General features: G+C 42.2%; 8 protein-coding genes across 14 annotated transcripts; 4 read left to right on the forward strand and 4 right to left on the reverse strand.

Moving 5' to 3' along the window:
- Positions 1 to 1,770: 1,770 nt before the first annotated feature.
- Positions 1,771 to 6,803, reverse strand: sqor (sulfide quinone oxidoreductase). Its single transcript, XM_030096999.1, has 10 exons — positions 6,651 to 6,803; positions 4,942 to 5,146; positions 4,673 to 4,843; positions 4,544 to 4,597; positions 4,240 to 4,434; positions 3,937 to 4,146; positions 3,588 to 3,771; positions 2,932 to 2,999; positions 2,632 to 2,810; positions 1,771 to 2,530 (listed from the first exon to the last, which is right to left on the reverse strand). Exons 2-10 carry the CDS (start codon positions 5,137 to 5,139, stop codon positions 2,473 to 2,475), a joined length of 1,317 nt encoding a protein of 438 aa, XP_029952859.1. The 5' UTR covers positions 5,140 to 5,146; positions 6,651 to 6,803; the 3' UTR covers positions 1,771 to 2,472.
- Positions 6,804 to 9,864: 3,061 nt separating this feature from the next.
- LOC115391738 (sulfide:quinone oxidoreductase, mitochondrial-like) lies at positions 9,865 to 13,122 on the reverse strand. The gene is made up of 9 exons (XM_030096072.1): positions 12,915 to 13,122; positions 12,646 to 12,816; positions 12,515 to 12,568; positions 12,212 to 12,406; positions 11,914 to 12,123; positions 11,566 to 11,749; positions 10,374 to 10,441; positions 10,068 to 10,246; positions 9,865 to 9,986 (listed from the first exon to the last, which is right to left on the reverse strand). The coding sequence occupies exons 1-9, from the start codon at positions 13,110 to 13,112 to the stop codon at positions 9,929 to 9,931; spliced, it is 1,317 nt and encodes a 438-aa protein (XP_029951932.1). The 5' UTR covers positions 13,113 to 13,122; the 3' UTR covers positions 9,865 to 9,928.
- A 2,996-nt stretch (positions 13,123 to 16,118) lies between these two features.
- galk2 (galactokinase 2) lies at positions 16,119 to 19,655 on the reverse strand. The gene is made up of 10 exons (XM_030096022.1): positions 19,606 to 19,655; positions 19,441 to 19,529; positions 19,123 to 19,246; positions 18,929 to 19,019; positions 18,660 to 18,806; positions 18,477 to 18,575; positions 18,114 to 18,266; positions 17,753 to 17,963; positions 17,388 to 17,589; positions 16,119 to 16,647 (listed from the first exon to the last, which is right to left on the reverse strand). Exons 1-10 carry the CDS (start codon positions 19,653 to 19,655, stop codon positions 16,440 to 16,442), a joined length of 1,374 nt encoding a protein of 457 aa, XP_029951882.1. The 3' UTR covers positions 16,119 to 16,439.
- Positions 19,656 to 20,434: 779 nt separating this feature from the next.
- Positions 20,435 to 32,592, forward strand: cep152 (centrosomal protein 152). 2 transcript variants are annotated; one of them, XM_030097268.1, is made up of 27 exons: positions 20,435 to 20,576; positions 20,691 to 20,804; positions 23,190 to 23,299; positions 23,410 to 23,464; positions 23,543 to 23,836; positions 23,959 to 24,073; positions 24,154 to 24,294; positions 24,519 to 24,658; positions 24,822 to 25,022; positions 25,170 to 25,317; positions 25,424 to 25,515; positions 25,607 to 25,770; positions 26,172 to 26,373; positions 26,572 to 26,676; positions 26,776 to 26,906; positions 26,990 to 27,118; positions 27,206 to 27,506; positions 27,590 to 27,844; positions 28,599 to 28,730; positions 28,831 to 29,454; positions 29,673 to 29,748; positions 29,847 to 30,014; positions 30,136 to 30,220; positions 30,319 to 30,398; positions 30,524 to 30,680; positions 30,764 to 30,867; positions 30,978 to 32,592. In XM_030097268.1, exons 2-27 carry the CDS (start codon positions 20,718 to 20,720, stop codon positions 31,751 to 31,753), a joined length of 4,872 nt encoding a protein of 1,623 aa, XP_029953128.1. In that variant the 5' UTR covers positions 20,435 to 20,576; positions 20,691 to 20,717; the 3' UTR covers positions 31,754 to 32,592. The 2 variants fall into 2 exon arrangements, with proteins under 2 accessions (XP_029953128.1, XP_029953130.1); XM_030097270.1 differs by having other exon boundaries at positions 30,981 to 32,592.
- Positions 32,593 to 43,021: 10,429 nt separating this feature from the next.
- Positions 43,022 to 80,969, forward strand: rassf7a (Ras association domain family member 7a). Of its 3 annotated transcripts, none has more exons than XM_030095734.1 (6): positions 43,022 to 43,162; positions 74,371 to 74,563; positions 75,351 to 76,279; positions 78,241 to 78,415; positions 78,508 to 78,603; positions 80,671 to 80,969. In XM_030095734.1, exons 2-6 carry the CDS (start codon positions 74,461 to 74,463, stop codon positions 80,700 to 80,702), a joined length of 1,335 nt encoding a protein of 444 aa, XP_029951594.1. In that variant the 5' UTR covers positions 43,022 to 43,162; positions 74,371 to 74,460; the 3' UTR covers positions 80,703 to 80,969. The 3 variants fall into 3 exon arrangements, with proteins under 3 accessions (XP_029951594.1, XP_029951593.1, XP_029951595.1); XM_030095733.1 differs by lacking the exon at positions 43,022 to 43,162 and adding an exon at positions 58,014 to 58,377; XM_030095735.1 differs by lacking the exon at positions 43,022 to 43,162 and adding an exon at positions 70,846 to 70,937.
- Positions 80,970 to 86,792: 5,823 nt separating this feature from the next.
- On the forward strand, positions 86,793 to 99,646 carry phrf1 (PHD and ring finger domains 1). The gene is made up of 19 exons (XM_030096408.1): positions 86,793 to 86,894; positions 87,494 to 87,638; positions 87,743 to 87,886; positions 88,171 to 88,352; positions 88,473 to 88,556; positions 88,652 to 88,785; positions 88,877 to 88,968; positions 89,115 to 89,290; positions 90,495 to 90,627; positions 91,266 to 91,390; positions 91,505 to 91,698; positions 91,989 to 92,111; positions 92,252 to 92,406; positions 92,624 to 94,532; positions 94,621 to 95,783; positions 95,896 to 95,972; positions 97,476 to 97,625; positions 97,711 to 97,842; positions 97,942 to 99,646. The coding sequence occupies exons 2-19, from the start codon at positions 87,551 to 87,553 to the stop codon at positions 98,104 to 98,106; spliced, it is 5,226 nt and encodes a 1,741-aa protein (XP_029952268.1). The 5' UTR covers positions 86,793 to 86,894; positions 87,494 to 87,550; the 3' UTR covers positions 98,107 to 99,646.
- A 218-nt stretch (positions 99,647 to 99,864) lies between these two features.
- Positions 99,865 to 104,202, reverse strand: irf7 (interferon regulatory factor 7). Of its 4 annotated transcripts, none has more exons than XM_030097132.1 (10): positions 104,068 to 104,202; positions 103,203 to 103,356; positions 102,852 to 103,023; positions 102,676 to 102,764; positions 102,499 to 102,550; positions 102,266 to 102,385; positions 101,951 to 102,153; positions 101,143 to 101,344; positions 100,919 to 101,034; positions 99,865 to 100,828 (listed from the first exon to the last, which is right to left on the reverse strand). In XM_030097132.1, exons 1-10 carry the CDS (start codon positions 104,073 to 104,075, stop codon positions 100,616 to 100,618), a joined length of 1,329 nt encoding a protein of 442 aa, XP_029952992.1. In that variant the 5' UTR covers positions 104,076 to 104,202; the 3' UTR covers positions 99,865 to 100,615. The 4 variants fall into 4 exon arrangements, with proteins under 4 accessions (XP_029952992.1, XP_029952991.1, XP_029952989.1 ...); XM_030097131.1 differs by having other exon boundaries at positions 102,266 to 102,388; XM_030097129.1 differs by having other exon boundaries at positions 101,951 to 102,156; positions 102,266 to 102,388.
- Positions 104,203 to 109,731: 5,529 nt separating this feature from the next.
- Positions 109,732 to 111,323, forward strand: ascl1b (achaete-scute family bHLH transcription factor 1b). The gene has a single exon (XM_030096347.1). The coding sequence runs from the start codon at positions 109,887 to 109,889 to the stop codon at positions 110,490 to 110,492; it is 606 nt and encodes a 201-aa protein (XP_029952207.1). The 5' UTR covers positions 109,732 to 109,886; the 3' UTR covers positions 110,493 to 111,323.
- Positions 111,324 to 129,788: the final 18,465 nt, after the last annotated feature.

Genomic DNA, 129,788 nt, shown 5'->3' on the forward strand with positions numbered 1-129,788 from the left:
AAAGCTTGGTGTCACATTTTCTGTGATGGCCTGATTAGGAACATCAGGGTAAAAACAGGAGTATATCTATAAATCTTTAAGGATAAAGCAGACATGACCAGATTTTTTTTGTCAATGTTGTCTAATTGTTGGAATAATCCCACAAAAGTAGCTTCGATCTTCATCAAGCTTCTTTTTTGTTCTAATCATTTTAACCCATCACTGTCATCAATTTACAGCAGCTAGTTTAGACAAAATAAAATATAAATATGCAAGTTAGTAAATAGCGTTACTTTTCCGATGACGGATTTCCACAAAGTGAATTCAGGTAAACTGTGACATAAAGAAAAAATTAACATGATGAGAAAACATGTGAGAAAGATCAGAATGGCCAAACAGGTACTGGCTGCTATTGATTTCCGGACTCCAGAGACTGGAATAAAGCAGGTGTCCTTCCTGCAGTACATGCTCAACAAAGATTTATCAAGAGCTGACCCTAACAGTTCAAATGAATGACTAACATGGCCATTAATATAGTGATATGGTGTTGATCAGATGTTTTAGTGTGATAGGCCACATTTTTAATTTCCTAAATATCTGCCTTTAGTCACAATTTTGTGAAAAATCACAGATATGACTGCCTGTTGAACTCAGTGTCAGTGTGGTTTTCATGTCTTAGAAGTATACCAACTCTTGCAATGACATAATCATAATTTAGCCAGTAGGGGTCACCATGTGATCAGTGTGGCAGTTTAGTTCCAGAGCTGTTGAAAATCTGCTGGTGTGGCTGGTGGGCAAATTTTTTTCTTTAAATATTTAATTGAAATATCGAAACACAAACATCATTACAAAACATGGCTAATCCAACATATGAACTACTTGGCTTGCTGTATAGTGACACAGGAAAGGAAAAGCTGAAACACATTCTATTGATTGTGATGTTAAAACACAACCAGCAATACCCAGAAGGTTGACCTCTGACCTGATTCAATTTACTTTGAACGACTGAAAATAAGTGTGTACAAATATCCGAATTTTTTGAGATGGGTCAGAAAATTGTAGATTTGAAAGAGCATTTTACATTTTAACCTTGGATGCAGGCCAAACCAACTTTGCACTGTATATGTCAATTAGCATGTAATTTGCTGTATTTTGCAGCAACAGACTTCAAGAGGCTGTTGTGTCATTGATATGAGTAATCTGAAAAATCTGCTCTTTTTGGGAGGCCTTCTCACCACGACAATTTGAATTTACAGTTACATTTAAAAATGCAACAATCTCAGTAGCAAATGCAGTGCATGTTAAAAAGTCAGTGATAAAGAATTAGATCAGGCTACTAGATTTATGAGTCACACATTTAATGAACTTCCAGTGCAGGGACAGGATGGTGACAGAGTTTACCGTTGACAAATTGTGGATTTCCCCCTGGCCTGACTGAACATCAGTGATTCTTAACTACTGCTGGCTAAAAATGAGTTAATATGAGATGAATCAGGCCATCAACTACCAGAATATCCATTTAAAAACTGTCTAAGCTGCAGAAGTCACACATATCTTGAAAGGTCCTTATGAAAAACAACAAAATGATTAGAGTTGGGTTAAAAAAAAATCAAATACCTTAGTTGTTGTCACATAATAACAGCCAATTCAGTAGCACCTGCCAATAATATAATTTTGACCATTTTAACTGCAGTAAACAAATGTAATATCTTGCTGATAGCGTTAATATATTTAAGCCATTGTATCAATACCATTTTGCCACAATCTAATATGCTAATAGAATAACAAATCTTATTTTTTGGAAATCCTTTCAAAGTGTTATAACTTCAACAGATGCGTTGAAAATACATCAATACAATAACATGAAGGGATTTTTGTATTTTGATCTGAATTCAATTGAATTGATTTATAACCGGATCTTAAATAGTAACATCCATTGATCTCCTGTAATGCTTGGTCTAGTTGGAGGTTATTCGAGGCAATTTTTGGATTGTGTGAAGGAAACAGTATCTGTGGAAATCCCAAACAAACAACGGTGATACAGGCAAACTCCACTCAGAATATCGGTTCATTCTGAACAGAAGAATGATGAACAAATCTTATAGACTAACAATTAAGACATCAAATCAAAGATTGAACAAATCTGCCATTGAGAAATGTATTGGCTTGGACAAGTATGGTTTACACAGCAAAATAAAGTAAAAAAATAAAATCGACAAAGCATTGTTCTATGCTCTTAAGTGCTCCTAGCGTGCTCTCATAACAAAAATATATTTCAAGTGTATCTTTCATTGAAGTTATTAAATCTATGAATATCTCAAACAAACAGCAAATAATAGTCATTTAAAAAACTGTCTTCAAATAAAAAGCATGTATAATGACTTGGTTCAAGACGTTAAAAAAGCTATTTAGCAGGAAAAATATGAAGAACGGCTTTTTCATTATAAGTTTTCGTAAATGTTAGTTCTTGTATTGAACCTCGATGTTGAGATTTCATTTCATCCCCAGGTGAAGGAGTTTCCTGTAAGGTCCTGGTCCGCCCCACAGCCCCCTGATGGCAGAGAAACAAGAAAAAAAATCTGGCATCTGCTCTGGAACAGTCTGCTAATTCTGAATACTGTACATAATAACTACCAGATGTGCTGTACATACCGGAGGAGTCCATGCCAGTAGAGGTGAGGCATCACATCGGCTTTCAGGTGATACATCAGCCTCCTTTCTTTCGCCTGGTTGATGGGAAATGTCTCCAGTGGTTGTCCGTTATAGTCAAACTCTGCCAGAATCACGGTGTTGTAGCTTGTGACCAGAGGGCAGGACGTGTAACCGTCATACTGTTAGAAATTTAAAAAGAAAAAAAGACACCTGTGTATTTGTGCATTCTTGAAAGATATAGGTGAAGATACAGTTCTGAAGCAACTACATCAGTCATACATCAGTTCATGAAACACTTACTGTTTTATCCGGCTTCTCCTTTTTCAGTATTTTACTAATTGTTCTGTTCAACACAGCAGACTGTGCAGCTAAAAATAGAAAACAAAGAATTAGCTTCCTGTTTTTGCCTCAAACCCACCCAGAAGAATGCCCAAAAAAAAGCATTCTGAGTAGGTGTATGATGTCGCAATATTAATTTTGGAGATATGACTCAAAATGCAGAGTTCACTGAAGAAAGCAGCGTGACTCTGCAGGCATGCTTCTCTGTGATGAATATAGAACGTCAAACCTGAGGCAAGATAAAAAATGTAGCTCCCTCTGGAAAGGACTCTAATAAAAACCCGCACCAGACATGACCGAATGCTGCTGTGTTGAAGGGTCAGTATGTCAAAAACAACCCTGGGGTCTGGCCACGACAGCGTGTGTGAATAGGTGAGTGTGAGAACACACTGGATTAGGAAAGTCTATGCACCATAACCGAGGTAACAACTAAAGAAACACACTAAGAGAAAGTTCAGTGTTGTGTAAATGAGCTATTTTGCAATACACTTACAATGATTAATGGATTGCAAATCCAAAAAGAACAGTAATAAAGTAATTCTTCGAGCTGTGTGTAGTAACAGTGGACTTCCCGACACCGTTGAAGCAATATTCAATCTGACGACAGAGTTACTAACCTACAGCAGCAGCCGTTCTGGCAGTGGGCAGGTTGGTACAGTCTCCAATCCCAAACACGTTTGGATACTTCGTATGCTGGAGGGTCTCTTTTTTGAGATCCAACCATCCAGCTTCATCTGCCAGCGGACTGGCTTTAATCACCAAGTTGGGCCCCATTGGTGGCGTCACATGAAGCATTTCATACTGGTTAAAAAAAGAAGAAGAAGATAAAACTGGTGAAAACTGCAGCCCTTTTCCCCCCAAACAAGTCAAATGTTCATTTAAAGTACAAGATTTTCATAATGGTTCAGTTTTATCAATGTATTATGACTTAGATGGCTGAAAGTTAAAGTGACTTGAAGTTATTACCTCAAACACTTTTGTTTCACCTGGATTGTCCAGGTTTTCAAACACAGCTTCTTGCTTGTCTGCTCGCACTTCGATCAGGTTTTGCCTGAGGTTCACTTGTAGGTCACGATGTTTCACGATTTCCCACAATGAGTCGGCGTACTTCTTGATCCCGAAGAGCACAGGCAGTGATGTGTTGTAAATGACGTTGGCCTTCGCCCTTTTTCCTGTCTGAGGAGAGGATCATGAAATCACTCTGGTCAAATTAGGAAAAGCAAGTTTGATTTTGTAAACTACACAAGTTTCAACCCTCAGTCTGAGTACCTTTCTGAGGAAGGCATCTGACAGATACATGATCTTTTGTGGAGCTCCGGCACATTTCACTGGAGTATTTGGAAAAGTGAAGATGGCGTTTCCCTCTTTGAAGTCCTGCAGTGCTTTCCATGTTTTCTCCACAGTTTGGATTGAGTAGTTCGAGCCAATCTTTGGATGCCCGAAGCCTTCTGGCAGTCCCTTGATCTACTCATAGGAAGAGAATACGTTTGTCCGGATGTCTCTAAAGTCACACACAAGAGTCAATCATTACACGGCAGAGGAAAGAGACTGAAAAGAAAAGCAGTGATTTCACCTTCTCGTAATGGAGCTGTATCCCGAGTGCCACGATCAAATACTCATAGGATATCTGGAGGAAGGAACAAATACCAGATGATATGCACAATGTCCAGTCATGCACACACTGTGGATACTGCAAACACACCTCAGTCCCATCGTCTGTGCGGACAGTATTTGTGTCTGGGTTTATTTCCTGTACTTTGGATTTCACCCACTGCACTCCTGATGGCATCACACTGGCAGTGGGACGACCGGAGGAAGCTGCTGTTTTCGCACCGGCGCCCACCAGGGTCCATATGGGCTGATAGTAGTGCATCTATAGTGACAGGAAGAAAATCTATTAGATCACCATCACTTTACACTAGACTGAAGCAGCTGTGAGGTGTATGGGATCGTATATGAAGTGATTCTTGCCTCGCTGGGCTCCACAACGGCCACATTCTCGGCCCCAAAAATCCTCTTCATCCGTGCGCTCATTGTAATGCCCCCACTTCCTCCTCCAAGAACCAGCATTTTGTAATGCTGCTTGGCACAGACATGGCTGCTTGTGTGAAGATGAGACACAGCGCTGCCGGCTGAGTGACACTGCCTCAGACGACGCAGTGCAGCCATTTTTGACCTAAAGCATGAAGACAATAGGTTTTTGGTAAACAATTTTTTTGTATTATGCTCTTTGGTTAAACACATCAAAACCTTTGACAATAGACTCCTTGTTTTGCTCATGACAGAAAGAGAAAGTTCAGCTTGTTAATGGCAGTGGGTTGGACATGTTGTACTTTCCATACTCTAATCTCATCACCTCATCACCTTGTACTCGGTCATTTCAGGACACTGAATCTTTTCAATCCAGCTCACAAAAGTAAAAATAATTCAAAATTAGACTCCAGGTTGAGTAAATCATACAGCAACATCTTTGATATATAAACACGCCCAGCTCGCATTGCAGATCAAGTTCCTTTAAAGCGTTGCTGGATCCAGTCCCAGATGATTATGGCTGATAAGAATCTGCAGCTTGGACAAGTTACAGCACAATCACAGACACACACACACACCTACAGGAAGTTTTAGCCACTAAAAAATGTGGATGATTGGAATGTTTTTGGACTTTGGCAGAAGGCATACTCTACACTTGATGATATACAGTAGATGAAATTCAAAGTATGCAGTTTGATCCCATTTTCAAATTCGTACAAATCGCCTAATGTGTTACTTGTTCTGATTAAATCTATTTAAAATATAATAAAAAAAAAGAAAGGGTGAACTGCCTACAAGTGTGATGACAAGTCTGATGACATTGACCCATAATAAAAGCAAAGGTCCTAAACAATATGACACCTACAAAACTAGATGTCTGAGAGAAGTTGGTTTATAGATGACTGAGGGGTGTGGATTACAAAATACTTCATATTGTTCAACACATAAAAACACAGCTTTCAAACAAGTACATATTCAGACTAAGTAGGTTTTGTTTAACTCTGAACATCAGCATGGGAAGACTTACATTTATTAAGTTGAAAATGAAGAAGATGGATTAAATAAAATTGAGTGGAAAGTATTTATTGTTACAGTAAATGTACAAACACCTGCAACCAGCACACCTGTTACAATAATTAAAGTTTTGCATTGCATTTTGTTAGAATCAGATGTCTCACATTATTTTAAATGAAACCTTAATATGTTGAAAATGTTAAAAATTTTAGGTGACTTTTTTTTTGTAGCTCATTTGACTTTCAGGAGAAACTATAAAGAAGTCAAACTGGAAATGCATAAGAGGTACCTTTACCTTTAATTATTACGATTGTTGGTTGCCAGGGCACATTTCAATGAAAACACCACTGACAATGCAAACTCATGACATTCAACAGAAAAGCTGTTTTATAACACGGCGCTGAATCAGGTGCTCCACTTGTACAGACACGCAGTCCGACAACCATTTAAAAACAACTTAGAACCTCAGTCAACAGAACTGCTGGAATTAACAGGCAGAGGAATTATCAGGAGGGTAAAAACTGAGACGCGCACTGTTGCTGCGCACTTGAGAGTCACCATTACTATTCTGTGCAGCAGACACACTTCTCAGTTGCGTTCACGTCCACGGAAAGACACTTGCATAATACACCGACCTGGACCTCCGGTGCGGTGAGACCGCCGGTTCACCGTCAGCTCAGCTCAAATCACGGGGCAGGTCCCAGTAAAGTCTCTCCTGACCTGTTTTCCACCTCTGTCACCAAGAAGTCAAGACTGGCACTGCTCACCCGGCGTGAACCCGCTTTTTAGCCGCCCCTCCCGGCGGTGACCGGGCGGAGCCTGTGTAGAAATCGAGGAAAAAGTCGTCTCACGTTCAACCGAGTAGCCAGTCTTTACCAACCAGAGACATACAGTCACTGTTCACCTTCACTCAGACCTTTAAATAATAAAATAATTTAAGAAATTCCTGTCAGTGCTGTTGGGAAGTTTACTGCACAGCTCCCCAGAGAAATAAACCCCAGAAAAGCTCTTCGAGGGAGGCGCCTGAGAGGTTGTTAAACAAGAATATCCAGTTATATTTTTTATTTTAGGGTGCAATAAATCTGTGTGACGTTTGTGTTATGCTCACTTGAAGCCCACATTTCAGTCAGTAAAGACGTGTTTATGTTTATTTAACAGACAAGAGTAATGGTCATTAGATAGGAAAGTAAATTAGTTCAATAAATAACAAGGTCACATTTTTATTAAAACATGTTTGCCGAAATGACCTCTGACCTCACATCTCTGTTTATATTCATCCATAATTAATTTAATTAAGATTTATGATACAAAAGAAATTTTAAAAAAATGTTATTGTAAAGCTCATTAGATCACATTTTCCATTCAAAAATAGACTACGGAATATACTTAAAACACACCAAAACAAGGGTAAATATGTGATATTATTGGAAATATTTTAAGTACTTGTATTTATAGAATGCAAACATAATAATATATTTAAAAAAGAATGAAGAGAATGACACAGCAATGCTGCAAATGTTATTAAGATGCATGAAACGTTTAATAGTGCAAATTACTCAGTCTTTGGCCCCCTGGTGGACATCACCGGCATTGCAGCTGGCGGGAGGTCAGTTACAGTCAAGTACATAAAATAAATAGATAAATCACTTTTATCAAAGAGATTGGTAAGAAAATAAAAAATATATACAGATAAATTTTTTTAGAAAATTACTGAAACTTAATTTGTCTTGTTTGAAATGTTTTGCAATTATGTTTGAAACATTCTTTTAAAGGATTATATATATATATATATATATATATATATATATATATATATATATATATATATATATATATATATATATTTATTTATTTATTTATTTATCACAAATTAATGTCAATTTAATAAAATTATATTAGGTAAAGATAATGACTGCACAGATACTCACAACCCTTCAGATGTATACTTAGTGGATGTATCTTTGGCTGTGGTCACATATATCTCAATCGGGTTGGTACATCTGCACACTTTACGTTTTCATCATTCCTTGCAAAACAGTTCAAGTCTCTGACAATGTTTTTGGCTGTTGCTTTTCAAATCCATTCAGAAATTCTTGATGGAATGGCAGTCTGAGGTATGACTTTCTCCAGCCCCACCAGGCCTGATTACCGCCACAGCTGTTCCCAATAGAACTTAATTAGGCCCTGCCTGACACAGTGAAGTAGGCTGAAAGATCCTCAGATGCTAGACATCATGTCGATTCAAAGAAATTCAGGAAAAATGTAATTGAGATCCATCAGTCTGAAAAAGGTTATAAAGACATTTGTAAAGCTTAGGGACTCTGATGAACCAGAGTGAGACATGATCCACATGGAACAGCTGTGAACCTTCCCAGGAGTGACCGGAAAAGTGTCCAAAATTATCCCTACAGCGCAGCGATGACTTATCCAAGAGGTCAAAAGAGAAAGAATATCCAAAGAACTGAAGGCCTCGCTTGTCTCAGTTAAGGTCAAAGGTCATGACTCCACCAAAAGAAAGAGACTGGGCAAAAATGGCCTACATGGCTGAGTTCCAAGATGAAAACCACTGCTGAGCAAAAAGAACATTAAGGCTCATTTAATTTTTTCCTTTAAGTAATGATCCACACAGAACAAATCGAAAGTTGAATATTAAATAGGACAAGATAAAAATTAAATATTAACATGTAGAAGACTTAACCATGACTAAAATACCCACAGAAAGGATGAAATGAACAAAAACAGCAAACACTGTTAACAGGGAGGGGTGAAACAGTCTAATGGCCACAGGAAGGAAGGAAGTTCGGCCATTTAATTTTTTTTTTTTTTTTTTGTCTTTTCTAATCACTTTTGCTCTCTTTTTTTTGTTGCATTTTTAAGCTTTTTGATGCCTCACGGTGGTGCAGTGATTAGTGCTCTTGCGAAATGGATTCTTTTACTTTTCTGTCATCCTTTCTCTGAATTTTTTTGAGTGTTATTTGATTTTCATGATACAGTTAAAGTTGGCAAAATTACTTTGTTTTTTAAATTCATTTAAAAAAACAACAACTGCATATTCACTTTGATTTATTGCATGAAATATGAAAAGGGTAGAACATTAGAACACAATATGGAATTTTGTTTCCAGCAAATTATGAACAAATGTCAACCATCACTCATTTCAAAGGTTTTCTAAAAACTGGGCGTACACAAGTCGATCTTTCTACAAATAAAAGCTACACATGAAGCTAAATGAATCATTTACTTGTGTTACTCCTCCATGGATATTCTGCCTGATATACAACTTGTCATAGTTTCTCTCTTCTTTAAGTCGACTTTCTACCAACCAGTCAGTATTTAATGAAGCCTCACTGCTGAGCCTGCATGCCGATAATGAAACACCAGCCTTCATCTTTTAACCTGCTGGTATACCTGGACTGTTGTGAGTTGAATCTAATCACTCCGGTTTTATTTCCTCCAAGGAATAAAAAGCAAAAACAAAACACAAAACAACCAAGCGACGCTGACATTTTTGGAAAAAAGCTGATTTATTCGATCCAGTTTTGGAGTGTAATGTGGATCCAAGACAAATGACAAAAATGTTTATCACTTTAATAACACTAGATAAATAAGCATCACTTATAAATAGAAAAGAACAGAGCTGTGCGTTATTTTGGGCACAATCCGGGTGATTTCTGAATCTTAGTATATAATGAAACTCAGATAAAGTATGATTGAAATCCACAAGTTACTTAACAAGCAACTGCAAAGGAAAGTTTAAATGTATATTAATATATATTTACACTAAATTGATCCAGCCTAATTCATTAGTCAGATAACTGATTTAGGATCATAGCAGGAAAAACGTCAAGTGTGATTTTTCCAATATACGTTTCAGTAAACGTTAGTCCTTAGAGTGAACCAGGCCGATGAGATTTCATTTCATCCCCAGGTGAAAGAGTTTCCTGTAAGGTCCTGGTCCGCCCCACAGCCCCCTGATGGCAGAGAAACAAAGAAATCTGAGAAACTGCTCTGGAACAATCCGTTAAAACAGAATAACTACTGGATGTACACACCGGAGGAGTCCGTTCCAGTAGAGGTGAGGCATCACATCGGCTTTCAGGTGATACATCACCCTCCTTTCTTTGGCTTGGTTGATGGGAAATGTCTCCAGTGGTTGTCCGTTATAGTCAAACTCTGCCAGAATCACTGTGTTGTAGCTTGTGACCAGAGGGCAGGACGTGTACCCGTCATACTGTCAGTGTCAAGAATCAGAAAAAATAACACGTATTATGTATTTATGCATTCTTCAAATAGGATGCTTCCATTTAAAATATATTTCTGAAGCAACTGCATCAGTCATGTTGGTTCATGACAGTTACCTTTTTATCTGGCTTCTCCTTTTTCAGTATTTTCTCAATAGTTCTGTTTAAGACAGCAGACTGTGCAGCTAAACAGAAAACAACAACACCAGCAAAGTTATATTCAGAGAATTTCTTTAAAAAAAACATTTTTCACACCTATGAGTTATTGTGGATTATCAATTTTATATACGGTATGTGGCTAAAAAATGCAGCCACTTACAGAAAGTCCTGAATGGAAAGTTACACCAGAGACTTAGGTGATGCTGTTCCTTCAGGACAACAGTAGCTGTGTTTACATGGTTTGATTGAATTCTTACTGATTGATAAATCAGATTTCTCTGATTGCATGATCAGATCATCCAGTTCAATCCCATAATGCTTTGTGCAACAAAGCATTATAGGACAACCTCATTCTTGGTATGGCCAAAAAGGAAAACATCATTTCATCCCACAGAGTGTCTATAAATCCACCTGAGTGTCACAGTTTGAAGACATTTCTAACGCAGTTCAAAGGAGGTCAAGAGAATCTGCCTGAAACCACATCTGCTTTAGACATGGTCAGTGTTGTAAATGGCAGACAAACTTGATAAAGCCAATAATTTGCGTTTTTATCAACACACATTATCTCTTTGTTTATTGCTTTTAACTGTAAAAAAATACAAAATATGAAATCTATCTATCTTTAACTGAATGTAAATATGAGGAGTCATAAAAATGAAATTATTTTTGGCATTTCCCATCACAGAGATTAAAAAACAGAAACAGAGAACATTGCATTTGGATAGACAGAAACCTTTGTTGCCATGTGTAATGTGTAAACATAGGGCTGCCACTTTAAGAAACAGACTATTATGGGATGTTGTGCCCTGTGCTAGGCGGCTGTTGCTCTATGAGGAGTTCACTAAAGGAAGACTTGCTCAGCAACTCACTGTTGTCGTGTCTTATTTTATGTCTGATAGAGAAACATACAGACATCACACCATGTATTTACTCAAATGACAAACTTTTCATTGCAAAATGTGATGATACAATTAAACTTAATCCACAGGGTGTCGGACCATCCATACATGAAGTATTCATGGACAGTTCAGCCCAGTATAAAGAGAGTCAGCCGTCACCGCTGCTATGCAGAGAATACTACTTTAGACTTTGAACTGTGTGCCTTGATGGCACTGTGTTGAAGCAATATTCAATTTGGTCAGTCACTGACCTATAGCTGCAGCCGTTCTGGGAGTGGGCAGGTTGGTACAGTCTCCAGTCCCAAACACGTTTGGATACTTTGTGTGCTGGAGGGTCTCTTTGTTGAGATCCAACCATCCAGCCTCATCTGCCAGCGGACTGGCTTTAACCACCGAGTTGGGTCCCATTGGTGGCGTCACATGAAGCATTTCATACTGGTTTAAAAAGGAAGAAGATAGAACTAAGGTTAAAACTGCAGCCCTTTTCACCCCAAACAAGTCAAATGTTCATTTAAAGTACAAGATTTTCATAGTGGTTCAGTTGTACCAATGTATTCTGAATTAGATGGCTGAAAGTTAAAGTGACTTGAAGTTATTACCTCAAACACTTTTGTTTCACCTGGATTGTCCAGGTTTTCAAACACAGCTTCTTGCTTGTCTGCTCGCACTTCGATCAGGTTGTGCCTGAGGTTCACTTGTAGGTCACGACGTTTCACGACTTCCCACAATGAGTCGGCGTACTTCTTGATCCCGAAGAGCACAGGCAGTGATGTGTTGTAAATGACGTTGGCCTTCGCCCTTTTTCCTGTCTGAGGAGAGGATCAAGAATTCACTCAGGTCAAATTAGGAAAAGCAAGTTTGATTTTGTAAACTAATTTCAAGTGTCAGTCTGAGTACCTTTCTGAGGAAGGCATCTGACAGATACATGATCTTTTGTGGAGCTCCGGGACATTTTATTGGTGTATTTGGAAAAGTGAAGATGGCGTTTCCCTCTTTGAAGTCCTGCAGTGCTTTCCATGTTTTCTCCACAGTTTGGATTGAGTAGTTCGAGCCAATCTTTGGATGCCCGAAGCCTTCTGGCAGTCCCTTGATCTACTCATAGGAAGAGAATACGTTTGTCCGGATGTCTCTAAAGTCACACACAAGAGTCAATCATTACACGGCAGAGGAAAGATACTGAAGGAAAAGCAGTGATTTCACCTTCTCGTAATGGAGCTGTATCCCAAGTGCCACGATCAAATACTCATAGGATATCTGGAGGAAGGAGCAAATACCAGATGATATGCACAATGTCCAGTCATGCACACACTCCGTGGATACTGCAAACACACCTCAGTCCCATCGTCTGTGCGGACAGTATTTGTGTCTGGGTTTATTTCCTGTACTTTGGATTTCACCCACTGCACTCCTGATGGCATCACACTGGCAGTGGGACGACCGGAGGAAGCTGCCGTTTTCGCACCGGCGCCAACCAGGGTCCATATGGGCTGATAGTAGTGCATCTATAGTGACAGGAAGAAAATCTATTAGATCACCATCACTTTACACTAGACTGAAGCAGCTGTGAGGTGTATGGGATCGTATATGAAGTGATTCTTGCCTCGCTGGGCTCCACAACGGCCACATTCTCAGCCCCCAACATCCTCTTCATCCGTGCGCTCATTGTAATGCCCCCACTTCCTCCTCCAAGAACCAGCATTTTGTAATGCTGCTTGGCACAGACATGGCTGCTTGTGTGAAGATGAGACACAGCGCTGCTGGCTGAGTGACACTGCCTCAGACGACGCAGTGCAGCCATTGTGGACCTAAAGCACGAGGATGAGTGGTTTTAGGTAAAGAACTTTTTAATCATGATCTTTGGTTTCAATACACAGATAAAATAAACTCCCTGTTTTCCACTTCACACAAGGACAAAATGACATAATGCCCTTAAAACTATTCTTTACCATCCTGTTTGTTTCTTTCCTCTTAGCTACCTTGTCAGTGTTCCTGATTCATTCAAAGATTGGTATAAAGACCCTTTCTTTTGACAGCATCCCCCTCGTTTTCAACATATTAGAGTTACGGTTATTAAAGTGAGGCTACTGTTAGCTTGGCTATTGTTTCTTGCTGTGAACTGGAGATGTTTTCCCTGGAAGTCACCAACAGAAGAGGTTGGAGGGAGAACTGGCTGTCTGCTGATATGTTTATGATTTCAGTTTTGGCACTCACTGTTGTTTTATAATCATTTATTATAACTGGCTCGAAACTGACCTTAACAGTGCAAAGGTCATAATTTTCATCAGAGCCTTTAATAATTTATAGAAATAGATCTTTTGATTTCATTTTGTTTAAATAGAAATCCTCGACAAAGTCAATAAGTCTTTTTGCAATACACAAATTTATGGAGAGCTTTCATGCATTATAAGAATTAAAATGAGTCGGTGCCGACCCTAACACAAGAGGAAGGTTGAATCTCACTGACAAGGCACTTTTGCACCACGTCTCTAGTCCTCAAAGCATGCTACATTGTTCATCACACCCATTCATTCACACACCAGTGATGATGGCAGGGGCTCAATTTATCCACTGGGAGACATTTGTGTTTCACAGTGTCTTCCACGTGGACACATCGACTGAGCCACAGCCGTCAAGCCATAGGCCAAGTAAATAATACATTAACTACATCTGTGACGTATCAACGTGCACATCATCAACGTGCACATCATCAAACCTGTTTATTGGCATTTAATCCTCACAGTGGAAACTCATCAAACTAAGCCAACTCACATGACAGAAAAGATAATACTCTGATTAGTCTGACTTTAGCTATCAGATTGAGCAATCTAGATCAACAGAAGTTAATGTAGGCTATTATCAAAGTGAAGTAAAGCAGAGCTGAATCTGAATCTTTTTTGATGTTAGTATATTTTAGATTCAGCTATTAGATTTTGTATTACAAAACACTTAGTGAGATCCTTTTGCTTAGGTTGAAGAAACTAAAGTACACATAGAATGCGTCAACTCCCTGCAAACAAGAGAAGTGTGATTTACGTTGATCCATTTGAATATAGAGATCCTGAACCCTGAACCCATCAATAAAACAATCTCACTCAGGGATTTAGATGGTGCTAAACAATAGTTGAATAGATAAGAAAACAGACTTCAAACAAGTTCACCTCTAGTCACAATTTATGGCAAGTTTAATATTATCAACATATCAGTAAAATAATAGCCTTCTATAAATTATTCTATCATGTTAAAGCAGCACTTCTCCTGGTAGTATCAGCTTATTTTGTCATTCTGATTTGTTAAACTTACACAAATCAAGCTCCTAAACATAAATAATTGTTCTAAAGTAGTAATTATTAGAAATGTAATAATTATTTTTTGTCTTTTAGTTATGAAGGTACAAACTAGGAAGCACACTGAATAAGACCGACCTGGATCTCAGGTGAAGCTCCTCTTTAAGCTCAGCTCAGATCAAACACACTTCAGCTCCCAGGAAAGTTTCTGCTTTCGCCTTTTCTTTTTCTGTCACCAAGAAGTCAGAACTACTGTTTCTCGTGTGAAGTAATGTTTGCCGCTCTGCTCATCAGGGGAAAAAGAGAGAGAGTGTAGAGGGGCGGGTTTAGGGGGCGTCTACCCAGCTAATAGGTCACCTTTTAATGAACAAGGCCAGGCTGTGTTGGAAACTGTTGTGCAAGTTCACTTTCGCACTGCATGATACTAACATGAAGGATGCATAAAATCAAAAATAAAATGCACAATAAAATCTCAGTAAAACATAAAGTATCTATAGTTTAACAAACAATCCACAGACACAAAAAAATGTCCACAAAGAGACAAAAGAAAGACACGAAGAAACACAAGAAGACAGAAAAGGTTGAATGAGAAACATTCAATTAACCTGCAAATTTTTGTAATGTCATTTGTAAGCTTTAAAGCACAGAAAAGACGACTGTGTTCAGTTGTGTGAAAAGTGGAAAGGTTCAAATCCTTCTGTCTGATGTCTTCTGCAGAGTTAGAGAAAAAAAAAAGAGAAACTTTATGAACCAACCACGAATATGAACAGTATCAAACTTCTTTGGTTCTTTTTTTAGAAAATACATAATGTTGTCATTGCATATGAAAGCTGATTGTCACTTTAAGACCTGTACACTTCGAACTGCTGACCAGAAAATCAGAGAGGCTAAAGAGCAATGCAGGAGGAAGCTCCAGCTAAACAACACGACAGGTCTGGAGCGGCGTGGTGATCAACGAGTCCTACAGACAGACCAACACATGGTACTGTGGACACAACAGGTTGTGATCACCCCACCTCAGAATCCCATATTGCTTTTCACAGACGCCACCTTGCATTTTCTCCTGTAATACAGTACTAAAAATACACTGGTATCCATAATATTTTAGACAACCATTTTTATCTAGTAACACAATAATTTTAGAGTACAATTTTTTTGTGATTTCCTTACTTTAAATCAATTGTGTCAAATTGCTGATCTGACTCCTCAGAACAAAACTCTTCCCAACACTAACAGACACAGTTCCATTGATTAGAATGATGGAAGAACTTTCAGGGAATAATCTCTACTCATGACAGGAAATGAGGACAGTGAGGGTCTGCAGCCAGGCTCCACAAAAACCTAATTATTCGTGAGACGCAGTGACGCCATGATCACCAAATAGTGCAAAAGTTGAAGCCCAATATGTGATGCTGTGACCATAGTCAAATTTGTCCAAATGATAATGTTCTAGCTATAAACCTGAAAAACAAAACAGACAAAAAAAAAAAAAAAAAAAATCAGCATTCAAAGTTGTTTGGTCTTTTATTGTTTTTTTTTTTCAAAGAGCTAAACAAAATCAGATTCATATTATACAGGACCAAAATATGAATGTAAGAAAAGGCAGAGAAATTGGCTGAAAAGCTGATTGAGATAAAGTGAAAATTATTTAATCAAAACATTTCATCAGAAAAATCTTACCATTAGACTTTTTAAATTTTTTTTAAAAAAGTGTGCCCTCATAATCCCAGCATAATCTGTAGTGCTTTTGCATCAATTTTCAGATTTTTTCCCCCTAATATTTAATTCCTTCTGTATGTAAAGAGAATGATTTTGTTAGGAGCAGATGCAGACGACACATTTCACTCCTCAATCAAAATCGCAGCTCCTCCACCCGGCTTCGACACAAACAAACTCTCTTTCTCCATCGCTGCTCGCCGTGGGTCACAGAGGTAGTAGGCTTCTCTGACGGCCTGGAGGAACGACTCCACCTTCTCGCTGCGGACCATGGAGACAGCACATCCTCCCCAACCTGCTCCCGTCAGCCTTGAACCCACAGCTCCAGACTTCCTGTTTCCAGAAGAAACGACACAGAGGAAGCTTTAGCACAGTTGGTAAAGTGCAGTTTGTAAAATTTCAGTAATGCCACTTTGTCCCACTGGGTGGTGCTGGAGATCCATCTACTAAAGGTACTGTAATATACTGCATATCAAAAGTGCAACACTATTTGACTTACCAATGTTTTAAACTTTAAGTTTGGGGGATTAAGGTATTTATTTAAAATCTTGAATTAAATAATCTTTTTTAAGTAGCAAATATTCATCTTAGAAATTTCCATAACTTTAAATGACCAGCATTTTGGAGATATTCACTTTTCTGAAACATTTCTTATCCTGTCATGCTCCTCACTGCACTGTTTGTGTGGATGATTTTCTAGCTTCAACCAGAGTATTTCTGAGGCACATTATGGTTCTTTATGTCTGATTTATAGATCGATTATGGTAGAATGATGCCTTGAAATATTGTGTGACTGTAAATGTAATTTGCACGCTCTGTCTCAATGATGGTGAAAGTCTTTTTAAAAGTAAGTCACAATATGACCATCATGTGATGGTAATAGTGTACGACTTCATACAGTACAGCATTGTGTGTCAGCCACATAGGTCTCAGTGTTGAAGCATAATCACGTGAGTTTGCATGATAGCCTGACCCTCAAATTGAAGCAGCTTGATAAAGTTCAGCACCAAAACTTGCAAATCAACCCACTGGTTTGGCAGGGATCACAGTGAGTGAGCAGAGGCTGTACTCACAGGCAGATGTCCACCAGTTGGTCCAGTTCAGGGCAGCTGCACTCGTAAAGATCTCTGCAGCTTGCGTGGCTCTGGTTCATCAGCTCTCCAAGTTGGTGGATGGAATCAGCAGGTGCAGAATCGCAGACGCTCTTAAAGCGTAGCACCCGCGCAGCTTCACCGTAGACATGCTTGGCTCGCTGGTAGAGCCTGAAGTGCGTCACTGTGGAGAGGCGGCCAGGAAAGGAGAGAACGATCACTCCATTTGAGTGAGGGGAATGATCGACACACTCTGTGTTTTTATGATGGTGTCAGGCTCACAACTGCAAACTGACCACAATGTCACAAACTGGATATAAACACACATCAACAGTGCTGTGACTTACGGTGCTGAGTGTTAGCGCTCAGCAGATCTGCTGAAAACTGCTCTGAGGTGACTCCCAGCACTTTGCAGATTTCCTCTCTGCTGTACGGCTCAGGATGCAAGACCTCGTCCACGAGAGCCAGCATCTCCTCCAGAGAGGCCTTCAGCTCCGTCTGAACCTGAGCTAGTTTCAATAACACGCTCGATTCCAGACCTCTCGCCTTCGCCAGCATCTGAAATCATACCCAGAAAATAGTGTTCAAGACAATTCCCTAAAACAAATAGCTTATGTTTTAGACACACATGCTCAGATCATTTTTTTCAGTAAAGCAACATATTTCATCGTATTGCACATTATAAATCTTCAACAAGGATAAGAGTACCTTTGTGGCGATCCGACACTCCACCACACGGATGTTGTAGTGAGAAGAAGCGGCTTTGTTCATTTCGACGCAGCAGTTGGAGATAACGAACACAGCCCCATCCGGCAGCTTGACGTCTGTGGCCCGCAGAGGCTGAAACTCGATCAGTTTGGCCTGGCACACGATTCAAATGGTTCAACATTAACATTTTATTTACAAAAAACATTTATAGAACTCCAGTGACGTTATTAACATTGTAGTAACAAAGCAAAACGTCAACTTCTATCCTACACTTTGTGATATTTCTTGTGATAATATCATTTCTCAAGCAATTAAACAAGTGGACACTGGTCAATGATGTAAGTCAAGGGGACAGCTACGTACAGTTCCTTCCTCTGCCAGGAAGGATATGGACTGGTCCATGCCCCCTCCCTCTGTACCAATGTAGCGCTCACATTTGGCACAGATCTCAGCAAGGGCCACCTGCGGGGAAACAATGTATAAATTTTGAATCCAAACAGAAACTTCTGAGTCATCAAAAGTTGAATTAACTACAAATGTTTTCACCTTGGAGAGGGACTTTTTATTTGCCTCCATTGTAACAAGGCCTGCACAGCACACCAAGGCACTCGAACTGGAGAGGCCAGAACTGGGAGGAATGGTTCCTTCCACGAGACATGACATTCCGGCTAAACGAGCCATCTCAAATGTCTCCTGTGAATACGAAACACTCCCTTAATTAAATACGATGCTTATTAAAAAGACATCACATCGGCAAATATAGTTTGACTTTCAAGATCATTCATCTTGTGAACATGAGAATATGCAAATCTTACCTGAATACCTTTAACTCCACAAAGAAAGTAATAATGCCACTTTGGATTGTCCCTGTCTATGACAATGCCTTCCGAAGACACATTGTAATCTCTGCAAAATGACACCAGGATTATTGATGGTTTACATGCTTTTTCCAGCTTGTGAATGTTTGACATATGAAGGAATGAAATCAATGCAATGATTCCCATCTTACTTGTACTGAGGATTTGTATTGGCCAGCTGGATTGTCCCCGAGCTGTTCACTGATACTGCAGCCACAATATTCTGCTCAATGGCCATTGGAAGCACAGAGTAGCCACAGTAATCAATATGCTCTCCTGTGAAATTTAAGAGTTTTTTTAAAATGTGAGTGTGTAAAAAAAACAAATTTTGTTAAAGCAACGTAATGTACAGTACATGGTAAATTCATGCAGCAGTTAGAGTTGTGGTCGTAGTATTTGGCATCAATACTCGCCAGTATTTTTGGCAATACAAAAACAACACAATACCACCTAACATGAAATGAATTTACCTATCAGATTGACTCTTCCAGGTGCACATGCGTAGAAAAGAGGAGATTCTCCATACTTTGCTTCAAATGAAGTTTTCAAGTTTCTCAGTCTGTAAATGACACAAATCGATTACAAACCATGAACTGTTGTACAAATACGCTTCTGCAAATGTTGGCGTTTCTCACCTTTCATTTGCACCAATGGCAGTCTTGATCTTGGCAGGTGGAGTGGCCATTTCTCCCGGATTAAAAACTATTCTGGACGGAGCTCCAGACAGCTGTGGTGGAAGTGATCAGCTGACTGTCACAAGAGGAACCAGAAGGAGAGACTGCTAAATCTGTGTAGTTTTTGAGACAGAGAACTACTTCCTGAAAAGCCAGGTGGCAGCTTCAAAACACGGAAGTGTGTGGAAGAGGGGCGGGTCCACCATATGATCCACACGAGCCACCGTACACAGCGATTGATAAAATCAATTTATTTGTTCGTTGAAAAATTCCGTTTATTCCAGGATTTGTAAAAACACAGTAACTTAATGTAATTTTCCCACATTTTATTCGTATCTCTTTGTATGGAAAAAGTATCAAGATAATTTCTCATTTTAAAAATCATTGCTCGCAAAGACTGCGAATCAGACTACATTTCCCACAGTTCCACGCAGCTGTAACCATGGATACGTAAATGGCTGCTTCCTCGGAGATTACGGCAGAAAAATGTTTTAAAAGTAGTTTGTCATGCTTACCGCAAGGCAATTTAAAATGTTATCCGCGTTTCAGCGAAAATCTACCGGATTCAGTGGTTGTAAGTTGAAGAGGAGAGTCTGTTTGTGAAGGAATTCTTCCTCATGGAGCCGCAATGGTTTCGCGCTGCTTGCGCGCGCGAGTTTTGAAGTGGGCGAGTCTGCGTTCAAGCGGCTAATTAGTTAGCATGTTTATCCAGACGCTCACTGCCGTTCAGGTCTCGTAAACTTATGATATCCGACGTATTATCTACGTTAAAAGGGGCTCTGAGTGTTGACTGAAGGTTGCCGAACCTTTCATTAACATGGCCACGGGTCAATGCCGGTTCAGTAATATAGTCAGCAGCGTGGCTAGATGCTAAAGCTACAGAACCGTAACGCTGTTCTAACAAGGAACGCAACAAAGGAAAGTGTCAATAGGTAAGTTATGAACACGCTTGACAGGCTTCAGTTTGCTGTTATCAAATACCGACAATGTTATGCTGAAAATCCTTGTTATAAGTGTTGATGGTTCCGTTGTTTTTTTTTTTCAAGCCATTTGTCCTCCAGCAAGTTGGCAAAATGTCTATGGACTTTGACAGTGCAGCCCTGCAAACCCAGCATGATGAAGAGGAGTACGACCAGGAGGATTATGCACGAGAGCAAGAGGTGCAACACTCATCAATACACGATTATAGAAGAGGCATGCTTGCCATTAATTAGCCAAAATAAGTACAACAAACAAGTCGACAGTCAAGTTCGCCTTTAGTTGTTGAACAGCATAGTTGAGATATGAAAAAGGAAAAAAAAAATCCTTATTAATCATGATGTATCTATTTTAAGATTGGGATTTTAAGAGGTTCAATAATCAATTTATATAGCGGGGTTCCGTTGTGTCACATATAATATAGAAAACCAGCTGTATGAGGTCCAGTTAAGTCAATTCATTAGAGTATATATTGAGACCTATTTTTTCCCCTTTCTGGTTAAATACCTTATTTTTGTTTACTAATCAAATTATATAGTTCTCTGAGATTACCACACATTTGACAGGTTTTTTTTGGAAAGCAGAATGAATATTCTGTGAATTTGCGATCACTGTCAGTTTCATATACACAACTCACAGAACATTAGGGATATTTGGTTTTTGGCTGAAATGTATGGAAAATGTAAAAAAGTATTGTTACAGTGATATTATATCATGAAAGAAGAGCAATTAAATAAAAGTATGCAATTTTATTGACAATCTGAAAATAACTTATCATGTATCCTTGAGCACCAACGTCTCCTGCTGTTCACAAGTGGATTTTGTCTGCTGAGGCATGGCATCCCACTCTTCTTGAAGGGTGGCCCTCAGGTCACTGAGGTTCTGGGATACACACTTATGATGGCGACTCGGAGGTTTTCTATGGGATTCAGGTCTGGAGAAAATGCAGGTCACTCTCATTTTTTCAGTTCCTCAGTCTCCAGCAGCCGTTCCTATTGATGCCACCTCTTCAGTCTCCCTGTATTTCTATGGCAGCTGATGATGACACTGTGACACTCAGACTCAGCTCAGTGGTCACTTCTGTCATCCTGTGTGAAGCTGCCAGTGGTGAGGTGCTGTTGATTGGGTGTCATCTTGGTCTCATGATCAAGATGTAAGCAGCATGATGAGGAGGACTGTTTAAATAATTGTAATTGAGCAAGTACATTTATTGGTTGATTAATAGATCAAACACTTCTTGTGATTTTTTTTCTTCTCGTTGTGCTCCTTGTAGAACATCAAGTTGTGCAACAAGTTCTGAAACAATGAACAGTTGGACATGTGCATTCAAAGGTTCAGAGAAGTTCACTTTCAGTTCACCTGTGAAGTTAATCCAGAAATGTCACCTGAAAGTGGAATGTCTGTAGCTTTTTGTGAGTAGTGAATGTGATGTGTTTTTACTCCCACCCACAGTCAGTTGTGCTGTGAGCCGGAGCTTTCATTGGCTCAAGAGAAACTCCTCCTCCGAGGTGTGTCATGCTGAGATCCTTGGGTCTAGCTCTGCTTTGTGGCTTTCTTGTGTTGTCTTTATTTAGGTTATCCAGTGCTCTGCCTTTCCCAGCTTTATTTAGAAAAAAAAACACATTCAAGATTTTACCAGTCAGCTGCAGAATGGGACTTTGATTATTATGGATATTTCTCCCCCTACCTGTAACCCACTTATTATAGTCCAACTAGTCAAGTGGAAAATGTTTCCCACTGGTAATTGGAATGTTTCTGCCCCAGTTAACTTTGCTATATGTTTCTCCTGAACAATGGAGTTCTTTTGGAGCAAAACATAGCCGTACCACAGGAAGCCGACAACATGCCAGGCACGCTTTGGATTTTTCACAACGAGGGTTTTCTCTGCAGATATATTTGGTTCAGCTTTATGTTACTGCTTCACAGCTGAGGCAGAATTGCCCTTTTATTCTTTAATATAAGAAGGACAATATGGGTCCTTTGGTTTTGGACACAGTGGAGGATTTGAGGACTATTCAGCGCTCCTTGTGGGAAGTAAGTTCAGCTGACTTTTGTTATTCCATCTCTCTTACATGGGTGTTTTGTGAGGCAAGGATGTGCAATCTCTGAATGAGACGGATGACAGTTGGCATTGCTGTTGTGTGTTGGTAATAGATGAAATATTTAAAACCCATGACTGACTTTCTGGGGATGATTACATTCATCAGTGTAGAAAGCTGTGCTGATACTTTTTAGAAACATTAAAGAGTATTTTAGAAGTTTAGAAGTATTCCTATGTTAAAAAAACAAACAAAATAAACTATGTAATTAATCAGTTATGTGCACAATCACATGCATAAAATAGTTTTGAAAATGCTTTTCTCAGTTACTTGCAAAGCGTAGTTTACCGTCACGAAATGCTGAGTGGTGAATTTAAAATCTTGCAGCTGTGTGTCTGTAAATCCATAACCGATACCGTGTCGTCCTCTTGGGCAGAGACAGCTTGCGTTTCAGTGTCAATCTGTTATTTTACAACTTTGTTGCGGGGCAACAGCGGTGACTCATTTCCATGTGCTATTTTTCTGCAGTTGCACAAGCTGCTCACAGACTTGCCCCATGACATGCTGGATGACAGCAGAGACTCCACCCCCTCAGACCTCGAGTACTCGGCCTGCAGCAACAAAAACACTGGCAGCAGGTAAACCACATTGCTGTGCGTTGACTCATGACCAGTCGCTCATTTGGAGAGACCTTTAATGTGATCCATTTATATTTGTCCTTTTTTTTTTTTTTTTTTAATGTGATCAGCCCGCCTGCCAGCTGGACTCAGCAATGGTCTGATAATCCAGCTTCTCATGCACAGGTACAGTTAGCTTGTTTTTATAAATATTATTTTCCTCTCCAAGAAAATACTCATGTTGTTTTTATTTCCTCTCCAAAGAACTATGAAGTTGACTACAATCGAGACTCCCACAACGGCCATGCTTATGAAGATGAAGTTCATAGTCATGGACACCAAAGTCAGCCTCAGAGTCAGCCTCTGGCCCACACTTGGAAACAGGATCATCAGTTCGCACAGGGAGATTATGCGTGCGTGAGCATCGGCACAGAACAATCTGCAGAAACTTGTGAGTTTTCCACAGAGTTTCAGTCAGACTTATACCCTCAAACCACCAATAACCATGTGGAATATAATGCGGAAAGAGGATACATGGACAAACAAAGCCATTTTCAGGTAAAATGATCTTTTATTATTGAAATCTACAAAAACAACAGCAGGGCACTGTTTTATTTATCGACAGTGAATTCTGCTCACTTGATGGTTTAATTTCTTTGTGTTATTATTATTATTATTAGGCTACTTACAATCCTCAACACCCTGCCCATCAGCCAAAGATGTTTAACTCACAAGGAGCTCAGCAAGACGCCCACTATGACCATCTGCAAAGAGAATTCCTGGACACGACACAACGTGAGACACACAGTCCAGATTAATACCATTCGCGAGGTTAAATGAAATTCATTCATGATCCTGGTTTTTCTGTGTTTCAGAAAATTCTGAAAGGCAGCAGTTTGCTCAGCTGCAGATTTTGAATAAAGCGCAACAAAGGCAAATTGAAGATTTGGAGCAAAAATTGGAAGATGCACGACGCAAAATGAGATACGTTGAACATCAGTTTGCAATTGTTAGAGGTATGTTTCGCACTGACTTTTTGATTTTCATGATGTGAATACTCTCATTTTGAATACACAAGCTAGTTGAAGGAAATAAGCTGTTACATTTTTTTATATGTGAAGTTTTTTGTAATTGCAGTCTTAATTTTTTGTCTCCCTTAAAACTTTATTCTAGAATAGTTTTCTACTGTCTCTCATCTGTTTTTGACTCTTTTTTTTTTTTTTTTTTGAATAATTTCTAGATGAAAAAGATGGCCTGGCTGTAAGTCTGAAGGAATCAAGTCAACTGGTCGAAGAAGCAAAAGTGAGAGAGATTCAAATGCAAAGCAAGCTGAAGGTGCTGGAGCAGCAAGTGCAGATCCTCAATGACAGAAATCAGGAGGTAAGTAACCTAACTAAATAACAGTGAAATGGTGATTACACAACACTATGTCATACCTGAAGTTGTCTGTAATTAAAAAAACGTAAATATATGTACTTGAGAATAGCTGTCGTGAATTAGGAATACCTTTTAGTTGTTCTCATAATTTTGTTTTTGCTTTCAGAACATGAAGAAGCAGATGGTGGCAGACGCTGCGGTGGACAGCATGAAGCAGCAGATGCTGGAGCTTTGTCGCTCCGATACTCTGTCCAGAGCGCGACAGCAGCACGACAGAGACCTGACCGTCATGAAGGAGCAGCATGACTCTGCAGTGTTGGCCCTGCAGCAGAAGCTGGACTCCACCTCTCATTCTCTGAAAGCACAGGTCTGTCCACAGCATTGAATTACATCTGAAGTGTCAAAGTTACCCACAGTTCATCCATTTAAAATTAGATACATCTGAAAAGATTTTTTTTTTATTTCAAGCCTCCTGCAAACCGAGTCAGCATGTTTTTTTTTGTGCTTTTTCCAGGTTGATGTTTGTCAGAGTTTACGAGAGCAGGTGAAACAGCTGGAGTGCCAGAGAGAAGAACAACAGCTGGAGAGAGCCAAAGTCATCAACGCCCTCACTCAGCGTCTGGAGGAGAGTCAACAGCATTGCGCCAAACTGCTGGAGACAAGTGAGTCAAGGCATCTTCATGTACTCAGATCAGTGTTTTCTAAAATGGGAAAGTTACGATAATTCACAAGCGAAGTTGCATGAATTTAATCTCGTATTTTCTCCAGGTTCAGTCCAAGAGATGAGTCAAATGCAAATCAAACTGCAACAAGCACAATCAGCTAAGGCACTAAGTGAAAACATGAACAAAGTTTTACAGGTTTGCTTTTTCATATTTCTGTCTTTAGAAATACGGTGACGTGAAAAGACTGAGTTATCAGTTCTTCCACTTTTTTTTTTCCCCCCCGTAGGAGGATATGGCTGATCTGAAGGAGCAGATTACACTCTATGAATCAGCCATCAAACATGGTGTTATTGCTTTGGAACCGAGCAGTGACTGGGAGAATCAGCTGTCTGAATCATGCTTGGATCTGGGGCTGAAGAAAACAAACAGGAAGAACGGCCTGCTGCATAGGTACACGATGATTCTACAGTACATTGTTTTTCTGCTCCGTGCTGTGACTGTCAGTATTAACTGGAAAACCATGTCAACTGGCTCTATTTATAGACTCCATTGAAGTACCGAGTCAAATGGTGTTTGTTTTATTTCTTTCGTTCTTTGTAGTCAGATTTCTTTTCACAGTCCAAAACATGCCTTTGAGGTTATTGAATGACTTCTAATTACCCATGAGTCTGAATATCTGTCTTTGTTTGTCATGTGACAGACTGGAGACTGATTTCTTTTGCTTGTTGTGAGCCGTTACTGGCTTCAGCACCGCGAGACTCTAATCTGAATAAAGAGTGATAGAAGATGGACGAGCTGACAGCACTCCCATCAGGAGCCGTCAGAGTTATATTTTCTTCTTGTCTTGGCAGCACTGCTCTCACTCATCTGTCAGACTCCAAGCTGCCAAAGGATGAAGCTTTACGGCTGCTCCGAGTGGAGATGCAGCGCTGTCTGGGCAGTTTGAAGGGGAAGCGGCAGAAGATCAGTCAGCTGCAGGAGGAGCTCCAGCACTGCCAGGCTCAAGTGAACGAGCTGCAGAAAGAGTTGGAGGAAGTCAAAGTCAAGGCTTGGGTAAGAAATCTTCTTTTCTCATCACTGTGTTTAGAACTTATCTCAAACAAAAGCAGGCGAGCTAACACAGCAAAATCATGAATATATTAGTCTTTTTGTAATTAATGGTTGGCTTTAAACTACTGTGTGGGAAGAAGAAAATAATCTAAAATACAGATAAACTGAAATGCTTTGATAATGACATGATGATCTCCTCAGGTCAGAGAGAGCAGTCAAATGAAGCAAACAGACGTGTCTGGAGACTCTCAGAAAGAGTTGCAGAGGCTACAAGAAGACAAACGGCTTTTGCAGGAACAGCTTGAGGTTTGTTGTAGTTTGCTGTTTATGTCATTGATTTAATAATAATAATTACTCATCATTATTATGAAGTCATGAGTGACTTTTTTTTTTTCCAAACTGCAGTCGCTGGATCAGAAGCACAAGGAGCTCAAGCAGAGTGAGGAAAAGTTGAAGGCTGCTAATTCCGAGCTGTGCTCCAGAATGAGGGAGATGATCCAGGAGCTTGACCAAGAGAAGCAGGAAGCAACAGTGAGGTGAGACACAGAGACATCCAAACTGCATTAAACAGCATGTATTGTATGCGTGTGTCTGTAAATGATTCTGAACGTCTGTCCAGATCTGAGCGGATTCATCAGCAGTATCGGGACGACGTGGTAAACCAGATCAGAACAGAGCTAACGCTGGAGCATGAGGCTCAGATGGAAGAGCTGACTGTGCAGCACCAGCAGCAGCTTCATCTGCTGCAGTAAGTCTCTCGATGTCTAATGCCAAGCATTTCAACCAAGGAGAAACTGTCCCATCTCATTCGCTCTCTCCCTTACTTTACCTGCAGGACGCAGCTCTCTGAAGTCAACGACAAGATGCTGGGTGTGCAAGAATGCTACCTAGCTATCTGCAATGAAAAGAACATGCTTGAAGAAAGCATTCGCAAGCGAGAGCAGGAAGAAGCTGCGATTCGAGACCAGGCCAGTGCAGCTGTGGAGAAGCTGAGAACTGAACTTGAGGCTCAACATCAGGCCTCGATAATACAGCTCAAAGCTGCCTGGTCCAAAGAGAAGAAGACTGAAATCCAGCAGCAAGTAAACTCTCAGGTCTCTGCAGCCAAGGCTAAATGGAAGGAGGAGATGCAAAAGGCGAGACATCGGAAGGAAAATCCAGCCTCTTTGTCTCACTGAGAGCGATTTCTTATCTGATTCTATTTTCTTTTTTCTTTTAGACAGAAAAGATTTGGACTCAGAAGCTTGAGGATGCAAAAAGACCCGCGGAGATGGATGAGGCGACCTGCCAGACAGACGCCGCTGAAACGACCTGTCTTACCGTAACCGCCGAGGAGCTGGACTCCCGGCTCAGCGCTCAGAAACAGCAGCTGCAGCAGGAGGCGGACAAGGCGCAGCGGAAGGCTGTGGAGGAAGCCCGAAAGCAAGCCCAGAGAGAGGCGCAGGAAAAATACCTGGAGGACATGGCCAAACAGGTTGGTGAGCTTTTCATTCAACGAACAAGAAAATTTCAACAAGTTGGGGGGGAAAAAATTCAAAAGTGAGTTGATTTGTTACTTATTACTACATGCGCGAAGCATTCAGTGTATAAGTCAAGATTTAGCTTTCATTCATTCATTCATTTTTATATTCTAGTGGTGACAATTATGGACTGCAGTTATAAAATAGGAAGATAATCAGATACTAGGACAATTTAGATAACATAATTAAATATAAAAACGAAGAGTGTATTTTTTTCCATCAGTTGATTCAAATTATTGATATTTGTCTAAAACCAATCAGAAAATTAGTTTGTATTTTTTTTTAGTGCTGTCAATGGATTAATCGCGATTAATCGCAAGGTCTGCCATTTGGGTCAAAGAAAAGAGCTAGAGGATAATTGTCTTTTTCCTGACATTGGGACTGATTTATGAGGGTTAGATTCTTCATTGCGATTAATCTCAACTTAAAAAAAGTTAATTGTTGACAGCTCTCCATGAATTAATCACGATTAATTGCGATCAAATGCTTAAAACTGACAGCACTAATTTTTTTTAAATTAACTGGAATAAAATAGTCATGACTGACATGGATAACTTAAAAAAAAATGTGTTTCAACCCAACTTATATGCAAAGTGCTCTTCAGATTTTTGAATACACCTTTTCAGGCTCCATGTTTGTTTTGTTGCTTTGTGGTGATAGTCTGTGCCATTTTCAGAGTCGAACATCAATCTGGAAAATGTGTTTCAGGTTGAAGGTGCTGTGACCAGAGCCTACACCCGGTGGATCGATGACTTAACTTCATTACCAGAATACCAGGCCTCTCTCATCACGGAGCAGAAGAAGTGGGAAGAATTACAAGAGAAGCGGACTGAACAACAAGTATGACAGGCTTCTTCGTTCCACTTTTGAAAGTGTCATTATGATACAGCTGTTTCTCTCCTCTTTTATTTGGATGATGCATCTTAATGAACTGTTTCAGGTGTCTCAGGCACTGAAGGACGCAGAGGAAAGGTGGCAGAAGAAGAAGCTGGAGGAGCAAAGCCCTGGAGGACAGCAGGTGGAGGATCTTCAAAGGGAGTTGGCAGCTCTCCAGAACCAGCTGGAGCAGGTGACCAGAGAGCAGGCTGCTGTGATGAAAGCTGAGCTGGCCGGAGCTCGAGAAGCCTGGAATAGAGACAAACGACAAGAGATCGCCATGATCCAAGCTCGCAGTGAGCAAGTGTACCAAACCAAGTTGCAAGAACAGCTCAGAAAGCTGGAGCAGACCAGAGAGGACGCCGAACTCCAGAAGAAGGAAATTCTGCTTCAGATGGAAGCCAAGTTTCAGCAGACTGTGAGGACCCGAGAGGAGGAATGGCGATCCCAGTGTGCAGCCAAAGAGCTGACCCACACACAGCAGCTGAGAGAGGAATTTAAAGCCGAGCTGGAAACGGGACTGGCAGGGGTTCAGGCCGAACTTCTGAATCAGTCCAAACCAGAGCATCAGGATGGTGAAGAGAGGAGTGGGACCACAGCCGAGCCGTCAATAAGACGCCTCATTCATACTTCATGCACAGACTTGATTAAAAGAGCTGTTTCTCAGGCTAAAAAGGAGTGGGAGAAAGTGAGTCGTTATATCATTTTTCATCTAAAGTATAAATAAAGTGCTTTTATAAGTGTAGTTTGATTCTAGGGAAAAAAAAGAGGATTACATTGAAAGCTGAGAAAAACCTTGTGAATCAAAATCTTGATTGGTTAAAATTTAAGCCCTACTGTCATGGAATACTGTCTTGGTGAATGTGTCATTTTATTGAAACTGTACTCTCTTTTATGCTCCCACAGACGAGTGAAGAGAGAATTAGAAGAATGTTGAAAGAAATACAAGAACGGCATGAGAGAGAAATCAACAAAATCCAAAGTACACAACATTTTCACTGCTATTTTCATTAATATATCCAAGAAGCTGTGGTCACAAGTCAGCATGGTGGGTTTATGTATTTATTTTGTCATTCCCAGGTTCTTTTAGTGAGAGAAAACAGGCGTCCAGCTGCAGGAAGGAGTGCGCTCAGAATACAAGTAAACTCCAGAAGAAGAACAACGAGCTGCAGAGACATTTGGAGAAAGCGTGCCGTCAGCTCCAGCACAGCGTCCGAGAGCACAAAACTGCAGTGCAGCAACTCAAGGGTATTTCCCCCCAATTTTAATATTATTATTATTATTATTACAAGTGAAATACTCCTGCTCAGCTGTGATTTAGGGAAGCGTGCGTATTGATACAGCATGGATATGCCACTGTTTACTGTAGATGAACATCATAGCAGCTTACAGAAAGCAAAGGAGGAACATCTACAGCAGTTAGAAGAAGTCAAGAGAGGAAACGACTCTGCAAGGTTTGGGTTTTTATATAATTTTTTAATTTACATTGTAATCTGTTTGCACTCAGCAAATATAGAAGAGGAAAGAAAACATGTTTTGCGCTTGTTTCCAGATGTTCTGATCAACTAAAACTGCAAGAAGGCCTCGAAGAGATGAAGCAGCAGTACCTGCTGACTGTAGAGAAAATCAGAGGTTGGTTTTAATGCTGGAATGACTGAAAAAAGAGTCGTTTTGTTTCGTTACTTGCAGGCTCTCACATCTTTTCAAAGTAATCATTCATATGAACAAAAGTGGATTGTATTTTTTCTTCATCCCAGGAGACATGCTGCGTTATCTCCAGGAAAGCCGCGAACGAGCAGCAGACATGATCCGCAAAGAGGTGCAGAGAGAGCGGCAGGACACCGCCAGAAAGATGCGGCACTACTACCTGAGCTGTCTGCAGGAGCTGCTGGAAGACGGAGGAAAGAGTACAGGGCGAGTGGCCTCAACGGTCCAGTGACTGTTGGCTTCATTGCTGCAAATCTGGCTCATTGTATTGATCTGTCTGTGTTTTGCAGTGCGGAGAAGAAAATAATGAATGCCGCAAGCAAGCTGGTGGCCATGGCGAAAGTGTTTGAAACGCCGGTTAAAAGTAAATCGGGAAGGAACCACAATTTACCAGGTGACGAGAGGATTTATTTCAATAATATATTCTTTAGCACAGAGCACCTGTGTAATAAAAATTTTCTCCTAAGATTGTGAAAGCGTTTTTAATCGCTGCGTTTCTATCAGCAGGCTGTTCGACAGCTGTGTCCTCCTCCACCCGCCCTCCAGGTGGAAGCGGAGGCTCCAGTAAGGACCTGGCATCCCAGAATGTGCTTCCTGGCACCAGGGCAGAGGAGAGACCCCACAGAGACGAGACTGGTGCCGATTCAGAGCAGAACCCAGCCGCCACAGTGAGGACGAAACTCCTAAACCATTCGGACAAACCCTCACGTGAGAAGGACGAGACGTCAGCCGACGCCGGGATGAAGACCAAAAACCTCCACTTGCACAAGTCCCGTCATCCGGCGTCTTTTCCTTCCGCTGCAGATTTTGAAAACGTGTCCACGCGGGGTAAAAACAGGGAGCTGTACTTGCAGGAAAGTGACAATCAGGGCAGGCCTTTCCTCTGCAAGGAGGCTCCAGTCCGAGAAGACAAACACCCCGACCGGAGTCTGACTGGCAGCGACTCAGAGGCCAGCTTCCACCTCTCCACGCTGTCATTCCTCGGTCGAAAGGTGGAGCCGGTAAAGCCCTTCGCCGTGCCCGCCGCATCGCATAGCGTTATTGGGGAGTTTGGCGCTCTCACCCCGGACGTTTCAGACCTCACGGTTTATAACGAGATCTCCAAGAAGACGCCGTACGCCGAGACCTCGGCGCTCGCGATCAGAGTTTCTCAGAGGGAGCCCACTCCGGGCTCCGAATGCGAGACGCAGCAGGCAGTGTGTTCCAGGCCTCTGTTTTCTGAGTTGAGGCTGCACCAGCAGGACAGTGGGTTTGACAGCCCGTTCTACCAGCAGAACTAAGAGCTGAATTCACTCTTTACATAGTTATCTAGTCATTATCCAATAGTGCCTCTGATACAGCAGTGTGTGATGATATACAGCTGTTGCCTTAATAGTTGTTTGCAGTGTTTGTGTATCTTGACGTATTGTTGATAACTTAGTTTGACATATCTGGGAATACATGCATTTCTTTTCTTGCACTGAGCGAGATGAGGAAGTGTAGAAATGTGTTCTCACCTTCATGCGTTTCTCTACAATCAACTGCTGGTTTGCCTTTTGTAGTGCAAAAACTGAAAGTGGAGGAAAGAGCTCAGTCCTGATCGAATATTTGCCTCTTGTAGAGATGAAATTGGCTGAAGAATTTATAGTATAAACTGAATTCAGACAGCTGAACTCGCGGCACTGAGTATAAGAGCTCAGTAAAACTGACTTCACAGCAGGCTGTATCTTAAACTGAACATGTACAAACATTTTTTTCTTTCTAAATTTATCAAACAAGTTGAGCAAAAACACATTCGACAAAAAGCTGCAGCTGTAGATGATTCGTTACAGCCTGTTATGTCAAAGTAAACCAGCTCACTTTGCCACCAGCCTGTCGCGCGTGAACCTGATTATTTGTGAAAAGACGGTCTCGTCATCTGTCTGCTGTTCATTTGAATCCAGACGTGAAGCAGAAACGTGTCGCTCTCTGCGCTCTATTAGGAGCTTGTTGTTGAGCTTGTTATCGCAAAGTGTCACAATGATTTTATTTCATGTAGAAAGTCACAGTGTGGCTCCACTGACCCTCTACCTCAGGAATGTTGCTTTTTGCAGTTTATGAGCTTTAGGATGTTCTATTTCTGTGTGTATTTGTGTTTAAATTTTTATCCTGTTCATAGATGTACTGTAAATATGTTTTTTTTATATATTGCTGAAGTCAATAAATTTTATATTGGATTATTTATTGGTTTTGAGAGCTGATACTTTGTCATTATTACTTATGAAACATTTGAATATAATGAATGTCGCTTTTCAGTTAGAAGATACTGCAAACCTACAATACTCAAAAAGTTATTGATCTTCATCTTTTCGGGTGAAATTTCTGGATGAACTTTAAATGCACTATAACCTTTACAGGTCAACTTCATGTGACCTCTAAACTCTTGAATAATTGCTCTATATTTCAGTACGTTTTGAACAACTTGCTGTTTTCAACAAGTTTAATGAAGAAACCCACAACAGCTGTTTGACCCATAATCCACCAGTGGATTCCTGGTTTGGTTAGAACTGGTATTTAAACATTCCTCCTCATCACTCTGTCCACATTAATCCACATCCCGCACTGATAACCGCTTCATTCTGAACAGTTCCTGCACCAAGTGTCACGAAAAGTTCAGAAATCCTCTCTGCTGAGCCTTCCTGCTGTGATGCGGTTTGTCCAGGAGAGGTCAGCAGAGAGGAGCCTACAGGTCAGCATCCTCCACACTCCGCCGGGTCAGGTCAGATCTCCAGTGTGATCAAGGAGATCATACTGAACACATGTGATTTTATTTATTTTATTTAGTTACACCTGAAAAAGAAAACATCCAAATACTTCTAAAATTGAGCTAAAAATGTAATAACTAATTGCAGGGCATTAAACTTCTTGTCAAATTTCACAAACATGATCTTCTCTGAACATCTTTCATTTGTGAAAACAAGGTATTAGAGTGGATAACTCATGTCCTGAATAAATAAATACTTCAGAAGTTTGTATGATTAATTTAATTCGTGTTCTAAGGTACATTTCGGGCTTATTTTGACATTTAGTGTCACTCGGTTTTGTGATCATTTGTATCAAGTCATTGCAAATGTTTTTAATGATCCTATTCTCCACTTATTTAGAATGGCTGTTATTAACTTGTTGAACAACTTTTGAAAGGACAGCTTGCTTCAAATAAAAGAGCCACGTTTTCTTAGCGAAAAAGAGACGAAATGACATCCCAGTCACACTTGACTCAATATATTCAGCAATGGCCCCACCTTGTGGTGAGAAATGAGTATCATAAAGCTTCAGTTCCTTTTCTTTCCCTCCAGTTTTGTCAATCAAGCTGCAGCTTTGGGGTTTTCCACATTAAAAGATACAATAGTGAACACGGAGTTTGTGTTTTAGGATTTGTTTCAATGTTTTGTGTAGTCTCTGGAGGATTTTACGTCTTTCTCTTTAATACATCTCTGAAGGTGTTGACCACAAGATGACACCCACAGCACTACAACACTATTCAAACGGTCTGATTGAAATGCTGCATTGTGTGAGATGAGTTTTCTTTCTTCACATGTCTGATTTCATGTGGAAATGCAGCAAACATCAGTGAAACACATGAAAGGCATCATATAATTTGCAGTGAGCTTGATACACGCATACATCCATAAGTTCAAAGCGTGTAAGAAATCATCCTTATGCACATTTAAAACGCCAGAGGAAGCATTTCATGGTTTGAGTCACATACAGTGGCAGAGTTGAACAAATCAAGTCTATTTTGAAGCTGCACAGCAGTGTGACACATAGTTTATCAGTGACACAGTGATCGGAGTGCAGGAGGACTGTGGACCAGACGGAGGCCGCTGGATTCCAAACCTGAGCAGCTCATCTAATGTTCAGACAAGTTTGTTTCCAGCTTGTTACGGTAATTGTCATTATGTGGAATTTCATGAACCCACGCACTGATGTTTCCAAACTTGCCCAATCTTTTGAGTGAATACCTGAGATAAGGACACACACACACACACACACACACATTCCATGCTTCAGCTCTGTCCACAGAAACAGGGAAATAAATGCAAATCAATGAGCCGCTGTCACAGAGCTCAGACTGACGGCAGTGTTGTTTGTGCTGCACACCTGAGTGCTGGATCAGGAGATGCACACAAAGGAATGTGTGTGTGTTTACATGCAAGGACCCGCAGCCACTCAACTGTCAGCCAGCTGTTATGTAACATGTTTGGATCTTTTTTTTTTATCTTCTAGGAACACTTTCCATCACGCAGCTGCGCCACCCACACAATTGCTTCATTTTTTTTGAGGGTTGCTGTGCTCCTTTGATCGCCGTCAGGTGTTTGTAGCCAAACATGCACCCCCGGAGCCGCTGAGCTGGAAGTGAATGGCTTCACAGCTGGTGGCTTTTCTAGGTATAGTTTGCATCTTCTCCCTGGGTGTGCTTTGATTTTTATTTTTTCCAGTGTCTTCGGTTTCCTCCCACAGTCCAAAAACATGCAATTGTGAATGTGAGAGTGTGATTTTATGGCTCCCTGAGGAGAATAAAGCTGTACGGCACATGAATGGGGCTGAGCACAGCCTGTGAGAGGCTTTTTATCACTCTCTTGTTATTACCGCATGATGTTACAATTCAGAAAACAGTGGTTGGGACTGCAAAGAAGAAACTATAGTTTTTGTAGAGTTGTAAAATTTTCAGGAACATTCATTTTAATTTGGCACTTTCTTCTAAAAATAATCTGCTTACAGTCCTTTAATGTGTCCCAAATGTGTTCAGAGTTCAGCACACAGCTGAATTCATGCCAGACAGGTTATGGATGCCTTCCTGAAAACAAAATCAAAGCTGCACCTTCATGTTGTAACTTCAACAAACGGGACGGGTGTGAACAAATTACCAGGAAATAATTAGTTTGTTGTGTGACATAAACACCCCGTCGTCTTGTTTTGAAGTGGTCACCCTTCCTATCAGGCGTTGGAACTGGAAATCCCTGCAGCATGAGTTGAGACAGGCCCGGGAGACGCTGTCTGTGGCGTTCCTGCCGGATTGCGCCGGAAGGAACATTCCAGGTACTGTAAGATCTCCAGGAATCTCAGCTCATTCTGCTTTGACAGCCTGACTGCTGGAGACAGATGTACAGTCCAGAATGGTGAAGGGAAAAAAAATACTCTTTTTTGCTTGAAGATTCCTGAAATGAATGAAATAATGAAAGTCTTACATGTAATAGTGCCACCAAATAAATGCCGTTAGAATGGTGATTGAGGTGAATGATTGGGAGATTCTCCACCAACAGTTGAAGATTTGTGTTGGATAAAGTTAGAAGATTCCACTCCACAAAGATGATTTAGATGTTCATGGAAAATGACTGGCCCGGGGGAAGATGAATGTGAAATATTGAGCAAATGTCAACTGCCTCATTCTCAGATAACATCAGATTTAGTCAGATGAATAGTGAATTTTAAATTGTAATCCCTCTGGAATGCCGCTCATTTAAAATTGTAATTACGTCCATTAAGTAACCGAACAATGCGGCCTTATGTGATCTCTTGGTTGCCTTCTCATCATATTTTTCAGCTGTAGTGTTTGTTGGTGCTGTGGAGATATTCATGGACATTGTAATGTGGCTGGTCTTTGCGTGTGTGTGTATGCGTGTGTGTTCTGAGCTACTTGCTTGTTTGAATAGAGACAAATCAAGTCAAAGATCACAAGAGCTGTAACAGTAGTAACACACTCTTTTCTAGATCCTGTTGTCTGTTTCAAGGACTTAAACCACTGACCGTGGTACATTTTGAAAGTGACTTTGAAAAGTGTAATCCTGCCTGTTTGGTACTGTTTCCTGGCTCTGTCTCTTCCCTGATGGATTGTCATGTGAGCCTAAGTTGGACAAATCCATACAGATGATGAGAGGATGGACAGAAAGCACAGTACCTTTCTACTGGGGCGCAGCCCAGTGATTTGGAATAACAAACCTCTATTTGCTTTTAAGTATAACATGTTCCAGTGAAATCTGAAGCTATTCTCAACCAAAACAACCATAATACCAACGACTTGCAGACATATCCATCCATCTTTATTTGACTTGAACTTGTTCGGGGTTGCAGGATGTTGGAACATTTCTGAAGGGAATTTAAAATCACTAATTAACTTCTAATGCGTGAGGAAACCGCCGAGCAAACACACAGGGAGACCATGCAAACTCAGACTCAGGCCAGTCTCGTGTGAGGCGCGAGGTCAGGCGCTGACGTCACCGGCTGGCCGCACGCGGGCTCGGTGGCTTGGTGTCTTCATGGCGCAGTGCAGAGACCAGAGAGGCACGCGGAGCCTGACTGTCCGCGGCTCGTGCAGCGAAGCCGCTCCGCTAAAACTGTGAGTTGAGTTTTGCTTCCTTTGACTTTTATTTTGTAGAACTGAAAATGTTTGTTCTGAGCGCCGTGAAAAGGATGCAGCAAGTCAAGTGAGCCCAGAGCACCTTGCTGGAGGTCAGGAAGTTTTTCAAATGTTAAAACCGCAGAAACGTCACTGATTTCTGTGACTTCAACTGCAAAATGTGTTTAAAATCCGGATAAGACGGCGCACAGAATAACTAATCAACTGTATTTGCAGTGTAGGTGAATAGAATAGTGAATATTTAAGTGCATTTCTGGAACGCCAGTCTGTTTTCTTCACTTGTGATGCACTAATATATTCTTAACTTTAAGATATTATCTTAAAATATGTCAAATATTGTTATTGTAGTTGATTAAGTAACTAAAGCAATATGTTCTAAAAAAAAATATTGATTAATAAGCAATACAACGATAAATGTATGTCTTTTTAACCAACGCTGTTGAAAGTATTCACATTCTTTAAAAGTAGAAGTGCAGATTTAATTAGTTTACTTCAGTAAAATAAAACAAAGTTTTAGTGAACATCAACAAGTCAAATTTTAGAATATTAAACTTTATTGATTCCCAATGAACACACAATATAAATAATGTTAATGTACTTTGTGCAGAGCAGTCTACGCAATCAATATTAAGACACATCATAAATGAACTGGTATCAGTTTTCAAAAAATGTATAATTTTTTTAAACCAAATGAACACAATAAAATGTCACTGAAGTCCAACTTATTTGATGATTGCTTTTGAGTGTGGCAATAAACTGAATACACAGTAGACACTACTGATAAAGTTAAAAGGACATTGTGCTTTTCTGTTCTGGTTTTTAAAATGTTTTCGCAGATTTTGTTTTACCACATACTCATATAACTACAATGCTGAATCTGAATGTAAGCATGCAAAGTGCTGATGTCCACAGTCCCAGGCACTGCATTACATGAAATTAAAACATCATCAGAATGAAGCTTATTTATGAAAACAGGCAAAACAGAAGACTTGAGCCGACATGCCGATCCTTACTGTGAACATTGTGTTTCTGATCATATCTTTCTTATAGGCTGTCGGGTCACCATGCAATGCTTCACACTATTTTCACAAAATTATATCTGTCAGTTCAGAAGACAGTGCTGCTCTCACTTAAACACATTTGTCTTTTCCTGATCAGCCTCTAAACAACAGGAGTGTTTCTGTTTAAATATCAATTATTTGAGCTAACAAACCCATGGAAAGTACTGGTGGGCTTCCATGTGGGTCTGGAAGTCAGATCATGTCTGCATGTCACAAACTGCAAAGCTTTATGCGATCAATCCACTGACGGAACCGGAGGATATTCTTGGTGAATCTAAACCTGCACATCAAGCTGAGTACTTTATTCCTTGTTCATGTAAATGGAACAATCTCGTCTCTGTATGAAAAAGAATTCAATCAGTTTGACAAAAAAGCAAATGCAGGCACCGGTGATGAAAACAGATATTCATCATGACGTCAACAGGATACATAGCATCAAAAATATATTTTAATAGTGTTTTTCTCCAATATGCATGATTTTGATGGTCAAAGGAAGTAGAATTATCCATTCATATGGTAACAAACATGAGCACATAAATGGATACATACATTTCGGAAGTTGCATTAATCTGCGTACATTTGCTTTGTGGTGTGAATTTTTTTTTCTCCATAAATGGTAGAAAACAGTGAAAGTCTCAGTTTGAAGCCCATTTGAGCTTGCCGTGTAAAAACAAGCAAAGTCTACGGTGAAAGTTGCAACCAGTTGTTGCGGCGAGCGCCGTAAAACGGAGCAATCAAATACGGTAGGTATAAAGTCAAACTGTTCAATGCAATTTCTATAAATGTCATCTGTCTACTATCATATCACACAAAAATTAAGAAATTGCACACAAATCACAACTTAAACGTTTTATTGTTTCATTCCTATCATTTCACTTCCTTTCAGTTTTATTGCATTACTGTTATTTCACATGCAGTTTTATGCTTAAGGCTGTTTTATCTCTTCATTTGAATCGTATCTGTTTGTGGGTTTCTCCCCGGCTACTCTATAGTTCAGCTTTTATATTTTTTGAGGACACATGTGCTCTTCTCTTCCTATTCTTCAGTTCTTGCACGGCCTCCACTTCTCATCTTTTGTTTGTACCTCTTCTCTTTTACTTCCTTGTATTGTTCGTCATGCTGATGTTCTTCCTTTTTCTGTATCTTGACCTGACTAGCTGGAGCGTGTATTGTGTTGTCTTTATGTTCGAACTATAAGCGCTTAATACGTTTTCCATTTTATTTTTGAAAAATGAATCAAGATCTGCAGTCTTCCTGGAAAGATGCGTTTGGGGAGTAAATCCTCTTCTTTCAAACGGAATATTAATGCAAAGCTCTTAGTAGGATTGAGCTTGATGATATAATGATGTTGAAACTGCCGACTGTTCCTCTTTGTGCAATCAGATTTAGTCTCATAGTTAGATTAGTTGTGATTTCATGTAGTGCTCTCCCTAATAGATTTGCAGCTCTGCTCTGAGGCTGAACGAAGATGAAAAATGAGCAACAAGTTTGAAAGCGATTTGTCTTATCAACACATCCAAATCCTTCCACTGTGACTCACTTGTCCAGCCTTCTAACGTGCACTGTGCACGCCTCTCAACAAACGGAAAAATTCTGTACATCACAGATATCCAACGTGGACCACCTTTTCATTATTTTATGTATGTGTGGTTTCTTGCTCAAGGACTCATTGAGAGATAACAGTTTGAATTGCACTGAGAATAATAGAAATGCAGCTGTGTGTGCTTTGAGTTATTGTTCTATACGCTCGTGAAGCAGATTTTCTTCTCATTTTATGTTAAGGCCTAATCTCCAAGTTGCATGTTCCGTCCTTTAGAATAGCCTGAGAACCTGCAATAAGCCTGTAGTCTCAACGTGTGTTTATCTATGGACAAGCTGACACAGGATTGCGAAGCCTCAGGTAGTTTTCTCTATTAGCTTTTATGAAAAGAAAACGAAAAAAAAAAAAATCAATGTCAGAGGCTTAGACATGTCACTGCTATCCATGCATTGGATACTGTGATTTTTTTTTTTTTTTTTTTTTTTCCCCAAGGTTCATTGCGGCTCCTCTGTTGCAATCCATGCTTTGGAAGGTAATTGGGGTTCTTTTCACTTGCTGGATGCTTTTCTGAGAATGAGACCTGCCCACCACAGCTGAAGCAGGGTAATTTACTGGTGCCGCGGAAATGTATTACAAGGCAGATGATTGTGCTCAAGTGCAGAGTGTATTGCTGGGAAAGTGATAGATGTGTGATTTTTGCCTCAGTAATAAACCGTCTGTAGACTGTGTCGTTTCACTTTTCTGCAGGGAATTTACGTTTGAAAACCACACTGTAATTTAGTTTAGTACCCTTGGCAGATGCCGGAGTTTAAGACATAATAAACTGCACGCTAGCAGGGATTTTGAAGTTCAGCTTTAGTACAGTAGATGAAAGCTCCAAAAGACAAACGTCAGACAGAAGTAAACAGAATCAGAAGTTTTGTAAACCTAAATGTGAAGGAGACAACTGAGATGAAAGAACCGGAGTGGTTTGAGATGAACGGCCGTTGCCCGTACAAACTGAGATAACAGTGATCGGAGCAGCACTTAAGATGGCCCATAAGATCGGGACGTATCATAATACCACAATGGAAAACACTGAAAATGTGATTGATTATAGTCTCATATTGTTTGTCAGTCTGAGATCCTGCATAAGGCGTGTTAAGTTGCATGCTCTTTCAAATATATATATATAACTTTCAGTTTACAAGCATGCTGAACTGTGTGGGCCATCAGTTGTAAACAGGAATATTGAAATGAAGGTTTTGCGTCCTGTAGGCCTGTTTACACGAGATGCCTCTGCAGGAAACTATTGATTTCACATTGGTTTGCTTGCGTTCACCATTTAGCGATTGGATGGAGCGCTTAGCCCTCACAAGCACAAAATTAGTGAAGATACCATCGATTTGACTTGTTGGAAGAGATTTTCTGGAGCATGACAGAACATTCATCTGAACTAAAATGATAAGAGCAACGCAAGAAATTCAGAAAAATTTCGAGAAATGAATATTTAACAATAAAATCTGTCAATAAAAGCCATTGAAATAGTTCTCACTACAATAACAGCGTCTCTGTTGAGGGTGATGCCCGATAATCCATATTCATGAAGACAGACATGCTTGGTTTGTGAATAAAACACACAAAAATTCTAAATAATCGCCACTAATTTAAAATGAATACATAAATTAAAGATAACTACCAGATCAATGTCATGTAGTTAGCTCGCTCAATACCCTGCTGCATGTATTATTTTGATCTTACTGGTTGGTTTATGTCAAGCTAATCATGTGTAATATAGTACTGATTTTAATTAACCTGCTCTCTAATAGCGCTTTAAGGTTTTATGAACACAGTTTAAGTGTCATTACATTTGAAAATGTGATCAGCATACACTTTCTGCTGTTGGGTTTTTGGGTTTCTTTTCAGCCATGTGGTGGTAATGGATAAACTTAATCAACCTGAAAAAGGACTTCTGCCTGACTGCAGCTCTGTTGGATTCCTCGTTGTTTGCAAGTGGCTGCAAAGTATTTTGGATGTTATCCAGCCTCTTCAAGTCTTCACTGTAGCCTTTTGGCAAATACCGCTAATTGACTCATTCCTTTGGGTTGTGAAGAAAGGTGTTATGATATGAAACATATCTCTCGTTAGTGATGTGTGGAACTTTTCATGAATGTCTACAGGAGAGTAAGATATTTTTACAGCAACATGCCATTTTTGTTGCTGCACCATTTGTTTTCATTTCCAAACTGTATGTGCTGTTTTCTCAATTCTTCCTGCTGTCTTTGACCAGACAGACCTGGCACAGTGCCTGTGTTATGTTGAGACTGGATTGTCCTCCCGTCTCCCGCTGCTTTTTTTCTGAATGATCACAGAGCGGCATGACGGAGCCGGTGATAATGGCACATCTGGCATTTTGACAAATCTGACACAGCTCCGCATTTACCTTTGTCACAACTGATTCATCTGTTTTTTTTTGAATGTCATATGGCCTCTCGTTCTTGAATATTTCGAGTAACAGATACAGGCATTATTATCAGTAACCTGATTGTGATGAGTGGACACAAGTGTCAACAGTATGACAGGTTAACATTGGCCTATATAAAACCTGTTAGACAGCGTTAACCATTGCCTGTCATTAGTCATCAACGGATTACCAAATGTTAACAGGGAATGCCTCATGTGTAAATAAGGTTAATTCAAGACAGGATTAGTTTGAATTTCCTGTTCATGCACTTCCCGTGCATTATTCCACCCATGTGAAAGATGCACCGTAAACCTTTTTCTCTTTTGTTGTTTGAATTTAAACTACAGTAATATCAAACTCATCTGAAATCAAGCAATTTGAAAGACACTACTCTTATCTGGAAATTATCTAACATTTCTTTTTTTCATTGTCTTTCAAAGATTAGTTTTCGTAATTCATTTAGTCTGTAAATAAATTCTGACAGAATGCTCCTGATGGTAAACACACTGCAAGTTGAATTTTGTATTGGGAGTAAACCGAATGTTTAATAGACTCTGGATAAAAATAGCCCAACATTGAAGCGGTAATGAAATGTTTGAGTGTCGGAGCTTGAGATAGAGCTGTACCTTCAGCCTCCCACTGTGCCGCTCAGCTTTGCTCCTCTCAGCAAACAGAAATAGGCTGGAGCCGATCTGTTTGCTCTGACGCTGAGACCCAGAAGACGATCAGCTGGAAAGACGTTTTTTTTTCTCCCCTCAGTTATGGGATGGAGTCAGGTATGGTGACCCAATCCGAACCTTTAACACCATCACGACTTTTTCATTTACTTTCTGTCTTATCCTCTTTCCCCCCCCCATCTTCTTCACCCCTCCACCCTGGAACACCACACTCTTTTTCATTCTCATCCCTTCTCGCTCTCAGGGAGTGGTGTTGGGGCAGTCATGTGACTTTTTGTCTGAGCACAATTGCCGGTGTTTTCCATTGGCCGATTTTCTTTGAAAGAGCGTTGGTTTCCCGGGTGATGGGGAATGGCGGCACCACTTCACTTTTCTCTGCAGCCGCCCCCCCTCCCCTCAGCGTTGCTCCGACCCGGCGCTCTCTCTCGGTCGCTCTGTCTCTTCACTCACGGGCTGTGGCAGATCAGGTAGCCTGTGTTGCACAGCGGCCCACAGACAGGGACGGGACGGGGCCGCCTCGCTCTTCCTCCTCCTCTCCCTCTTCTCATTTTTCATCAGGCAGGCAGTCACAGAGGCCATTAGACTGCAGGAGGTGAGTCCACCAAATGGCCGTGTTGTCTTTAGATTCTCATTAAATTCACACTTCATTGTTGCATTTCTTATTATTACTGTCAGGATGTTACTTAGACATGAACTAAACCACCTTCGATAGTTGTAAAGTTAAATCCTATGTTGATAAGTTGTGTTAGTCATCTTTGTACCACAGTTGGACATGTGACAGAAAGTGCTTACTTCACACTGTGACACTATGATTAAGAGATGCTAAGTGAAGATGAATCATTCAGGAGTATCCTTTAACATCACTATTACTACCTGCCATAATTGCTGCTAACTTAAGTGTGTGGTCTGAAAAAGCTATTAGGTTACGTAGTTCTTCAGGTGGAAAAGCGTATATAAACACGGGTGTTGCGCAGGGTGATATCACTCAGTGGTTTCTCTCAACCAGGCCGGTTTGAAGATTACACTTTCAGCTTATGGGCACTTAAATTTAGGCCCTACCTTCGAATGAGAAGTGCTTTGTCACTTTCCATAATCTCCACATATAGACTCCAAACTGAACAACAATGGTCTTACAGGAATCACTGACGAGTCAATGCATGAGCTGGTGTTAAATACGCAACGTGGAGAAAAGAATCCAGACGTCAGACCATTATACCAACAGTTACTGTACTGACATTGTATTCAGATGCCTCTACTTAAGAGTTGTTCCTCCTTTGCCGCTGTGACAGTTTTCACTCTTCTTCGTGAGGTTTTACACACAATTTGTGAGTGTTTTTGGGCACTTGTGCTCATTCATTTTCTGTGTGACACTTAGTGGAAAAGTTCCGATACCCCTGCTGTAGAGCTTTTCTGAGGACAGGATATATTTGACAGGAAGCTTTGCTTCATAATACGTATTCCATTTCATATCAAAGGTACTTGATGGGGTTTAGGTGAGGGTGGTGTGTTGAGTTCTTCTACAGGAAACTCATCAAACTATGCCTTTATGGGCATTGATTTGTTTTCTTAGTCCTACTGAAACACCTGAAGTTAGTAACCAGGAGATGGGTTAAGATGCTTTTGCTCATATGTTTGTTGTTATTGCTTACAACACAACTCTTCTTATTAAGTACAAGTACTTGATATTTGAATGTCTTTTCACTTTGTTGGTAGTGTAACTATTTGACCACTAACTGTGTTTTCAAGCAAAACAGCTGATCCGGCTGTCAGAGACCATGTGGCAGACATCAGAACTCCTCTCTACTGTAACAGCAAAGCTTTTAACTTCAAATGACTTTAAAAAACTGTGTCTTTAATAGTAACTAAGCATATTTTTCAAAGCTACTGTTCTTATGAGGTGTGAGATTTGAAATAACTCAGCACTAGCACCTGCTTCTTCCGGGTGGAAATAGGATAGCAATAAACTGACCTTCCTGTCCTTGATAGAGACTGTAAAATGGATTTTTTTTTTTTTTTTTTTTTAATTCTCTTTATTGAGGTTTGTGGACCGAAACAATACAGAATAGAATCCCACCTCACACTTTTTTTTTTTTTGTCTTCCACAACTGAACACATAAGAACACACAGCAGGCATCAGACAGAAAACAAATAAATATAAAAATAATAATAAAATAATAAAATAAATAAAAGCACAAACAAAAACTCCAACAGTTCACCCCTCTACACCGCCAGCCTCAGTACGTCTCAAACTGACCGGAACATCAATGACCCATCAGAACAGGGTCCAGTCCAAGACATGTCCACGATGGCCACATTTGTCCAGAATGGGTCGCCATATCTTAACAAATCCTTCAAAGTTGTCATGAAGCGTGTAAGTCAGCTTTTCCAGAGGGAGTATTCTCAGAACCTCCTTGTACCAATCCTCCACTGTAGGGCTGTCCTTTGATACCCAGAGTTTAAGGATTGTCTTTCTTGCTACATACAAGAGAATTTCAGTCAGTTTAGCATTATGTTTGTCCCGAGCATTGTCCACTTTTGCTGCCAGAATACACTGAGATGGGGTGAGTTCCAAGCCATATCCCAACAAAGTAGCAACTTCTTCCTTCACGTCAGACCAGAAATTTTGTATTTTACAGCATTTCCAAACCATGTGTGTGTATGTACCAATTTCTGAACAACATTTAATACAATTTGGAGAGCCAAGTCCAAATCTGCTCCTCAGCAGTGGTGTACAATGGAGTCTGTGTAATATTTTGAACTGTGTCTCTCTGTCTGTATTACAGCTCAGAATCCTATGAGTGTTTTTTATAATTGAAGTCCACACCTTCTCTTCTATTTGTTCCCCTATATCGTTCTGCCACTGCTTTCTAATATTGTCAGTAGAATGATTAAAATTTAAGCCAAAGGTTTTGTAAATCTGAGAAATAAATCTTTTTGATATGGGTTGTATAAGAAGGTCTTCCAAAAATGTATTTTGAGCATGTCTGTTTTTAGGTATATAGTGTCTTATTTGTAAATAGCGGAAGAAGTGAGACTGTAGTAAAGAATATTTGCTTTTCAGGGCTTCAAATGACTCCACTGCACCTCCCTCATAGAGTTTGACAAGCCGGTCCAAGCCCTTTTCATGCCAAAATTTGTATACAGCATCATGACATGATGGAACAAAATCTGGGTTCTTCCATATCGGGGCCAGAAGAGAAAAATGATTTTTAAATCCAAAACAGCTCATCATCTTGTTCCATGTGTTCAGTGTGTTTCTGACAATGAAATTGTTTTGAACCTCCAATTTTACTTTCTTGTAGGTTATAAAAGGGCAGTTTTTTAGTGTTAGGAGGCCACAGTTCCAAGACTCCATGTCAATCCATGTATTTGTAGGTTCCGGATTCACCCATTCATATATATAGCGCATTTGTGCAGCCCAGTAATAAAGCCGTACATTAGGGACTCCCAGCCCCCCTTGATCCCTCGCTCTCTGAAGTTTGCTAATTTTCATTCTTGCCTTTTTTCCCTGCCATATAAATTGTGTAAACATTTTATCCAGATTTGCAAACCAGCTATTAGGGATGGAATTTGGCAACATTTGCAGCGGGTACATCAACCGAGGTAATATATTCATTTTCAGCACACTGATCCTGCCCAACCAAGAAACTGGTAAACTTCTCCATCTATCCAAATCATCCTTGATACGTGTTACAATTGGTCGTAGGTTTAATTTGATCAGTTTTTTGAGGGAAGGACTAACTTTTATTCCTAAATAAGTAATCTCCTTGGGTGACCAATAGAAAGGGAAGCCACTAGGTGGTGCAGATCCTGCCATAGCACCAATAGGCATAGCTTCCGTTTTTGATAAGTTCACTTTAAAACCTGATACATATCCAAATTGCTGTAGACATTCCAGTACATGTGGGATAGTGGTGTCAATCTCAACTAGATACAGAAGTACGTCATCTGCATAAAGCGATATTTTATGTTCTGTGCCTTCTATATTAAATCCCTTAATCTCTGAGGAAGTTCTAATAAGCTCTGCCAATGGCTCAATAGCCAGTGCAAACAAGAGGGGACTCAAGGGGCATCCTTGGCGGGTTCCACGCTCCAGTGAGAAAGAATTTGAGCAGTAGAGGTTAGTGATAACAGCTGCTTTAGGGGATAGATATAACAATTTTACCCAATCAATGAACCCCGTGCCAATTTTGAATTTTTCCATAGTGTAGAAGAGGAATGACCATTCTACTCTGTCAAATGCTTTTAATGAATCGAGAGACACCACCAAACCCTTCATTGCTTTTTCATGGGCTAGCTGTATTACATTCAGGAGTCTCCTGATATTATTAAAAGAATTCCTTCCTTTAATAAATCCTGTTTGATCAGGTTTTACTAATAGTGATATCAATGGTTCAAGCCTCAAGGTCAATACTTTGGCTAGGACTTTTGCATCGACATTAATGAGCGACACTGGCCTATAAGACGCCGGGTCTTCAGGGTCTTTATTCTTCTTCAAAATCAAACAGATGTTGGCCAGTGACAATGATTCTGGCAAATGGTGAGCAGTGTTAAAACTATAGTTGTAGGTCCTGCCTAGATGGGGAATAAGCCTGTCCTTGAAGGCCTTAAACCATTCCACAGGGAACCCATCTGGGCCCGGAGCCTTTCCACTGTGCATTAGAGTGATTGCCTTTAAAATTTCTTTCTCCTCAATTGGTTTCCCCAAAGACTTTTGCTGTTCTTCTGTTAAAGTGGGTAATTTAATTTTGGAAAAAAAATTATCAATTTCTTCTCTGGTGCTTTTATTTTCAGATTTGTATAGTGATTTATAGAATGATACAAAGACAGAGCTAATGTTTTTCCTATCAAAATGTCTTTTTCCTTCCAAATCTCTAATCCCTGCTATAGTGTTATGAGTTTGTTTCTGGTTGAGCAGTCGTGCCAAATACTTACTTGGTTTGTTCCCATATTCGTACAATCGTTGTTTTTGATAAAATAAGAACGTGGAAGCTTTCTCATTAAGAACTGAGTTTAGTTCTGCTCTTATCGCCTGTGTTTTAATAAAATTTGTCTTAATTGGGTTGGATTTATGAGCTAGCTCTGCCTCCTTTAAGTCTTTTTCCAATTTATTTTGCTTCATCATCAAAGTTCTTTTTCGATGTGACATATACGATATGGTAAATCCTCTAATGAAAGCTTTAGCAGATTCCCAGAGATACTCAGGATTTGTTTCACTATTGTCATTTATGTCAAAAAATAAGTCTATCTCTGCCTCCATTTTCTTTTTAAAATCTTTGTCATTAAGAATGTATGATGGAAATCGCCACCTCCGTGTGTTAGCTGTAGCTTCACATATGTTAATTTCTAAATAAACTGGGGCGTGGTCACTAATATGAATGGATCCTATGTTGCATGTATTTACTTGTCCTGTGATCTGTGGTGGTATGAAAAAGTAATCAATTCGAGAGTAGGAGTTGTGTGGATTCGAGTAAAATGTATAGTCTCTGGCTGATGGATTTAATGTTCTCCAGATATCTATCAGATTGACATCATCTAACATTTTAACAAGTGAGGTAGCCATACTGACTTTTCTATGTGCATCTGTTGAAGTCCTATCTAATTTGTGATCCAGACCACAATTAAAATCACCACCCAACAGTGTCAAGGGACATTTGTACTCCTCCAGGTCTGTTCCTACTTTAGTCCAAAATGAAGAGGATGGTGGACTCGGGGCATATATATTCATCATAGTAATCTCCACACCATAAACTGTACCGTGAACAATAATATATCTGCCATCCGGGTCCTTCTTGCATGCTTTAAGTACAAATGGGGTAGCCTTGTGTATCAGAATAGTAACTCCTCTGCTATTAGAGGAGAATGATGAGAAGTAAACCTGGCCCACCCAATCCCGCTTAAGTTTTATATGCTCTTTGTCGACTAAATGCGTTTCTTGTAAAAAAGCTATCTGTATCTTTTCTTTCTTGAGAAAGCTTAGGATCTTTTTGCGCTTTATGGGGTGATGGATCCCTTTCACATTAAAAGTGCAGAATTTAATGTTATTCATACTTGACATATCATTTTTCTCCTCTGTCCCATGATCATGTCCAGTTCAGATGAATGTTTTTTGATGGTGATGGGGTGCAAATAACAAAACTGAAATACCCTTAACAGAGACAACAAAAAACTTAAACTTACACATACCTGCTTTAACCCAAACTTACTTATGGGGCTCATGTGAAACCACATACTTCGTAACATTTTTCCTCCTTCTTAAACTCCAACGCTAAAATCAGTAGGATGAACTAGAGTTTCCCAGACCGTCTGGAAAAATACCTTCAGAGATAATATGCTTCAACTGTACTTGCCCCCACGAGAAGAAAAAAAAGAAAAAAGAAATTGTACATCTTACATGCAATAGATAATAATAACTCTTTTCAAAGGGGGTATATGTCCCCGAAACATAGGGCATAGCCTCTAATAATCAGGCCAATGTCTTCAGCATTTCCTCAATATCAAACATGTCACCAACTTGAACGACAAATATACATAACGTTGCTGTACTCATGTCCATAAATGTCCTTTCCGCTGTACTCATAAACTGAGCACACAAACCAAACTGCATGCGTGCTCCAGCACTTGCATGTATCCATTATGCGTGGTCTTTGCGCATCTCCTGAACATACCTCTGTGCCTCTGCCGCCGTTTTGAAGAGCTGGACCTTGTTGTCATGTGTGACGCGCAGCACAGCAGGAAACAACATCCTGTAGGAAATCCCCAGAGCCCGAAGTGCCTTCTTTGTTTCCAGGAATTCTCGTCGCTTTTTTTCCACCGTAGGTGAAAAGTCCTCAAAGAAGTGTATGCGATTCCCGGAGGCGGAGATCTCCCCCATATTCCGCGCGCTCTGCATGATCAGCTGTTTATCCATGTAGTTATGGAGACGGATGTAAACAATCCTAGGTCTCTCTGATCCTGTCCTGAGCTGCGCCGGGCTGCGGTGACATCTGTCCATCTTGATCCGGTCGTTTTTTACTTTAAGATTCAGAATCTTTGGCATCCATGTCTCGAAGAATTCTTTGGCGTTGTCGCCCTCTGTACGCTCTGGCAGGTTGACGATTTTTATGTTATTACGTCTGGACCTGTTTTCTTGGTCTTCCAGCCTCTGGATGGTCTCTTTCAGGCGTGCCTCAGTGTGTTCAAGTTTAGCTAGCAGTTGAGACGCTGTATCTTCCGTGTCGGAGATTCTTTGTTCCGCGTCCTCCACCCTTTTCTCCAGAACTTTCACGTTCTCGCACACAGAGCTTACCGACTTGGCTATTTGGTCAAGTTTAGCGTCCAGAACGGAGCTCAGTTTAGCGAACACACCTTCACTTATCTTCGCCACCAGGCTGTCAATTTCCTCACCTTCCGCCATTTTATCGGAGTCAGGGGCTTCTGGCTGCGGCTGAGTTTTTCTTGTTTTCGGTCGTAGAGTGCGTTTGTTATCCGGTGTTTTCGCCCAGAGTTCCCGCAGTGACATTACTCTCCTGTTTGCGCTGGTTTGACAGCATTAATCTACCTCTGAAATGTTCAAAGTTGCATTGGGCCCGGGAGCTCTGTTCAGACGATCCTACTCTTTCCGCATCACGTGACTCCCCCCCGTAAAATGGATTTTAATGCATGTTAAAATGAAGTGACTACGGCCAGTAAATTTAACAGTCATTAAATGATCGTTGCCTCTAGCCTGAACCCATCATGACTGAATGAAGGCAACTGTGGTTGGTCTGGCTTTTTCTTCAGGAGCGAAATCATAAAAAACATGTCCAGATGAAATAGAAAAGACGGCATAAAGTTGTATCTGTAATTAGAGCCCTACTGTCGGCTCAGCCTTTTCCCATGAAAGATTCAACAGCTGTGCATGATCGGTGCGCCACTCATCGTGGCACAGACACAATGAGAGGTTGTGTTTGGGGACTGGGCCACTTTAAGAGGATTTTCTGGCAGAGTTTCCTGTCCTGAAGTGCTGCCCTTTGAACGCCCCGTCTTGGGCTCGGCCAACCAGGTGGTGGCGTCTGTGTTTGGTTACCACGGCAACCATGACAACTGGCTCCCTGTCCCTCCATCAGGTGCAATTTATCTGATGACCTGTGTGATTGTATACGAACACACACACACACACACACACACACACACACACACACACACACACACACACACACACACACACACACAAACACACACACATGCACCTATGTCTGTTGACCCTTGACCCTCATGAGGACAACAAATCACATGGAAGACCAGGTGTACTGGTTCCACAAATGGCTGATTTTAACAAGAATTTGCTGTTCATCTGTTGTATGAGTTGGTTTGTTGTGACTTTGCTTCAGGTTTTGGAGGGCTGGAGTTTATGCCATCTGGCATTGGGTGAAGGGACAGTCCATTGCTGGTGTAACTTAGAAGCAATCACACACATTCACGTCTGGAGAGAGATAAAAGACATCAAATACATTATTGTGTATGGACTTGAGGTGTGGGAGGGAGAAAACACCCAAAGGGACATGTAAACTCCACATGGAAATGCTTTGAGCCAAGAATCAAACCAGACGTCACTGTGAGGCGAGGTTGCTAAACCCTTCAACTATGTTTTTGCACCATTTCTCACGAGCGTGTGCGCACACACACACATCCATCCAGTCCTTTTTTTTGTTTTTTTGTTGTTTTTTTTCACAGTTTTATCTTACTTAGGGTAAGAGAACTGGAGCCAGTCACACTTGATTATGGTTGAAGACAGGCTTCCCTCATGTTACTGTTACTGTCAGCAATACAGGTTTTTCAGAGTGTGTGAGGAAACCAAAGTACCTGTTAAAAATCCACACATGGTCCCAGAGAACATGCAAACTCTACACGGAAATGCCACCAAGCCCAGCCTTTAAATCTTCAGTATTGATATAGAAAAATGGCCTAGTCTATCAACTGACTCAGAGTCCCACTCATTCATAGGGTCACCTCAGATGAATGTAAAGAATGAGACAAACAGGATGGTTTCTTGTCCTCCATCTGTTCTCTTGTTTCTCTGTAAGTTACCAAACCATGCATGTCAGGCTTTTGACCTAAGCTCGCCGTAGCCAGGTGAAGACTGGAATTTCACTGAAGCACTTGTGTTGTCTGAGCTCTTTCATCAGGCTTGTTAAGGTTGTCATTGTGAATATTGTGCACATCAAACTCCTCAAGCTTGACTTGAGGCTGAACAACCGGGACAAGTGGGTGTAAACTGCTGCCATAAATATCACGTTTTAGTGTATTACATCGATTGCTGCACATCATTAAGTGTTTGAGAACTCATAAAGCAGGCAGCCAGCAGGGCTGTAGCGGGTGTCATTTACGCACAGACTTGCATTGCATTGCTGATGCAACCGGGAGGAAACTGGTGCCGAGGCCTTATTGTTGCCTCCGCCCGGCTGCCATGATGTCACCGCTGCTGACCCGACAGTCCCAGCATTCCTGCTGATTGGGTTTTACGCGGACGAGGAGGGGAACACGTGAGGGAGATGTGGCAGAGATGCAAACTTGGACACATATGGCCTTTGTCTAAGCGCTGATTAGTAATCCGGCATATCCACCAACAGGCAGACTCACATACGTCATTAATTCAGTCTCACGCACATGCCCACTCCAGAACGCACTCGAACGCTCCACAACCTGAATAAAGATGGTGATGGCAGCCTCACCGGCCTCGTTAAAATTCAACAGGTCTTTAAGTGTCCGTACTTGAGGTCCGGGTGAATCAGTTTTGCATTCACCCCCCAGCTCCGAACTAAAATGTCTGTTGTTTAAAGCGGCGTGATTAGAGAGCTCCATGTCGATTATACATCTGTGTCATCATGCGTTCACGTATGCACATGCGTGTATTGAATTATTCTGTGTGTACATGTGCTTATAGTGCACAATTGTAGCTACAAAAGACTTTCTTGCTTTAACACAGCTACACTTCCCTTTGATCCGGTGAAACCACAGCAGGAAAGAGATGACAGGCCCTGTGCAGTGAAAGCTTTTAAATGCTGTTGTTCCTGCAGGTGTTTGGATAGTCCTGTCCCCTGCACTCTCAGTGGAATAGGCTGGTGTTGTAAACAATGCTAAGGAAGAGTGGAGAGAAAATTGAAGATGACATTTTGGAGAAGGAATGGAAAAAAGACACTAAGGCTCGACGAGTTCAGACCGGCAAGCTGGAGCTTGAAACCCGTGGAATAAGGTGCAGTCAGACAGTCTAGGCGTCAGTGAGTGTGTCCGGGGGGCCACTGTCTCTCTCCGACAGGCTTATGAACCTTTTGTTTACCCACGACCCCTGACCTGCCCCCCACCTGCTAGCTCCCCTGTCGCTAACCTGGATTTTCGGTCCATCTAGTGCCCCCCACTCCTCTGTCATTCCTGAGATCGTCATCAAATTACCAGTCCAACCCCCTCACTCTCACCAGCATCTCAACCTGCCCCATATTTTCTCTGCCTTTGTTGACTTTTACTCTGTGCACATGGTTTTCATTGACCAGGGTTGGAGCTTATGGGTTTGGTCTCCCCAACTGTTTTGTTTGAGAAATCCTTTCCTTAGTGAGGAACTGAGGCAGGCACTGTCAGAACCGTCTTGTTGATATTACTTTGGCTTTCTTTTGTTCCCCGGCTCATTCATACTTACTGCACGGGAGAGAGACAGGAAGAAATCTAAAGTTGCCACCTACCAGCCCTGTCATCAACAAGCTGTCTGACTTTTGTGTGTGAGTGAAGAGTTAATGGCCCCATGACAGTCGCGGCTTTCTCCTCAGACCATTCAGGCTAGTTGTGGCGTATCTGTGTTTACTGATAAGAACTGCACGGCGTGACATTAATGGTGCAGCTTTATCTCAAGAGACAGAGAGTGGCTTCACATATAGATGCAGGAGGGGGAAAAAAAAAAAAAACGCCGAGGTGGAGAAGATGAAGGGAGGTGCTGAGACATTTTGAGACACTAATTAAGTACTTCCAGCATGACCACTTGAAAGTTACAAAGGACAATGCCACAGCTTCGTGATCTCGAGCCAAATTTTAATTCCAATCTGAAATTATCTTTTCATACAGCTCCCTCAAAAATGCAACTGGATGCCACTCGGGAGGTAGCGGTGTTTTCCAACCAGTCAGGACTGGTTCTGAATAAAGAGGGAGAAAAAGAGACGGTGGAGAAAGGGTGCCAGAGTGTCGTCAAAGTCCTGACGACTTGGAAGCTGCTGAAGGCGACTGAGACTCTCTTGTGCTTCATTAGAGTGCTGTGAAAAGAGTGTTTAGAGAGACAGAGAGAGGGGGAAAAACTTGTATCTTTTTTGTTTGATATGTTTGAATGTGTGTGTGTGTGTGTGTGTGTGTGTGTGTGTGTGTGTGTGTGTGTGTGTGTGTGTTCTTGTATTTCTATCCTTGTCGGGGCCAAATGTCCCCACAAGGATAGCAAAACGTGGAACGACGTGCCTTGTGGGGACCTTTTTCCGGTCCTAAGTAGGAGAAACAGTGTTTTCTTGACCATGTTGTTGTTACTGAAAAAAGTAAAAGTGCAAAACCTTTCTTTAGGGTTAGGCTTTGTTGTGGTGTGGGTTAGGGTTAGGGTAAGGGTCAGGGTTAGGGGCTAGACATGAATGGGAGTCAATGGACGGTCCCCACAAGGATAGAAATACAAGACTGTGCGTGTGTGTGTGTGTGTGTGTGTGTGTGTGTGTGTGTGTGTGTGTGTGTGTGTGTGTGTGTGTGTGTGTGTGTGTGTGTGTGTGTGAAGGCTGGTTTGTTTACCAGCAGTGCATATGCATAGCTGTCATCCACCATATTATCCCGTCTTTTCCCATTTGCGCTCACTTGTCGTTTTTTGTCCTCTGATTCACCTTGACAGTGCGTTATCAATGCGGCCATTGTTATTTGTGAAGGGATGATAAAGTGACATGCATGTGCTTCCAAACCATGAATCATCTTCTGACTCAGGTCTCTGGGAAAAAAAAAAAAAAAAAAAAACATAAAAAAACAAGCCTTTGTCTGCTCCTGATGTGGGATGTTCTATATTTACATCTCAACAGGGCAATTACCTTTGCTGGTAGAAGCCATACTGTCATAATGATACACAAGACATGGCTCCACTACTGGTGGGGCAGCAGCATATCCCTGACCATAATGAGGCAGCATTGCTATACTTAGGCATGTTTGGCACAAACAGAGCATTACTACCTCGTGTTGCTTTCCATGAATATGAAAGCGAGTGTCAACCAAAGTTCACGATTTTAAAACTTGTTAGGGTTTCGAAAAATGGGGGCGATTGTTATATGTCCTCCTGCTATTCATCGTCCGGGTTTTGGCTTTAAACGGATCTATTGGCCAACCTGTTGAAGAGTGGTTCTGGTGAGAGAGACTAAGTAAATAGAGGGAAGAAGGAGTGGGGGGTTTCAGCAGGGGAAGATGGAAACGAGCGAGGCCTCACTGCAACTTAATGCTATTCATCCTTGGTGAATAATGGCCAACAAAGACACGATCAGCATGTATTCCCCTCACTCTGCTCCCCTCCACCGGACCAACTGAACTGCTGCCAGACCGAATCCGTGAATTTCCCAATTTCAGAGCCATCTTCTTGTCCCCTCTGAGCTGTGCTGCGGCAGGCTCGCCACTCTTTAGACAGATTTACCGACTCTCTTGTTGAAGTATTAACTTAGTAGTAGGTGGTGATTGGAAGCAGCTGAGTGGCTGTGTAGATTAAAGAGCTGAGTGCACTTCCACTTGTTGCCCAATCGGGATACTCGATGAAGAAGTGGCTTCAAAGCCTTTTAGGATTCATCTTTGTTTTCGTTAGCATCCTTGCTGAATGTGCGGGGAGGGTCAGAGGAGGAGATAGGAGGGTAAGTGGGGGAAGGGGAGGGTTGCAGGAATGCTTGAGTCACGGAGAGAAGAGGGATGATATGTGTTGTTTGACAGGGGAGGGTTGGGAATCGGGGGGCACAGCAGTGGGAGGTGCCCTGAGGAATGCCTGGAAGGTGTCAGCTAAGGCAGGGAGGCTTTGGGCTGATAATCTTCTAAACCACAATACAAAACACCAAAAGCCCCATAAATGGACCTGATGCGGGTCTAAGAGTGAACAAACATACGATCCACTCGGGGTAATAACCTCTCGGGACTGTAAAGTGTAGTTACTTCGCTACTGCTTTTAAATGGCCTCTCTCCTTCATGGCGTCTCAGCCTTTTCTCACTGTGGCCCTTTGATACATCGGCGATGTCTCGGGAGGGCTTTCGCCCACTTTTATTCAAGTGTGTGGTTTAAGTGATTTGTCTGACAGCACAACTCCTAGAAGTGCCAAAAGCTTTGATTTACAGAGGGAACAGTGAAACGGTTCACGTGGATGAGCACCAACTCTCGGTGGACCCCAGTGACTCAGCTTGCATAAAAGCCGAAGCATTCTTGGCATTGGTCTTGTTTGCTCGATTTACTCCATCAAATTAATGCAATTATTCCCAGACATCTATTTATGGAACATCTGCTTTATAATGTGTTCAGTAGTTATTAGCCACTGACCGTTGTCCTCATTGCTTTGTCTGCAGCACAGTCAGAGGTGAAACAGAAGCGGACTGTTTGCCGTCCATCTCTAAAACATTGTGATGGAGTTCCTCTTCAAAAAGATGGAGGAGTTGTATTTTTCCCTTTCAAAGACAGTCGTACTTGTCAATGAAATTAGTTTTTTAAGTTTGTGTTGTTTATGAATTAGCTGTTTTTGATGTGTTTGTTAAAAAGACGCGACGCACTACTGCCTTCAGCAGAAATACTGTGATTGAAGTTGGAGGCATTTCCTCTGCTGGCTCAATACAGCTTGTATTTGAGGACCTTTGGAGACCTGATTAAGAAATCTAATTTGTGTCAAAACCTTTCTAAGGTCTTGCTATCTTTTCTGGATCTCTTCTGCTGCTCTACCTTTTTCTGCACGTCTGACTTTGTGACCAAGTTCAGATTTGTTTACTGTAATGCTCTAATATATTTTCTTTGTGGGGGGCTCGCTGCTCCATCCAATCACTCTAATAGTGAAGGCAAGCTAAAGCATATGGAAATCATCCCATTTCCAGCAGAGTGTACATGTGTAACAGAGGATAATGCACACAAACCCCTCATTTGAATACTCCTGTTTATGCATGATGTCATCCTTGATGTTATTGGATTATCGATTGCATCTTGCAATCGATCAAATGAAAGCACACAACAGAAAGTGCAACCTGCTTACATGAACGTCCAAGTCCGTGCTGCTTCCTCAATTTTTTGTTCTTCACAAATGCATAAAGACATTTTTTTTCTGTTTAATTTGAGCTGTGTGAGATGCTGCTTCAGTGATGCTTTTAAAACTCCATTGCTGGTGAAATCAATACGATACTCAGTATAACATGCAGTGAAATGTGTTATGAAATGTAGTTAACAAACATTATAATGACTTCATTAAACTAATCTGAACCTTCTGGAAGTGTTGCAATTTTTAGTTTTATCATGAACAATCTTGGAGATGCAGGCTTGTATTCCACTTACAGCTTTTAATGTATGCTTGGAAAATGTGAAGGCTGGTTGAGCTCACGTTGCATCTTTTTTTTCTTCATGTCTGTCTGTTATCATGTGCAGCTTTTATGGCCTGTCTGGTATGATGTAGGGCAGTGAAGAAGACGAAGGGAAAAAAAGTTCAATAATGGGATGAATTCCAGAATAAGAGAGATGTGGGGATAAAGACATTATAGGAGAGGGGGGCTGCCTCATGCTGAGGGGCACCCTCACATGCTGCCTGGCCCATTGGTCACGCATGTCTTCGCTCTCTGTGTGTGTGTTTGTTTGGAAGGAGGCTGGGAAGAAGAACACAGGACCTCTCCTTTTATATGAATGTTGAACTTTTTTTTTTATTGAGCTCATTAGTTTCTTCTTTATAGGACGTGTGTTTCGTAGGCAGCCTGGATCTGAGTGGTCATTTCAAATGTTCAAGTTTGGTCTCGCTTTCGTCACTGATTTTCCCGCAGGGCGTTGTCCAGCTCCAGCACGCTGCCCTACCTGGGTTGTTAGACTATGACCTCATTCCAGGAAAAGGAAGGGAACATCACCTGACAGCCTCATTTGTGTAATCAGCTGTTGGTGTAACTCGAGGCCGGTGCATGAAAGTCTAAAGCCTCGGGTTATTGAACTGACAAATATTGGAAGCACAAAGTTTTGCAATTATGCAAAGAGATTTGAGTTTCTGCCGTTCTTCTCTGTTGTGTTTTCTAAGAAGAGACATTTCTCGCTGGGAAGTGTAGAACTCAAACAGAGTAACAGAAAACTGATACTAACAGATGACAACGAAGTCTTTCAACTACCTGAAGAGGGGGAGGTTATCAGATCTGTCAGCACAGAGAGGAAGGGTGGGGAGAAAGAGAGTGAGAGAGGAGAGAGGAGGGTGTGTTTCTGTGTGGGTGAGAGGCAGAGAGAAGGGAGGAGGAGGGAGAGGGAGAGAGAGAGAGAGAGAGAACTCCAGCGCTCTCTCAGATCTTGGCTGGGCTGAGGACACCCAGTAGAAGTGCATTCCTGAGGCAGCCGGCGACGGGAAAGCAGCCGGACAGAGCGGAGGAGACGGCGCGACATCCTCTAAATCTCTCCGTGATCACATCTGACTGCTTCCGACCTCCGCTGGACTCGCACGCTTCTCACACACACACACGCACACTCGCACGCTCGCCAGCAGCCCAGTCGGCTAGTGGAGGATCTCCCTGCGCGAGCCACAGCGAGGGGCAGAATTAAAGAAACGGAGGAAATTGAAATCATTTGAGAGAAGGAAAGGATCCGCTCTCTAGCTCTCTGTGAGTACGAACACCTTTCTGGGATATTGCTTTAACGTGTCCTTGTTTTGAGAAATCTCATTGTCACAAAGTTTTCCTAAAGTCAGGCTGTGTCTCTTTGGCATTGCTGTTAGAATTGAAGGCTAATATTTTCTATACATGTGTACATTTGTGGGTGTTTTTTTTTTTTTACCTGTGGCTGACAAAGGTAATACTGTATGATGTCTTTGCAGAGTGAAGCCATGTCTTCACATGTACCTGTTGACACTAGACCCGCCACCCAAGTATTATAGGATACAAAAGGGATCAAACCTGTTAGAGTAAACCGCAACCCCTGAACTCCAAGTGCTGTTAAAATGAAAAAAAACTTTCATGACTTGATGATGTTTTGAGTTGTTTCTGTGTGAGTCAGTGAGTCAGGGTCCATGTGCTTTTTTTTTTTTTTTTGTGTGCAAACATTTGCTGTGTGAGAACTCGGAGCAAAGTGGAGGCTATCTCTGACACAGGTCTGCTGTCACACTGGCTGCTCCTTTTACCACTGTAGGATTAAAGATTAATTTATGGAGGACATGGGCAGAGTTCAGCCAGCTCACTGTGTGTTCCCACTGCATTTAACTGTTGACGTGCTGCTCATGTTAAATGCCAGCGCCACGCAAGTCTAATGCACCAAATCACTCCAAGTCAACTTATTTAAACACTGACTCATCTTTATGCATGGCTAGGATCTTATTTAAGAATTCCCAGTGTGGTATGTGTCAGACAGTGGAGCTCATTAGCAGGCAGTATTTGTTATCCAATCAGGTCCATCGATTAGAAACCCTGCATCCTGGGAAGTGATTTTTTTCTTCTTCCTGGGAGTCACACAGCTGTACCTCATGTGTTATTTTTCAGCATTTCACATAGTTAACTTGTTTGCAGAGAGATCGTGTCTGCAGAATACGTTGCTGCAGGGAAAAAACAGCATGGACTGCTGTTCTTCACAGGGCCAGTTTTCTAATTTTATTTACTTTACACTCCAGTTCACCTAATTACTTTCTTCTTTTTAAGTTAAGCTGTAACACTAAACCACCATGCCTATTTGCAATAATGTTTTACTGTCAGAATAGTTACAAGTTAATACGAGGCACTAAAGTCATTAGAAAAACAAAAACCCTTTTTTATTGATTCCTTGAGCAACAATGTTGATTGTTTTTGCTGCTATGTTATTTGATAGTAATGTCAGAATTCACTCCTGTTTAGCTGTTTCTGTTGTGCAACTTTTTTGGGGCTAAAGGTTTTAATTTCCATTACTTCCAGGCAGTCAAGGTCAACATGGACTGCTCGAGTCTTTGCTTTGTATCTTTCACCAGTCGGTACAGAAACGTTGGCAGCAATTGTCTTCCGTATTGTTCTTCAGACGGGCAGCCGCCTTCAATCAGGTTAACCATTTTCAATCACTGTCAGTGCCCTGCTAAAAAAAGACCCCACTTTAGACCCGATCCTCAGTAAATGAAAAATCTGTCTGCCGCTTCTTCTCTTATTTTCACTGACTCACCAACAAGCTTTCTATTGTTACACACTGTGTGTGTGTGTGTGTGTGTGTGTGTGTGTGTGTGTGTGTGTGTGTGTGTGTGCGCACACCTGTGTTGATAAGTGACCTTTTCAAGCACGATGTTATTGATCATGAGAAACTGAAGCATCTATTCAAAGCATTCCCGGGTAATCAGGTGTGTCTACAGTCGGTAGCCTCGGTAACATTTCGGTCCCAGCTGACCTTTGATCACTTCATGTGCTGATACTCAATAGGTACACCAGGTAAATCCACAGAACATATAAGTAATGGGGTTTTATACTTCTTATTGTACTGTTACTATATAATTATGGCCATTTGCACATCACAAGTCTCCCCTTTTGCGCCAAAATAACCTGGAACTTGCTGTATGTTCGTGTAGCTTTCTGCTCTACTCTCTACTCCATTCGAGTTACAGCAGCTCATCTGATTGGATCCGAGCTCAGAGACCAGCCTTTAATATCCATGTGCATAAATGAGCCCCAGCTGCTCGAGACTCTGTTGCCGCTTTCGTTTTCTTTGGCTACTTTTAATAGATTGTGATGACTGCAGACCACAAAAACCCCACAAAAGCTGCGGTTTTGGAGATGCTCTGACTCCATCTTGGCTTTTGTCAGATTGCTTCCCCAAATCCTTATGCGAGCCAGAAATCCTTCACTTGCTCCCTAATATATTCCAGCCATGTTTGGTAGAAACTCAATTATTCACTTCACCTGTCAGTGGTTATAATGTTATGGCTGATTGATTTGAATTACATGGGAAATGAAAACCTGAAGCTTCTAGTAGCTGAGATGCCTGATAATACTTTAAAGTTTCTTCCAAGTTAGTTAACAGTTCTTTTCTCCCCCCTTCCCTCAGTGAGCCTGTTTAACATGGAGAGAGCTCGGCGTCTTCTGAGAGCGGTTGTGCGCCTTGTTCTCCTCAATTTTATTTTTACTGCTCTTTCAATGCTCGAATACACAGATGGACTCGTATTCGGATGTCTGTCTGTGAGTGTGTCTGTCTGTCAGCCAGCTTGTTTGGCGAGGAAAGCGAGTGTGCCCATGCACGGCAAGATATCTCTTGGGACTCTTGATGGGAACTTTTTAAGTCATCTCTCTTGCTGGGGAGTGACTTAATTTCTTGCTGCTCTTATCAGTGCTTTTTCCATAGTCCTGCTGACGCACCGCAGGTCAGAGGTAATTGGAAACTCCGTGACAGCATGCTGGTGAAATAATACTTTTACATCTTTAGGGCTGAGGGTACTTTGAGGAGGGTGGTTTGAGCATCTCTCTCACACTTTTGCAAGCCGTCTTTTATTTCTCATGTGTTGCTCTCTCCGGCTCTCCCTCATACTTTCCGTGCGTCCTTCCCTTGCCTGTGCAATGTGACGGAAGGTACTGCTGTGCTCTGCTCATGTCGGATCCATTAGGGATGAAAGCACACTGCAGTGATAAAAGATTGATCCAGTCCTCCTTGCATCACAGTCACATCTCTCACACCCTGCTCCCTCATCCCCCCCCTCACACCCCACTTACCAATCCAAAGTCAACCCAGTTTTAAATTTGTTAAAACATCTGTACCCCCAATAAATGAATAATTCTGTCCGAGTTTACTGTGAGAAACTTTTTCCTGCAGGATTTCAGAAAGGAGAACGCTCTGTTGTTCTAGCGTAGCATGCTGCCTCAAACTCTTGTCCAAGGTTACAAGGTCTCACCGATGCAACGGAAATATTCTCCTACTCATGAAATTTCTTAACAATGCACTTCTTTCAAGGGGGGCTGTTCTTTTTGAGTATCTCCTTCAGTGTTCTTGTCGTACCAGGAAGGGTAATATGTACTTGGCTAGCAAAGCCAGTAAGAAACTGGCATCCAGCCCAGCATATGCAGGCTTTTCTTCACCTGTTTTATCCAAGGAGGCAAAGACAAACACAGCAGACCTGTAGTTTGTCAGCTGAGAGGCTATAATTACAGAGAGGAAGGAGGGGATTTGGGAAAGGAATTTTTGTCTGCTGTTCTGTTTTTTTTTAGATCTTTTAACAAATACCTTTTTAATAGCACCTGAAAGTAGTTTTTTTCCTATTGTGTTGAAAAAGAACCGGTGGTAAACAGAGTGTAAGTCATTTGATTGCAACTGGAAATTTGAAAAGCAGACCATCCCTGAAGAAATGGTTTGTTCAGCCTTAGACTTTTGTCTTCAGTCTTCCTTTTTTTCCAGAAACGCTGTTCAAATAGTTTGAGGTCAGTGAGCGGCACAGATGTCCTTAGCCCGAGTCTCTCTTTATTCATGCAGCATGTGAAGGTCAGAGGTCTCTTGCAAAGTTTGATCCACCTAAGGATAGATTCCGGAGTAAGTCCAGCTGACTGTGAAGTTAACCCGAGTGAAGTCTGTCACGTTCTGTCAAGGTGAAATCCTGTCCTCCTCAAACGTGCTTTGGCGTGCGACCTCGTCGACCCGTCAGTGTCAGATTTTCTGTTTGTAACGTTTTGAAACCGGTGGCAGGTTTTTGTTGCTGGAGCGATGGGTGTCTTTGTTTATCTGCCTGTTCATAATTCTCAGTTCTGCATGTACTGATTCTCGCTTGGTAAACATCTCCACACCCCTGGGATGGTCATGTGACTGCATGTGTGCTCATCTATGGATATCTGTGTGTGTGTGTGTGTGTGAGCAGCAGGTTGCTCCCTTGCTTAACCAGCCATGCTGTGTTGACTCTGCTCACAGAGCTCTCTGGGCAGTAAATAACATGGTGCCTCGGCCAAGGGACCCAGGCCGGGCCAGGATGGGGGCGGTCAAGATGCCAGCAAGAAAGAGAAAATGTCTGCCTCGGGGCAGATACTTAATCAACAGATAGGAAAGGGGAGCAGCAGGTGAATCTGACAGACCCGTTGAGAAGCTTGAGGGCAGAACTGTCATTGGATGGAAATGTTGCCCATGAGTAGATGTTAGCTGTTGGGACACAAATGCGCATTGATGAGCTGCAGCATGTATTCGGTTGAGCTGGAAAAGCATCAAAAATGCAGTGATGTTGAAAAATTGTGCTGATTATTGATCTCTCTTAGTATGTTGATAAAATGAAACTGACAAATAGGAAACTATTCCAGATGGCACATTAGATTGCTGTTGTGTTTTACTTGAGGATGAAGTAGAATCTTGTGCTTATAGCATTGACTGATTGATATTCATAATGCTTTTTTTGGTAGGGTTTGCAAAGCCCTTTGAAACTGAATATAAAGTAAGGTGAGACTTTCTCTGAATGTAACTTTCCGTGAAATTTCCACATTTTCAAATTCATTTTCTGGCCCTGTAAGGTGCCTGACCAAAAAAAAAAAAAAAAAAAAAAAAACTCTTCTGTCTTGCTTTACACAACCCAGGGACAAAGAAACCAAAGTGGACATTTTTTTCCATCCACGGAGGCTCACAGATTAGAATTAAATTCAGTGTCAGATTGCTTCTTTCTTTGCTGTTGAATATTTACTCTCTTTAACAGACATTCGTTTTTGTGCGGTCTGTTCCTGGTTCCCTTCCATCGGGCTTTCTCCCTCTCCTCCTGCATCCCTCTTTGGGCTTCGCCACTATATCTCTCATATGTAAACTCTACAGCAGAACCTTTGTCAGTATTCATATGTTTGTGTCTCCATGCCAAAGATCACCCTGGTGATCTTGTGCGAGAGTGGTGGAAGCCGGCACTCTGGAGATGAACACAGATATATCGTCTCAGTGGCAGAGAGGCTGGGAGGATACTGGGAATCGCCTATAAATCTGCCCTTTGGCCTGCTACCTTTTCCTCGCTCACCCCTGGCTGTCCACACATCTTCCCAACGCACGGCTTCGGTCGACGTGATCGTTACTCCTTTGCGGAGGAATGACAAGGAAAAGAGAGTCATGTGTGACGGTCGCACCTCCCCATCAGGCTGTAAATCAGATGTATTAAGAGACCCAATCAGGCGCCGTTAGCCACATCCAGTGCAAACAGGCCGCCCTTTGCTTTCTTTGCAATTTTAGGTTCGTACATTCAGTGCTGGCTGTCAAAGCTTAATACTACAAGGACGGCTCTGCATGTCTGAACATTTGCTTTGAGTCGAGTTTGTTTTCCTGCTTCTTTGTTCTTAGCATCCGTTATTTATTCAGACTGTTTATTAAAATGTAAGGTTTCATAATTAAATTTTAATAGGTTTTTTTTCCTCTACCAAGATGTAGGTTGATTGGAATTTTGCCAAAGTTACATCTCGTCAACATTTTTTTTTTTTTGTATTTTTCAAGTTAAATATTTAGAACTGCTATTTTGATACCAAGACTGATGACTCAAAGCCAGAATGGACACATTTGGGTTTGTGCTACTGTACCAACATTGACAAAGGTTGATCCTTTTTCCCGGAAGACTACACACCCCTAAGTCAAACTCCGTCTCAGTCCTCCTGCTGTAACATAATGGCTCATTAATGGTCATCCTTTACCTTTGTTGTGCTTTGACGCAAACAAAATGTTCAAAAATAGCTTATCTGTCTGATTCCTGTGGGAACAGATGCACTCTGCCTCAGCACCTTTTGGTAGCACTCCCTAAGTTGCTCCAGATATCTTTTTTTCCTTCAGTCTATTTTTTGCCTATTAGCTCCGTTCCTGTCTCCAGTCTACTCTTTTGAAATGTATCCTGTTAAGCAATCCGAACATTGTTTATTGACATATTGTAAATAACACAAGTGTCTATTCCAACCCCTGAAGGACCTTGTCCCTGCTCTGAAAGTACATTTTTGCAGAATGAATCTTCTTTATGGAAACCTAAAGGCAGATCTTATCGCTCTGCAGTGAGATTTCTCAAGGTCCCGCTGCAATAGATTACCTGAAGGTGACTCAGCCTTTGTCCCTCCGTGGCAGTGTTTACCTGTATCCCTCTCTCCAAGGGCCAGGTATGCCAGAACTCCCTAGGTAAATATCGGGAGGGTGCGAGGAAAGATGTTTTGCATAGCAGAAAGACCGAAGTATCTGAGTCACATGTGAATCCGTACAGCTGCTGGATTTCTCCGAAACTTTCTGGCAGGTTTTCAAGTGATTGTCATCGTGAGGAAGTCCAGTTTTTCAGTTTCAAAGTCAAGTCTAATCAAAACCAGCAGGCAATGGATTGCATTAGCCATGGTAGGTGTTTGTGAACTGCCCGCGTGACGTCCGTGACCTCAGATTGATGTCTTGGGGAGGAAACGAGGTGGAATTTTTCACTTTCATCTGAAAAAACATTCATCCAACAGACAGGCCGGTGTCATGTGTTTTTGTTGTAATATAAGAGTTTCAACCTTCGTAGGAATGTGCACCTGTTTTCTCCTGGATTCATAACGGCCTCACCTAAATCAAGTCTCTGTTGTATCCCTGTACCGTGTAACATGACAGGCTGGTACTGTGTGTGTGTGTGTGTGTGTGTGTGTGTGTGTGTGTGTGTGTGTATGCTGTATTCACCAGGCTTTGAGATTTTATGTATGGCATATTCTTTACTGTGTCACCATTTGGTTCCAAGATCATGCTAATAAGAATATGCCCTTGAGCTCAAATAGGGACTGGCAACTGTGTCTTGCATCATAGATTGCATGGAATAAAGTATGATGAAAGACCGACGCTGGTCCCAGTCACTGACAAAAGAGCCCTTCCTCTGTGTCCCTGCAGTGACAGGGATTCTGCATCCACATGAAGTAGATTACATTCAATGGCTTACATTGGATTATTGACAAGTGTTTCAATGTTTGTAGGCAGGAACTGAAACCTTGATTTACTGCTCAGCTGTGGCTTAGATAACCGTTTCCTTGTGATTTATTCAAGGCCATATTTGGTAATGTGCTTGAGGAATTTAGGATTGCAAAAAAAAAAAAAAAGAAAAAAAAAAAGACAGATGTGAATAATTGATATGAGCAGACATGGAAGCGACCTTTAAATTACTAATGACTCTGGCTTCAAACCTGTGACACGGGAGGCCATGGCATTCCTGATTCCCCCCAATAAGGCATGCATGCCGGCTTATACATGAAGTGAGAATGCAGTTCTCACACATTTACCTGAAGAGTAAAAAGTAACTGCAGGTTCTTTCATGTGTAGCAGCTAATTTTCCACTTATGTTACTCTGTAAATTGCGTTCTTTAAATTAGTGGGTTCACGTATGTGGCCGCATTCCAAATCGAGCATCATCATTTAGTTTGAGTCAGACTGTCTGCTGCCTATACTTAAACGCACGAGTAACATGTTATTTTAGCTGATTATCTCGCCTTGCCTTTCTATATATGTGCAATACAAACCAGCAGTACCTATAAGACCGAACTATCTGTGTGCTACGAGTGAGAACCAGGAACAGAGTGAAGCCCTCCTTCCCTATCGAGCAGTGCTGAGTCAGATCGGAGGTGTATAATTACACATGGGTGCCCATCAGCAGTCTGAGAGCTTTCTTCCTCGCTTCGCCCGGCTATGCAAACTCTCGCATAGCTGTGCTCACATGGCTCAGCCTCGCAGGCAGCCAGACCACTCATCCTGAGCCGAGCTCCCAGCGGAGCCGAGCTCTGGCCCGGCCCTCCACAAGGCACCGCGCGGTCCTTTATTATCATGCTCACCATTAGCCGCTGGCTCTGTGGGTGGATCCATGAGTCAGCGCAAACCAACTCCTCGCCTCTAACGTGCTCACCTCCGCTCCGTTTCCGGGGTTAAAGCGAGCGAGTGAATAATGACTGCCCAGCCAGGTATGAGTAAACCTTTCACTCGGCGCAATGAATAAATAGTGATGTTTTATTGCGGCCAGGGTAATATAAACTGTTGCGGCCACGTGCCTTTCGATGCGCGTCATAAGTGTGTCATGAACGCTTTATCTCCGCAACTTAAAAAAAAACAATGCCGACTTTCTATGTTTTTCTTCGGGAACTTTTCGCTCACATCTGCTCAGCTTTCGCCACGTTTGTGGTTGTGTGTCCCAGTGTTCTGGGATTTCACTCTGAAGTGATTGTGCCATGTTGGTACTGACAGCCACAGGTGGGCTCTGACATGTGAATACCTGTTTCAGTTCTACTACAGTAATTACCTTAAACTTTTAACCTCTTGTCAGTCCACAGTTTTAATGCCGGTCCTCGCTGCCATGTAGAAACTAGTAAAACGACTCAAAAACAATGTAGTCATCAACTCTTTTTTTAAAACACTCTTCAAGCACACAGGAACTGAGGAGACAAGTCTTTTGTCATTTAAAAAAAAAAAATTCTTACTCCTACTTGATTTAGGACGTCAGCTGCTCAACAATGCGGAGGCCTGGCTTGTGGTTTTCATTTCATACTGAGTGAATCGTTTTTGATGGGCAATAAATCTGGACTGCAGGCAGGCCGATTTAGCTCCTGAACGCTTTTATTAGTGCGGGTGGTAGTGCGGGCTGGCTTCCAATCCAAAGTCAGGTTGTTCGATTCCCATCTCTACCTGTCAACTTGTCCTTGGGCAAAATGCTGAATGCCAAGTTGCATGCGATGGTGATCCGGTAACTCGCGTGCTGTGTGAGTGTGTGTGCATGAATGGTTTATTGTGACTGGCTGTGTGAAATGCTTTCAGATAGATAAAGTGGTGAAAACACACTGCAGAGGTGACTGCATTTACGTTTACACTTTTGAGCGATGCCGTTATGAAACATGCAAAGTGCCATTTGTAAGACCTTCTGGAAAAACTCATTTTATTGCCTCAAAACTTGTATATACCGTCGGTCATGCAGCATAAATGATGCATAGAGAGATGACTCAGTCATGCCGTGTGCTCGAATGGTCCTCCTCATCGCCACACATGGCGGTCTGTTTATCTCGAGCAGGATGGTCCCGCTCCTTTTAAAGCTGGATATCGCTGCATCTGTGATTACCGAATAAGGGTTTGGCAATTTCATTCTGCGGAGCTGTTGGTAATGCTTTTATTGATCGATGCAACTGAAATAAAGTTCATAGACATTTTTTCTTATTGGTTCAGCACACTTTTTAACCGAGTTCAAGTTCAGGCTGCAGTATGTTCGCATTTTTCCTTTCACTGTAGACGTACAACTACCAGCTGTCCAAACAGCAGTAAACTCAATCAAATGTTGTCCAGTTATGTTTCCAACCTGCTTCTAAGTTGCTGGCAATCTTGCTGCATAGTGGCAATATCTTTTGTGTGTATTTGTGTCAGATAAAGGTTATGAGCTTGCATCTTTTTGATAAGCACAATGATTTTTGCGGGCCCATCTTTGACCTTGACTCGGAGGCAAAGGTGCTGGTCCGCATTAATGAACCGCTGAACCACTCTCATTGAGATTTCACGCTTGGATGAACCAGTCATTATAATTGAGAAGGCTGAAGGCTGCAGCTGCAGATCCCTGTATGCAAGTATGGCGAGTAAAGCTTATTAGTGCTGTTTGTGATTCCTCGGTTGCTGAGTCATTAGCATGTCGATGTAGGAGAGACACAGGCGGACGGGGACAATTTCAAAGAGCTGTTCGATAACAAGCGCTCGGACTTTGTTCCAAGAAATATTTGCCAAATTAATGTGCTGTAAAAAGATACATTATTCATCTGCCGTGTCGAGGCATTACATGAAACTGTGTTTATGGAGAACGAGGCGCCCATTCGGTCTGATAACCAGGCGGTAGAGCTCGCTGTAGCCTGGTCCTCCGACTGCATGCGAAAAGCCTCAGTGTCATTTTAAAATACTCCTTTTTAGACGTAAAACTTAATTTGCCGACACGCAAATGAAAAGAAGTGCGATATTAAACGCACCACTGAGATTCATTGTAGAAGTTGATTAGGTAAAAGTTTGTTTTTTTTTCACAAGGAGAAAACACTTTTGTTTGAAGCTTTGTTTGCACCTTCTAGACAAACTAGGACTTATTAACTTTTAATGTCCAATAGAAACTCTCAGACATTATGTCTAGTTTCCTTTCATGCCCTGTGGACGACTCCCTGCTGTCTGACTGCAGGCACTGCTGCTCTGATCAAGAGGACTCTCACATGAGAGTTCTGGTGTTTGGAGAGCTAACTGTGGCTCTTGAAGTAAACCTCGCCTTTTTTATGACAGATATGGAAGATGATCTGTCAGAGATGCAACCATAAGGCGAGGCTAGGCCTGTCAGAGCAATAATGCAATGTAAAGCGTCTCCCTAAATGTTTTGTGAATGTGCCCGAGGACTCAGGTGGTCCGAGGTTGCACAGATGTTTTATACAGGAATTAGCACAATTTGATCCTGGAGGCAGTTTTTCACGTTTGGGAAGCGATACAGTGTTTTGTAATGAGATGCTGCGAAGTTGAGAAACACTTTATGAAAAAGTCTCCCATGATTTTGTAGGAAAGAAGGTTTTAAAAAAGTAATGGAGGCGCAAGAAAAGGAGAACTGTACAAGTAAAACACAAACAACTGAAGAAGCAAGTTTGGAAGACCGTTAACTGGAACGGCCGATGAGGCTTTTCATTCAGGTGCTGATTTCATTGTATGGCTTATGAGGAAATAATCAGATTTCCATTTCATAGCATTATCAGTTTAACACTCAAACAGGAACTGTGTTTTCTCAGTGACTGTATCTGTGTGTAAAAGCTCTTTTGAAGAAATGCATCTGCTGTCTGATGAAGAAGAATAAATATCCACGTGACTGATCACAAGGTTGCTGCCGTTGAATCGCAGAAGCAAAACTGACAGTTTTAGACCATTATAAATACTAATTAAGCTGTTCTTATGCTAACTACTGGCCTGTCACAGTGCTTACTCTTTGTTGTTGGCCTCATTGGTCTTTGAAAACTGTGCTTACTCGGGAGAATGAGACACTGGAAGACGAAGGAGGAGGGGGCGGAACAAAGAATGCAAAACAGTCAGCCAGGCCCAACAAAAGAAAGTATCTGTTTTCTCTTTTATTAGTTTTATCGGCGGTAGCATGTGGACACAACAGAATGGCAGTAAGAGCTGCGTGGCGGACGACTCGACGGTGACGCCAGAGGCCACAAAACAGGCAACGCCGTCTCGCTGAGTGTCGACGCAGAACAACAATAGCGTCTGTGCAGGACAGATGAGCCCCGGCCGCTCCGTGCCAGCATGTTCCTGGCTCTTTGAGTGTTTGTCTCTGCCAACCTGGAGCAGCGTGGCACAGAGGCCACAGCTTCTCCCGACGCCATCCCTTGTCTCTAACAATAGTGTTCGTCCTATTATGGACGCTTAAATCAGCCTTATTCTCTCCGCAGATATGGATATGGATATCGATATAACGGTTTGTCAACACGTGTCGCGTTTGTGTGCCCATCTGTTGTAGAAGTGTGAGGCTGTTTGTGATTTACACTTTGCCCTTTAATCATGCCATTGTCCTTCAGACTTCTGTTGCTGCAGAGATAGCGGGGTAATTGCTCTGAGCCGAAACCACCTCTCGTAAAGATAGGCTCCAATGGCATATCAGCCCGCAAACACACTTACACATGCAAGCTTGTACATGCCTGCCCGACCTTTGACCCATCCAGTAGACACCCACTGTTGTGTTCTTTCCCTTGCACACAAATACCCAGAAAGACTGCTCCTCACGTAGCCTCCAGCACCGAGTAGCTGGAGCACGATAATTAAAAAAAAAAAAAGAACTCCTTTGGAAGTTCTCTGAAAGCTTTTATTACTCAGTTCTTTTTTTTTTATGACTAAGACAAACTCAGTGCTCAGAACTTTGGAAAGGAAATTGAGGGTTCAGGGCGTGCCTGTCCAACTGCATGATGGCACGTGCATGAACGCATGCATTTCTTTGGAAGTATGACAAAAAAATACGATCGCAGTTAGGAAGTGGGTGTGCACTTACCGCACATCCAACGAGGAAGAATCTGTAAACGTTTAAAACTGTCTGTCCAAAAAGGCCCAACAGTTCTCAGTTCAGCGCCGGCGCTCACAGGGAGCGGCACTCGGATGAGCTGCGTCGTGTATCTACAGAGCTCTGATGCTAACCATCGCTGCCTCCAGTCAAATCGCAGAGGAGCGGCGAGGCTGTTATTGACGGGAGACAGTGCAGAGGCAGAGACAGGCTGATGAAAGACGCAAAGCGGTTTAGCTAGATGGGTGAGTGATGATCAGAGAGGTGAGAGGGAATGGCACCAGTCTCCAATCACTACCGCTCTTCCCCCTTTTCATCTGTCAAGGTTTTTTTTTTTTCCTTCTTTTCTCATTTGTTAAAACTCTCCGTCTTGCTCCTCCTTTCATCATACAGTATGACTAGTCTGGTTTTCTTTATTCACTTCAGCAGACAAGCTTGTCAGATGTGGCTTTTTTTTTTTTTTGGTTTATGGATGTGTGTTTGATTGCTTCAGTTTGTGCTGATTACCTTTAAAGTGACTGTTCATTTTCTTGGATTCATCCATACTGAGAGATGGGTCAAGCATTGGTGGTTTTGCTGAAACTTGCCTTTTAAAAAAATGCTTAAAACATCCTTCAACAACAAAGTGAAAATTCAACTCTTGGCCTGTTGAGAAAGAAACTTTTCAGGAACACCTTTTTTATAGACACTCAATCCGAGGACTTACACTTCCTCCTGCTCCACTAAATGTGCTGCTCAGGCGTTCTGTCCAGACACCGACTAACTCTTCCATTTTATTGCTGGTATAATTGTCTCTTCAAGGCCAGAACATTGGGGCAACAGGAAATGTGTTGGGTTCCTGACAGGTGTCCTCACTAGATTCTCCTGCAGGTAGATTCCAGTTGTCACAGTTATTTTTGTCCCCATTTTTTCCTATTTTCTCCCTTTATGTAATTCACTAAATTTCTGTGCTATTGAATGCACAATTGCATTTGCAATACCAATTTTGGTGTGTTTTATCCCTGTGTGTGCATCTGGGTTGTGCTGTTTGTTGTCATGTGTTTCCAATTATGAGTTTTTGTCAACTTTGCTGGTTTGTATTAGAAAAGGCACGTGTGCAGATTGACTTCTAACATGTGCAACGCAGTTTGCAGCTTGTTTTTGTACCATCTGCATGCTGACTCTTCAACATTCTGCAGTAGACAGTTCGTCGAGCGAATACTGAACATTATGTCCAGTTCAATCATTGCCGTGGAGAGTCTGTGTTCATTCTTTTTACGGACTGTATTTCACAAACAGAGTAAAGGTGCCCTCCTCCATCTGTGCCCCGGTGAGAATTGACACGGGACTCCGGAGCCGCGCTGAGAAAACGACCTGGGTCAGGCGGATGTCTGGTTCTCGGTGTTGTTGTGCCTGTGACCAAAAAGAATAGACAGCAACCTGAGACTCACAGGCCTGTTAGTTTCCTGTTAGTGCAGATTATCACATTTCAGCAGCCAGAAGGTAGAAGAGCTAAGCATCATGGGAGAGTGACATTTGTAGCTGGGAGATGTTTGTGTGTTTGTGTTCTCCGTCTAATGTGATTGTTACGGTACAGAAACGTCTTAGGAGGATGTGGAAACTTTTAGATTTGGGTACTGTAGGTACAAAGTTGTTGTGAATTATGTGCAGTGTGGATGGCCTGAGCTTCCCTTTGCATGCAAGACATTAATTTGACAAAAATATGAAGTGTTCAAGTTTTTCTAGAGCTTTGTAAAACTCACAGGAGGTCACTCTCAAGCTCGAAAATGTTGTTGCATAGATTAAACTTTGGTTCAGGATTTAAATCCCCGACACAAGGCTTGAAAATGATTCTTCCTGTATTTTTTTAAAGCCTTACAGCTAAAGTAAATGATTATCTAACCGGTGACTCAACCGGTTAGTCTTAATTATATATTGCAACACAGCACGTCCTCTGCCGTCTCTGAACACAATATTGACATTCAAGCTGCGTTGTAATATTCTGATGAGCACAGATCAGGTTTCCTTCTCGATGAAATCAACTCGGCGGGCTCGCTTGAAGGAATCATTCCCACAAGTGATCATCCGTCGCTATCACCCCGATTGTTCGCCGCGGTCTCATTCTACGGGTTCAGTCTCTGCGCCGTCACTCCCCCGTATGCAGTGTCATGTCGAGCTGTTCTGCGCGGTGTTGTTGTCACATCAGATAGGCTTGTGTTTGGCACCTAAACAGCGGAGAAGCAATGGTGGTGCAGGGGCCAGCCAGGTCAGCAGCGGAGGGGTGGGGGGGGGTTTGCTTTGTTAAGGAAAGCAGAAATTCTTCCGGCTGGCAGATGAAGTCAGTGCATTCCTCCAAAGCAGCTCCCTATAGGCAGCCAGTGAAGCACAGCCACGCACTGAATGAAGGGCAAGATAATGGTGGGGCTCAGTGTTAAACACCTCCCATTGAGAACCGGAGAGACAGACAGAAAGAGAACACCATCTGTCTGACTGTGGATGAAAAAAGTTGCTTTAAACTCACCTACATGCTACAAAGTTTCATTTTACAATGCCAAGTTCGACAAATAAGTCTGTTGTTGCCCCGGGCAATTCGCAATTTTATGTGCTCTACAGTATTTTATTACCTTGTTTTGAAGTTCGGCTGTAAAGTACAGGCAGAAGGAGGGCGGGCGCACATGATACTTTTCTAGGTTAAACCTGCTGCCCTGACATGTGTTAGGCTACCTGCTGATGAGCTCTCTGAAGTTTGATGAGACCTAGATCTGGTCCTGCTGAGGCTGGAGAACACACACAGACACACACACACACTCATGCATACTTGTTCTATCTCTGCTGTTTCTGCGTGTTTCTACTTCCACAAACATCCTCTCCAAAACATAGACACACTTGAGTTGCTCTACTTTTCCTGTCTGTTCCCCTCAGCAATAAGCTATCATAACGGCTTTGAAGGAGGGCAGCGGAGCGTTTAATTGGGTTACAGATTGGCATTTATGCTCCCAGGTCCGCGAGATACTGCCGAGGTTCTTAACTAACCACTAGGAATTTAACAAAATGCTACCGTGCGTCACCCAGTAGCTGCCAGTCCTGAAATTTACAATTCAATGATGTTGCTCCCACTTAGCGCAGCACATTTTTTGACGTCAATGCTGTTTGGTGTATAAACTGGTATTTCGAAAAAAATGACTTGCGAGTGTGGGCGCGCTGGGTTCACAACAACTTCCAATGTATTTTATTTAATATACAAACAGTCTGTGTCACATGTGGCATACGTAATGCCATGATCTTAGTGAGAAAAAGTTTGGTAAATACGCTGTTTCAGCACAGTGGTACCATGGGAAACTTTTCTTTTTTTTCTAATATCCATTCATTTCTATTCAATACCACTGTGATCTAAAGTAGGTTTGTAGGCCTTGGAGTCACATTGGGTGAAGGTTAAGGTTCATCTGGCCAGATTCCAGTCCAGGGTTTAACACAGAGAAATGCGATAAGCTTAAAGTCACCATTTACTCCTTGTAGTTATTCTTTATAGTGTTGGAGGGAAATAGCAAAAACTGACAGTGGGAAAAACACCAACCCTGCACGGAAAAGGCTGCCCTGTAGGCTTGCAGCTCCGAACCAGGAACATTCTGGCTGTGAGGAGAGAGCACAAAGTAGATGTTATACTGTGTTTATGGACTAGTGAACAGTGTTTCTAATACTTTGCTCACATCTTTTGCAGAACCTGTGTCATGCAGCGGTGAACTCCGTTGAGCCAATCTGCAGTGATCTGATTTGAAGACTGACCGTCTTACCCCCTAACACTGCCCAGATGGAGCTGAAGGTTTGGGTGGACGGAGTGGTCCGGGTGGTATGCGGACTGTCGGAGGAGACTTCCTGTCAGGACGTGGTCATCGCGCTGGCACAGGCCATCGGTGAGTACATCAAAATCACTGTCTCGCATTTTGTTGCGACCAGCCTCCAAACAAGCCCCTTTTTTCTGTTTGCCAGTTTATCTAAAAGCCCCACTGATTAGATGAAAGCCCTGCGATGAAATTTCGATGCTGACAAAACAAGTGTACCGTTGTGTGCCAAGGCTGTTAGCAATCCTGTTTGGCGTTCACCTTTTCAGTCTCCGCTGACCCAAATCAAGTTCTCCTCTGGATCGTCAGTGGGTCAGTTAAAATTCGAGCCGGTGTGTCCCTATATCCTCCGGCTTTACTCAAGCCATCCTCCGCAGCAGCATTCAACAACATAACTCCAGATTTAGCGCTCTCCTCCTTCCATGAGTGAGCTGCCTGCCAAGTCATTAGGGAGGGTTTGTCCTAATTTCGAGGTCCTCGTGGAAGCTTCAATTTATTTGAACGTTTTTCAAATGTTGTGCGAGTCTTCCGCGGCTGCCTCTTATTCCGATCCTCAGAGGCAGAGATTTAGAGGTATCAGCATCATCGTAATGCGTCTGATGTCATTTGTTCGCTCAGCATTACTCGTGTGTAATCAGTAGCAAGAGTTAAACCCAAAGCATTATGAAAACTGAAGGAGAAATGGTCTTTGAGAAGTAACTCAGATGCCAGAAAACTTAACTAATGCTTTAATTTAATTTTTTTATTTTTTTACATAAGACGGCGCCATCAAGCTTCTCCATATGTATTTTCGGAATACTTCTTGTATCTGTTCATATGTAGATTTTTGCACTGAGTTTGTGTCTCTCTGTCATCTCAGGTCAGACGGGCCGTTATGTTCTAATCCAGCGTCTCAGAGACACAGAGAGGCAGCTTCTGGCCACGGAGAGGCCTCTGGAGTCTCTGGCAAAGTTAGGCCAACATGGCAGTGAAGTTCAGTTCTTTCTGCGTCGCACTGGCCCCAGCAGCAGTGACGGACCCAGCTCAAAGCACGAGAGACCCAGCCCTCTTCCTCTGCCCAAGCCTCCAGAGCCAGAGCCTTCGAAGCGGAGTCAGCCGAAGAAAGCCCTGACCTTTAATTTGGGCCCATCCACCTCCCCAAAACCCAAGGTCCAGCAGTTTAAAAGGTCTCCTCGGGACTCTCCGGAGCAAAGAGCCTCCCCCTCCCCTTCGCCCAGCCCTTTATCCCCTCGCGTGCCATCTCCCTCTCCCTCGCCACCTGTAGGCCCGCCGAAAGAGGAAGTCTTCAGAAAAGTTCTTCAGCAGCAGGAGAGACTGAGGGCCATCGAGGCCCAGCTGGAAGCTCTAGAAATGGAGTCTCACACCTGGGAGCGTCCTTACCCTTCACCCTGTCCATCTCCAGTCTCTGATGCTCGTTTTCAAGAAGAGATGGATGCCTTGGAGCTAGCAATGCGGAGAAACCAGGCCGAACTTGCACACGAGCAGTACTGGGAGGAGGAGTATCAAGCAGAGGTGGAAAGGGAGCGAGGGATGAGGAGGAAGCTGGGGGAGCTCCACGCCAAGCTGGATGACTGTGGGCGACGGCTCCATGAGTTCTCTGTTCGCTCTGCTCAGCTGGAACAAGAGATCCAGCGGGAGAGCCAGGTGGAGGGAAAAGTCAGCGGGCCGGAGGAGTCGCTCGATGCGGTGAAGGCAGAGCTATGGAGCCAGGAGAGGAACGGGACGGAGCTGGAGGAGCAGATATCTGAGACTGAAAAGGCTCTTGGACAGGCAGAGTCTCTGCTGCAGGTAAGGAAAGAGGTGGATGACCTGGGAAAAGTCTGGTAAATTCATACTCGCCCCTCTGTCTTTAACTGAGGGATGTGTTGCCATATACTGTAGCCCTCTTTCACCTGCACAACACAGCAGACAGAAAACCAAACACTGAGTTATCATGGCCTTTTACACAGTTATTGGATAGTAATACGATATGAACGCTTTTTACTTGTTTCCTCTTTTACTTTGAATGATTTATTGCCTGAGGTACTATTTAAGGTCTTGCTTGGCGAGTTTAGCAGGTCTCATTTTATTTGTCTTTCATGTTCTCCCCATGTGGTTACTACTGGTGATAATATTACATTGTGTTGCACTGGGACAAAAAAAAAACCTTTTTTAATAGGGTCTCCTCTGTCTCATTGTGGAGCAGTTTGTGGTGTGTGGTGTTTTGGTTTTGTGCCTGTCATATATGCAACAAAAATGATAAAAAACTGAACATAGTTTGGAGTGAAAGTCAAATTTTTTTCATGATCCACATGAAATCCAATATGGTTTTAAACTGAACTTGTCTGATTAGAAGATTGAAATCAAGAAATGTTCCCTCTGCTGTAGTTTCACGGGACATCATGTTGTTTTCAGTGTTTTATTCCAATGAATAAGAAAAAAGTATTTACAAACTGGTTGCAAAACGGATCAAACATGATGAGAGGCTGCCTTGCTTTCCAGGAGTGCCAGCAGATTTAATGTGTACCTTGATGGAACAGAGAGAGGATGTTATGTAACAGATAACTATAGTTATCTGTCAGTTTTATAGAAATCATCTGCTTCAGATCAGAGGTGTATGGGGGGGGGGAGTGTTCTGTATAAAAACGTACCATCATGTCATTACATGTAATCAACAGCATTCCAAGTATTTATAACTTAAAAGTAATCCTGGGGCGTTTTGCTACTTAGGTGATAATTGCATGGTGGAAACAAGGGGGCTTTATTTCCTGTAAATGAAATGTTAACACCGGTAACATGACACGGGATAATAAATCCCTTTTCATAGTTATGGAAGGCAGTGTGTGTCAGTCGTCAGTCGGCCGGTGGAGTCGAGGCAGCCAGCCGAGCGTTTCAAGTGTGGTGATGAGCGCGGCGTTCCTGTCATCAGGCTAATGGAGGCAGACCTGCAGGTGTGAACTGCCTCAGCAGGCTGCCTCGGTCCGTCGTGCACACACACACATGCAGTCTCTGTGGACGGAGGGGGCTTTAACATACTGCCGTTCCCCGTATTGTGCGCACACGCACCGATTAAGCACAAAATGGAAAGTCGATTAGGACCGATTGACTCGCCTGTTTGTGAGCATCGGTATAAACTGTGAGCACAACCTCTTCAGATTCCTCACTTCACATTTTCAATAAGCACTGCTGATAAATGGAATTTCTGCTGGCATCTCATCAATTAGGGCAACTATGGAAGGCAGCAGGCAAATGAGCGTTGTTGTGTTTTCATCCATCTGTTTGTCTGCTCAAATACAGCAGAATAAAAAAGATGCTTGTGGCACCAGCGAGGCTTTGATGATTCACTGTAGCTGAAAGGTCTGAGGATGACCTGATGGGGAACTGAGTCTGCAGGTGTGACTTATAGTCTGTACTTCCCCCTTGTGGTGAAATTGAGGAAGTGTTCATCCATCTTCTGTACTGCTTCATCCAATGCAGCTGTAGCCAATCAGAGCTGAGTATGGGTGAAGGCAGTGCACACTCTGAACAAGTCACCAGTCCATCTGAGGGCAAACACAGGATGACGCACAACTGCACACACTCTCACAACCAGTTTAGAATCATCAATTACTTTCACATACATTTTTGGACTGTAGGACAAAACTGAAGTACAGAGAAAGCCTGCAGACACCCAGGTAGAACATGCGTGTTCAGTCAGTCAGTGCCGGTCTGGTCAGGGTTTTCAGAAGTTCTTTAATGACCCTCCTGATTCGTGCTCTTTTCCATCCCAGGGCAAACAGGAGGAGCTGGAGGAGCTGAACAAGGAGCTGAGGCAGTGCAACCTGCAGCAGTTCATTCAACAGACGGGTGTCGTGCCTGCGCACTCCAACTCGCGCTCAGAGCTTCACGAGCAGCTGGAACAGTTAGAACTTGCACATTTTCTGCAGGAGGAATACAGGAATGGAAGTATGCAAACAAGGATAGAAATTAATGATTAGGTTAAACATTTCATGTTGATTGTAAAGGAATTGACACATTGATTTCTCTCAATTCTGTAGTTCCAGATGAGTCTCCACCTCGCCCCACTGCGAAGCAGTTCATGGGACATCCACGCAACCTGCAAAACCCTCTCGTGTCCAGTCTCAACCCAGAGGGTGTGTATGTGTGACAGCCTGCTGCTTCCCAAGTCCATCCTGCCGTGCTCCTCTCCTGCCCTGCTCTGTCCCAGAAGCCCCTGTTCCCTAATTATTATTATTTTTTTTTTTCCCCATCCTGATTGGGTTGAAGGCTGCAGCTGGTTTTGGTGTTGGGGTTGGAAGCATGTGTTTGGTGGTGGTTCCTTCGACTTGTTGACCTTCAAAGACTTTACCTGTCCTTTACCTAACCATCAGTAGCCCTTCAGTCCGGTCCTTATTGGCTTTTTTTTTTTTTTTTTTTTTTAAAGTTGACATACTTTTCTCTGTTCCTCCTCAAATATCCCTGTATGCTTTAACTCTGTGGATTTCTTTATCCTTTCCTGTTCTTTTTACTACCCTCCTCCTCCCACTGTTTGCTTCTGGACTAACAGTAGCCGCTTTTGTTACACTTTAAAAGCATATGGGGATTTGCTGCTAATTCCCCCCTCCCTCTGTAATACAGAGTGGCCCTCCCACCCTCAAGTCAATAATCAACTACCAACAGCTGCTTTTTACTGTATCTCCTTGTAACACATCGATCTCACTGGGAATGACTGTGGCAGACATTCTGCTTGGGTTTTGTTTTTATATACTGTGACTTGGAGAGTTAAGAAGCCAATGTCATTTTCAGTTTGCCTTCTTAGTATGGATACTATATCTAAATATATGTGAGAGGGTGTATCTGTACAATGCCTTGTACTTCCAAAGAGAAAGAGCCTTTCACAGAGGGCTCTGCAAAACGTATTGCACTGTCCCATTCTCTTTCTGTGTGAAGCCTCGGTCCCTGTGTGCCTACATAGAAATGTATCTTTCTGTTCTCTCTCTTTTTTTTGTGACTTATTTTGAGAGCTCATTAACTCAATCAAGCGCCACATTTGCTGAAGAGATACATTTTGAAAGTAGTGCCACAGACCCATGGCTTGTCAATTTGCTTTTCTTTTCATCTACTGGGATGGGGACTCATGGTTCTTTTGCCGTCATCACAACTAACCTTTGACCTGTCACAACTTGCATTGTGCCTAAGTCATTCAGATTCAGGATAATTTCCCCCCCTAAATAATAACAGCAATCATAATTCCAATAAATGGAATTGTTGTTTTCAGTGTTTAGGCCCCTCAGCCAACATTTGTTGTATTGTAGCACTTTCAGGAGAATGGGGGAAAAACTGCTGTATTTGACTTTAATATGGATATTGTGGGTCTGTAGGTCAGGTGACAAGGCAACAATAGGACAACAAAGCTCCTTTTGAATGTGGTTGTGCCACGTTTATTGCATATGACAGAAGTTAAACAAAAATATAGACAATAGCTTTTTTAAGAGAAGCTAACATTAGTGATCTCTGAGACTACAAGCCAGACACTGTTACGACAGTGAAAATCAGCCTCACATGTCCGCAGACGTACATGAACAAAGAATGCAGCCAGATGAACTTGATGAGAATTGATGATTTTAGCATTAGCATTATTGTCTGTGTTTACCAATCGTGAAATATCGCGTTTTAAAAGCTACAAGGAGCTGTGTGTGGCTCTAATGTACACGATGAATGCATTGGACAATTCTTTTTCTCTAAATTTATGTTTAATGGGAAGAGGCTGACAGCATGACTTACAGACCCACATTACAGCCATTATCGCAGGTTTAACTAACTAATCCATGAATCTCTGATATTTTCTTATGGATTATTTTTCTGTGTTACACTGACAGGTCAAAGTGACTTGTGTTTGAATGTGTGCTCCCTTCTGTGTCTGCAGTGTGGTGTTTTTCTTGTGGGGTTACAAAAACACTCCTTGCTTTGGAAACCAAACGCATCTCAATACTTGTTACAAAAACAGCTTGAAACGGCCTCGGTTTCAAAAAGCTATACTGACTGTAAGACTTCAGTCCACCAATTGTGGATGAAAGCATTAATCTAATGATGCTCTTGTTTGCTACTGACATTTATGAACATTTCTGATCGATCGAGGTCTTGTGGTGTTGCTGAAAAGTGTTTTGTTCCCCCCGAAACAAAGGGATCATCATCCCCACTTATTTTTGTGTGTCTTGCAGTCCTGACATCGCAAGAGTCGTCATGGAGATAAAACATGGACCACAGGGCCAAGAGACAGTTGTTTCACTGTTCTGTCACCATCACGTCTTATTTAACCATTTTATACCACCGTCATTCATTCATTATTCAATTTACCTTGATTTACATAATGTAAATATGTTAGACAAATATATTTACAAAGTTTTGCTACTGTAAACATTTCAAATGTAAAATAATTTAGAAATCTTTGACTTAGACAAATTATTACTATTACTATGTATTTAAATATAATAAAATGTGCATTCTGTTTTACATACGATTTGTTAAATGATTGTTTTTGTGTGTTTTGTGTGAATGATACTGTAAGACGAAGCAGATGTGCTTATGGAATACCCAGCAGTAAATTATTAACTCACATGTGTACACTTTCTTAAACTTGCAGTGACATGAAGCCCCTGCGTGAAATGCATAATGAATATATTATGGGCACTGAAATATACATGCTTCCTTCATTTTTTTTTTTTTTTCCTCACACATGAATTTTATGGCATTTTAAAGGTGTTTTTCACAGGTGGCTGCTTGAGTTCACAAAGTGCATCCTTGAAGTGAAATGTAGCAAACATCCTGGCATCGCAGCTGTCGCTGTTATGGATGATATGACACAGTGCAGCCACAGGAGGTGATGATGAAGGCGAAGGAGCCCTGCAGGAGCACTTGACAAGGCAGAAATCCGCAAACGTATATGGTTGAGGTTATTCGCGCAATCAGTGTATTGCATTATCACTGGGTCATGTGACTGTGCATGTGTAATCCATCCCCTCTTGAGTGCATATAAATGTTTACATTTTTTAACTACTTTTAAAAAAAATCTGTGTGGTACATGAAAAACCCCAACCACTCAGCTTCTGCACAACACTTTTGTCCTCCACCCCTTTCCTGTTTGTTTACCCTGGAGAGCAAATATGCTGGCTGTCACACAGAGGGTGACGTGAGCCTCCCCGGCGCTCTGACTGACCCCGGACTGAAACCCTGTGGACATCTATAAATACTCTCATCTGCTGATATGTTGATATGTGGCAGGTAAAATCCCATCGAAAGCTGTTTCCCCTTTCTACATCTATGTAAATGAACAGTTTATACTCATCAAACACATTTATCTCATCACTTTCTGTTCACAAGAAGTATTTACTAACTTACCGTGTGTCAGACTTAGGCAGCTCTACATGACACTGCCAGTTTCGATATTATGATTAATTGTGTAGAATTGGATTATACTGAGAAGATTTAGAACTGTCTGGCTTTTCAGGGGTTAGATAAGCTTCAAATCCTTGTTTGGTTCCCACTGTCTGGACAGGCCTGCAGCCAAGCGTGACACCGATGCCTACCTGTGGACGTGAAAGATACTGCAATGCACTTATCATAATAGGAACTCCTTATCTCAGCTTTCCCTCTTTACTGCTACTTTCACACTGGCAATATTCTGCGAAAGTCACCCAATGGCCATAAGTCACTGCTTTGGTCCTGCGAAATGTTTTATGCTCAGACTACAATAGACTGATGGTGAGATTGTTTTCCAGACGTTCCACGTGCAACATGAATTACATCTAACCTCTCCCATTTCACATCCAAACCCCAAGAGAACTCCAATCTCATAACGGCACATTAACAGATTATGATGATGTTTCAGGGCGCCATGCTGGGGGAATTATTTCAGCTCATGCATCAGCACTCCACATGAAACCCCATCAGAATCTGCTTTGGAAGATTTTAATGTGAAAGGGGGGAAGCAAAGCTCCACATCTGAACTCTTTCAGATTAAAACGGATCAATACAGCATGTGTGCATAGCTGGCAAATGGGTGTAAGAGAGAAAAAAAAAACCGTCCTGGATGTGGATATGGGTGCGCATCTGCACGTCCACATTACATTGATAAATGGGCCACAAGTTAATGAGTCTGACATACTGCACTTATCTATTCCTCTGTGTCACAATGAGTCATTACACACTGATGGGAATAAAACATCCTCACTGATAAGAATAAATACATTACAAGGGAAAACAGACAATAAGATGCATGATACCACAATTTATTTAGAGCAGAAACTTTACTTATGCATGCACAAACACTGTACAGAGAGTTAAAAGATAACTAACAATTAATCATAGGCTTGACATTGTTTTGATGCACAGAAGTGGAAAGATTGTTTGTCCTGAAATCAAATTCTTTATAGTAATAATCTTCTTCTTCCTTTTTTTTTTTTTTTTGGATGAACCTCTTTAAGAACCCCTGGAGGCCCCCTGACCTCAAATCAGTAACCAGCCAGCCTGAAAATCATCTAAAAAAACCACACAGATGAAAAAAGAAACTGAAATAAAACACTCACCAGCAGTTTAGCAGTTGGTGGCATTACAGAGGCCATCTCCACAGGAGGCAGTGTAATAACCATTAGTCCTATTTAAGGCAGTGTGACAACATAGGAAGTACAGTACAGTACAGTACAGTATAGAACACATGGAGACCACTGGGAGGGCGTTCGTGTAAAGTAGGCCTGTCCCAGAAGTGGAGATAAAGGTGCTGTCTGGTCCGGCTAGGACTGGTCTTTTGGATGAACCAAAATAGAGAGGTATTCCCAAAACCAGGTTAGCCGCTGTCACACGCACAGTGGAAATGGCAACTGGCACAATGTGCGTTAGTCAGTGGCTTACCTGCTCTTAGATATCACACATTTCATCGTGAAGCCTTTTAAAGCGCTCAAACTCTGTAGAATAATACCGACAAACACAATGTCATCGAACAGCAGTGAATTATTATAAACAGGCATTACAGAAAGAGAATGCGCTCGTGCTTTCTATTATACAGGTATACATTACGGTAAGATTTCACTTCATAAAATAATCAAGACAAAGAAATGTAAATGTATCCAATAATATTTTTTGGACGCAACACTGATAAAAATAAAAATTACAGTGTGTTTCCTGTCCACGACAAATAAGGCTGCCTTAAATTATTATAGCACTTGCCATTGCGAGCGGGATTTTAAAAAAGTTCCGAAATAAACCGTTATTATAATTAAAAAAATCTAACAACCACAAAGAAATTTAAAGCAAAAGTACATTTTCTGAAATATTTTTGTCTTATTCACCACAACATAAAGACAGAATAAAGAATAGTGGCAGATAATGGGAGCTACTTACCAGTTCCAAGTTTTCTTCGGAAATATTTTTTAAAGAAAATAAAAAACATTTTCACACACAGGTCCGGTTCTAGTAAATATCTTAACAGTGTAGTTGTTTTTTTCTCCAAAATGAAATCTCAGTGCATGACTAAAGTTAGGTGCATTTAGGAACATAGTGTAGCCTACACCGACGCAGAAGTTCACTTCACTTGCACTACCCCTACCCTGCCCACTCCCCTGCATCTGCAACCCGACCTGGTTATGCAAATCACACACTAACTGGCATCACGCTAAGCCAATAAAAATCCCCCCTTGAGATGTATATCCCGCCTATTGAAGATGATTATCAAATCAAAAGCTGAGACGGGCGGGCCTACGAGGTGAGCATGTTTCCGTGATTTCTGGAGTTATAGTTGGGGTGCGGCGCGTTCAGTTTTGCACGTCGTACATTAGGAATGAACCATTATCTTGTTCACAGTTTCCTGTCCTGGATGATTATTTATTGCAAACATCAACGCGACACTTGTTCCTTTGCCCTTAAATAGGCGCCGTGTAATGCGACAGCTGTCGTTTGAGGCGTCGCAGGCGCGCTTTGTGCGCTTTTTAACAAAGAGCGCGTCTACCCCTCCGGAGCGAAGTGGTTGAACTCGGCTTACTTGTGTACAGTGTTGCCATGAGCGGAGTGTGGCTGTGCACGTACCAAGGATGCTGTGTGACGGTCTGATCTGATGATGAGGAGGCGGAGGAAGACCGCGATCAACTCTCAATTATTTACAGAGGACTCCCTGACATCGTTTTACAAATTGTGTAACATGTCAGTGTAAGACCAGTATTTTAAATCAATGATCGACCCTTGAATTAAATTATAGGATCGACAACAACATAAACAAGTTTATTAATTTGTTGCATTAATCTAACATTGCACATTCGTTTTTTTCAAGGTTGTGTGTCTGTGGTTTGTGTGCGTGTGTGTGTGTGTGGATGTTTTTTTTTTTTTTTTAATTGCCACATGAACTTCCCCTGACCCCCTGTCAAACTGTCATCTGGAACACTATGTTCTTACTGCAGCAAATTGTTAATATGTATTTTTTTTATATTTGCCAGTGCGTGGGAACTCTTTGGATTTTGGGGGGCTTCCCTCAAAACATTTTATTTTTTAGATGAAGTTTCCCGCTTATCACTTTTTGATTGTCAAAATCCTGTCGGATTATTCCCTGCCAGGATACACATAACCCCATGACATGCAGCAGCAAATCAGGATTACATTCATTACATAACAGCTGCCTTTTTAAACAATCCCTCCGCCAGAGGGCGACAGTACTTTTTGCAGCCTAGGGGTACAATCCCAGAGACTGTGGCTGTTAAAAGTTTCTTTTCTTCCAATCCCAAAGATTTTGATTCAGTCTCTGTCTCACCTCGTCAATATGTAGAAGTATGTGTAGAGTAAACACTAAGCATCATTTTACTCTTACGTTTTAGGTAAAAAAAAGGAAAAGGAAGAAAAAAATCTGTGCATGGGTAAAATGTGCTTGAGCTGAGTGGATATAGTAATGTTTGCTGTGAGGCAAAAAAGTCTCAACTGAAACAGTTTCACTCACAAAACTGTGTCACATAATGGCACTGGACACACCTGTTGTCTTCACATCAGTTGGTATGATATGTGTGCACTTTGACCAACTGAAACTCAACTGTATAATGTTACACTTGACACATTTATATAATATTGAGTCTTCACAGATGTCAGGCTTGCTGAGATTTATTTAGTGGTTTTCCTCTTTTTGCAAATATGTTGCTAATTTATCTTTGTTTTCACCTTATCTTATGTTGTATGACAGTTCTGTGATTAGACACACTCTCTGTACCATTTCTTATCTTCCCCCTCCCCCTTGTGTATCTTTTTGAAAATATCCAAGAATTTCTCAGTTGATTGCTGCTCCATGACTAACATTTTAAAGAACAGAATGGTGAACATTAACTCAGTGAGTGCATTGGAGTGCAGTGATGTGCTACTGTTATCACAAGAGCCATTTTTTGTCACTTTCCATGAAGTTAAACGTCTGGAACTGCAAAACATTTTCATATCTGTACAAAAGCTGTAAACTGTATAAGGTTTCTTCTCTTTTATATAACACCCAGGAAAGTCAGCTTCATTGGAAGTCAAAGAAAATGAGTGTTTTCACATTAAATGAACATTTTCATTTTTCTCCAAAACTTGCTTACTTAGATTTAATCTTCCTTAAAGCAGGTGAAATAGGAAGCCCAGTTTTTTAACACCTGAAGTGGGACGCAGCACGCAACAGTCTACTAACAATCAGGTATTAAAATATGCTGATTTAAACATAATTCCTTCGCCTCTTACTGCACACTTCTAAAACATTTTGGCTGAACTGATTTAAGGCCTGGTAGCTCATCACCTTAATTCATGTTCACTGGTTGTTTGTAACTTGCTTACAAATCCCTGTGTGGCTTGTACTGTCAGTGTTGTCTGCAGACCCCCCCCCCCCCCCCCCCCCCCCCCCTGCTCACCATCTCCTTCACCCAGACATGTCCCTTTGCAGACAGGTGCTTCAGTGTCACAGCCCCCCACCACCTGTTCATGTGGGTCTCTAAACTCAGTCAACTCCTCAAACCCCCACCGACTCAGGCTCATTCTCTCCTTCTTTATGTAACCTATGCTTGGATGTTACATATTCTTCTCCCTCTATAACAAATAGTAACATGTAATATAAAATGTAGCTTAGTGGACTGACATACAAAATTTGCGTACTATTTTTCCCAGAAATTAACAGACTTACAAAGATTTGGCCACCATTTATTTGTAATTTCATCTTAAAACCAATTTTTCAATGTTTTGTACAGTTAAATCTAATGAATGAAACGCACGCCGACGTGTCTGTGGCGGCTCGCGGACTGCAGCGCGTGCTCTGCAAAAAGGGACACTGTCTCTTTAAAGGTCACGCGGGGGGGAGTGAGCTCGGCCTGTTCCGTCTGCAGCCAGCCGGCGGTGTCACTCAACAACGGTGGAGACTTCAAAATCACTCAAACATACCCCAACACTATTAAACAGGGTAGGTTTAATCGTTATTAAACGCCCGAATCGTATGCTATAGTCGTGTGAATTAAACGAGGAACGTGTGTTACTGTTACTCAGGCACTGACGGCTTCTTTAGAGGTGAAAACGAGCTAATTTTAGCGAGCCTGAGGCTAGCAAACACGCTGAACTGAAGCTAGCGTCATTTGTCAAAAAAGGACAGCATTACTGAACATTATCTTTTCTTAGCAGGCATTGTAAGTCTATTGTTGATGACTCAGTCTGTGAGCCTTTCTTATTTCACACCAGGAATCGGGAAAACAGTGGTTTGCAGCCATGTTCGGCTCTTTGTTTACATGTAGCTTTGCAGCAGTCTGTTAGCTATCAAGTGTGAGATAATTTGTCTTGTTTGCAGGCAGTGAAAGTGAAGGCACAGCATTGTGTTTATCGAGGTGGAAAGTGTGCAAACTTACTTTTCCTGCAGTAATCTCATGTGCTTTGTCATTGTAGATACTGTGTCCTTTAACCCACATGGCTGATGTCTGTTTTCTGTTTGTGGTGGACAACAGTGGATAGAAGTTACACCTCAAATTCTCCTGAAGAAGTAGTAATAATAATCCTGATTTGTCATCACAGTGTCATTGTGGATATAAGCTGCAAAGAGAATTTGAGGTTCTCTTCTGATGGTCAGCCATGGATGAAGATGACAGCCAGGATGAGCTGATCAATCGCAGCACATCTCACAGCAAAGGGAAAAGAGCCGCAGTGTGGGCCATCTCAGGTAGCTTGTTTCACATTGAGTAATAATCAGCTGAATAAATGAATGACTGCTGTTTCACAAAACTTCATTCAGTGCCATAAGAGAACTTAAATGTTTCCATGTAGATGACTCGGATGACTCTGAGGAGTCAGCGGAGGGAGAATCTGACAGTGAAGAAGAAGAAGAAGGGGAAGATCACGTGAATGGAGAAGATGACGAGGAGGAGGAAGAAGAAGAAGAGGAAGAAGAAGGGAATGAAGAGGAGGATGGTAAGAAGGGATCATGAATATCAGTTGATGTCGAATGTGGTTTCTGCATTGTTTTATTGATTTAAGTTCATATTCATGGATGTTAAGTACCAGTTCAATATATTATGCAGTTTTTTTCTTTTAGTTGCACTTAAGGATTTGATGTTTAGTTGAAGAAGAAAGGGTTTACTTCTGGGAAACAGATCCACAATGAGACAGTCTTTTTGCATGTTCTTTATGTCATACAGCAACCTCCAGTATTTTTGCGTATGTAAAGAATGGCTTTCACTCTCCTCCTTTGTCAGATGAGGAAGAGCTCGAGGATGGAGCTGTTGGAGGAACCTCAGCTGGCTTTGAAGTGTTGAGCTCAGATGAGGACTCGGACAAGTGTCCCATCTGCCTGAACTCGTTCACCAACCAGCCCGTTGCCACACCTGAGAGCTGTGAACACTACTTCTGTTTTGACTGCATCCTCGAATGGGCCAAGGTGGATCTGACTTTATTCACATATTTTTAAACAGATATAGTTTTTTTGCTCATTTGGTGTGCATGCATGCAGCCATTCAAGATGGGTTGAGCTGTACTGTTTTTGTTCTTCACCATATAGAACGCTAACTCGTGTCCTGTAGACCGCCTTGCCTTCAACAGCATATACCTAAGAAAATGTTATGGAGGGAAAGTGAAAAAAATGGTGAGTGTATTGATGAACTCATGAATAGTCAAATCATCATAATGCTAGGGTTCTCCTACTGTAATTACATTTTATCGTCTGGTTCCTTTACTCAGATAACAGTGCAAAAGCCTGTGAAGGAAGGTCAAGAGGAAACAGTGGATCTGACCCTGGAGCAGACAAACTGTGAGGTGTGCGGCGGCAGTGACCGAGAGGACCGTCTTTTGCTGTGCGATGGTTGTGATGCAGGGTGAGATAGATGCTGTTTAATTTTTATGAATGAGTGCACTTGTTGTCATTCTTTTAAGAGCTTGCTAATGCTTCGTCTTTGGTTTCTGTAGGTATCACATGGAGTGCCTCACACCGCCTCTTAACTCTGTTCCTGTAGAGGAATGGTTCTGTCCTGAGTGTCAAGCCAACAACCGTCACTTAAGTATGTGTTTTCCTACAAATTTAGATATTCAGCAAATATTTTTGACAAACTAAATCAAGATTGTAAACAAAAACAACAAAAATACCTCTTTTGTTTGTTTGCAATTGAAAGTTTGCAGCAATCGTAAGAATCTTTTCTCTGGTCAGATTTAGCAGAGGAGCTCAGTGACTCGGAGAGCCTGCCCTCTACCGCTCGTCCAGCCACCAGTAGATCCCAGCCCCGGGCTGCCGGTCCCACCAGGGCCATCGCCCGTACCCAGCAGAGTGAGAGAGTTCGAGCAAACGTCAACCGACACCGCATCACTCAGGCACGCTCATCGCAGGTTTGGCATGAGGCGTGATGCTTCTGTTATGGCTATTTGGTTCTCACTCACTCACTCACTCACTCACTCACTCACTCACTCACTCACTCACTCACACCCAGCTTATGTGCAATGTTGCATTTTACTGAAATGTTTCCTAACACTCAAAGTTTGTTGTGATAATAACTACTGTATTGATAAAACCAAGATTGATAACATTAATGTCTTAAAGGAATACTCCGAAGATTTTGGACCCACGCCCTATCCCGATCATTTACAGAGTTAGATAAGCTCATAAATACCTTTCTTGTGTCCGTTTGTCCAGCCGCGGGCTCCCAGCTGTTAGCATCGTAGTTAGCTTAGCTCAACTACGGCAGGTGAAGAGAAGGCAGAGCCAGACTGAGAAAGTGGACAAAATACTCCTTCCAGGGGATGGCGTATTAGCACGTGAAGTAAATCCGAATGGTTATAAAGCATTTTAAAAGACGTGTTATCTTTTCAATCCGTTAAAATGTTTTGTTCCACACAGACCTGCGCATGTGCAGTGCTCCGTAGAAGGATACACCGGAGCACAGCAGTAGAAGCATAGACTCAGCCGCTGTGCGCCTGGTATATCCTTCCGCAGCGCACTATGCTTGTGCAGGTCTGTGTGTATCAAAACGCTATTTTAAGGGATTGAAAAGAAAACACGTCTTTTAAAATGTTTTATAACCATTCGGATTTACTTTGCGTGCTAATACGCCGTCCCCTGGACCACTGGAAGGACTATTTTGTCCACTTTCTCAGTCTGGCTCTGTCTCCTCTTCACCTGCCGTAGTTGAGCTAAGCTAACTATGATGCTAACAGCTGTTAGCCAGGCACTGGACGAACGGACACAACAAAGGTATTTATGAGCTTATCTCACTTTGTAAATGATCGGGATAGGGCGTGGGTCCAAAATCTTCGTAGTATTCCTTTAAGTATGATTCTGAATGTGGGAAGAGAGGTGAACAGTCTTCATTGCTGAGCAGCCACACCTGTTGGGGCAGAATGCTGTGGGGCAGCATGCAACAGTGCCACATCATCTCTTTTGATACTACCGATTTTGGAAATGAAGATTTGCTTTTTAGATCCTGTGGCGAACAGAATGTTTTGTTCGGTAGCAGTGCATGTTGGAAAGTTGTGTTCGCAGAATCGAAGTTTCTACGTGCAGCTCACTGGGCTAATGCAAGCTCTCCCTCCTCAGTTGGCTCCCACATATCTGATCCAGTCAACCTGGCTGGATGAAACTATTAATGCTGTGGTGGCCGGCCTCAACACAGCGGTTTACGTGCGGGACTTCACTCCTCGGGTCCCGTCCGGCCGCAGACGCAAGTATGGTAAGAGACGACGCACTAAGTGGATCAGAAAGTGTCAAATTAGTGTTGTGTGAACATCAGTGCCTGCACACAGCGGGGCAAATTTCCAGCACCATTCAGACGCAAGGAGATTCAAAATGCTTTACAGGAAAACGAAAGAAAACAAGACAATCAACAATCTCAATCTAGGTTTTTCTTTATAGATGTTTTAGTGAACTCGGAGCTTAGATTTCTTCCACCTCGTTTCTGCTTGTCTGCTGTGAGCTTTTAGCAGTGTATCATTCCTCCAACCACAGACGACTCTGGCTCTGACTGGAGCGACGACATCAATGGTGTTTAATTAAAACTAGAGCTGAAGTTACTGTCAAGGTCATTGACACAAGCTGAGGGCAGGAATGTCGTGGGTGAGCGTCTGGGTAAAGGTCGCACGTGTTTTTATCAGTGAGACGTTTTCTTATCGACTCTGTTTTACGTCTGCTGAGACAGTGTGTGGAGTTACAGTGGGAGGATAAGTATAAAAAAATATATATATATATATATTTTTTTTAATATAAATATATATATTTATATAAAAATATATATATTTTTTTTTTTTTGGGGGGGGGGGCTAAAAAGTCAAGTGTTTCAGAAAGAACTGACTCCTAATTCTCATTAAACAGTTAAGCGAAGAAAGGTTAAGACTAAGGACACGTCTTCTGCTCAAGGTAAAAGAAGTAAATCAATGAACACAATGGTCAAGAGGAGGAAACGCAGAGTAAGAAGGACTAAGAGGAGGAAACAGAAGGTAAGCTCTGAGATTTAAACATTCACTCTATCAGTCACTGAAAACCAAGTTTTTTTGTTTTTTTTTTAGTTTTCACACTTCCCCCCCTTAAAAATCCACTGTTTTCCCCACTAGGTAGTTAAAAAGTCGAGCACTTCTCGAAGCCGCATTGCCAGTAACCTTGGCATTGTGAAGGATAAGAAGAGCTCCTCTCTTCCCACTGTGTACCGACCGTCAGAGCATACGCTGAGCAACATGCGTGTCGACATAGGAGCTGCATCCCTCTCAATCTACGGAGATCCTTTTGATCTGGATCCCTTTGCAGACCGGTAAGCCAGCTTCTCTGAGATCCTGAAACCCTTCTCATACCGATAAGTTTCAAAATGTCTCCTAATATACAGATTTTATTGATGCTTCGCAAGGCAAATGCATAATTATGAATTATGATTGATTGCATAGTTTCCAACATATTCAATGGCTTTCTTTATCGACTTCATCATTTTTTTGGAAAACATATTTTTCCACTGAAGTATTTTAAAATCTGAAATGATTTGGTTAAGAAAGCTCAATTTAAAATGGACTATTCAGTTTTTTTGTGTGACTATTGGGCTTTCACCAGTGAGGAGGATGGAGAACAGGCCCGCGTTACGTCGCTGCTGGAGGCCAAGAGACGAGGAATCTCTCGCTCAGCCCTTCGCTCCCACCAACCTGTGGCCCGACCGATCACTGCCAGCCTCTCCAGGTAACGGCCACTGAAACCCAAGAGTTTGATCCGTATTGGTACAAATATAAGACGGTCACTCTGATTAGAAAACCGCACATGCATGAAATATCCCCGAAACACTTGAGAACCCTCATTGAAGATTCTCTCTGGTATAACAGAAGGGATTTAGGTGTTCCCCAGTCAGGGGACGTTGTGGAGCCAGCTCCAGTGCCCGATCTGCTGGGCAGCATCCTCTCAGGACAGAGCATGCTCCTGATGGACAGCTCCGACGTCGTCATCAACCGAGACGGATCCCTCAAGGCTACAAAACCAGGTAGGTGTGTGTAAATATGTGTGTGTGAGAGAGATGGAGATGTTCAAGAAATGATTGTGACAGTTATGGGGAAACATGTAAAAAAAAAATTTTTTTTGTGACATCTTAGCTACGTAGTCAAATCCCACCAAGAGAAAGCCATCTTAGTATTAAGAAAAAAAAAAAAAAAAAAAGATTTATTCTAATTTCGTTTACAAATTTTGTTTATACCTTGCAGTGACGCCGTCCCCTTTACTGCCAGCCAGCAGAAGCAGCAGCAGCTCTGGAGATGCCGGCTCCCTCATCAGTCCAGTTTCCTCACCCAGCCTTGCAGAGAGCTCTTTGTCCCTCCACCACAGTGGAGCGCTCCCGGGACCCTCGAGTAGCGCTGTGAACAGAGATCTGACCCCGAGCTCGTCTCGCTCGCCGCCCTTTATGGCCTCCCCGCCCAGCCACACTCAGACAACTCCTCATGCGGATGTATCTCGAAGAAGGCACCCGGGTCTGCTGTCGCCTCATTCAGCCAGACCCGCCACCTCTGCTGCTCACTGGGGAAGCAATGGGGCTGGAGCCTCGAGAGAAATTTCCCCCCCGACCGTCCATCCCACCCCAGACTTCAGCACCAAGAGCAAAGGAACAGCTCAGTCACAATCTCAGTCTAAAAAGGCACCGACAAAGCCCATGTGGGTGGATGTGTCCGTGCTTCCAAGGATACCAAAAATAAAAAGAGACAATAGCAGTGAAGGCACCAGTCAGAGGGGCATTAGTGACAGGAGCGGCAGGGGAAATGGTAGCAATCCTTCTGCTGTCAGTAACGGGTATGGCGTGCACGAAGCGGGTACAAACAGCCTTTCTGGAGACAAAGGAAGGCAGCAGAGCGTCGACCAGCAGAGGAGCCGGGTTGATGGTCAGGCCCAGAGGAACAGGCCTGGTGGAGCAGGCTCGTCGTCCTCATCCTTCTCCAACTCGTTCTCTTCTGCGTCCTCCTCCACCGGCTACCCTGCCAGCCATTCGCGGCATCCCTCAGCTCCCTCGTCTTCATCCGCAGTGAGTTTCCGCATTAACTCCAGTGGGAACTCGTGGCATTCGAGGCGGCTCAGCAGTACGTCGTCCTCGGCCAGTGGAGACGCCAGACCGGGGCACTGCAGAGAAAAAGAAGACGAAGCCAAGAAGAGACAGTTGCGCAGAGATAAGCAAAAGCTGCTGGCATCGCGTACAGCCGTCGGCATGGAGCAAGAAAATATCTACGATCCCTTTAATCCCACTTTGTCAGATTCTAGCAGCTCAGGCAGTGAAGCCGAGAGCACCGACCCGGTTAGTTCGCAAAGCGCTTCACATGAGGGCCGACCTCCTGTATTTGGAAACCTGGAGGCCACAGTTAAAGAGGAAAACAGCAGAGAGATTAACACCGAAACTCAGCAGGTTGATGCATCACAGGAACAGTCAAGGACAACTCAGAGGACTGTACCAGAGGTCGACAGGCACTCGACGGGCGGGGTCAAAGTTAAAAAAGAGTCAACAATATTAAACATCAAGACAGAAAAACCAGCAGATGTACCTGACATTGAAATTAAGAAAGAACCTGGGTTAGATGAGGAAAAAGATTCTGAAAGGTGTGATGAGAGCGTAAATAGTTGTATAAATTCAGAGACGTTACTCAGTACGCCATCTGCTCATCACAGCCTGGATCTGGTAAAGACTGGAAGACGCGTTAAAAAGGACAGTGGTCAGAGCTCTGCAGCTCAAAACAGACCGGTTCCTGAACCGTTAGCCTCCAGCTCGGCAACCAGCAAAAAAACTCTAAAGGAAGAAATTAAATCAGATTCTACACCCACTTCAAAGTCCCTGTCAAGAGATTCACACCAAAGCAAGAGACCCCCCAAACCTCCGAAGGAACAGTGCTCCAGCAGTTCTGAGACAGACAGGAGCCGACGAGGGGATCGCCACGCCTCGGGACAGGCAGGCAGGAACAAAGAACGGGACAAGGACAAAGAAAGAAGTTCCAGGCGGTCGCCGCCTGGAGAGAGGAGGAGGGCGCGTTCAAGCAGCTCAGACAGCTCTCAGCCCGGTTCCCCTGACAGGGCGCGGAGAAAACGACGGCGGTCCCGTTCCCGATCCAAAGAGGACAACAGGAGGAGACGATCCAGGTAGAAATGGGACAGTTCACTGTACTTGCTTCTCACTCTGCAGTGTTTTCGTATTTGACTAAGCCTAATTCATTTTCTTGATTTTTAGGTCTGCTTCCAGCTCCAGCAGCAGAGAGCATTCACAGAGGAAGAAGCATAAACAACGCGGCAGGGACGATGAGCGTGAGAGAAGACGACCGTCAAAGGACAAGAGGCGCAGTCGTTCTCGCTCCAAATCTCAATCAAAGTCTCGCTCTCGATCCAGAAGCAGATCGAAATCAAAGGACCGGAATCGTTCTCGCTCAAGATCACGTTCCAGATCCAGGGAGAGGAGGAAAGAACAGGCCAGGCAACAAAATTCATCTCATTCTTCCAGAGACAAAGTGGAATCCCGTCCTAAAGACAAGAGAAGACCAAGATCTAGATCCACCTCAAGAGAGAGAAGGAAAAAGGAAGTGTCGTCCAAGAGCTCACAGAAGACTTCAGGGCCATCCGCATCATCCTCCAAAGACACGAAGCAGTCGCTTGAGAAGAAAAAAGTTAAAGACGTTACACGAAGCTCCGTTCAAGAGAAAAGAGTTTCTAAAGTTTATAAACAGGCGTCGCCTTCCTGTGCGTCTGCAGCTAAAGTCATGAAGGAGGAAAAAGACGTCACTGCGAGCCAAAGAGCAGATCTAGCAAAAGAAGTTAAGCCTGCAAAAGAAATTAAAAAAGAGAAGCTGCCATGTCTTGACATGTTTGAAGATTCTCCATCGATTAAACCAATCAAGAAAGAAGAACCTGACACGCCTCCTTTGACAGTTGACATCAATGAGGAAAACCATGAAGATACCCCCCAGAAGACTGAGTCTTGCGAACTGGCCGCATTGAAATGTGAGCCGGATACCTCAGAAATATGCCAATTACCCCCTGTAACATCGCCCTCTACAATGACTGCTCCTAAAACAGAATGCCAAGAAACACTTAGTGAGTCTGCTGCACAGTCGTCGAGCTCAACGACGCAACAAAACACTGCTGGATCTACTGTGCCTGTGAAACATGAAGCTCGACAACCGTCAGACTCAGACGAGGACTTCAACGTCGACGTGATGCTCGACAACCTGGATTACGTGAAGTCCGAACCCCCAGACGGAAGTGGGACGGCCCCCAAGCAGGAGAAAGAGGGACAGCCAGCGTCCACTTTAGCAGGAACAAAAACCAAGACTCAAGTAAAGCGGGTCACCTGGAACTTACAGGAGCCGGAGGGGCCTCAGCCAGAGAAATCTGCAAGCAGTAAGTGTTTCACAGCAACACTATGCTGTATTTTTCGGCCTCTGTATAGCCTCCTAAGAAATGCACTTGCTGTAAAGACGTTTGATTTTATTGATTTGCTTTTCTCACACAGAGCTGGCTCTGTACAAGCTGAAGCTGAAGCAAGAAGGAGCTCGCAGGCCGTTTTTGGCAGTGCAGACATCCGGTCAGGTAGGAGAGAGTCTTTTCTCAACACCGCAGTTATACACACTTGAGCCCAAATGATTAATACCCCAGGCAAATTTTAATTTAAAGTTAGTTTTACCACAATGATACCATGATACCATACTACAATGACTTACGAGAAGAATTCTTAGCTTTTATATACATTTTAACAAAAAAGGGGCGTGTCCAAAATGATTCATACCCCTTGAAAACTATGTGAAAATCTAAAGTTCTGAAACATTTTAAATAATACAAGCTGTACTAAAACATCTACATTATCCTGATTCATTAAGAGCAAATGGGCAAAAACAAACAGCTGCCGTTGGTTTGTGGACAGTCACAAGACAGAGGAGCTCGCTGAGGACCTGCAGCTGCACTTTGCGACAGTTTTTGTTCAAATGCAAATAAAGGCTGAGATTTTTTTCCTCACAATGATACTTCTTATACATCCACTTGTGTATTTTGGAAGAAGCCTTTTACATTTCTGGACAAAAAGAATTTCAAAGTAACTTCAATGCAAAGTTTGGCTGGGGTAGGAGTAGCATTGGGCTTCAGTATTTCAGAATGTGTAATGCTGAAAATGAGCAAAAGGTGGCAGCATTCAGTTGTAAGTGACTCTATGTGGTTCCATGTGAAGTCATGTGATTGAAACTAAAACTGATGCTGGATCGTTTTCTGAGTAAATGAAAGTGAAACCTCCTGCCTGAATCTGCTGAGTCCCTATTGAACACAATAATATAAGACAAAGTTCATGGGAAATTCTCAAAAGCTGTGAAGCTGTGTCTGATGAATATATTTTAAACATATTCATTCAGATATGATAATTACTTTTCTTTATCCACACGCTTTTGTTTAGACTGATGTGTTCTAACCATAATAGAGAAGGTTTTAAGGTTCACAGTTTTTCTATCTATCTATCTATCTATCTATCTATCTATCTATCTATAATTACAAGCACAATATATGATCAGCTGTCTTCCCCATTGTGTATCATTTAGATTAAATCATATTTTTAGCACAAAATATGTGAGTTATATCCCCAGAAGTCAGTGTCTGACACTCAAGGCTTCAAACAAGAAGAGACAACGGACAGAAACCCAAGTGTTTCCAGCTGCAGCAGGAGCAAAGAGTCAGAAGATACACAAACACACACACACACACACACACACACACACAGTTTTGGCTCAGTGATACACATACCGGTCTGGACCGGTTCTGTGGTATCTCTTAGCCCTGCTGTTGCATGGATACACATGAAGATTGACAACTTCTGACTCAGACACCCAAATACATAACTCATCTGCTAGAAGAGTTCCTGCCTCAGCAAGTTAAATGTATTTTAAGTTACTCTCCAGACCTCTTTTACATAAAGATTTACCTTTTTACTTTGATTAACCTCAGAGTTTTGAAATTACTGCATAAATAATAATATTACTGAAGTGTTCATCCTTCATCACGTTTTGGTTTTGTCGTATTGACAGATGCTTCATTCTCTGTACCTTTTCCCAGGGCGTCTCTGGAATAGCCGGGGATCCCTCCAGTAAAGGGGCTGCCGTCCCTCCCTCTACCTCTTCTCATTCTGACGGCCTGCATCCTGAAGCGCTGTCCACCTCGGGACAAACTGAGGGCGAAGACGGAGATCAGTCCAGGAAAGACAAGGTGGAGTCTGATTTATGTTTTAGTTTACATCTACTTTCCTTTCTGAGGAAATAAATATCATGACGTGTTGTTTCACTGATGTCGGCAGTATTTAAAGAAGCTCCACATGCTGGAGAGAGCTATAGAGGAGGTGAAACTGGCCATCAAGCCTTTCTACCAGAGAAGAGACATCAACAAGGACGAATACAAGGAGATTCTCCGCAAAGCTGTCCAGAAGGTGGGCTCTGAAGTTCTCATCAAACCAGAAACAGCTGTTCTCGATGACTCAGGCCTTTCTCATCGCCTGCCATACCTGTCTTGTTTTCTCCTTCACCAGGTTTGCCACAGCAAGAGCGGCGAGATCAACCCCGTCAAAGTGGGGAATCTGGTTAAGGCGTACGTGGACAAATACAAACACGCCAGGAAACATAGGAAAGAAGATGATTCAGGGAAGGCAGCAGAGGTCCAACCCGAGGCGATGCAAATCTCCGACAGCCCGTGACTAAGCAAGAAACTACAGGCAAGGACACCAACACTGTTCATTACGTTATGGTTCACACTACCTGCTGTATACAGTCGAGATCTGGTCCCAGTTTCAGGACAAAACACTTTGGATAACGTCAAGCTTCCTGTCTTAATGCAAACTTTTGGAAATTCTACACTGATAACTTGAACTGAACCGTCTGGTGTCTGTCGCTTGGACTGTCACTGCCAAGAACTGGGATTTTTGTGTGGTGCAGCTCCGACAGTGAGTGGGAGATAATGAGGCAGATCTCACACACACTCCCGTGGAGGGAGTAATCAGGTAGCGTTCTCCTTGGGCATATCCTCATGAGGCTGCTGGGTGATGTGAACTCTTGAGTTTTCTATGACTTTAGTTTCTTGTGTTGGATTGATTGGAGGGAAAATTGTATTTGTCAGTGACAGCACTCAGATAAAACATAATTTATCACATCAAGGAAAGACACTGTTATGCAATTTTTTGTAGGAATTTATTAGTATAATTCTGAATAATTTTAGATTGCCCTGTAAATAATATAGATTTGATATATCCAAGTGTATGTTCCTTTTATCTGTGCTGCCTGTAATGAATGAATGAATGAATGACATAAATGTTTGTAGTTCAAAATTGCAGGCCTATGTTTTGTTTTTTAAAGCCTGTGTGTCGTGTCTTCAAAAAATCTAATACGTTCGTCTTATGAGCAGATCTAGTCCAGCATACTACAGGAGGAGTTCGGTTCGGTGTATTCAACTGGAACATCAAGTCTCTGTTCTAAAATAACTAATGTTGTTTTTTAATCTGTGTTTTTCCCCAATCGTTTACAACAGCTTACAGCACTGAGCTTTAAAAAAAAGCCTAGAAATTAAGTTTTTGTGCCAAAGGAGTAAACCTGATAGTTAAATAAATCAGACAAAAGTATCTTTGGGAAGAATGAGGTTTTATCATGATGAAGTAGGGAATGCAGATTATACCTCCGAGTAACAGATTTTAATCCAGGCTTTGTCTATTCTATCTTTCATGACCTTACAAGGATGTTGATGTCTAGATTATTATAAATTAAGTTGCGTTTTCATCTTCATCTCATAACATTGTGACTTAATGAAGTCTGTCAGTTGGAAATATGTGTCATAATCCGCAGCATCTCCACTGGAGCAGCGCTGAAAGTAAATACACGCCTAAAACCAGGAAAGATTTATGTCTTCCTAACTGATCACAACTTAGACTGTCTTGAGCTGAGTCGGTCAGAAATGTTCAAGAAAAATTAAATGCTGGCTGTCGGCCTGTTGGTTGCCTGCACTGGTTCGTTTCTGCTCTAAAGGTTTATTTGGGTGATTGGACTCGACCAGTACTTTGCCGCCATGTTTAATCGGGCTTAATAAAGCCGAGGACTTTGGGTGGACGATCTGAACAAAGGAATAGGTGGTCACTGCTGACGTGATCTGAATGTATGTGAATGTGCTTTTTCTGTATTTACTTGATCAAAGCGGTCAGGTGTTTCTAAGAGGGAAAACAAATAATAATAAATGACTTGTGATTAAAAGGGTGGAAGCAGTGTCTCGTTTGTTGATGACATTTTCTTGCCCATATCTATTGTAAATATTCAGTTTTCTCTTTTCATTCTAAATCTAAATTGTGTTTTGTTTTCATATATTTAATTTTATTGAAGAAATTCTTACTCTCACAAGACATGGAGAACTGTAAATCGTCTGAGATGGGATTTCTCAGTCAGTTTCAATAAACACACACTACTTGGGGTTATTATTCTGACAGTGACAATTTATTCAGTATGAAAAGTGCAAGACGTTCAACAGAGTATGAAAACGCTGTCAAAAGTGCCAACCTGTATTCACCACACAAACATTGCAATTCTGCCTTTTTCAAGTTTCTCCTCCATGCGACCAGTAAGATAAAAACCTGTTAGAAAGAGCTGTTTAGTTTCATTTCAGTGTACATGCATTTGTCTGCTGAATAGCAACAAATGGAAAAAAATATATATTTACAGTAATCATAGCTGGATTTCATAAGGAGTGCAGTACATGGGTCAATAATGGCAACGTTTCCTCTTCGCCCTCAAATATAAAGCAGGATTTAAAGTGACCTTTATGCACAATTAAACTTATTTCTGGACTTTTCTTTTTTCCTCCCTTATTTGTATGTTACCTAACAATAAATAAGGCCGATTTCACAACTGAACAAAAACATTCTGACTTGCATGTAACATTTTGAAGTTAACAGCATTGATTATATTCAGCTTCAGGAGCTTCCCCACATAGTGACCAGCGCTAGCTTTGAAACGGAGCTCAGAGACTTTAAAAGCAATTAACTGAATGTAAGCGTGCTTCTGTAGTGATATAAATCTCAGTTTGAGAATAACGTGGAAAAAAACAAAAGAGGAAGTTCTAGCTTTGAGGTTTTTCCCCAGCAAATCAACACCGGCTTACAGCTACTTTCTGTTCTTTCTTGACAGTAAGAGCCGATTCACTGTAAGGTCACTGCGATGACTATAACATTACATGGTCTGCATCATCATGATGTGGTGTGCGATTCCATTGCTAGTTGGTGAAGTTGGCGGCTCCTCTGCTGACGGCGGTCCAAACACAGAGCTGATCAGATCCATGAGGCTGTTGTGTGAGGTCTGTAAGCTGACGTTGGCACTGTGGAGGGATGAAGCTCCACCCATCTGCGCCATCTCATGAAGATACCGACAGAGCAGGGGGACCACCTGCAGAGGGGGGAGTGGGAGAGACGCTTTGTAACATTGAAACGAACAAAAAAAATAAATAGAACAAAGCTGAGGTTAAAGGAGTGTTACCTTCACCACAATAAGCTTCTTCTCCAAAGGTTTTCCATCAGGAAACTTCTCTCCAAAGCACATGTTGATGGTGTACTCGGGAGATCTTCCGCTGTGCTCCGTGAACTGCTTCAGCTCTGAAATACACACACAACTGATTTCCGCACAGAGCTAATACTGATGTAGCATAACGGGTGACGGCAATATAATATAATAAAATAAAGGAGCATGGAAGCCACACCTACCATGCACAAACTTTTTGAAGTCCAGGAGCGGCACCTTTATGCTTTGAGGCAGCTTCGCTGGCTGTGGATGGGCCACGTTGGGGTCACTGGTGCTGGCAAACACGTGGCACTTGTCGTGCCTGGTGGCATAAATGCCACACTCTTTTACTTCAAGGAGAAGGCCTCTCTGGATGCTGTTGAGCAAACGGCTGGTGTAGTCAATCTGCAGCAAAGAGGTTGTGGTTAGAAAACCCCTCAAAATCCAACTGGGATGTAATCTTGTAGCAGTGCTGAATTGATCACTATCGAGTTTAAAACTAGCTTTTTCATGAATGGGCAAAATTGTTTCGGTAAAAAAATGTTTATAATAAAGCTGATCAGCTTTTCATTTTCCTTTGCAGGTGCAAACATTGTACTTTCCTCCATGTTTACATTGTCCTTGACAGTGAAATCAGCAGCCACGCCTGCTGGCAAACCTCATCGCACAACGGCTTGGTCCAAACATAAGATGAATAAATTGCTTTGACTCTGTCTTTAATCCAGGTCTGATTATCCCGTTCATACATTGATTTACCTTTGTTTGTGTTGGAGTTAATGGCGAATGGCACCATTCTTTGAGGTGCATTATTGCCAAAGCTGTGACTATTTCGTATCACTTCTTTCTCTTCAGGTCAATGGTAGGTGGAACAGCGCCTGACCGTGACCCAAAGCCCCCTGCACCGCTCTAAATTCTCTTAATGAGGCCCATCTCATTAATTAATAACTTCTTAAGCTCCAGTACTTCTCCCATCAGGGAAACTGTCCTCTGCAGATGCTCCCTTTTCCTAACCTGTTTGTGATCGATGAGCCCGTCTGGGGAGGGGAAGCAGAGAGCATGTGCATTCAGCCCAGGGACTTCGCAGCCATAGTGGAGCTGGAGACGGACGGCACTCAGTGTTTGTTTAAGCATTTCCTTTTTTCTGTAGTGGATTGAGATCTCCAGGTCATAGATGCTCGGCTGATGAGGTGAACTGGGGACTGGCCCTGGAGCCACTGCTGAAAGCAAACATTCAGAACATCACACGTGAGATCCATTATTTCCAGAGATTCATTTGCATGTGTTTGTTCTAAAGTTTTTCATTTTATTTCATCTGGTTGTACACACCCTCGTAATTTGCCGGCTGCTGTGGTAAAAACTGCGGGTGGTTCTCTGCAGCAGCAGGATAGCCTCCAACTACAACAACTGGATCTGGCTGCATGTAGTTTTCTATCCACGGCTGCTGCTCTGCTTGTTGGCACAAATCAAATGAAACCACACTTACTCATTCATATCAAACACTAAGTCATAAATAAAGAGAAAAAAAAATCATTGGCGTTTATGACATTATTGCTCTGTACCTGTTGGCTGGAAATCAAGATCCAGAGCCATAAAGTTGTTGAGCAGATCACACTGTTTACAAAGAAAGAGAAATGAAAACTAAACAGGCTTGAGAAGGCAGCAAACATCATAAAGCAACTCTCTGCAGCAATAAACCAATTACTACAAGTGAAAATACATTCCGGGGAATGCCATACCTCACTTCCTGAGGGGAAGTACGTAGTAGGAGAAAGAAAGAGAGCTGGGTCTTCCTGGGATTCCTGAGTCGGCAGAGTTTCATAGTTGTCTGCACACAAATAAAACAGATCAGTAGAGTTTGTGTTTGCACATACTCCATGCTGGAAGAGCTGGTTTAAAGAGACAATCAACTCACATCTAGTGTTGATGATCTCATATATTTTGTGAGGGTCCTCCGAGTTCTTGGAGTTATCTTCTATCATTTTGAACTGCTGGTTGAGGGTGTTCAGAGCACAGCGGAAGTTGGTTTTCCACCTGGCTTTGTCATTGGGGAACTCATTAATCTTTCCACTTGCTATGGCCCAGGCCTGTGAACCAAACACAAAAACATAAACAAAATCATTTGTGTAAAAGCAACTTTTATCTTGCAGACATGAATGTTTCTACTACGTCACACTTACGAGGAGGAAGGTAGCCAGTAAAGTTTGCTCACATTGCACCTGATCACAGCAGTGCTGTGAAGAGTTAGAAGGGCCACCAGACTTACCCGGAATATTCCACTGTCCTCGTCGTTGCAGTCCTTCCTGGAGAGGTGCTTCCACGGGACTCTGAACTTGTTTTGGGCCACATAATGCAGGCCGGGATATTGGCCTGTACCCACTTGCTCTATGAGCCAAGTGGCAAACTGAGGTTTCTGCTGGCTGTGAGGAAACAAGACAGATCAGTTGCTCTACTATGAAACAAAGGGAAGTTTCACAAGAGGAAGGAGGGGAAACACATGGCCACAAGGCAACTGCTGTTACAAAAAGTTAAACTGGCTAATTACTCATGTTACATTGTGTATGGCTTCAACAGTCATGTACTGGTAAATGGAACACCTTTCTAAACAGATTCCTTAGTAAAGTTGTACACTCTTGTTGCTACATCTATTAGATTTTTTTTAAGACTATTGTTTTTTTTTTATCGAACATGGTGTCATCATTCATACTGAATGCATGCATCAGGATGATGATCAGGTTAAATAAAGGCAGAAACAGCATCTTTTTCAAAACTTTTTCATCATCTATTCAGTCAATTTCATCTGTATAGCACAGTTAGTAAAGCAGCTCAGTCAATAAACTAGAAGGAATGCTGAAATTACTAGATATGACAACTTGCCCGAGAAAGGGTTAAAGTATTTAATGGGAAACGAAAGCACTATTGGCATACACAACAGTATAACGATCAAGAACCTTAATAGCTGGTAGATCTCATCCAAAAATTACCATAATTGGTTTAAAAGATGACAAAATCCATGTAATGTGTAGAAAGATGTAAGGATCTAACAGTAAAAAGTTTCAGAGAAAAAAAAATCCGATTACCTCCAGTTTGATAAAGCAAGGACAACAGCAGACAGCTGGTTCTCTGCCTACCTTTGCATTTCAGAGCGCGTGTCCAGCCGCCGCGGAGCTTCAGGTCTGGCTTTCACTGAGCGACTTCAGCATTTAATTGAAGACACCCGTGACGTCATGTGCGGTTTCGTCATCCCTCCTCCTGTGGGAGGGCGCGCGCGCGTCCTCGAGACCGCCGCGGGACGCGCGACGGTGATACTCGGACATGAAGGAGGGCGCTAACCCCAACCCAGTCGGAGGAGGAGGAGGAGAGACGCCTTCTGAAAGACCGACCGGAAAGAGGGGGCGGCCGAAACACGGACCAGGAAACCAGAGCGGGGAGGGAGAGGCGAGAAAATGAAAGTTACGTGCTTGTTTCAATCTCTTCTCTTGCATCACCACAACAAGTTTTATTCCCCCTTTTCTTCTTCGCCCTTTGGATTTGCCCTTCTCTGTCGTTCATTAGGTGAAAATGTATGTTGTCTTTTGTATTCAGTTTCAGAAAAGACAAAGCAGATAAATGACAACAATCTACTAGAAATATAAATAGCAATTTTAGCTGTTTTGTTCTTTATTCAAGCTTCTCTGGCACAAAACCAACAATGTGCACTGTCCCTTAACATCCTGGAGTACCCACACAAAAACAGCACACAGGGGGAACATGCAAACTCCACACAGAAAGGCCCAAACTCAAGATGTGCTCGTTTTTAGATGTGAGCGCTCACCCAACTATACAGGTTGCAACAAATGTTGTAACAAATCAGTGATAGTGTCACAATATAAACTGAAACCTGAATAGATACCAAAGATTCTACTGTTTGATTAGAGAACCATCCCGACCTGTCTTGCACGTGTTTTAAGTAAATATTTCTCAGAAGGACTGCAGATAAGCGATGTTATGGGCGCTTTACAGTTAAGGCACTACTTTGGCCGCCTACAGATGTCACGGTCAGCTCTCAGCTGTCAGTAAGTGTTGTTTGTTCTCATGTGGGTGCTGGTTGGAGCTACTCAGCCTGACCAATCTAAAGTGGAATGTTCTTTTTAACTAAAACCACCTGGCCCGTTCAACATTTCAACTTTATTCAGGTCATGTAAATTACAGTAACCACTGAGGCTTGTTTACTTGATCACATCATATTACACAGAGCTTTGTGATAGGCCACAGAATCAGTTTTACTCACCATGTCACGCGATTACAACACATCCAGCATTGAGCAGGACAAAAACAATAGATGACGAAACAATTACAGTAAGACAGAAACAACAGGTTTATCTACACTTAAGACAAAATATCCCAAATATAAAAAGCTCTCACCCATGGGGTGCCACATTAGGCAGGGCAAGCTCTGCTTTTAACTAAAGAGACCGCAGCTAAAGTCTCTGTAATGCTTTCTTGCAGCTCGCTCTCTGCTGTAGGTGAACTGTTTTGGGCTAATCTCATGTTGGCTTATAGTTTTGTCCCTCATTTTTTCATGTATATGTTTTAAGGGATATTTAACTGCCCTGTGCTAAACTGTGGTGTCATTCAACTCCTGGCTCCCTTTGGAGTTCACAAACAACTTGGACCCAGACCAGTTCACACTTTCTAATGTTATATTGCCTCAGTTATGGAGGTTAAAAACAAACAAACTCACAAACGGTGCAAGAAAGTGCCATATCTTTGACCCCAATTATTTTTGTGACATTAACCTAATTTCAGTTCTTCTCTTTTTCTTTCAACATGCTAATTTATAATCGTAACGTTTCAGCTGAGTGCTCTCACTTCAGATGTCTTAAAGTCTTGGTTAGGGTTTAGTGAGCATGTTATGTGGTTCAGACATGCACATACACACTCATAATCGTTTGCTTGTTGAAGCATATTTGCACATATGGAGATATTTTGTGCTGAACTGTCTGACCAGACTGGCTGTAAAAACCATCAGGGATACCTGGTTGACGTAGGCACCTGCCAGGCTTAAGTAGTCTTTCTAAATCACCTTTGACCATGTCTTGGCCTGGAGAGGCACCTTCCCTCCGCAACCATAACTTGATGGAACAAGCAGAGACACTGATTTTGTTACATTAACAAAATGTCTCTTGAGTTATACACTGACTTTTTTTTTATTGTCCAAAATTCTTTAAAAGGTGGTTCTGGGTCAGACTCCTGTATTTTCTGTTGAAATGCCCCATATTGGTGACAGAAGTTAGTTTCAACTGAGACATCAGAGGAGAGGGGCTCCACCTGTACTTACTTAATGTACAAAAATGCATATTAATATCAGTGCTGTACTCTAAAATAGCACCTGACAAAAACCCCCAGTTCCAGTGAATGGAGGTACTTGAATCCACTAGTAGACGTTCAGCGTTGAGTAATGATATGTGGTTCTCTCCTGTTTCGTGACACTTTCAAAGTGAGAGGCCTGCAGGTGTGAACTTGTCATGTGTCTGAATGAAAAAGACTATTAATAATCTGGCACTTGTCGAGAGTGTGGCGATATTGTGGCGACAGCATGCATTTTTGTCTGCGTTCTGAAAAACCGCTACTCAGTTCTGCTACTTCATCCAAACAAGGGATCATTTCCTTTTTCCTGTGTCAGAGATTCAAAGCTTCACTGTGCAGATAAGAACATCTCCAAAATTGTATTTTCATGTCCTTCTTATTTGCCTGTCTACCCTTTTACCCACAGTCACAGTATAAAAGTTCAGGCTCCATCAGTGTGATTGTTGAATATCACAAAACATACTTCTGTCTATACTTCCTGAGACTTTCTGTGTCTGACCACCGACTGCTTACAAGAGTTTGGGGCCATTGAGGGACTGTGGCTCACAGAATGGCAGAGTCCAGTTTATGTGTGAGGAATAGGGAAGTGATGCACGCGCTGACGGAGCACTTCCCTTTTCTGGATCAGTGGAATAGAGCACAGCGCTTATCCCTGGCCCTTGAAGGAAAGAGCAATGCATGTCAGCAACATCTGAGGAAGGATCTTTCCTGGTTATTGAGAGACCACACAGAAAGTTCATATCCTGTTTTAGAACGCTGTTCGGAACAGCTGATAATTCCTGTTTGTGGAATAACTCATGTTGAGTTTGTCAGCACAGACGCACATGCTTGTTTCTCTTCCTGGTCCTGAAAATAACTTCAGGCAAGGTTTTCTCCTGGTGTTCTCATTTAGTTCTAGATTCTCCCTCTCATTTGTGTCTCGTTTTATGTTGCTATTTTTATCTCTCCAATTTCTCAGACAAACACGCCCAGTAACTGATAGTCATAAACTATGCACGCGCTGTTGTTGTCATGCATTTTTCTTACCTTCTATAATTGTGCTGTTTTGCCGGGGGGAGGGGGGGGGGGGGGGGGGGGGGGGGGGGCGTTGAAAGAAAACTTGGATTGCTCGGAAATGAGCCACACCCTCACCTGTGAGCAAGAGTTCACTGGGACTCTTCCTAAACTTGTACATTGGGACGCTTGTTTTCCTACCTTGCAATGAGACTGTGATGTACCATTTATATCTCATAGATTAGATTTGCTTTTTGAATATTATTCAAACTACATATGTTCTCACCCTATTGCAGATGTATTGAACTGATCGCTCAGATCTGAAAGTGTTTATGACATTCATTTTCGCATGATATCTTACAGCTTTCGTTATTTAAAAAAAGTATTGCACAATATTTCCAGCAACTCCAGTCAATAAACCAGGGTGTCGAGGCTGAGTTATCAAGAGTGAATAACTCATTAAAACATATGATCTACTTTCGATCTGTGTGCATTGTCTCTGCTGCAGTTTTTATTTAGCGGCCTCTACTGTTGACCTGACTAGAAAGCAAGGTAAAGGGCACGTCTAAAGTGAGGCTGAAAGTGGAGATTGCCATTCAATCAGGAACCTGGACAGATCATTGAAACAGATGAAATGACCCAAAAGAAAAACAATCATCACATTCATGCCTCAGCTATTATACATGAGTATGTGAGTGCTGAACATCAGTGTTATGACAAAGTCACACTTGGTAACACTGAATGTAAAAAGAACTGATCTGAAGATATTACATCAAAACAAAACCCTGGGGGAGAAAGTGAGGCTTGGTAACTTTCTCCAGTCTGCCCAGGGGAGATTGGGTTTTTATAGATCATGATTGAATTTTTTTTTATTAATGTGAAAGTGAACAAAATCACAATTTCAGTAAAATAAAATGTTGTATTTTTGCTGATATTTCTTGTTAAGGTATACTAAGTACTGAATCCCAACGATCTAATAAGTTCTCTGCCAAGAAAACCTGTTATGATTTACTACATCTGAGATATGAGTCATAGAAGTTGTAGTATCATTGTGGACCTGATGGCAATAGATACTTAGTCAACGCAAAACAAAGTAGGATTGGTATGATTATAAAAGGTTTGGAGTGGGAATTGTGAGTTCATTCTTTCATTCTTAAACCCTACCTAAGTTACACCTCTCTCAGAGGGATTTTAATAACTGTCATTAACTCAGTGTGGTTGAAAGTATGGTTCGCATTGAATACCTGAGGCTGAGAGTGAAAACTAAATAAAAAACTTCTCTAGTTGTTTGATTTGTTGTCATGCTTGAGGTAAGATTTAACAGTGGACAATGAAATGTATAGAATTTTCATGTCGAGTCGTAGGGTGTAACTGCTCTTCTCTGCCACCAGAGGTCGCAAGTGCACTGTGTTGCTCATCTGCACGGCAGTGTTTATGCTTCTCCATGCTGACTTCTCACTGCAAGAGTTTGATAGAAACATTTACGTTTACGTCCACACACCGCATTGTCGATATTTCTAGCAGGACGGAAAGTGTATTAACTTTAATGTAACTTCAGTGTGGTTTGACCGAAAGGCCGCGAAATGCAGTGAAGGACACTGTTCTCCACTGTCCAGTCAGATGTGGTGCTGAAACTGCGCGTCCATGCACCCTTGTTTATTCCTGTCTGGAATGCGGCCCCCGCGTGCGTAAAAGTAGGCTACAAGTAACTCAATCCCTTTGCATCCATCCAGATCATAAATGCTACTTTTCAGATACTTTGTCCAAAGTTTAGGGGAAAGCATCTGGTGCCGTGTTGAAGCAGTAACACGCTGGCATGCGCTTTAGTGCGCCTGCACTCAGTAAATATGACGTTTACTCCGCACGACTCGCGTCTCTGCGCGAGTTTTATAATTGCCAATTATTGTGCTCAGAGACACGCTTGCAATTTATTTTGCTCTGTAAAGCTGTAGCCTGGATACAGCTGAGAGCGTCCTTGGTATTTGTGATTGTAAAGAGCTGGAGGAGAAAGATGGCCGAGGGGGGAAGACTGATAATTTGAAGACTTGCCAGGGGTACATTGTCAAATTCAAAAGGCATTTCAAAGAACCAAACCATTCACTTTTTCATTCTCTCTTCGTTTTTTTTCTTCTTCTCTCTGTCTTTTTTTTCTCCCTTTCTTTCTTTTCGCACGGTTGCAGGCCGTTTGAATCCACCAATAGGCCTTCAAGTTAGAGACATTGGCATGTAAATGAGCCCAGCGCGTGCTCCCGGCGCAGTGAAAGCTCGGGATTGTTTATTGAGCTCCCGGAGCCACGCGCCTGGCCCGGGGGAGTCGGCGTGCAGAAGAATCACACAGCGGGGGCGGGGCCTCGCGACGAAGCGTGCGTCTCCAAAAAGGGGTGGGTGGGGTGTGTGTCGGGGCGCGTGTTGAAAAAGAGGAGTGCTGCCAAAGTTTGGGTCAGATCGGCTCGTGGAGTAAGCAGTCAAGAGAGACTTGGACTAGAGTTAGCCACACGGTCCCCCACGCGAAGGACACGAGAGCTGTGCACTGCCAAACCCCTTTCCTCGCGCGTCCTCCTCCTCTTCTCCCACTCTTCTGCATCCGTCAGGGAGAACTGACAGCGAGATGGAAACGACCACCGTCACCACCACGCAGACTGCTTTCAGCTTCGGACGCGCCACCATCAGCCTGCACGCGCCGGCCCAGGACTGCGCGGTGCCCCCCGCGCACCCCAACGGCGGCGGCGCCGCCTCCGCCTTCCAGAGCAAGACCAAGGTGCTGAAGAGACAGCGCTCCAGCTCGCCGGAGCTCCTACGCTGCAAGCGGCGTCTGAGCTTCAACGGGCTGGGTTACTCCATCCCGCAGCAGCAGCCGGTGGCCGTGGCCAGGAGGAACGAGCGAGAGAGGAACCGGGTCAAGCAGGTCAACATGGGCTTCCAGACGCTGCGCCAGCACGTGCCGAACGGCGCCGCCAACAAGAAAATGAGCAAAGTGGAGACCCTGAGGTCTGCGGTGGAGTACATCAGGGCTTTACAACAACTTCTTGACGAGCACGACGCGGTGTCGGCCGCTTTTCAGTGCGGTCTGCCGTCTCCGACTCTCTCCAACAGCTACTCCGCCGACCCGGAGTCACCTCACTCCACCTACTCGTCAGATGAAGGCGGCTATGAGCCTCTGAGCTCCGAGGAGCAGGAGCTGCTGGACTTCACGACCTGGTTTGACAGGTACTGAGGCTGTCAGCATCCAGCCCACACAGCAGCGCCTGTGCGTAAAAGCGACTCTCGTCCCTGAGAAATGCTGACAAAGACTTGATAAAGGCGTCAGATCAGTCTTGCCCTCCGTGGTTGGAAGTGATTTGTTGCCTCCCTCCCTCACGCGGGCTGCTTCTGCAGGAGCAAAGCAATAGAGAGAGAGAGAGAGAGAGAGAGAGAGAGAGAGAGAGAGAGAGAGAAAGAGAGAGAGAGAAGGGGACGTCTCATTTCGTCGCATCGAAGTCCTCAGAAGTAGGAGGGTGTTGGACTCTGACACGTTGAAGCGTGGAAGTAACGAACTGTTTATGTTGTGTTTGAATAAGTGCAATTAATAGGTGACACACCGGTGCTGCAGCTCCACCGGATCCGTTTGATGGTGAGAGTCCCATCAGACCACCAGGACTGCCCTCCTCAGCTGTCATGGGAGACACAACAGAGATGATGCGTCAACAGACTTTTTTTTGTGCGTGATGTACATTTCTTCATAACAAAACTGTATCATAAAAGGGACTGTTTTAACACGAAGACATATTTTTGTACACCGAGTCAAACAAATGTTGTTGAACAACGTCCACTGCCATGTCCGTGACAGTGTTTTGATAACTGTCAGCCAGGCAGTGACTTGACTTTTTCTGAGTTGTATGACTGAACAGCAATATCGAGGCTACCTGTGACAGATTGTAGTTTTTTAATAGGTGGTAAGGAGACATTTAATATTTTATGCACTTGTTCTCAACTTCCCGTAGCCTAAAATGTACATATTTGATTTTAACAGATATATTTTGTGTAAAACGAGTTTTATAAATAAAGATGAATCTATTTATATTACATGGATTTGCAGTGGCTTGTCTTTCCTGCGACTATTACGTATACAAACAGTGTGTGTGTGTGTGTGTGTGTGTGTGTGTGTGTGTGTGTGTGTGTGTGTGTGTGTGTTATTGCTGGCGGTAATTGAGCAAACCAGGGAGCTTCTCTTGTGTTCAAAGCCCCTTCATGACCTTTTCCCGACTTGGTTGGTGCAAAAGGGAGAAAATTGCGCAGCTGGGTGAGCGCTCAATAACAATTATAGACGTGCACCTTCCACTGCGCTTTGTCCACATTCAGGGTGGGGAGATTAATATTACGTTTCATGCATTGCATTGTTTCTTTTGCATACTCTGCTTTTACCCAATAGCCCGGAGTGCCTGGAGCGGAGGGACGGGGAGGAGGGCCGCAGGGCGGGTAATTCACCTCACTCAAAGGGTATAGACACTTTGAAATACAGCCTGGGGAAAGTCAGCTAGACAATGAGACGGGTCAGAATTCTCATTGCCCGATTGAGATCAATCTAAATAAAACCTGGGGTTGTAGACTAGTTGTATCCCCGACTGTGTTTTTCATGGCGCACACAGGCCAATCAAAAAGCCCATCTCCTGCGAAATGGGGAGCACAACGCCCCATTGTGAGCACCATTGTGTGCGCCTTTGCGCCTCATTATGCGAATTATGGAAGATCTTCCATTGTAAATAAACACTAATGCCAAATTCAGCGAGGCAGAACGAGGAGTAACGAGTTTAATTTCACCTGGTGCTCTCTCTGGAACCGGAAAATTACAAACAAGAGAGGCTGATTGAAACTGCCTATAGCAGTGTATTATAGTATGTTCAGAAATTACAAGGCATGCAATATCACAACAAAAAGAAAACTGTTTGGAAGGCTCTGGCTGAACAAAACTATATAATACTTGTATTACTCTATTTCAACAAAAAGCAACAGGCGCCACAATATAAGATGCGTCTGAGATTGCGCGTCTCACTCTCTCTCCCTCTCTCTCTCTCTCTCACTCACACACACACACACACACACACACACACACACACACACACACACACACACACACACACAAATCTGCAGGTGTGAGCCACGTGCCTGCACTGGGTGACAAAGGCTCCGACGCTCCCATTGGTTAATGGCTCGCGTATGCAGCGCTGTCCAGAGAAGCAGTGACAAAATCAAACAAGTGATAAATGACATTAATTACGCTCTGCATTATAACCCCCGACGTCACAAAAGACTCGAAAAGACAAATCAATGTTAGGCGCAAAATACCCCGCTGCTCCATTATTATTCGTCTGAAATGCTGTTTCCAATGTCCTTCAGTGTCAGGCAGAGGCCAGGGCGCAAAGTGAAAATAAGCGCTTGTCTCTTGTCCTCCTAAGATGGATATGCAATTTTCTCCTCGGCCATATAGGGGGGAGCAGGGGCATAAATAGATTTATTCATGTCATTTTGTCCATGGGTCATTTCCACTGACAATACATAAGGGCGACGTTAATTTTGTCGTGGGTCACTGCTGAATATCAATCAGATGCAACTCGTTTCATGCAGACGTTTTCCTGAGCGAAGCTGTGATATATGCGCGAGCCATGGAAACCTGAAAAGCACACTTAATATAGAGCTGCATTTTCCAAGAGGTGGGCAGTGAAAGGTCATCTGTTGCTCTAAAAGCAGCCATCAGAATACTTAGGTTTCATTATGGCGCAAAATGAGCACCTCAATTATCACTTTTAGTCTTCTTCTTTACCATATGAGGAACCAGTGAACAATTCAACCTGTAAAATTATTCTCACTATGAATTCTATAGAAACAAACAGTCAACTGGGAAGATGAGGCAATTTCAATGTCAGTTGTAGTTCACTGAGCATATGCAAATCAAGTTTGCTGCTATAATAAACCGTGTTGGTCAATTTACTTTTGAATAGTAATTAGTTATAGTTATGAGTTACTTCCTCCAAAAAAGTGGCCAAGGTAGTAACTGAGTTACAGTATTTTAAAAGTAATTAATTATGAGGAAAAGTAACTATTGCATTACATTAAAGAACATGTCTAAATATCTCAATTTGGGTCTCTTCTCAATGTGGAACTTTAAGATACATGTTCAATTATTTTTTTAATAAAACTGAATATATGATTAATGAAGGACACTTGACAGAATAAATTACAATCAGGAAACGTTACATTAATGTAAGTTATTCACATGTTGCTGTGTGAGAATATGAGACAAGACACCATTCAAATTTGATTTCTGTGGATATAATTTCTACATTTGTAAAAGAACAAAAACAAAACAAAACAAAGCAAAAAAAAAAACAAACAAAAAACCCCCCCACAATAGATGTATGTCAGTAGATGTATCTTTTCCAAGCTGTCTCTGAATGATCAGGCTCTATTGCTGTAGCTCTGTCAACTCACCAAACACAACTGATGACGTCATTCAGAACTTTGCTGACTGAGTCGCAACAATGTATCAATTTGAAAGTAACTGTTTTTATTTCAAAACAAAATAAAGTGCATGGTATTACTGTAACTATTAAGCATTTAATGTAAATATTATATTATTTAACATTATGAACTTTCATTTGAATTGTTGTCACATTGTAATATCTATGTCAAAACTCACCATTCAGTTTAATTCAGCTTTATTTATACTGTACTGAGTACAACACAGTCATTTACTTGTGGGAAGGGAAAACTCCCTTTAAAAAGGAAGAAACTTTCCTTTTAAGGGAAGGCAGTGGAGACTAGAAGAGAGACACAGGTTGACTCCCATTAAAGGCTTTTTGATTTTGGAGGGGCAAATCATGTGCTGTTAATTTATTAATGATTTTCTCTCACTCACACACCCAACTTGCTTGCCATGCAGGAATGAAAGGAGATCTTCAATCATCATGGGATACCGTCATTGAAGAAGCCAGTACCAGGTCCAAAATGCTGAGCAAAAAGTCACCTTTGGCTGAACGTCTTCAGCGAGCTCAAACTGCAGAGCTTCCTCAGGTACAAGGACTCCGTGAAGCAGCAGTCAAGAGAATCTGATTAGGTGAGTGTACCTGGCTGGTAAGAACTACACTGGTCACATCACAGCATCTTTATGTAAAAAACTTGATGAACTTACACAACTGCACTCAAAGACTGTTCAGCTTTGCCTAATAACTTTTTTAAATGGTACAATAATGATAATAATGAAATAAAACTGATATGTGATTCAGAAACACAGAAAAAGATTTTCAGATCATAATATAACTTCAAAAAAATCCAAAATTACTTTATTTTACATGAGAATTATTGCACTTTACAGCCTGCACTGACAGCCCAAAGCCCCTTTCACCACACCGCAATCTGCATGTCTGAAACTCTGGAAGCCCCCTAGTGTTCTCTATAGGTCTAGCCATTTAGTCTGACTGTCTTTCCTCACTCTGACCTGTAGCTGTTCAGTTTTTTAAGCTCTGGTTTGGCAACATCAGTATATTTTGATGACGGGTTAAAAAAAGTCAATTCAATCAGTAATTTACAGTTTTAACCAGACCATTCTGGAATTTTTCATATTTCCACTAATTCTTTTTTATGTTGCAGATCTACCCATGCTGTTAATTAAAACAAACTTTAAGGCTAATCATTTCAGCCGAACAGTTGTTGACTGGTCAAGAAAGCTCTACCAGGTAAAAATCCTCCTTAAATCATCTGGCTGTGGGTTAAAGAGGTTGAGCAAACATAAGAAGAATTGCTGATGTTCTGAAAGCTTGAGAAGAGACTTTCACTGACAAATTTGGGTATTTTTCACTCATAATCACATCCTACTTCAAAGCAGTAGGTGCATTTGGGAGCAGTACATGGCAGTGAGGACAGACATAGAGCTCATGGCATGCTTTCCTTCAGCCCAAAACAAATTTAATGCATTCAATATTCCAAAATGTACAGTTGTTGAAACATAATGAGATGTCTAAATTGATCTCTAAACAAACAATATTTGACAGAAAATTACATTAATGTCCTCAAAACCTTTGCTTTCAACTGCAGTGTAAGAAGATCATACAAAAACACATTAAAAATAAAATATAAAAAATAAAATAAAGATTGATTGGCATTCCTCTGAGTGGCAGCAAATGCATGAGGTTAATTTTATCAGACAAAAGAGAGATTATTGGTCGTCAAAGTAAATAGGTTGTAGACACTGATGTAGATAGAAGAGAAGGTGGCGTACAACCTTGAGCACTGCTGACAGTGATGTTAATGTTTAAGCAGAGGCGCACATGCGTTTATCTTTAACATTGCTCTATTGATCTGAACCCGACTCATTTACTCTCCACACACTCACCCAACATTCTAACACTCATGTTTTTTCAGCTGGTGAAGAGAATCTATCTTTCTGAGCGTGCACAGGCATAAGTAATGTTGGTTTTTATGATTTTTTGATACCGGTATTTCTCTTTTATAACTCATGATGTACAGTAATGCTCAGTCTGCTTTTTCTAAGCTGTTGAGTCACATTTTAAACTTCATGCACCTCAGCACTGCAGTCAATGTCACACCTGAAATACACCAATGCCACCAAAACAGGATCCGCTCTTGCATCAGTGACAACATTTATCTTCTTCTAGACCAGACAGGGCATCTTATGGCCTGGGGAACACACTTAGCACAACTCTTTTAAAATGAAACATTCTCCTCTACCTTCTGGATTATACCTCGCTTTTCAACTTTCTGTTCACCCGACAAATAGTCTGTCACAGTCTTGATGAAGACAGTTGTACGTCTTCGTAATCACAGTTTTTTTTGCACTTGAAGGTTCTCTGTCTTATGTTTTTGAGAGCATAGTGACTGCTTTAATTTTCCTAGTTGCTGCAACTTTTTGTTGCTTTTTGCTTCTCTTTCATGCTTTGAGTCATCCGTAGTTTTGAAAAAATCTTGGAGTACCGCTCGTATAATACACAATATAGACAGAAAAAACGTGCCATTTTCTGTGTGAAAATGGGTCCACTATTTTGTTTTATTGGAACTATCTCAATGCAGCCAACTATCACAGGGTGAGTCAAGTGTGCTGGAAATTTTGTAGTCCACCCCCTGAAGTTCAACTAAACGGGAATCCTGCCCACAGACGCCAAGTTACTTTTACTTTTCTGACAAAAAAGTCAGTCATTCGACTCATGTTTTTCTTTTGTCTTTCCAAAGAAAAGAAATCTTTTTCCTTTTCACCCAAACAGGAAAAAAAAAGAAAAAGAAAAAAACAGTTTGAATGCATGCAGCTCAGCACTTTAAACTGACACCTCTGTATGTGTGTGAATAGGCTCTAAACTTCAGACGACCCAGTGGAGGAAGAACCAAGCTCGGGCCTGAAGGCTGGAGGGTTGGAAGAGGTGGGGAAGTGTGGTAGGGGTGGAGGTGGTGGGGCTGTGATTTGCATGGCCCATTGTGCTGCACAAGTTTGGGTGCTTTTTTTTTTGGCTTGGGCCCTTTTGGCCATTTACTTCCACTCTGGCTGGCTGTGGCGAGCTGTGAATAGTCTCTGCTTGGAGGAGACACAAAGGCGCTTTTGTGCTCCGGCCCCACCATATTCATCATGTAATGCCTGTAAGACAAATCTGATTGGACGTCTCTGTCACTTTGATGTGGGTCCAGAGTGGCCCTGAGATTGCTAACTTCACTCTCTATTGCCTATTCTGCAGCATTGATATGGGGGTGGAGGCAAAGGGGAGCGAGGAGAGGTAGTTTGAGAGGAGGAGGAGGAGGGGATGAGGGAGAGAGCAGGCAGGAGGTAGTCCTCATTATTTGCAGGAGCAAATTCATAATAAATTTCCCCATTCTACAAAACCGGGTCGAGATGATTGACACTACTTTACGCCAGGCCGAACAAAAGCCCTGATTTGAGCAGAATACTAAATGAATGGGGTGAGCGTGGACTCAATTCAAACAATTTTAATCTCTCCCTGTCCTCCCTTATTCCTCCCCTTCTCCTCGCTCCCCCCTTCCTCACACTTACCCTCTTTTTTCAACACCAACTCTCCTGCCTCTTTTGTCCGGAGCATTCTCATTTTACAGGGTAATTCTACTCCAACGGATGTGCTAATTGTGCTGGGTTAAACTGGATGCTGGTGGACTCCTGTGATACAGAGCTTATTCCTGCCTAATGACTGTAATGATGGTTCAGAGAGACTGCAGCCTGCAGGCTGGAGTGGGTCGCTTGTATTGAGCTTGAGAGGGAGATTTTTTTTTTTTTTTTCCTTTTTTAATTTTTTGAATGAGCTGATAGAGAAGGAAAAGCAGAGCTGGGCCTGGTGTTAGGGGCAGTTCAAGGTAAGAGGGTGACGATTCAAGGGACTAAGAGCTGGTGCTGCCACTGAACAGTGCTGAAAAATATGCCTGTAACCTTTCAATGGGCGTTTGTTGAAATACCACACCCCAGAGGGTTGCCTCGGGATATTACTTTAAAGTTAGTATAAAACACTCCCTTGTGCCATTTAGACATGATAAAATATGTAAAAAAAAGCATTTCACTGACTAAAAAACTGACGTGTTTCACAATTTTTCACTTAAAAAGTATCTATAAATGGGATAAATTCCTCACTGGATTCCTGTGAATGACTGACTGCATGCCATTGAACAACCATCTTTGTGTATATTGTATTATTTGCACAAAATCCTCCAAATATGGCTTATTGGAAGCATTGGACCTGTGCTTGAAAACTTGCACAAACTGTATGTTTTGCTAAAGGGTGGTTTTTAAAGTTATATCTCCAATTTAAATCCTACCCTCAGGTAAGCTGACTGAAAATGAATAACTAGCACTTAAAGAATTTATTTGCATGACTGTCACTAATTTGTAGTTATGTGCTCAAAATAAATATGAAGAAATGTTCAAGTTATTAAATACGGTTACTCGCCTTATAAAAGGCTTTAAACTTATAACGGTTCAAAGTTACAATGAGGAAAAATGACTGAATGAAAATAGAGACGCTTGAAAAAGAAATGCATGGTGAGGTTAATGAATGAGAGTGCTCTAATAACTGTACAAAATACACACGTGGCGTGCAATCAAAGCTTTTTCTCAGAGACATGATATCTTGGTGCCTTGGTTAAACTTTGATCCAGCCCCTGGTGGCCAGTAGGAGAACTACATCTCTTCACCTTTGACATTAGACTGAGCAACTTTCGAGACTTCATTAAGACTAATTAAGATTTCCTGTGTTACATTCACAAAGCTCAAAGCATACAAAGCAACAGTTACTATTTGCTGAGACATTCACCTTTACACTCTTAATAAGTCAGAGCATTTCATACTCATTGGCAGTGTGTTTTCTCCCTTTCTGTGCAGCTGGGAGCTCATCAGGGCCTCACCCTGGTGATACTATAAGATGTTCAATCATCAAAGAAGAGAGGGTTAAAACATGGGCTGGATGTGTGTGTGTGTGTGTGTGTGTGTTTGTTTGCTTTGGTCCTTTTGTGTGTGTTTTAAAATTGCTTTTCACGAATGTTTCAAAAAGAATCAGGTGCATTCCTTCACTCAGCGATGCCGGGTGGTGTATTAATGTTTTTTTGAATGCGTGGGCCGGTGTGCAAATTTTATGTTTGCCTGCATGTCATGGGTCACACCTCTAACCTTGAAAGACACTTTTCTCCTCTCTTCTTCACTTAAACAAGCGGCGTGCCCTCCCTCCCTGAACACACAAACACACACACACACACACACACACACACACACACGAATGCAGACACGCGGTCACGTCCCGGGCTGCGGAGCAGGTTGGAGCTTGCCCCCGGAGAGCTCGTTCTTAGTGACACGCTGCGGCTTCATCAGTCCCTGACATGTCTCGCCCTCAGCTTTAGATCACATGCTTCATTCTTCCATTGTCTGATTCAGACAGACAGTAGGACACTTAGATATTTTCTTTTATATGTCTTGTGAATATCTCTGCGTGACACAATGGTTGCGCCTTCTTTTCGGTGTCAAAGCAAAGTGCGGACTTGTTTCTGGCCATGAAGGGTTTTTTTTTTTTTTTTTTTTTTGTGGAAGCACTTTGAACAGAAACATGAAAGCACGTACAGGATTAGGATGAGAAAAGAAATTAAAAACAGGTTGTTCTGTAATGTTAAACCGCAGTCGGTTTCGTCTGATTCATCTGGTTTTACAGCCTTAAGAAAACATTGATTTGTGGACCTGTGACCCACATTTGGATAATATCTATGCTGGAAACATTTTGACAATCCTCTTTGATCTTGTTTTGGATCTTTTCCAAGTGAAATTATGAGCAACTTTACTAATTTCCATTTTCTCCACTTGTCAGACAATCCTTTATGTCATGAAATAATAACGTTACACTGACTTTTGCTGACTACAAAACTCATTTTCACCAGGTACACCACCAACAAAATCCTCAGTTTAATATGTAACATCCAACAAGTGTCCTTGTCTTATGTAAAAATAACATATTGAGCTTCTATTGAGCCAAGATTATATAAAAGCTGCATATAACAACAAAAATATCTCATTTGAGCTGCTCTGATCGCAAAACAAATCAGTATAGGAACTGACATGAGGTGATACAAACTCCTCATTCACTCACACACACACGCGCACGCACACGCACACACACACGTACATTCATTGACATACAAATCCATAGTCGCAGGTCTCCCTGCACCCCTCACACTATTATCAGCTGAGATGCCCGGGCTTAGAGTCTCGCCCCCTCCCTAAAACAAGGTAGAGGGAGGATTAGTGAGCACCATTTAGGGACTCCTTTCAGCCCACCATTTCATTTCATTAGCTTGTGACCTCTCCAGTTAATTATTTTGATCTGGCCAAAGGCTTGGCCTGCTTTTGATGATCCTGACTGACTCACCGCCCCCACCAGAATGCACAATACTTAACACACCCATTGAGGGCAAGGAAAAGCAGGAGTGAAAAGGAAAGAGGCGAGAGAAGAAAAAAAGATTGAAAGTGGCATTTACCAGTCACCAGCAGAGGCTGTATGGAAGGGGAACCTGGTGATGGCAGGGTGGCGTAACGCCCTCAGACTTTTTGTCAGAATATACTATTGTCCCCCATTGATGGAGTGGCTCTCCTTTTAAAGGGCAAAATCGTTGCAGACCTTTATGCCGATTGTATGTGGAGGCAAAAGGAAAGCATAAAAGAGAGGGAATCTACCGGTCCTTCTTGAAAGTGATGGACGTCAATCCTGGCCTCGAGCCCTCCTCCCTCTGAAGTGTCATGGCACTGAGGAATTTCTTTTACAATCCAGGCCATTAAGAAGCAGGAGATACAGTTGTTAATTTCACACAACATCTTCCCGGGTAAAAGCTGTAACGCCTGATCGGTTTGCTTTCAGGTAGGCCCAGTCTCTAAATATGGCGAGATTTTATTTACCTTTTTGAGATTAAAATAACAAAAAATTAAGTGGTGTTGGACATTTATGACTCAAATTGCTCCTCTCCTGTGGTCGCCTGTCCTTCCGTCTCCTCTTCCTTCCTCGCGGTCCACCTGTCCCTCTGTTGCTGTGCTGCACTAATTGCCTGTATTTGTTCATCCTGTGGGTGTTTGCGGAGGGATAGCTTCCGTTTACCCATGGCCACACAGCTCCATATTGAATGCAAACACAATAAAATCCAAGCAGCTTGTGCCATTTAATGCCTTATAAGCATGCCACCCAATACATTTCTCACTTTATCCAAACACGGAGAATGAAAAAGTTTTGGAGGTGGAGCAACTTGATTGTTGGGTTAGTCTAATATTCCAAAATTTTTTTTTTTTTTTTCTGCAGTCGTCCCGTTCTCCAAGTCTGTTTTTGTGCCTTGTATTTACTGGCAGCGCTGCTGGCCAGTTTACTCTGTCTGGCTATGCATGTAAAGAGTGTCCCCTCTTTGTTCCAGCCTTGGGCCCACGGCCAAGCTCCCCCTTCAAAACTTAAGCTACACACACACACACACACACACACACACACACACACACACACACACACACACACACACACACACCAACCGCCCCCCCCCCCTTTTTTTTTAACTCCCTCAAACATCTCTCTCCCTCTCTCTTGCGCTGCCCTCAAATTGCAAATCACAAAAAAGGAGGATAGAACCATAGAGACAAGCATCACTTTAAAAAGCAGGTGTCTACAACTTTTCAGTGCTCGTCGATTTCAAATGGAGACCCTTTAACCTCCCTGCTTTTCTAGCTGGTGGCTGAGGTAGCCAGTCAGAAGCCTAATCAGTCTCGTCTGACAATGCTGGGAGGTTGAGGGCTGTCAGTTCTTCTTTCAGACGGGGGCTCCAATGAAGCTGTGCAAGGGGAACCCACTGATTGATTAGTGCCTCTTTATTGAAGTGTGTGTGTGAGCAATAGAGAGTGTGTGTCTATAGGGGCCCGGCCAGAAAGCTTTATTTAAATCCAGCCAGAAAGAGTACTATAATTATGACTTTTTCTTTCTGCTGGCAGGTTAAAGCTGACAGAGAGGGTTCTTATGGCTCACTTCACCCTCTCAGCCTCCTAAAGAGAGATTATTACTGGCCCTAAGAGCCAGGGCCAGTCAGGCTCATCAGTGTGGCTTTATAGACCTGAAAGATGGGGCCAGGTCCGGAGTAGGACTCGGAAAAGAGGAAAAAAAAAGGTAGAGGACTGAGATGAAGACAAGTTACTGTGTAATCCCATTTCAGCCTTTTTCACTCATGCCAGGGAGTGAACAGTTTGTGTGCCAGTATTTGAAATAAATGCAATCGGACAATCTTGTAAAGGAAAGCAGAGGGTCAGCTCACAGCCATCACTGGCATTTAGTTGTGGCCCATCCCAAAGAAAACAAACGCAAACACGAGCAGAGTAGGGGTCAGATAAATTAACAGAATGTGGCTGATCCTGTGTGGCCTTGTTTGTTGGAGGTCTTCCATCAGTCTCTTTTATCTTGATTTTTTTTCCTCTTTCAACAAGTCATCTGCTATCAGTATGAGTCTGCATCCCCTCGACTGGCCCATCTGTGACTCTCTGCAGCAGCACTTTTGCTTCGATTGTTTATGGAGCACTTCTTTCTGATGGCCATTTTTTTACATTTGCTCAATCGCTTTGGTTTTGTTCTCTTTCATGGTTGATGTAATCTAAATGAGTAATTTCTAATTATGCAGTCCTTTTTATTGCTTTACTTGGAGATAAGAAGGTAAACAGTGGTGGACAGGCGATAATGCAGAGGTGTTACTTGTGGGTAGGAAAATAATTAGGCTGCACCGGTGCAATTAAAGAATGCCATAAAGTCTCAGAAGAGACATTCAAGTCAAACATCGTAAAGCTGTAATTTGTGTCAGACTACAAGGGAAAGTGATTTATTTTAGGCAAGCCTGTAATAAAATTAATGACGAGTGCCCTAATGGTCATCCTTAACGTTCAGATAAGACGCTATAGAGGAGCTGCATTCAATGCCAAACAACAGCAGACACACTAAAGAACAGAAAATCACCATCCCATTTGAATGAAATGTAAAAGCATGCAGCTCATTTGACATAAAGTCATGAATTTTCCAATATAGTAAATTACACTACAAATTACACTGATAAAAATTGCACTAGAGTGACTTTATGTTGAAAATTAAGGGGAAAAAAAAGAAAAAACAAGATGTAGAGGTAGCTTCTGATGATCTTTGGGCGATTCGTCAGCGGGTTGCAGGAACTGTGAAAGACAGTGTTTAGTACAGCATTGAGAGATTGATTATGTAGCGTCTGTGAAGATGTTACCGCTGTGGTTACATGACGAATCGAGCACCAGAGCGAAGGGGAGGCAGCGTTCTGTGATTTGAACACTGGTTGGCTGTTAATGTGAAAAAAACACACTAGGTGACTTTCCTCCTGAATCCCTCACAGCAAAGCCAACATTTTCACCATCAACATGTTGATCATTTGTTGAAACTGATCACATATTTTCAATCATATTTCTGTAGTTTCTTCAAGACTGCTGTCAATTTCATTGTCAAACTGATCATGTGCATTTATGCACTTATGGTTCTACCTGTGATTTTCTCTTTATTGACAGAATACACATGTTGCATGCTTGCTTGAGATGAGTTTCTCTCACCTTAAACTTCACAATTTCCTCCTAGATTCAACAATCACTCTTATCCTAATCTTTACATAATTGTTACCGTAGCCCTAAAATCAGTTTAAGAATTCAGTTTAAGATAGTCCTGTGCTGAGAGAGATAGAAGAAGTAAAAAAAAAAAGAAAGATAATAATGCATGATGCATTCTGTGGTTTCCTCGTCTTTGGAGTGGCGTCTCCTTTCAAATCCGAGTTGCCCAGAGTATAAATCAGTTTGACACCATGCTAAAAACCCATCTGTTTGTATTCGCCTTTGGCGCCAGTTGAATTAGACATACTGTTCTTTTTTTCACATTTTGCAGCATAAGATTTTATCCTGTTTGATCATCCACTGACTTCAATTTTTTTAACGCAGATCGTTTTTACTGTTTATTTGGCGCATGTATAAATGTAATTCATTTTTCTTGATTTTACATTTTATCTCTGGATAAAACTCACAGCACTGTGATCAACAAGAGATGTGAAACAATCTGCTGCCCTGCATTTCACACACACACACTTGCACACAGGTGTCGCGTGTTCTTCACTCCAGGCAGCTTTACATCGATTTACACTCAGCACTTTAACACACACACACACACACCTCTGTCATGTCAGTGTGGCGTTTCAAAGCCTCATTGTCTCAACATGATGGAAAACAATTCATTAACTTCGACCTGTGTTTCAACTGTACCTACACATTTCTTTCCACTTTCTTGTGTGTGTTTTTTAAGTCGTGGTTCAGTTCAGCCGCTTTCTTCTTTACCTCGCGAACGCAGCGATAGACCTCAGAGTCAATATTTAGACTCAGATAGAGAACGTGTTGCCTTCTCCGCCCTGGGCTTCTCTCACTTGTTGATCATTGTGAGTGAACAGGACCGGCAGCTCCTGTCATCTGACTCCCGGGATTAGCAGAAGCAAAGGTTGTAATCCTAACACTTTGAAGTGTGTAAGATCTTTAGCGTCTCACTTCACACGGAGCGCCCGAAAAGGCCTATCATTGTTATTGATCTAAAGAAACCGTCAGCCTGCTTTCAGCTTTCAACATCTCTTAATTTTCTTTTTTTTTTTCTCTTATCTCAATAAAAGGAAAATGTCACAATCGTTTCTTGCAGACACAAAGAAAATCGAAGGACTAAAAGAAGTGACTCACCGCATTCATCCAGTTTAATTACCCTCCGCATAAGCATAAAATCATTTATGTGCATGTCTGTCGGTTTTTCCTTTAAAATTGAAGGCATGTGGCAACAGGTTGATGCTCTGTTAACCACAGCTTGTTATGTAACGTCGTTCTCACTCTTTCCTCTTTATTTCCCTTCCAGATTCAACATCCTTCAGAGGAGTCACATGTAAACACAAAGGCATCATTTACATGCACTTACACCCGTTTAGGTATTAACCATGTCAGCCTTATGTGAACGGGTCAGCTCCACACACACACACACACACACACATGTACACACTCACACACCTGTGTTTAGCATGTCTTTTAGTTTGAGGGGGAAAATTCCAACATGAGCCCATTTATCAGGGGAAGAAGCGCAGCGATTAGATATCGGCGATAAAGATTTTAAGTCAACATTCAGGCAGGTGTCGAGCGGTTTTTACTGCGCACGAGTGACTCCACTCCTGGGTCTTTAGGGGCAATAAAGGAAGGAACTTCTTCTCCTCTTCACCCCTCCATCCAGCCCTATTGCTCCTGTCTGAGCAGAGTCCAGCTCGCTGCTTAACCGAGTCACATATAGAGAAAGGCACGTTCAAATTACCAAGCTATCAATTTTGACTCGCCAAAGTGTTTATCTGCTTTTGTTTAATGCAGTACTCGTGACATGTGTCATGACAGTGTGTGGTAATAGTGTAAAAACTAAAAATCAAATCACTTCAATTGTAAATCACACAATCATGGGCAGGATTACGGTTGTGACGACACATCATCAGTAAAACTAGTCTGTCTCAAGTTGGTTTAAATCCAGCTCAAGATCTAGCTACTGACTTTGGTGACTTTTAGAAGTCATTCTTAAAAACGTTTCTAAAAATTATAAATAAAGGCTAAAACTGAAAAAAAGCATTACATTTCACATGCAATAAAAAATGCATTTTTGAATCTGAAAATATGCTCTGTGAGTAGTTTTAAACAAGAAAAAAACTGGAAGCAACTTAAAAGTTGTACTGAACAAGAAAAATGAGCTTATTTTGTTGAAAACTTAATTTATTTTTTTACATTGTGGAGCTGCTACAATAACAAAATGTCAAGAAACTCTAAAAACTGAACATGGAGTCCTTCAGTTAACATTGAAATACTTTTTTTTTTTAATTTCATCACAATTTTTTACACGTCCCATTTAAACATGTGATCGTCAATCCATCAATCTTCTGTGTGGCTTTGAAAGCTCCGGATGTTGGAGCGTTCCATCACGGGACCAAACAGAGAGAAAGTGACAGCTGCACAAAGTCCCATTCACACCTAGAGGAAACCTTGATCCATTTACATGTTTTTGGACTGTGGGAGAAAAAAAGATTATCCAGAGAAAACACAAGCATGCACTGGGAGCATTTCATTAACCAAAATTAGCAATAATTTATGTTACATTTATAATAAAAGCAGTTGTGAAAGTCTGCTCTGAACCAGGTTTGGAGCAGTGAGGCTCCCCTTTAGTGCCAACCCTTTATGCAACCACTTTATACCTGTGTATCGCTACTCGGGCTTTAAATCGTAAAACTTGTAAAGACGTTCAGTGCAAATTATGACGCCTCAGAAAAGCCTGGAAGCACTAACTGTTGTTCATGCTATGACAGGCTCCAACTCAGAAAGTGTAGCTCATATCGGCTCTAATCACATAATATAACCAATGACTTCAGCTATTGAATGTTCAACTCTATTTCTTTAACATCAATCTGCTGAAATCCTCAAATCGAGTCTCTCGATATCAGAAGCGTATCATTCCAAATATTAATGCAACTGTGTGTCTATCTGACCTGTAGGCTCCCAGAGTCACTGCAGTGATAAGCGATCTCCTTGTAGACGCAGGAATGTGTGATGTGCCTTCACCTCTCCTGGGGGGTCCGCAAAAAACCCACACCAGCAGCGGTAGCATGTTTGCATCCCGGGTCATTACGAAAGCCACCCACTGGAGTCAGCCAGTCCATCAGGTTTTTGACAGGGACGGAGCCACCGGCTGTGGAAATTAACTAAGTTAGCCATTCAGATGCTAGCCGGTACAGAGGAAGCCAGGCAGGGAGAATCTGGTCCATTTGTTCTCCGATCAATCAAAGTCCATTCCTGGCCTCCTTTAGGCTTTGGCACCAAAGAATTAGGTTGGATTGTCTTCCTAGTGATCCATTCCTGTGATAGTTTCTTCACAATGGGCAACAAAAGAATGCCAGTTGGTTTTCCTGCAGGGATTCTTTACTGTATTGGACAAATACAGATGGATGGACAGCATGGATTTGGAGCCATTGTTACATGGTTAGGAGGTTGTCCTGCATCTGCTGCCCGCTGGGAACAGTTACTCCTAATAGTCCCCCACCAAAAAAAGTCCATTCAATCAGGTTCTCGTGTGTGCAAGTAGATTAAATTAAAGAAACAAGGTACACAATTCTTAAGACTGTGTGACGAGTTTTTAAATAGTTCAAGGCCTCTCTCTACAAAGAAAGTCTCACTGTGACTGATAGCATAAAAATTCCCCTTATTTATTTATTTTTTAACAAAATTTGCTTTTCTTCCATTCTTCCTAACCTCATTTCAGTAAAACTAACCAGATATGCACACGCATAGACATACACAGGTACACACTATCTGCTTTGGGCTCACTTGTAAATAGGAGAGATGCATCTTTAATAGCTCCCTTAAAGATAGCAGAAGGACAGGAGAGTAAACAGAAATATGATAAAGCAAAGAGGAACCAATAACTGGTGGTCTGGTGTGCTGCCACAGTTTGCTTAATGTTAAACCAACAAGATAATAGAGGGACCATGTTGTCTGGAGTCGCTCCACGCAGAGATAGAGGCTGGACTGGGCGCTGCGTGGCGTGTGCTCTCTGTCTCCGTATCACAGGCTCTGATTTTCAGTTAGATAGTGAGGACAAGATGGTGTGTGTGTGTGTGTGTTTGTGTGTGCGCGCTCTATGGTGGAAGACGGTGTTTAACTCCTGCTCTTTGGCAGGTGTAACTTGAAAGCCCGGTGTGTAACCTGGTGACCTTTGCCCCTCAAGACTGCGAGTGTTTGTCATGTTACTGATCTGTTCTTGATTCTTGGCGCAGGTGAGACACAGTTTGAAGCAAAAACAAAAAAAAGAGAGAAGTTACATGAGAAAAATAAGACAAAAGTTATCAAAGAATAAACTGATAAGCACAGAACAATAGAATAGTCTTTGCCCAGAAGCCTTGCTGTGTTGTGTGTCGTGTGTGAGTGAGTGTGTGTTTTCTTCAACACAACATCCTTTTCTAAGAGGTTTACTTTGTCTTAATTCTGTGTGGAGCATCAGCAACTTGTTTCTGAGACGTTATAATGACTTTTTAAGCACAGGTTCCAGTAGTATTCTATGGAACTGAAGTTAATTCATGAAGGTAATTCATTGATTCTGCTACCATGAATCAGTATGGATCAAAAAAATGTTGCTTCACGTGTCAAATACAGAAATGGGATGAACTGAGAGTAATAAGCAGCGAAGCCAGAACTGATTAGATGTGTATGTCGTTCCACCTCGAGTTGACATGTTGTCATTTTGCTGGTTTGACCCTACAGAGGTCAAAGCAGGCTGAGTTTGAGGCCTCTACTGTAAGATAAGCTCAGCTCAGCTGTTTGTATCAGTGTTCATCTTTTCATTTGCCTATCTCCAGCTAACACTCGGTGAAGGTACACACTCTGGCAGAGTTAACACTGGGAGACAGATCCATACACACACCTGCAGGTCTTTCCGACTCAGCATTGACTCTGACCTAAGAACTGCACACACTGAGAGAATTGACCTCCACAGCATTAAGCCGCCTCTGATCCAAACTCGGTACAAAGTCACTTCACTGAAGAATTATTTCATTACGTAAAGTATTTTGCATTTCAATATGTAAATTCTATATTGTTCAGCCACCTTTATGCACCAGAGGCGACCTCGCCAACCACCGTCGCCCTGCTCCCTCGCACCTCTTCACCCCGCAGTCCTGCACACTTGGCTCGTGCTCCAGTTCCCCAGCACATCGGTTAGCTCCAGAGAAGTTCCCGTTTGGCTGAGTGAGTCGGGACTTGTTAGTCTGTGACCCGTATGGAAAGGGTGGGATGGTGGTCAGGTCTGAAGGGGGATTAGGTTCCATGTCTGGAAGAAGCAGATAGTCAGCGGGCCTTCACAAATTTGACTCATAGCCACAGGCTCGGAATATTTTAAGCTCAATGAAGAAGAAGAAGAAAAAGACAAACGTGCCATTTGGTTGCTCAGCTGATGCTCAGCACCAAACAAGTGTTTGATCACTTCTCTTTTAAAACTCATTATGATTGGTTTAATGTCTTTGTTTTAAAGCTCTTGCTCCAACTTTCCACTCGATCAAAGACTGTTCACCTTTCTCTGAGTGCAGCTCATAAAAAAGATGTGTAACCTGCTGCGTCCCTAAGGTTCTGATGCACAAACATAAACACACGCTCACACGAACAAACACATTGTTGTTTTTCCTCAAACATCCTGGGATATTGTGTTGCTGCGCTGGCAAATTAGGATTCCCAAGTACCAAAACAATTTTCCATTTGGAGAATGGAACAGTGGTCTGTTTATTCCCTGCTTCATTCAATTACCCTCTCTTTGGTTTGTTTAACATTTCATACTCATGATCTAATTTCTTATTTGGTTGCTCTTCAGATCTGTGAATTAATGCCTCAGCTGAGTGCAGAAGCTGCATGTGGTGCAGAATTCATTAAGCCTGCTCGTCGCCTGCGCGTGTGTGCGCGCACATCACATCCCGACGGCATCCCCAGAAACAGAGACAGGGAGAAACCCTGTGTGTGAGTGTGAGTGTGTGTGTGTGTGTGTGTGTGTGTGTGTGTGTGTGTGTGTGTGTGTGTGTGTGTGTGTGTGTGTGTGTGTGTGTGTACGTACGTGTGATGCTCCGGTGAAAGGCACCATCTGTTCCATGTGACAGTAATGAAGTGAGGGGCATTGTGGTACAAAGCTTCAGACCCATTCATCACAGCTGTAGGCGGGCCAAGCATATTCCCTCTGTCTTATAGGGATACCGCTACACACACACACACACACACACACACACACACACACACACACACACACACACACACACACACACACACACACACACACACACACACTTTACTGTATGCCTCCAGTTTGGCATTGTCTGAACAGTGTGTGTATGCAAACACTTGTAGAACAGACACTCTGAGTGACACACATGTGACTCCTGAATGTGAACTGTG

The sequence above is a fragment of the Salarias fasciatus genome, chromosome 7, assembly GCF_902148845.1.
Source record: "Salarias fasciatus chromosome 7, fSalaFa1.1, whole genome shotgun sequence".
Lineage (NCBI taxonomy): Eukaryota > Metazoa > Chordata > Actinopteri > Blenniiformes > Blenniidae > Salarias > Salarias fasciatus.

What these genes read in the sequence shown, in the direction of transcription:
- sqor (XM_030096999.1), bottom strand. Translation starts at nt 5,139, where the DNA reads ATGGCTGCACTGCGTCGTCTGAGGCAGTGTCACTCAGCCGGCAGCGCT. An exon ending in CAGATGCCTTCCTCAGAAAG is followed by an intron (nt 4,147 to 4,239) that starts GTACTCAGACTG and finishes TCCTCTCCTCAG; the next exon opens with ACAGGAAAAAGGGCGAAGGC. An exon ending in CAGAACGGCTGCTGCTGTAG is followed by an intron (nt 3,000 to 3,587) that starts GTTAGTAACTCT and finishes TTCTATTTTTAG; the next exon opens with CTGCACAGTCTGCTGTGTTG.
- LOC115391738 (XM_030096072.1), bottom strand. Translation starts at nt 13,112, where the DNA reads ATGGCTGCACTGCGTCGTCTGAGGCAGTGTCACTCAGCCAGCAGCGCT. An exon ending in CCGTTGTGGAGCCCAGCGAG is followed by an intron (nt 12,817 to 12,914) that starts GCAAGAATCACT and finishes CTGTCACTATAG; the next exon opens with ATGCACTACTATCAGCCCAT. An exon ending in GCACAGACGATGGGACTGAG is followed by an intron (nt 12,569 to 12,645) that starts GTGTGTTTGCAG and finishes TCCTTCCTCCAG; the next exon opens with ATATCCTATGAGTATTTGAT.
- galk2 (XM_030096022.1), bottom strand. Translation starts at nt 19,655, where the DNA reads ATGGCCACTCCACCTGCCAAGATCAAGACTGCCATTGGTGCAAATGAA. An exon ending in TGGAAGAGTCAATCTGATAG is followed by an intron (nt 19,247 to 19,440) that starts GTAAATTCATTT and finishes TAAATTTCACAG; the next exon opens with GAGAGCATATTGATTACTGT. An exon ending in CAACTGGTGGACATCTGCCT is followed by an intron (nt 16,648 to 17,387) that starts GTGAGTACAGCC and finishes TTCTGGAAACAG; the next exon opens with GAAGTCTGGAGCTGTGGGTT.
- cep152 (XM_030097268.1), top strand. Translation starts at nt 20,718, where the DNA reads ATGTCTATGGACTTTGACAGTGCAGCCCTGCAAACCCAGCATGATGAA. An exon ending in AAGAACGGCCTGCTGCATAG is followed by an intron (nt 25,771 to 26,171) that starts GTACACGATGAT and finishes TTGTCTTGGCAG; the next exon opens with CACTGCTCTCACTCATCTGT. An exon ending in AGAGGAAACGACTCTGCAAG is followed by an intron (nt 30,221 to 30,318) that starts GTTTGGGTTTTT and finishes GCTTGTTTCCAG; the next exon opens with ATGTTCTGATCAACTAAAAC.
- rassf7a (XM_030095734.1), top strand. Translation starts at nt 74,461, where the DNA reads ATGGAGCTGAAGGTTTGGGTGGACGGAGTGGTCCGGGTGGTATGCGGA. An exon ending in GGAGGAATACAGGAATGGAA is followed by an intron (nt 78,416 to 78,507) that starts GTATGCAAACAA and finishes TCAATTCTGTAG; the next exon opens with TTCCAGATGAGTCTCCACCT. An exon ending in GTCCAGTCTCAACCCAGAGG is followed by an intron (nt 78,604 to 80,670) that starts GTGTGTATGTGT and finishes TGTGTCTTGCAG; the next exon opens with TCCTGACATCGCAAGAGTCG.
- phrf1 (XM_030096408.1), top strand. Translation starts at nt 87,551, where the DNA reads ATGGATGAAGATGACAGCCAGGATGAGCTGATCAATCGCAGCACATCT. An exon ending in CTGGATCCCTTTGCAGACCG is followed by an intron (nt 91,699 to 91,988) that starts GTAAGCCAGCTT and finishes GGCTTTCACCAG; the next exon opens with TGAGGAGGATGGAGAACAGG. An exon ending in CAGTGCAGACATCCGGTCAG is followed by an intron (nt 95,973 to 97,475) that starts GTAGGAGAGAGT and finishes ACCTTTTCCCAG; the next exon opens with GGCGTCTCTGGAATAGCCGG.
- irf7 (XM_030097129.1), bottom strand. An exon ending in AGGACAGTGGAATATTCCGG is followed by an intron (nt 103,024 to 103,202) that starts GTAAGTCTGGTG and finishes TTTGGTTCACAG; the next exon opens with GCCTGGGCCATAGCAAGTGG. An exon ending in TCTTGATTTCCAGCCAACAG is followed by an intron (nt 102,389 to 102,498) that starts GTACAGAGCAAT and finishes TGTGCCAACAAG; the next exon opens with CAGAGCAGCAGCCGTGGATA.
- ascl1b (XM_030096347.1), top strand. Translation starts at nt 109,887, where the DNA reads ATGGAAACGACCACCGTCACCACCACGCAGACTGCTTTCAGCTTCGGA.